This window comes from Corapipo altera, unplaced genomic scaffold, assembly GCF_003945725.1.
Source record: "Corapipo altera isolate COAL_440 unplaced genomic scaffold, ASM394572v1 2b, whole genome shotgun sequence".
NCBI lineage: Eukaryota > Metazoa > Chordata > Aves > Passeriformes > Pipridae > Corapipo > Corapipo altera.
The window spans coordinates 2433659-2577837 of NW_020884874.1; the positions used below are offsets into that span (position 1 = coordinate 2433659).

At 37.0% G+C, this 144179-nt stretch overlaps 1 protein-coding gene across 3 annotated transcripts; it reads left to right on the plus strand.

Annotated features, from left to right (window-relative positions):
* Positions 1-5457: 5457 nt before the first annotated feature.
* On the plus strand, positions 5458-106113 carry FUT9 (fucosyltransferase 9). 3 transcript variants are annotated; one of them, XM_027633933.1, is made up of 2 exons: positions 5458-5651; positions 104127-106113. In XM_027633933.1, exon 2 carries the CDS (start codon positions 104135-104137, stop codon positions 105212-105214), a length of 1080 nt encoding a protein of 359 aa, XP_027489734.1. In that variant the 5' UTR covers positions 5458-5651; positions 104127-104134; the 3' UTR covers positions 105215-106113. The 3 variants fall into 3 exon arrangements, with proteins under 3 accessions (XP_027489734.1, XP_027489732.1, XP_027489733.1); XM_027633931.1 differs by lacking the exon at positions 5458-5651 and adding an exon at positions 6373-6481; XM_027633932.1 differs by lacking the exon at positions 5458-5651 and adding an exon at positions 81090-81163.
* The last annotated feature ends 38066 nt before the right edge of the window (positions 106114-144179 follow it).

Sequence of the window (144179 nt, forward strand, 5' to 3'; positions counted from 1 at the left end):
AAATTGGAGGTGGCAGGGGAGTACTGCTTCTTTTCCAAATCCATCAGTTAGTTTTGCAAGAGAGATTTCCTCTCTCCACAGACCTTGCCTCTCTTATGTCCCTAGATTATCACAACCACAACAGTAATTACGTAAATTAGTACCTCTTTATTTTAATATTCTGGTTCATCTTCCGGTTTGGGTTTAGTAGTAGCTCCTAGGTTTTTGGAAAGTGTTTCCTCCAAAGAGTGAATTAAACTGGAATATTGACATCCGGTGGGACTGATCATTTAATGCACCAATGGAGTTTGTCAGTATTAAAAATATATTATTGTACGGATTTTACTGGAATGGGTCTTTGTGGCAAAAATTTTAATCACCGTCTAACCTGTTCTTCAATCATATGCACTCAAGAAAAGCTGAAACTTTTCCCAATATATTTTCTTAGAAGTTTCAATTTGTTATAGGCAAGTAGATTTTGTCACTACTGTTTCTCTAATGATTCATAAAGTATATGAGTGATTTTACATATTTAACTTAAACCAGCATAAACAATTCAAAATACTCTCCTACTTGCTCTGCAAACTTGCAAACAATATTTAAACATTAACTTACCATTAACTGTCATGAAAACCTTTGACAGTATGCATACTTGAAGTGAAAGTTTACAAAGCACTAAGTGTTCTTTTTCACCACATCTCCTGCAGTCAACACAAAGACAGCTTCTCAAATCCCTCTGTGGGCTACTAACTCTGACTTGTCTGCATACACAAACTTTTCATGGTTGCTTCCCACTCCATTGCACATTTTCCTAACATCAAATGAATTTGAGGCTTTCCACATCTCCCAGCTGTCTAGCCTATGTGATTACAGGATTTAGAGCTGATGCATTACCATTATTACTGGCTACTATTGGGAACCATACTGGTGGACCATGACTCTGTTGTCCTATATAGTCCAAAGTGTGAGAACAAAAAGATGGTTTGTGACTTCAAACATGTTATGGTCCTTTCAGACAAATGACTGAAGCCAGAAACCTTGGAGAAGAATGTAAAAGAAAGGTTAGATCTATAATTAATCATTAACAGTTGTAACAAATACTGAAGAAAAACACTTTGAGAGAACAGAGGATTAACATTCACATGGGTGAAAAGACTTTTAAAGCTTAATATGTCCCTGCAAGGACACTGTAAAATGAGTCACTGTGGAGTTTAGTGCTTTTGCTTCTCTCCATTAGTTTGACCACACATATACAGATCAGCCTGGTCTAGTGGAAAATGTCCCTGCTCAGGACAGGGAGGGTTGCAACTAGATGATCTTTAAGGTCCCTTCCAACCCAAAGCATTCCATAATTAATGCTATGTTTCAAATAGAAAACATGTTCATTTTTCTAACTGTAGGCTCTGCAGAGCCTACAGACTCTACCAGACTGTGCTCTAACATGGAAAAGGTGTATTTATATTCCCCTCAATATTAGCAGTAAAAATGGCCAGAACAGCTGAGAGCTGGGATAATTTCTTCCAGTAATGCACTGAACAACAGTTTCCATATTCTGCCACCTGAATCAATCTGAAATTGAGCTTATGCCTACATTGTAGACTTCTGTGAGCATAGCTTTGTGATCCGCTGACATGAAAATGTCTTACAGAAGCTCCTGTTATAAGCATACTTGCATTTAAAAAAGAAAAGCTAAACAAAACCACCCACAACAACAACCCAGAGCTTTTATCTGTTAAATCTGTTCAGCTGTTTAGCTTGTTTAATTCAGAGGCAGTCAAATAAAGAATGCAATATATAGATTTCACAAGATAAGCTGCATCCTTATTTGGAAACGGTTACTGCTATGGTACGCTACTGTAGGAATAACTTTAGATCATACCTAGTGAAGACATGGCCCTTAGTGAAGAATTCTGTTGATGACACACAGAACAGACTAGAGTTAGTTTGCAGTGTAGCTGTATTGACTTGGTAGGTAATGTTTGAAGAAATTGGTAGATTCTTTGTTCCAAAACCACCAGATTTATTACTGAATTAATAAAGAAACAAATCTCTTGATGGTTTTGTGCTCTTTTTTTCCCTGCATTAACTGAAACATATATATATGTACATATATAAATATATATATATATGAAATATCAATAATATAGTACTGGTGCACGAAATAAGAGTCAAGGCAGGAAAAAGGCAGAAGAAATCTATAATTAGATTTTCCTCAGTACATCCATCTTCATTTATCCAAGAGGCCAAAGTCATTATTATTTACTCAAGAATCTCCTTGGAGAGTAGAACTGTAAAGATTTACTGCATATTATGAGAATCTGTAAGTATATTGAAGTTCCCTTGTTCAATTATTTGTCCCTTTTACATTTGATTAAAATGGGAAGAAAGTTATACCAGTCTCTATATGTTTGGTTTCTGATGATATCTTCCCTCTCCTGAGTTGCTCCTGTAATGGAAAAGGGATAACTGTATTTCATTTCTTCTCTCACACTTTCCTTTTTCACCTGCTGATATAAGCTTGCCTGCAAAGTTCCTTGCATTTGGTAAGAGAAGATGATCAAATTTGTTAAGAAATTCATGACAGGAAATCTTAACAAGACAAGTTGTACTTTTCACAGTCATCCTTTGGGCTCAGTGGGGCTCGAGGCTTGGATGTAGCAACCGTGTCCCTTTAAAGACAGTGGTACCCCAGACGAGTCTGGATTCAAGAATGAAGTCCTTACTTTATTTTGGCCTGCTGGAGCAAAACATGTTTTCAGGAGCAGTCCTATGAGTCATAGTGAAAAGGCATTTAATTCTAAATTTTAAATCTGATTATCCTATGTAATGTGAAACTACTGTTTAGCAAAAAGTCTTACTCAATAAAAATGCTACTGTACACATACACACAAAAAAACCCCAAACAAAAAACAAAACCAATCCCCATACCACCCTAGTTCACCGTATATTACTTATTCTCACTTAATCTTTATATATCCTTGATAAAACATATAGACCAAGCAAAATCTTCTATTAATAAAAAAACCTGTAATAAAGCTCACTATCTACATTTCCATATGGAAAATATTTTATTAAGTGATTTATTTTATTTTGTCTAAAATAAACACATTAGTAGATAGTAAAAATGTGCCTTAGAACAGAGACTTAAATCACTCAGGTATCAGACTTAAACGTGTTCAATCTATTGCAAAGTAAAAACTGAAAGCATACAGTTCTATTTCAAATTCAAAAACTATTAACATTTTGTGTTATTTTTCAAACTTAATCATACCGAAGGCCTTAGCCAGGATTCAGTTCTCATTTTACAACACAGTGCCCATCAACTACTTCTTGTCCCAGAACTTTGCAAACTTAATCAAGCCACTGCTCTCATCAAGGTCATTAAGGCTGAATGCACAGCTCCAGGTACTGGTATTAGGCAGTCCAGCTGCAAAAATAGTGCCAAGTTTAAGGCAAGACATAACTAATGAATGTCAAGAACAGTAAGTCAAAGGATGATAGATTTTTAAATGATGCACTTAACCCCCAAGCCAACAATCAATTACAAATAGTGAAATGCACAGATTTTGAGTCCTCCAAAATGAATGCAGATGAAAAGAGAAGTCCTGCCCCTGCAAACACTGGTGGGACTAAGTTTATGGAAACAACATCAGTGGAAGGGCACGCATTTCAGTACTGAATGTAAGTTTTTAGTAAGTGCTTAAATGTTACTTTTAAAAAGTCTCACATAAATATTCAGATCTTGTTAGGTAAAAAATATTTGTCTTTTTTTACATGATTTTGATAAATATCTACTTTTGGAGATGGGGAACTGCTTGGGCAGAAGATCGTTTCTTTTGGTTTATTTTTTGTAATTTTGTTCTGTTTCTTTTGATCTTTATAGTATCATGCTTTTTACTTTTAAAATACCTATTAATAGCCACATGTTTTCCATTATGTGAGTAAAACCTATTACTGTGCTCTCAGAAAATATTTTGGAACCTTCAGAAAACATCATAAGCATATTTCCAGTCTAAGGTGGCAAGCTCAGCAACCAACTTTTGCAAAGATAGTTTATATAGGAATGGCATAATCACAAAAGGCTTACATTTTCTCTTCAATGAGAAAAAAAATGTTTACTGATATTACAAAGGTTTTATAGATGAGATGAAACCTCATATCTAAGAATAAACCAGTTCAGTACAATGACTTTAAAATTTAAGGGTTAATATTTGTATTCTCCATAAGGAAAATGCTGCTATAATTTAGAAACAGATAAATCCTTGTACATAAACATAAATACTTGCACATATATATAAAGAGCATGCAAGAATCTGAAGCAAGCCCTGGAATTTTCTGAAGAACTGATCAATTTCCAACAAAATAATTTTGGTAAAAAAACAGTTCTGTGGGCATGTATGAGCTTGCTTTAATGCAGACTAAACTTGTAGTCAAAACTAGGAAAGCTAAAGTCATTCATCTGAGAAAAGACAGGACCTCAATGGTTCACTTCCTATTCTGAATCTCAGAGAAAAAGTGTTTACATTCAGTCTCTCATTTCTCATTCTAACTACCAGGCTACTATTAGATTGAGCTCAGTTGCTCCTGATGGAGCCAGGTACTACGAACTACAGTGCAAGAGAGGAACAACTAAAAAATTAACTATGTTAAAAACTACATTACATATACTAAATCCCTGCATTAACTATGTTAAAAAAATAGAAGCCAATTTCTTTGCCACTCACACCAGATAGGTTGATGTCATTACCTATACAGAGCCCAAACCTTTCCCACCGCCCAGTTTCCCTTCCTTTCCCTGACTACTTCCATCTTAAATGGCTGCTCAGATCTAATTCAAGGACTGTGACCAGAGAAGAGAAAAACATGGAAAATTAAATTGTCGAGTTTCCTTGCAAGCAGTAATGGCTCAAAATGAAACACCGAGTTCTCCTACTGGTTTTGCAGATGTTCAAAAATGGACCTGTAATATCCCTTCCCTTTCCTACTGTATTTGGTAGCTTGATTGTGGCTACAGAGACCACAGGACATTCTCTAGCCAGGGGCTGTAACCTGCCTTGCTGTACATATTTTTGCCAATAGTTGCAGGGAAATGGAGACAGGTCCCTGACCTTCTCTCAATAATTTTATGAAAAAGATGCACATTTTAGTAATTTTTCTTGTTCCTAGGGAGTATTTTTTCTTGTTTCTGCGGAGTTCTTACTAGCTTCTACTAGCTTTTACTAGAATAGTGGTACTTGGAAATACCTTCATGCCAACAGCGAGTGAATAGTGTTTTGAACCAATTCCCATCATGGTTACAGAAATATTCGTATTGTCTTCAGTGAACTTTGAGTCAGGCCTCTCTTACCGAGTAAACCTGTTAGAAGACCAGACCTACAGTGACTACAGCACTTTCAGCAAATCAGCAGTTTGAAATGTGGAGCTGTGTGGAAATCTACCCAATCTCTCTCTTCCCTGTCTTCACAAGTGGGAGCTGTTGATACCTGCAAGGCTCTTGGTACAAGGCAGAGCAGAAGAGCATAGTAAGTTAATCCGCAAGCCATTCAGAAACGTCTAGGACAGAGACACTGACACCAGGGAATCATATGTCTGCATTGAACATTTAGTAATTTGTTTACTTGGAGGGTTGGTAAGAAATGCACAGATGAACCTCGGAAGCAACTACTTGTAAGGTAAGGCTACTAATGTGCTCTCATAAAAAGCACTACATTCTCGTCATTTCTATATCTTTTCCCCAAATGTTCTCGCAGCAGTTTATCAAAATTATATAATGCAGGGAGAGATCAGAGGAAGGATAAGGAGTTGATAGCCAGCTTTTGGTGCTCTTGTTTATTTGACTCCCTTGATTTACAGGTCTACTCTTTACACAATGCACTCACTCTAAGCTGTTTTTTTCTTTTATTTTTAATGTTCAGATACTTAGCCTTGATCATAAATAAACATCCAAGAAGTCCTTTAGGTTTCAGGAGCAGGCTTGAAAGATTGCTTTTAAGAACTAATCCAGTGTATGGTTTGTTTTTCATATAGTCAATAGTTATTGTACTCTATATGCTTTCCTCTTGTTTACCGCCTTTTTTTTTCCTACCACAGCACCGTTTTATTTCCTTCTGCCGCGTGGGGAAAAAAAAAAGAAAGAAAAAAAAGAAAAAAAAAGAAAAAAAAAAAGGAAGAAAAAAAGAAAACGAAGAACAGGATAGGAAAGCTCTAGCAGCGCTTTTTCTTTAGAGATTGGGGGAGGGAGTAGGAAGCGGGGCTGGGGACCTTCTGCCCTTCAAAGGAGCAGGTCGCCCTTCCCGAGGGGAGAGGGGGTCGTGTTGACTCGCCGTGGGGGCAGCATCACGCCTGCCGCGGCCCCCGGGCGTTCCAGGGACACTCTGCAGCGGAAGATGCGGGGAGGGTACCGCGGAGGGACCGCGGCTCCGTGGCCGGGGGAGCAGAGGAGCTGAGGAATGGCGGGACGGATGGATGAGGGATGAAGGAGAACAGATAGAGAAATGGAGGGGTGAGGGATGGACGGATGGAAAGATGGAGGTTGAAGGAGGGACGAATGGGAGGATGTGGGATGCAGGGACGAGGGATGGAGGGAGAAGGGGTAGAAGAATGAGAAAATGAGAGCTGAGGGACGAAGGGATGGAAGAGCCGAAGGACAGAGGGCTGCAGAAGCCAGCGACGCGCTTCCCAGCTGCTGCCCCTCTGCCGCGCGCCCCCGCGCCTCTCCTGGTCCCCCCCTCCCCGCTCCGCCGCTGCGCGTGCCCGCGCCCGGGGCTGACTCTCCCTCGCATCCTCCTCCGGCGGCGGCGACGGCGGCAGCGCCGGGGATGGGCAGCGAGAGCGCGCCCAGGAGCAGCCCGGGCCCCGCCGCTCCCCCCTGCTCCCGCGCCCGCTGCTGCTCCTGCCCCGCCGCCCCCCGCACTCCAGGGGCAGCGCTGCCGCCGCGCCGCCCGCAGCCCCCGCCTCGGACGGGTGAGTCACCGGGCCCTGCGCCCCCACCCCGAAAAGCACCTGCCGTGCATCCCCCCGCTTCCTGCTCCCGCGCCCCCCGTCCCGGAGCGGCCTCGGGGATGAGCGCGGGGGGAGCGGAGGAGTCGGGGGGAGGGGGGTCGCGGAGGGGGGCACCGCACCCGCCCCCCCCCCTTCCCTCCCGGGAACAGAGGGTCGCGACCCGCGATCGCGCCCTCTCCGCGGGTGGGGGGTGGCTGGGGTGTCCTGGCGGATCCGCCGGGATGCGGGGAAAGGAGCTCCCGCGCTGCCGCCCCTCCTGGGAGCTGCTGCCCATTCCCACAGGGATCTCGGACACGCATTGAAGCATAACATAGACACTCCGACAGCCGCGCTCCCCAGTCGGAGCCAGGAGACCCCCTGAACCGCATCGCCCATACTCCCCGGCGCCAGGGGCGGCTCGGGGCGGGGGCAGCGCCTTAACTTGTGCAAGGGACTATTGGAAGGTGGAGAGGGAGGACCCAGCTCAGCAGAACTGGCGACTTCCCCTGAGTCTCCCCAGAGGGAGGTGGTGGATAGCCCCGGTCTCCCTCCCGGGGCTGCCGGGTGCGGTGGAGCGCGGCCCTTCCCGAGGGAAACGGGGGCGGCTTCGACCAAGACTCAGCGCTCAAATGGACTTTTGTAACGCTCCCCCCAGTAAATAATTAAATAAATAAAGTGGCGGTAGGGGACTAGAAGTCTCTGCTTGTTCTGCTTTCCCTGCCCAGAGTGCGAATGACGGGATGCTGTGGCTGAAAAGGGGTTTCTGGTTTTTATGTGTCATGATACAGACTGCTGATGGTAGCTAGTATAGTAACTATCTGTATCCCAATAGTTCCCTGTCGAAGCGTTGTTATGGCAGCAGCGCTCCCTGCTTCTTTTATTCTATATCTCTAGCACACAGTAATGTTAAAGACCCGGAAACTGTCTAAATTAAAAAAAAAAAAGGCAAATAACCAACAAGTATGAACATAAGATTCACACTAAATCTTCACTCTCTTCTCCAGAAGCTGGTGCTATGATAACACTTATGACTGGAAAATGTCTTTTTTTTTTTTTTTCCTCCACAATTCCTGCTTTTTGTTAAATTTTGTTGGGATTTTTCCTCAGTTTTACCTCGTGGGTTTTTTTCATGTGTTTCATCTCTACCTTTTCATAGTATTTTTTTCTGACTTACAGAGGATTCCTTAATCCTGCACTACACCGGGTAAAGGGATTCAAAGTATCTCACATACAAGGAATACACATCATTTGCAAAAAGGGAAACCTAGCAATTCTGTAGATCTAATTTTCGGTACAGGGTGATGAGTTTCCTTCCTGTGATACAGAGAGGAATCTGTATGAGACTCATCAGAATGGTTTCAGCATATCTTACCTGCCACAGCTGGTGGTAGGCTGAAACAATAAGATTCAAAGGTTATTGAGGAAGTAAGTTTCTCTGTCACCTTTAATGGTCAACCTGTTCTCAGTCAAAACACCTATAGTTGTAAGGGAAACACACTGATTTTGTTTTCAGTTTAGTCAGTTTTTTGAAAAGTTTAAACCCTTAAACCTTTGAGGAGGATGGATGTTAAAAACACGTGAAATTGGTAAAGGGCTATATTACTTTGCAGTTTTTACTCTACGCTTGTATAGGTACCATTTGACCAAGTCTTTGACCAGAGTTTGCTTGGGTAGAGATTGAGTAAATGATAAGGACACAAGATTCTGTCCTGGTAGTTCCTGCATTTTTATTTCTATCAGAATATGTGCAGACTGATATTGATACTGCAGAATGAAACGTTATTGAATTGAGGTATCTTGTTTTCACTCATACATTTGAAATAAGGTTGGCTTATCATTAGGAAAGCAACATGAATGTGTAACTGTTCATTTAAGAATGAAAAATTGCTATCCCAGGGTGAATCATGTATTGAAACGAGATAGGTTCAGGTTAAATAGGTGAACTAAAATGATGTGGTGTAAGTGATCTGTAACTAATTTTCATTGCTTATAATGAAAACAGGCACTCTTGTTATCTTCGAGTTGGAATATAGAAATACTGGAAGAGAGGTGAAGACCAGCAAAATGTATATATTTAATGATGCACTGAAGTCTTGAATAAACATCAGATAATTCTGAGGAAATGCAAGCACATTTCTTAGTATAACTGGGGTCATGATTCTGATCTCAGCAAAAGCAGTATGAGATTCTCTCAAGGCACTTCTGTGAGCAGAATCAAAGATATCTCTGCTAACCATTTTTGAGGAACCAGGACATGAAAAGATCATTTGTATTTTTCCCCATTGCCACAGCTGGAAGGATTTATTTTGTGTCTGGTATGGAATATTCCACACTTACCCTTCCAAGCAGTACTCAGGCCTGTGGTTCTTACCTGCCCAGACAGCTCAGCTGAGATGATTCTTTTGAGAAAGAATAATATATATATTGCTAGGGACAGTTTTATTGTGACCAAATAGTAGTCATATTTACTGGAAAAAAGTTTTGACTTTGAATGATATTTTCATATCTGATACCATTAATATCTCATATTAGGGGTTGGGAACAGCATGTTCCTTAAAATGACATTATTTGTTTTAAAGTTCTGATATGAAAGGACTAGATAAATTTAATCAAGTGGGAAAGTAGATGTTTCCATCTTTAGTGATTTAAAAATATCCTTAGTGATTTAAAAATAACCTTAAGTTGTAATGAAGAAAAGACAAATTTGGACACTGAAGAGGGTTACAACTGGAGTTATTTGATACAAATGAACCAAGAGATTGCACTTATTTAACACTAGACCAAGGTAAAATGGAACAAAAAAGAAAGCTGGCAGAAACCTGTCATCACAGGAAAAAATACAGTAGAAAGCCTGAAAGACTATTCAAAAATTACCCAAGAGACTCCAGCTTTAAGGGTTAGACTCCCTCTGAGGGGGCAAATGGAAAAAGCCCCATTGGCTTCAGTGACCATTAGTAGCTTGAGCATATTCTAAGAAAAGGGATGAGTAATTCAACTAAGTACCACAAGAATTTACAGTGATAGTTACTAAAACGAGATTAGAAATGTATGGGTTTTCTTCAGTTAGAAGGAAGTCCTGGCTTCACTGAAAATGAATTGGAATCTATTTCTCTGAGGCTAAGATGTCATCCTGAGAGTAATGTTTCAAGTGATTTTGAAATACGCTACATGTTATATTTAATCTGGTTTTAATTTGTCTGATATTCTATTAAAAGAGGTTACCTTTGCCAAACTTGAGTTATTAATTAGTTATTAGTAAGCATTTTCCCTTTCTTTTTACATTTTTTTAAATGTCAGTTTTTCAGAAGTGGCAAGAAATACAAAACAGTCTTTCTGCAAGAGTACACTCAAAAGCTGAATAATTCAAAGCCTGAGCTGTCATTGTGCAATCAACTTTTTAATATGATCCTGTCAAAGTCATAAAAATAGAAAATCAAATGTGACATCATATAAGACAATCTATATAGCTGACATGACATATGAATGCTTTAATTTCTGCACATTATATTTAGTGGTTAATGAAGATAGACTTCTTTCTTTCCTCTGAGGAAACTCCTAACACAACACATTAAATGTTCAGAAAAAAAAAGTATATTTTCATAAAAATATATATGAGTTTTGTGGAAATAAGTCCCTAATGTAAAAGAGGTGAGATCATTAAGGAGATAATTTAAAGCCTTCACTGGGAAACAGAACTGAGATAATTTGTAGCTGATAAGAAAAATTATTGTCAGACAGATTTTCTAAAACATGGTAAGTTCTAGTAAGTTCAAGTAAGATCTCGACAAAGGACATTTTATTAACTGTTCCTAACTAGTATGTACCTCTGTCTAAAGAAAGAGACTAAGCCACTCTTACCCTCAAAATATATAGTAATTTCTGTGACATCTTTCAGCTGTTCTTCCTCCTAAATTAAGTATATTTAATGCTAATGAAAAGTACTAGATTGGCAGAAATGAAAAATAAAACTGTTTTCACGCAGCCTTTGTGGAGCACAAGAAGCAATAGTGCAGTATGGTGATTCCAGAATGAGCTACCATTTCAGCCCAGCTTGGCTGAGTACTTGACATGGAGAAAATATTTGCCCACTGAGATCTTCTAGGTGGCTAAGGACCAATTTGCTCCAGGTGGTCAACGAACTGAGGAAATTTTTCTGAAATGGGATTTTAGTTGATAGCCTCAACCTCTGTCATCCTCAAGGAAACCAGCCCTGGTTGTGACTCTATGGGGACCTGACTGGTTCCTATGAGGAGCTCAGCATCAGTGCTTCAGAAGTGCCAAGTGCCTTTTCAAGATCTTCTAAAAAATGGAGTGAAATACCAGTTCATTACACGCAGGCCACAAACCACCTTTCAAATCTCAATGATTTTCCATCACTACTGCATGTTGGCTGTATTTGAATCAGTGAACTAGAGGTGAAAAGCTCCAAAAATGTGATTACCAGTCCCCTTAGACATTTAGTTCTTCAAGGATATCTTACTGGAAACACTTATTTGTATTTCAGAAACTGGAGCAGAGATTAATTAATTAATAACACACACAAATATTATTCTTTCCTAAAAAATGTTTTTACACTTTTTTTTTTTTATTTTGTAGATATACTGTTAATTTCATGTTGCCAGATATTTGGTTCTGGTATACGTGTCTAATTGATGACCAAACAGCCTCATAGATTGTTGGTATTTCTTTAACATACAATACTGAATTTTTGATCCAACAGTACACAATGATTTAACCATGCACTCCCATACCTGGCTGAACTGAAATTCTAATACTAATGTTTGCAGTGTTGTTCCCCCCCCCCCCCACTATCTGCCACTAACAGATGAAATAAAAACATAAATGTAAAAATAAATATAAACTAAATAAACTTCTGTTATTTATGATTTATTTTTATGTACAATGGCTTATTTTGTCTAATTTAAGCCTACTACTCTTTTGGAAAAACAAATTAACTTATAACTACTGTAGTTGTTTTATACTACAGTCTAAATCTACTATGTAAGTAATTCTGTTGAACTAAGAAAAGCCACCAACACTGAAAATGAATACTTAATTGATAATCCAGATGTTTTCTTCCTTTTTGTTTGTCCAGGACAGCAACTACAGCAATTTCAGACTGAGAAAGTGTGTTAGAGCTGAAACCACAGGAAAGCCTGTTTTCCCATCCCAGTGTTAGGTGAGAGGAGGCGAGAGGCAGAGCTCTATAAGGTCTAAACTTTGAAGGTCATTATGACATAAAACATATACTTCCTTCAAAATTATTTCACTCATTGAGGCAATGACTGCGGGCTTTTTTAAATATGGAATGTTAGGGGGTTTTAATTTGTATTTGGATAGAGCCTTTATTTTTGTTTTGTTTAACTAATATAACAATCCTAGAAAATATTTTCTGCACTTTCTATATCACCTTCCATCACAACATTAGCTAACATTACATGATTAATCATAATTTGTCCTGTTAAAATGTGCAAATTAAAAATCTGAACAAAGATGGACGTAGACTTCTTTGTGATTAGCAAAAAACGCTATTCACTTTTGCATAACTCTTTTATTTGGCTGTTGATTAGTTTGCTTTAATGCTCTAGAGTGAGTGATGTTTTAATATTCTTTAAGGAAATAACTAAAAAGCATAAATCTAGTCCAAGATTAAATAGAATCATTTAATACTTGATGTCATTCTTACAGATTTGAACTATGATTCAAGTTGAAGATCTGAGCTACTTAGAATGAAATCTGCCCATAGTTGTGATAAAGTAATGACTGAGGATCTTGTTTACATTTTTGTCTTTTGCATTTGCCCACAGTTCCTCCTGCAGCTTTTCTTTACACGCTTTTTCACCCCAGATGAAAATGCAGGGTAGGAGTTCAAAATATTTTAAAGTATCTTAAATAATTAAGCTGCATTAACTGCCTAGATATATTCAAAGACTTTCTTCAAATGAGTCACCACATCTTATGATGTCAGGTACCAACAGCAGTACGCAGAGCAGATTACTAACCAAGGACAGATGGATGCAGGTGGCAAGCAGACCATGCCAGACACCATGGGGTGAAGCAGACTCATAAAGCAACAAAAACAGTTTTCTCTGTTTATCAGGGTGACATTTCAAAGGTTTTTGAAATTTCAAATATCTCCTTTCGAAATGAAAGACACAAATTTAGAAGTCCTCAAAAAAAAGTCTTTCTTCCACAAATTGTTTTGGATAGACCGAAATGTAAAACACTTTAATACACATACCAACATATCAGAAACAACTTAAGTATCTCTTTTTTGGAGGTTTTTCTTTCAAACTAAAATTCAGCAAAATTATTTCAATTTTGAGAAGCATAATGATTTTAGTGGAACTACACATTCTGACAGAATGGGACTTCAGCAAAGTTTCTTCAGTGGCTTTACCTACAGAAAAAACACATTTCTTAAAATTAAGGTGCTGAATGAGGGCATCAATCCTGAAATTGTTTGTGTAGATGCAGGGCTTGAGAAGTGTGCGTATTCCAATATATTTGCTGATTCTGTACATCCGCTTACTCACGTGACAAGTACTGTGACTTTATCAGAATTAAATCCTTGCTATTCTTTGGCAAAGCAATGAAAGTCTTGGCTTAGAGGGAGCGAGTAGAACTGATGGTAGAAACTGGTTTGGAATTCTCCGCCAAGGTTATTTTTCAGTAGATATAATTAACACTTTGAAATTAGAATCGACATTAGTATTGGTCAATAATAGAAAATCCCTAATTTAATTTGAAAAACAGAAAAACCCATAAAATTTCAAAATTAAGAATTTAAAATGGGAAATATTTTACGGTTAATACTGCTGAGTATTATATTTAAATGGAATGAGAGGACATCTAACTACACTTAGAAAACAATCAAGTTATTGGCTGTGTGTTATGCTTGGAATAAAATTTATCACCCAAGGCTATCAACCTAGGCTATACCAGTTTTATTTTATTTTATTTAAGCTGACAATAGAAGATTTGCGCAAACTAGCTGCTTAAAACTGTTATTCAGCAGTTCTAAATACCCATAGATTAAAGGCCAATGTTTAAGAATAATGAAGTAAGATTGCTCTGACGCAAACGCTAATTACTTTCTTGTAACTTCCAGACAAAAAATTTTTAAGCAACCTCGTTTAGATGAATGGAGAAAGAAAATGCAATAGTATCCAGCAAATGCCATTTGGGAGCATAAAAAGTTTGCTAAGTCTAGAACTTGCAGTAATTAGGAGAGTTTCAAGTGCAAATGTCTGCCACAAACAGCATTCACCTCAAATAGCTACATTAAGAGACAGCTGATGTCTTACAATAAGTATTAGGACTGATATTGTTGCAAGATAGGAGCTCAGGGAAGGGATTGAACTTCCCTTCTTGGATGGTCTCCACGCCTCCCCTACAGATCCTTATCAGCCAGCCTTTCTGCACAGCAGCATGCCTGGGGAGCAAAGGAATGACCATCTGCCCTCCCAGCAGAGCTTCCTGGAGGACACAGCCAAAATTCCCAATTGCTTGACCTTGCTGAGCCTCAGTGCCCTGGACATAGCCTCCTGACCTGCTGGGCCTCTAGCACTGGCCCGCATGCCCACCTGCAACAAGCTGATAGTACTTGAACTTCAAACTAAAGAATATTTAAGAAGAAAGTAATGAGAAGATTTCAGAATAATAATTATAATATTTTGACAGTTAAAATCCACATAGCCAGATGAAGTGTGCTTCCTTAAGGCCCCATTGAGATGAAAAGTCTTCTTTCCACAGGCATCCTAGGGAAAGCAAGTGCAAGTGGATGACAGCATCTGTATTTTTTAAGCAATCATAAAAAAAAAGTATTAACAGCAATAATTACATCTGTGTTTTAGATCTTTCCAGATCATAGAAGTTTAAGACTTGCATTGCAAGTGGTACCAATATTCGATGGGAAGGAGTTCCAAATTGCTTGCACACTGGAATGAAATACAGCAGCACTGCTATGAAACTCAAGGCTGAGAATTTTTATACAGTTCATAGTATCCAGCATGAGCTTGAGAATAATTTAATTTCATGAAATCAGTGGAATAAATAGGAAGATCACTGCTATGTGTGTGTACGTGTAAACTATAGTATGAAAGAATCAACTCCATTCAGTAAAATGTCTGTTGCACAGTTATCAATGAAGCACTCAGAAATATGAAAATATGGTTTTGTTTATGGAAATTTTGCAGTTTCACCAGTTTTCTAAAAGAACAAAAATCATCAATTGAATGTTTCTACAGATTAAGAAGTGGGGTTTTTTTAAATCAGTGATTCTGCTTTCGGTCAATCAGGTTGTAGATAAATCTAAAAGACTGATAAAATTTGTTATGTTTTATGATGAAAAAGACACTGCAGTGGAAAGTTATTTCAGAGTAGAAATTTGAAAAATATACCTTTTCCAAAGCAATTTTTCTTTAAATTTGACCAATTCCAAGAGTTGTTTTGATGTAAAAATATCAAATTCTCTTTCTCTCTCCCCTGAAAAAAATTTTCATGCAGATCTAGATCTACAAGAAGTATTTGATATTCTATTGCATGTTACTAGAATGCATGCTTTCTGCATTAAGGTATATGAAGGCAACAGTCTAATCTGCTAATCAGAAACCCTGTGTCTTAACCATATAATACTTTTAGTGCATACGTACATATATATATATACTTATATAGTAATATGCATATATATACGTACATACACATATGTACTCTGGGTCCTCCCAGTCCACCATAGCAGCTGAGCTCCTCAGGCATCCTACATGGTTAAAATCCTCCACCCTGGAACTCAGCTGTCAGGTTTTTTTCCTCCAGTAGAGCAATTTCCTGTGGTGGATTTATGAATTGATTTTTTTTCTTGAACTTTGTTGGATTGGCCTAATTTTTAATTATTTTTCTCACATTATTATGCAGATATTTGTTTCTTTAACTCGGTTGTTATAGAATAAATAATTTCGATGTTTGTGCCCCATTTTTGTAAGTGCTTAATGCTGTCTAATAGTTATGGATAATCTATAGTTTTCAGTAAGTAGGAAAAAATGACTCGAGAATTATCCCTCCCTGAAGGTCAGAAATGCACAGGTACAAATGGACGTCAATGCACTATGTTCCCAGTCCCCAGTCATGCTTCCTCATATAGTACAAAACTGGTTTAGCACATATTTTCCCCAAAATATGGGCAACAATTTTGATGCCATGAAGAGAAGGTAACATGTGACAATCACTGACTATTTCAGCAGCAATGAGAAAAGCCTGGTATAGACTTGAGAAGATAGTCACTGATCAGTCTAGATAGCAACTACACTGTGTACTGGTATGTATATTTTTAAAGCTTTCTACAAAGTATTGCTTCAAAATAGTATTTTTCTCCTGCTCCATTAGCACCTGTTTTCCTTTCTAGTTTGTTCCCTCTTAGTCATTACTGATCTTTCCTTAATTCTTGTGAAACTTTCTTCCTGCATTTTATTCCTTGTGTTTGCTTTATTTCAGTTCTGAATTTCTATCTTGTCCTTTATATCATTTCCCCAGTTATCATTTCTTAATTATTGAAATGTTATTTTATTTGCCCATGGGGAAAAAAAAAAAGCGGAAATTTGAAGTTTTCACTAACAATTATCTGTGGTGAATGAGGGCAAAATCCACACAGAGACGTATAGCTCTGTTAAAGGTTTTAGGCAGCAGAAATATGGCTTGGATGTTCTTGTCCGTATTAGCAACCAATTCAGCACAATAGGAGCAGAGCAGTAGATCAAAGCATCTGGTGTGGAGGTCCTTATATTTAAGTGTGTGATCAATATGTTTTACCACATTATAGATCCATTTTGTTGTCTCAGACCAAATGTTATTACCCTGAATGGAGTTTGAGGCTATTCGAAAGGCCAATTAGTTCAGATACTTTTGTCCCCACTGCAGGTTATAGTACATTTGGTACAGACTGTAAGCAGAGCTTCCAATTTACTTTACTTCGATAGAAATCTAATCCATGCACACCAAGGCTGCTTTGTATGGTAGTTGTACATACCAATATATGGTAGTTGGGATTCACTGCAAACCCACACTATTTCTCCCAGTCAAATGGCAGTCTCCTAGGTCCTCAACAACAAACTTCACCACCTTGCCCTGAAATTTCACATTCCAGTTTTTAGTCTTCAAATTTTTATTTGCTTATGTCCCCAGAAGAACCTTGTCTTCTGAAGACTGAACAAGTTCAAGGACTGTGCAAATGTTTCACTGTTCTGGCTCATGGACTAAGAACTGCAATCAGGTACCCATTCCTTGAGCAGCTGTGTCAGGTACTAGGCTAAAGCGTCATTCACCACCTCTGTGCAGACAAATAAATACTTATTTTCCCCATTCGGACCATGTAGTGACATGGTTCCTACAGGTGTGGCCAGTGTTTCATCTCAGAACAGTTTCTGGGAGTAGTAGATGGAAGTGCCATAGCTAGAGCAGGGAATCAGCAGAATTGAACCCCGACTGCCTACACTTCAGGTAGCAAATCTAATTACAGTGTTTTTAGGAGAGCATCAACATATCTCTTATCTTTTCATTTTAAAATAAAGCTTTATTCCATTTCTTTTTGTTTTCCCTCCAGTTTCTAAAAATAAAAGAAAAGTCTACTTTGCTAACAAAATCTGAAGCCTGAACAGATAGATGCACATCCTTCTAACATTACACATGGTGTTTAACTTCTGTCCAAGTAAAATTTAAAACGGACTCTGTGAATAATATTTCCCTCTCTATTAAACTACCTTTTCAGTGTCATGACATTACATAGTTCTCTGGGTTTCCCACTACCCAGTGTGTACCACTTAACTTCCTGGAGAACCTCCTTCCAGCTCATAAACCCTTAAATATGGATGCTTCATCTAACATGGGAACAAGACACCAAAAGTGATGTAGTGAATATCTCTGACTTTTAGCACCCAAATGTCTTTTTGGATGCAACCATCATTGTAATGTCTAACTGACAGGTACTTTGTTTATAAAGACTGTCTCTACCCTGAGTTAGAGGAGGAGATAGATAGGTAAGAGGGGTAACCAGAGAAACCATCAAGCAGAAGTAAGGATAGCTTCTAGGAAATATGGTGGGACAGTACTACATGTACAACCCACAAATTTTTTGCTTTTGGCACTGGGGAGGGCTTCACTCTCCCCTGAAAATAAATATAAAAGCTAAATCTACCTTTTCTGCAAGATTATTAGAGCATGCTGCTAATTGATGCCCAAATATCCTGTAATTAGAACACTTACCATTGAGGTGGATGACCTTTTTAAAACATACCCACAGTCCTGAGCTGATAAAAAATTTCACTCGCAGGAACTTTCTAGTCAGAAATGTGCCCTAACTACTGACTGAATGATTATTTTGGGATGAAGTTAGTGACTTTCTTCCCTTGAAACCTTGCCAATTTGGATAATTGATTAAATAGCTAATGGAACAGGAACTTAAACCTGACCCCCTTTCTTCACAGAAAAGCAGACTACCACTGGTCTATGGATTCAATAGCTTGCTATTTGGCTGAATAAATATTTAAAAGCAAACTGAACAGTTCCAAGAGGGGAAAATTAAAAAGTTGTCTTGTCAAATAACAAAGACTTTCTGGTTAATGGGAACCTCCTGGGAGGCAGATAGTCTCAAGTCTAATACTCTCTATAGATCAGATGAAGTGTGGTTGTCTGTTTCCCAAGAGAGAATTTAATTTTCTTTGGTTTCAGAAAGTCTTGCTTCCTGCCTTTTTATATGTTTTGCCCCATGCATGTGACATCTGCTTTGCCAAGCATGTTCTCAGAAAACATACTGGTTCTCTCTGGGGTGAGACTGCTGCCTCTTGCAAGCAAGTTCAGGGTCCAAGAACATTGGCAGGGTGAGGGCTTGATGGACCTGGTGAATGAGCACCACGAGCTTGGACATACTGTGCTGCATTTGTGTGAAGGCTGGAAAGTGTTAGTGGTGTCTGATTTGCTTGACTCAGTGTTGTCCAAAGTGGCAATTAAATCCCTTGATAGACTTTATACTCCATTTTAGGGCATTAAAAAGCAACACTTAGGAACCTTCAGAAATACAGAAACATACTAATAATGGAAACATTTGGTAAATGTAACATTTTAAAGCTAGTGCTTAGTATCTAGTTTGTGGAGCTAAAGCTCTCTCCTTTCATGTAAGAGATATAGTACAATGAGTGATAATATAGCCTTCCAACATTGCTTCATCACTTGATATCCAAAGGATATCCAAAAATGTTTTAATTCAGGGAATCAGACTTCAGGCAAAAGTAAATATCACTTCCCATACATACTCATTTTTGACAGACTATTTACTCAAAAAGATCTTTACTTTACCAGTCCTTTGTTGCTCTTCCTATTTAAGGTTTTTAAGTCTTCATGACTCCTGTGTCCTTGAAAACAACTGTGTACAAACACAATAGATCAATTTAATCTAATCTAGCTTTAACATTTTATATAGGTTTCTGCAGCACTAAAATTGATTTGCTGAAGTCCTTAAAAATGTGATTTATTCAAAATAAAATCTGATGGCATTATTTAAGACTATAAATGATATTTCTATAAGAGTTTCAATTTTCCAGTGTCATCATCTGTGGTTGACTTGGGTTATGCATAGACATCAGGAAAGAAGCCAGATGAGCAAGCTGTGCTACCCCTGCATTTGGGAAAATGGAGGAGTATGGTACAGGATATCTGAGCTGGCAGCACAGAAGCCATTGTGGAGCAGCACAGCTGTTTTCATGCAGCACTGCACACTGAGTTAAGAAACACTGCTGAAACCAGCTTAATTCTTTGATAGAATACATAAATTTATTGTTTATAGCAAAGAGACTAGTAGAAAAGTCTATATATTTAGCAGGTTTCTTCCAGATTACCACATTCTTTCAGTTTCCTATTTGGTTTTGAACAGACCATCACAAACATTCAGCAAGCTTAGAGACATCTCATACAAGCTATTTGCTGTTACAGAGTATACACTCCCTTGAGAAGCAATGCAATCGTTCCTTTGCTCTCCAATTTCTATATATGCACATCTATATTAAGGAATATGTTAAGTAGGAAAAAGAGTGAGAATATCATGATGCTCAGTTCTGGAGGAGTAATGCAACTTAATTTAATTACACAAAAGTCCTTTCATTAATTTTTGTGAATGAATGCAAGCTGAATGCTAATAGAGAAATGTATGTCATTAATTGTCCTAAAACAAAAGGATACATAATCTAAATTTTGCAATAAATGCTTACAGCATTATTCCAAATAAAATTTTCTGAAGCTGTTAATGACATATCAATACTTCTTTTAGAAGGATAAAACTGCAATCTTTTTTGAAAGCCAGGCAAGTCTGACTTTCTGTACGGTTATTATCATTTTGCCAGCTTAATAGATGTCATTTAAGTTAGACCCTGTAATATTAGTGCTACTTAGGATTTTGTAAGGAAAAGGATTTTGACTGGTTAAATTCAAATTTACATTTGCCGAGAAAAATGTCTTTACATAGGGATGGAAACTGCTTTCCGTTTTGGTTTACTACTCTTTTTCACCAGCGTTACTCTGTGTTGTTTCACCTAAAAGTACTTAAAGGTTGAGAAATTACCATCTCTGTATAAGAAAATCCTAAACCAATAAATGTGGGACTCAACTAATTTTATGACTGTCATTCTCAGCAGAGATGAGCTGGGAGCTGATCTGCTGAGAGGGAATTGTTAGTGTCCTTTCCTGAGAACTGTCAGGACAGCATGAGCATTTGAACTTGTTATACTTCACTGAGTTGGCTTTTCTCCAGGAGAAAAGCGTGGAGGCAGCAGGTTTCAGATCCAGCTCTGCCTTCTTGGAGCAGAAAGCTGACTTCAATTCTTTCACATATACACTGGTATCTTACTGGACTTTGGAGTTAAAAGTAACAAGGCACACAAAATAAGGGAACTAAAACTGGTTTTGTAGCACCAGTATCCCTACATTTGCTTTACTCTTACAAATTCACTGCTTAGTTTCCCTACCATTTATGGGCACAAAAAAGGCTGGTGATACCTAATCTTATTTTGTATTATGTGCTATGATATTTTTTCTCTTAATGTTCCAACTTAGAAAATAAAAGCATTGCATGAAAATCTCAAATGCCATTGGAAAGGAAAAAAAAAAAAAAAGAGAAAGCTAGAAATATACACAGTAGCAGCACACTTTTTATGCAAAGTCCTTTCCGGCTTCTAAGCATATTATTCCCTTCTCGGTTCTGTTAGCAAACAGATACTATTTAAAGTATTTAGGTTAGACTAGATGTTTTAGCCTGAAACAAATCATGAGCAAGTTATATGAGCGTATATTAATGTGAGCAATTGAACTTCTGGATCACAGAAATTATAACTTTCAACTTTCAATGAGGATAGGTACTAGGTAATCAAGTTAATCATATCTGTAACCAGAGGAAGATGAAGGATGATGTGATTACAAATCCTTGTTTTCTAGGTATCATGATTGTGGATGATACCTTCAAAATGCATCCCATAGGAAAACAAAACAAAGAAATCAACCCAAACCAAAAAAGTAAGGTGTATTTTACAAGCATTCACATGTCCTTTTTGAATCACATAATTTTTGAGCACACCTCACAGTCTCATAGGTTTGACTTATGATTTTTTTTTTGTCAGTTCTGCAAAAAAACCTGTACCATTGTGACAGTTCAGATGGAGCCCAGAGGGTGGCAATGAGTTTGATTGAATCCACTGAAGTTGGATAAAACTGTGCTTCAAAAATTAGACAAGAGACTTTTCTACTTTACACATACTCTTTTTATAATTTGACAAATCTTTAGGTAATTTTTTTTCTCACCTCTTTTGAGAACTATGAAGTTGTGTAAAAATAAAGACAAATTTTCAGCTTATAGAAATTTTACTTCTTGTGATAAAAAAAACCAAGGCCAGTAGGAATAAAACCACTTGACTTCTACATAGAATAGTTTTCATGGAGGAACCATTAGAAAATTATTTTTTTGTTGTATAGTTTGAACTATCTTAACCGTGGTGAATCTTAGTCCCAATTTACCTCCCATACTTTGATGATCATATACTTAGGCAGGCAGTACTACTGTCATCAGTGTGCCCACTTATCATTAGGACTATAAATCAGGGTGAGTAATCACCATGGAAATGTCTGATGATATAATTATAATCTTTCACAAAGTAGTAGTTCCCTTGACTGTCTGTCTTGCTTCATAACTGAATGCTCGAATCTTTGGTTAGGCTGCGTGTTTTTCTGTTATGGAATAGGGTGTGAGGAATTGGTGATGCTGACTCATTATGATTGATGCCATGGGCTGCAGCTTTCCCAGAGCAGCTGCTTTTTCTGATAAACATAATGCTCTACACTAGGCCTTTGATTTTCTGCATATTTTACTTGCTCATTAGGTCTTACTCTTTGTATGTTACTGCTTCATTCATCATACTTTATTCTACTGTATGTTCCAAGATGGTCAAGCATTTTCATCTGTGTTTTCTATTCTTCTCTAACAGAAGTTGCTGAAAGTTTTGATAAGCATGAGTGAATGCAGCTTTAAATTATAACTCAAGAAAATAATGGGAGAAAGGCGTCTGAATCATTGGGTGCTAAACTGTAAAAAAATAGGGGGAAGGGCAGAATACTAGGGGTGTACACTTTTTTCACTGCAGTTTTGAGAGCTAAATCAGCATTAAAAAGAGCTAAAAGTCTGCTCATAACCACATGCCACTTATTCCTCTGACTATCACTTTCCTTTGGAAAATACTCAGGTCCTTGGTTGTGCGCTGCCAGTATTCATTCTGAGCCTTCCATATGGACAGAGAAGGCATTGTTTAATATCTTCTGTATCTGAAGACATTCTTGTTTGAGTTTTCCAAAATCAAAATGTAGTAATAGTTCTATCACTTACACTTCATGTTTACTAAGTAATTTCTTTTATCATTAATCATAAAGGATTTTATCTGAGTTTTAGCTTTATGTATTTTTACCACTTTTAGGAACTGGTAACTCCATAAGTATTGGATTTTCTTCGGGTATTATCAACACTGTGCTGTAATAGATTAAATATATTATCTACTTAATATTTTTAGAAATTAATGCATTTTCATATTTTTCCTGATAATATCCACAAGTAATAATAATTTTCATTTTGAATTTTATTCCCATAGTATATTCTAGACTATGGTATTCTAAAGACTTATAACATCAGTTATTTCATGGCCATATGAAATACTGTATTTTTAGGAAAGCTTTCGGTTTGATGTATTTGATTAAGATTATTGAATTTTTGATTTTTGTTTGAGGTTTTTTGTTGCAGTCTCATTAAAATATGGTCTAGTTCACAGACTCTTTTTTCCTTTTGACAAATGGATTTTGAAAATGGAAACCCTCAATTCATTTAAAGTGATATCTAACTACTTTGCAGCCCAACAGTGTATCCTCTACATGACTCAGGATCACTATGCAGATAAATATATAGATAAATATAAATTTCAACCTTTTACCTCTGGTACAAGACTGATGAAGTCCTTGAAGAATTTTGAGCATTGAGTTACCACCCTTAAGAGTCAGTTCTTTTGCCACTGGATGAGATTCAGAAGAGTAATACAGGAGACCAGACTTCAGAGTAACTGAGACAATGTTTGGTTTGGATACATATTTTGGAAGGCTTTATCTTCTTGATTGCTAGCTGTGGTCTGCAGTTAACATAATTTTGCTCTGTACATTGGCAAATAGTATTGAAGGAAATGTATTTTGCTTTGTACTTTTCCTGTTGTTTCAGTTTAGTATTCTTCCATTCAGGGAGCCTCACAAACACCTAGGCCCCTAGAAACACCCTCACAGCATCATTCCCACTGCTCTGTATGACCCAGTTGCCTTGTGGAAGGTCAGAGCATCACAGATGTGTTGGAGCATCCAGAGAAGGAAACAATCCATGGTGATCTGAGGATTTGCTACTCACTGCTGCCATGAAGCTGGTAATGCTGGGTCAGAGCAGCCAACAGGAGCCAGCACAGCTCCCCAGGTACCCTCCAGGCTTCTCTGCAAACACACATCAGCTGCGGAACTGTCATGGGGAACTTATCACACAGATAAAGTAAAAAGTCTTAACCTCACAGTCCTTTACTAACATCATGGCAGGCTCCCAAAATAGTTTTGGAAGATCTGGAATAACAGATCTTCTTCACAGGAACTACAGAACAAACCCTGGTATATACACCTGTTTCCAAATGGAGTGAAAAGGCTCCTGTAACACCAGCCCTCCAAGAAATCCTGATCATATACTGTTCACATCTGCTGAATAAAGTTGTTTTCTAAACTACTTTCTAATTAAGGAAATGTATTTTTTCCCCAAAACAAAAGAAACCCCATCCCCAAAATATTACACATTTGGCATTTGTCATAATTTTTAAAAAATGTTTAAAGAGACTTAACTGTTGCATTCAATGTAATTTGATTTCTGTGTATTACAGCCATATTATAGCTATCTGTCCATTCTCTAGAACTTGCTAATTCTTGGTAAAAGGAATAAATTTCAGTCCTTGTAAATGAAGATTATTTTTATGACTGTGTCCAGATGCATAAATTGGATTTAAAAAGTAGACTTTTTTCATATAGTTTCATAGTGATGGTAAATGAAAACTGATTACGCTGATTATACATATATTTATTTTAAATAATATTTAACTGCATATCATTAGGTCTCTAATGCTAATTTTAATAAATTGCTTGGATATGGTCAGCATAATCTATTTTTTTAATCAACACTTCATATTTATACTCTTTTGATTCTTACTATGTCTTTACAGCAACAGTCATTTTTGTTTAAGAAAGTAATTAAACTCAGTTCAGCATATATTTTTGGAGGTAGTATAAAAAGCTCTTACCGTGATACTCAATGTGAGGCATCTGTTTTCTGGGTGAATTTATTGCACTAATGATTAAGAGTCCATTTTTTGACTCTAACTTTAGAACTTGATTATTTATACAAATAGCATCATTAAAAAAGGAAAAAAAAAAAAGATAAAAAACCAGTTTCTTAACGAGTTCCTTTTGAATGGAGAAAGCTTATTCTGCTGTTGACACAGGCTGTTTTCCAAGACATTTAAACTAACTTACAGAAAAAAAATAGATGGAGCTTTGGTGTTTAAAAGAATGGAAGTTTTCTTACTCTTTATCTGTCCCTGAGAGACTAGGGGGAGTGGGTATGTGTTAGCCTGGGCTTTTTTTCCAAGGAATAGAACTTATAATGAATAAAGACAAATTTATGATGTGGCCTCAGATCTCTGTAGTTTAACCTGGACTCCTAAAATTTTACCTTTGTTAAAGGATTATGAACATACCTGCACTGCCATTTCCCCAAGAAGGGAACATTTCCCTGTGAACCCAGCCTTATGAAAATTTGTGTTGGTTTGCCTGCTTTTTAAGAAACTTAAGAGAAACTTGGTTAATAAATGATAACTTTATGTCCAAGATTTGTCTCTTTATGATTAAAGATTTTTATCAGAAAAAAAGTACAGTGAACCTATAATTCAGAGCGAGTAACTTAATGATCTTTCCATGTTTTGCTAAGATGTAGGGTCTAAAAGGTTTTTCTATCGACTGAAAATAATGGTAGTATGTAACAAAGCAAAAATGTTCATCCGGAGAAGGGTCTTAAGGAAAACGGTTAAAGACAGAAAAACTTAAACAAAACAGTTTTATACTTAGGAAAGAAATATTGAAGACTGCAACAGCCCTTGCAGATAAATTGTTGAAAACTCAATAACTGAATTACAAAAATAATTTATCAATGTGTTTCCAGTTAGAGAAAGAGAAATTACCTTTAATATTAGCAAGAAAGGAAAACAGATCTGTAAAAATTCAGTATTTTAATGTAAATTCTAAGGAACTAATGATTTACAAAGAGATAGGTGTAAAATATCTGGCTTATGCAGCCTGATTTCTTAATTATACAAGTGCAAATTTCCCCCAAATTTCATCCAAAATCTCCTTCTGAGCATAGTCAAGTACTAAGTACTTGAAAAGACTGATCTGGACTTTGGAAAAAAAGAAAAAAAAGAAAACCAATGCGACTGGCAGCAAAAGTGGTCATGTCCATATCAATGTCATTTATGGCAGATTCACCCTGGCTACCTCCTTCTATGGAGGAAATTTACTTTCCACTTGTCCTTCCCACTTCTGAGAATGGGATCATAACCTGCATTTTTTCCCCTAAGATGTGCAGAAGATGACACATTTCAAATATTAAAGAATAACTACTTTGCTTTATATATATTCCTCATTTCTCTTTTTCAAGGGGAAAAGTTAAATCTGTTTTATGCTAAAAGTAGGTTGTTCTTCTTTAAGAAAACATGAAAGTGGGCACTGTCAAGGGACAGGACTACATATAATTTCCAGTTAGATATCCATCTTTCATGTTTATAGATATGGACTAATGCCAGCTTAAAATGAAGGCTGTTCTGTAGGCATGTACAGAGTTTGATGAGCTAAAAATTCCACACTGAACTTCTGTGAGGACCTGCAGTGTAGGTCCTCACAGAAAGGAGGACCAAATTCAGAAATCCCATCACAGGACTCAACATATTTCTTTGTTCTAGAAAATCTAATAAATCTTGTATATTCAAATATATTTAAAGAAATCATACATATTAAATCCAAAATTATTTTAGTAAACTTCTGAAAGTAGTCAAAGATATCACTTTATTAAGGGGATTAACCAAATTTTCAGATTCTATGGCAAAGTGCTGCTAAAGTATCATATCACATAAAAACAATGGTTTTTGTTTCCATCATTTTGATGATATTAACATTGAGTGGAACTTAAATCACTCAGATAAAGTTAAATAAGATGGTCTTTTCTCTAGAGAATCTAAGGAATCTGTTGAAATCTGTTTATGCTTTGGTTAAGGGTTCATCATTGTCAGGCAGCAGGTATACTGAGAGTTGTAATTCTTGTGTCTTGGTCATAAGCACAAGGACAATGCTAGAGTGGCTGAAGAAAGCAGAATGAGTGAAAAATCTTCAAATAAGGGATCATGTTTGACCCTGTGAGATTTTATCCTTGAACTCCTTGCAACAGCATTTAACTCTATATGACTAAAGCTGTCCAAAATTAATGAAAAATAAAAACAAGTTCCACTAGTTCTATTTAAAGCCAAATATTACAGGTGGAGAATTGTTTCTTTTTAATCCTAAATGAGGAGCCAAATTAGCTCAAGGTGGAGGCTGTATTTGGATACCAAATTAGGAACAATAGTAATTTCTATGTCTTGGATTATTAGCAAAGACACATACATTTTTTCATCCTCATTTGAGTCTTGCTGATGTTCTTACTAGGAGGGAACCATCTGTTTAATGTCTCTTCTGCAGTTATGACATTTTCAGTCTTTCTTTTTCCGTACTTTTTAAAAAATTATTATAACATTAAAACTAAGAGAAAATATCACATCATCTATCTGGGTCTGTCTTTTTTACGGATCGATATTCAGCTTCATTATCTCCTACCTTTAAAGGGTCAGTGCTGGAGCCTGTAACTGATCCCACACATTTCAGCTTGGGAAATCTGAGGTGCTATTACTGCATTCAGTTTTGTTCTGTTTTGCTGCCCTTAGTTGTCACTAGGTAAAGCATCTCCTATTCCTAAGAAACGAAGTGCCTCCTGTGAATAGTTCCCTTATACAAGTACCCTTTGTCTGAGGTCTTCTCACTCAGCAGAATCAGCAGTATAATAAAATTGTCAGTTTAAGTTTTAGTAGGAAATGCTTGACTTTTTTAGCAAGAGAGGAGCACTCAATGTTGAAGCAGTCATGAAAGAAAATCTCTTTTCATGACCATTGAAATCAGAGGACAGGGACAGTGAGGGAGAGAGCAAAAGGTGGGAAACTGGCTTTCTTCCAAAATGAGAAAAAAATGCATTTAAGGACATAATTGAGTGATTTGGCTTTACTTTGAAGAAGTAACATAGCATAAGCTTTTTAAATGAATAAAAACCAAGTGTATAATTTCAATTCATGGCCAGTCTTCGCAAAGGAAGATTTGAGAAAGGTCTTTACCCACATTTGTTACAAGCGTGCTGGTGATACAGGGCTTTGCAAATGCGGGTAAGGCCTTCGAGCCTGCGCAATGGATTTTTTAGGTGAGACACACTGTGCGCTGAACTGAACCCACCCTTTAATCCTAAGGTTCATCTGCTGGGGCCGAGCAAGCTTGGATGGTGGCAGTGAGGTCCTCAGGACGCAGGTTTGTTTAGAGTGACCTTCTCTTAGATGGATGGCCTTACAGGGCTGAATGAGCTCCATCTGCACGGGTTTAGAGTTGTCCTTCTCTTCTGTGTGTTCCAGGGCTCCCCTCTCAACTCCCACGATGGCACTGTCCGCACAGGCGAAGCTCCCATTCTCTCGCTCCTTTCCACGCCGAGGGCCGGGCCCCAGTGCCCGGGGCCGGGCCGCCGCGACACACTACATGTATAATAATGATGTGAAAAATATATAAATTGATGTTTGAAGTGTTAATGGATGAATTTACAAATATTTTAAACTGGGAAAACGAGTGACAACAAAATTGCCATCTGAGTTTAGAACTACAATCACACACACAAGGCCAATTATCTTCAGCAAAGTAGCATTAGGAAAAATAAATGAGAAAACTTTAAAAAAAATAACTTTTTGTCAGCATGCTGACTTTACTGCTTGCTTAATAGAAAAGTCTGTTATCAGTTTTATTTCCTTTGAGGATAGGGAAGCAGCTATTACAGTGAAAAATCCCATGTACCTATGAGAAAAGAGCTGAAAATAGATTGAAAAATGTGGAAGAAAACCAGGAATAATCAAAACTCGTTGCTCTACAGGAACATTTCCTTTTTTTTTATATCCCAGCTATTTTACACATTTTACACATTTTTCTCTTTATCTAAAGAAGATGCTTATCGTACTTTATGTAAGCACAGAAAGGAAAAAAATTGAATTATAGATACTTTGAAGAGAACACCAGTAATTGCTGCGTAAAGCATGCTGAAGCATATTCAAACCCAATAAAAAGGGGCATTCTGATAAATACTAAACTCTAATGGTGTCTAATTAACAGAGGATCATAGTTGAATGTATGACATACCTCAAAAGCTAACTATTGTTTTGTATGCCTAAAACCATTTGTGGGAGGCAAAAAAAAATAACAGGTATTCGTCACAGAAGCATAGTGAAACTTGTCAATAACAACCTTGCAAAGGGCACAACTTTCATAATCCTTATATCCGATGGTTGCATAACTTAGGATGATTAATGTGAGGCATGTCTCCTGGGAATTGGGGTTTGTAGTGACAATAGGTAAAAGTGACTATCAAGTAACTGCCAATATTTATCTTGTTCTAAGACATTTTTCATAAGCAGGCCTGGCATAGCTGTGTACTCCCAAATATTGAAAGCCTGTGTGATGCCCAGACTTGAGAGCGACAACATCAAAACACATTTCAAAGGGTGGTCAGCACCAAAATGGGAATTTGGGTCTATATCAACAAGGAGGCAGAGATATCTCTGCTGGTCATTAGGGCTTTTTACAGCAAGAATAAGACTAGGGTATTGAAGAGGTATTTAGCAAGGAATGATAAGGGGAAGGATTTGAGATGTAATAGGCACATATACCAACAATCCCAAACTCATTGTTCCCAATTAAGCCTTTTCACTTCTTCCTCAGTGACTTTCTACATGAAGAAGTCAAACAAAACCAACTGGCTTTATCTTCAGTTTTTGTGTTATTGCCTTGGCTACTTCCTTTGACTGCTTTCTCCTTCTCTTGTATTATAATGTATTTTCACTGCAGACTTCACAATACAAACCGCAGAAGGATATATGACATGAAAAATGATTGAAGAGCTGTTGGCAATGAAGAAGGGAACAAGTCAAACTAGCACAGGGAAGAGAATAAGCAGGGAAAACTATCCAAACAGCTGATATGTGTCTTATCTACTGCTACTGAATAAATATCTTGTTTTGATTGGAAATGGCCAAGAAACCAACACAGTCCCTCAGAGAAAGATTTGGTTGCTCTTTTCTAAATAATAAAGTATGAAAATGCCAGAAATTATTTCCACTTTGTAACTTTTATTATTGCTTTGCAGGTGCTCATAATATGCTATATTTGTTTTCAAGTTAGCACATATTGACTTTTTGCTTTAGTCTGTTGTAGTAGTATGACAGCACACTCCTTTTGTTACCAAGTACTATATGAGATGAATACATCATCTTTGACCCAAATTACAATTCCACTGATTCTCTGAGCAGATCAAAACACTACTGGATATTGTAGAATCTTGGAAAAGACCTCCAAGATCATTAAGGTCAGCCATTAATCTAGCCCTGCCAAGTCCACCACTAAACCATGTCCCTAAGTGCCACATATACTCGTCTTTTAAATACATCCCCGGATCAATTCCACCACTTCCCTGGGAAGCCTGTTCCAATGCTTAACAACCCTTTCCACGGACAAACTTTTCATGATACCAAATCTAAACTTCTCCTGGCACAACTTGAGACCATTTCCTCTTCTCCTATTTCTTATTACTTGGGAAAGGAGACCTCATCAGTGCCGAGTACAGGGGATAATCACTGCCTTCATCCTGCTGGTGACACTATTTCTGATGCAGGACACGATGGCATTGGCCTTCTTGGTCACCTGGGCACACTGCTGGCTCATGTTCAGCCAGCTGTCAACCAACACCCACAGGTCCTTTTCAGCTAGGCAGCTTTTCAACCACTCTTACCCCAGCCTGTAGTACTGCATGGGATTGTTGTGACCCAGGTGCAGGACCTGGCACTTTGTCTTGTTAAATGCCATACCAATGGCCTTGGCTTATCAATCCAGCCTGTCCAGATCACCCTGCAGAGTGTTCCTATCCTCCAGCAGTCAACACTTCCACCCAACTTGGTGTGATCAACAGACTTGCTTAGAGTACCTTCCATCACCTCATCCACATCATCAGTAAAGATATGAAACAAGACTGACTCCACACTAAGTCCTGAACGGACCACCAGCTGGATTTAGCTCCACTCTCTGGGCCCAGCCATCCAGACAGTTTTTTACCCAGCAAACAAAGCACGCGTCCTAGCCACGAGAGCCAGTTTCTCCTGGAGAATGCTGTGGAAAAATGTGTTAAAGTTTTTACTAAAGTCTAGATAAACCACATCCAGATCATCTCACATCATGAGATTTTCTCTCATCCACTAAGTGGATCAGGCTGCCTTTCATAAACGCATGCTGGTTGGACCTGATCCTCTGGTTGTCCTCCACATGCCCCATGATGGCACAGAAGATTTTTTTTTTGTGAAGAGAAGCTCTTCAAATGAACCAACAACATTGCATAGTTAATCTGAAAAATTTAAAAAGACCAGAAAAACTGTTTAACAAGCAACTATGCTCTTCAAAATGCCCTGAAATTTTCCTTTTCCATACTTCATAGAAGTCATCCCCAATTCACTGGAAATAGAAGCAATTATATCTCAGACAGAATGTTATAAGATATATTCCCATCCATAAATATCTCTGTAGTACATTGTCAAACTTTTGGTGATTAGCACATGTTTTTAGGCTTATAAAGTATAATACTGTTTTCTTATAGCCTAAAAATCAACAAAAGTTAACACAAAAATATGGCATCTTTATTACTCAGTTTTCAGCATCTTATCCAGCAGAACGTTGCCAAAGGATCTGTTTTGATACTGGAAGGACAGGGAGCAAGTGGTATACCTCCCATGGATTTCGATGGAGTAAGATTTCAGTTTTAGAAGTACCTGAATTCCATTTCAGATATGTAATATAGGAGAGGATGTGTACTCTTCAAAACCTGCAGATCCTGTTGTCTGAGATAGAATGAAAAAATCTAACACTTCCCAACAATCTTTTTCTTCTTCCTTTTGCAAGATAAATTTTCTGACAGATACGTCTGCACTGCTTGCCTAATAATAGCAATTTTCTGTGTAATTGGGAGCATAAAAAGAGGTGGGTAAGCCTTTGAGGAAAACCAGCTAAACATGCAAAAGCTGCTTGTAATTGGTTCATAAATTTAGGTGATCTAGTTGCATATGTATTTCCTGCTTAATGGTAATATTTAAAAGCTTGATACTTGTTCTGCTTCCCAACTCTCCAGGCCCTAAGCAGTGATTGTTCAGTGCATTTGACTTCACATAGCTTTTACAAGACCCTACACCCAAAATGTGTTCTTATAAATGCTAAGAATTATTTTATCCATCTGCCTTTTCCCACAAATAATAATAATTAAAAAGTAGGAACAATATGTATGTATGGAACAACACTTTGCAGATAATTCACATTGTTTTCTCTTGTGTTGTTTCAAATTTAGACTTGAGCTCCACAGATCAAATTTTTCTGAGCCTTCTTCTGCATAAAATGGTTTTGAGGATAGACTTGACCACTTATATGGAACAAATCCTTCTTCTTCTTCAAAATTCAAGTTCAAGGCTACTTATTCCCATAATTTTCCTTCACCCTTAACACAAAGCAAGCTTACATGGTTTGTATACTCAGATTTCAAGCTTTTTCAGGATTCTATTTTCATCTGTTAAATATGCTTCATTAGTCCACTGAACTCATCAACTTTTTCCAACAATAGCTCATTTATATTTTGATGGTAACTTTATTTAGTTCAAACTTTCTGGAATCCTATGTCCTTGCATTCTATCCTTGCATTTAAATAATTAATTAACTATTCTCTGTCCTTCTTATCTGTCAATTCTTCTTCTTCCATGCTCTTTCATATTTCTTCTAATTCCTCAGATTGTCATCATAATGACTACCTACATCTCTCAGTACTATTTCCACTTTATCCAGGTCATTGAATTCTGTTAAGTCTCAGACCAGAAATTATAGTGAATCCTAGTCTGCTAATGACTAGTAACACCCCCACAATTGTAACGTGATTTCTGAGGCAGTGACTGCAGGTCTGGCTCCATTTCTGGGCTGCACAGTTAAAGCACTTTCTGTAACATTTTGAAGCACATGCAAGGAAAAGCAGTGTTTTGTTGAAGCTGAACCCAAAAAGGAGATAGCTTGCTGTTAACCAGCAATCTAAAATTGTGTTCACACTTTTCATTGAAACTGAAGACCAGATATACTGTAGGAGATTTGCAGAACCATTACTAAATTAGGATGCAGTCAACACGTAAGGTAACAGTGCTAATGACCACTTTTATTACTAGTTTTTTTACAGGTAGAAGTAGTTACGTATTTAGTCCCCATATTTATAACTTTTGACTGTAATTGTCTCATTTAGTTTGTGTGCAGGTCTTAAATTGAGACATTATTGGTTGATGAATAAATGTCCCACTAATATCTCAACTAAATAAATTGTCTCCCCATGCAATCATGAATATAATCGTGTGCACAAATAGTTGCATTGCAATTAATTTGTGTGAAAACTGGATATCTTAGAAAAATAACAGAATGCCTGTTGTTTTATTTTACTACTCTTCACAGCTATTGTCATTCTAGGAGTTTGGACTCTCCTAGGATTCACAGGAGTTTGTTGTTTATAGCATAGTGTGGCTTTACCACTTGATTTAAAAAATGTCTCCATAGTACTTGATTGTAGCATACATTTTAATTTTCTGAATGAATAATGTATGTATCTATAATATCTTTCGGAAAGTGTGTGGGAGAAAGGAACAAGACACATATACAGGACTGGTAGTAGAACTCTTTATTCATAAACTTAATAACAAAACGCAAAATATGTTATCATTAAGAATATTTGACTGAGTTCATGCAGGGGCTTATTTTATGGCAAGAGGTCATGAGTCAGATCCAAAGTTACAACCCAGTTCTCAGCTGCACAGAGAAGAAACCTGGAACCTCAATCAACAGAAAGGTTTTTCTACATGAATTAAGGATATGGTAGGTTCCTAGAGGAGTTCATTTACTAAATCATCAATGTGTCTATCATCCTTCAGTTTAAGTATTTATTTATCTCCCATTTTTACTATGATATATTTAATCAAATATCACTACAAGCCTTCTCACTCTCCTCTGTATTAGGCCACTTATCTTTTCCTAAAGAACAAACAACCTGCTTCAGATCATCATAGTGGGATTTTTCACATGCTTTTTCAGACCGAATAAATTTTACCTAGATGGGAGGAATGAAAATTTCTACCAGATTTCAAAATGTGTGTATGAAATTTTACTGGGGAGAATGTTATTTCCTGAGACAGAAACAGTTCATGATATAAATAAGGAAAAAAAAAATCATTAATTGCTTTTCAAACTGGGACAAATATGATGGCAAATTTTCTCATGAAAGAATCAGACCTGAAGATGATGAACAAATAAACATGTGAGGTCTAGATGGTGTCAGATGTTATGCAGACATTACAATAGGTGCTATTACAAAACGATTTTGAAGGTGCACATTATAAAATATACCCCAGTACAGATAGATTTTTCTGGCATTAGTCCTCTGAGACTCATGTTGCTACAACTGGTAAAAATCAGATAAGAAATAGGAGGAAATTGAAAAAAACTTATTTACATTCATTCAACTGAGAATGCAGTTAAGTATAAAGGAATACCAAAGAAGGGGATAGTCAAGTAAGGAGAAGAACAGCAGTGGATTTCCAGATTTCCTGTAGATTTTTTTTCTGAAGGTGGAGTGCAAAGTAATTTTCACTTTTCCTCTTACATTTTTTCCCAAGTAGCCATTTTTGCCATTTGCTTTTTGGCAGCAAATTCTATAGCACTGAAGTTGCAATAAATTCTTTACAACACCTCTGTTCAGTCCTGTGGCCCACAGCAACATTATTTAATTAAACCATGGGATCCATCTGCTCTACTGTGGTAAATGATAGGTCATTCACTGTCACCATTTGATTTACTTGTAACTAGCTGGTGAGATGGTTTTAGAGAAAAACATTTTCCTACATAAAATTATATTTCACAGTATAAGAAGATGTGCAAAGGAGTCTTGATTTGCCTTCATGTATCCCATTGATGCTATTTTTTTTAAACACAGGACACAAAGAGAACATATTTTTTTTCTGTATTATAGTGTAACAGGCAAAGGTTTATTTTTATATTCTTTCAAAAAAGCAGATATTTCAGATACACTTCTGAGAAGCTATAATTAATATCTATTAAAATATAAAAGGAGAACAGAGAAGAAAAAAATATTAATCTCTTAGAAGAGATATAAATTTTTCCTGGAAAATACCTGTAAAAATCTAATTGATCCATTACTCTCTTTTGTGTTTTAGAGATAATAAAGCTAGTTGTAAAGAAAAAAAATAAAAGAATCTGTTTGCCATCTGAAAATGAAGGCAAATAAGACTGATATGTGTTAACAAACACTGATCCAATATTGCAGCATGTAGGCAGATTTTTGCTGAATTTTCTAACATCTGCTGAAACTCGTTGTTTTCAGTTTCGCTAATATGCAAATCTCGAGCCTCATGGCCATTCCAGATGTTCTAGGCTGGGCACATGGTCCTGATTTCTGTAAAGCTCATCTCCAGAGGTTATGTCACACCTTCAGGAGTCTTTATGATACTGCTTGTTACCAGGAAAGGTCTTGTTATTGCTCTGAGAAACATTATATTCTCTGAAATATAAAATATGCAGTAATGACAGTAATACAAATAAAGTATAAAAATACTATAAAGCATGAAGTAAGAATTTTATGATGAAATTCTGCCCTTTATAGAGTACATGTAAGATAAAGATAAAACTGAAATCAATATTTTTTTATACTTTCCTTTTACAAAATTGCTTGCCTCTCACTATAGACTTAGCAGAGCAAAGGTTTAAAATCAGAATATATTGACTCGTGATTCATAGCCTTAATTAACTGTTAAAAAATTCTACATTATATTGAAATTCTTCATTGTATTGAAAATTTAGGGAAGGTATGTCTTTTAATAGTTCTCTGCAATATATCAAAACAAATGAGACAACAAATCCTTTCTTTTCCTTCCCAACTGTTATTTTCTCCAGCAATTGGATTTTTCTGTTGGGGTCTAGATGCTTCCAATTCTTATATTTTTCATATTCAAAAGTTTCCTGCACAAATAAGCATTACCCCCAAAACATATGCCATCAGAAACACACTTTTGATAGAAGTCAATCCTGGTTGCCTTTGCAGGTCACAGCAACACTGTGTGGCAAGAGAAACAGTCTTTGTGGTAGTGGACAGGTGAACTGAGGGGAATTTCAAACTCTTCCAGCTGACAAGCAACTACTGTAGTTCATAGAGTGTTATTTCCAGGCTCACCAGCTACTGAATTGGATTCAAAGTTGCACTGGGTTTTCAGTGGCCAAGACCCAGGGTATCTAAACTGAAGACCCAGAATGAAAACAGTGATTGACGATTTTGTTCTGCTGGCAAAGAGAAACCTTTCCAAGGACAGTAAATCTTATTAAATAGAAAACACTGCATTTGCTGGGGCCAGTCTGAAACTGAGAAATCGACTCCTCCAGGAGGCAAGGACTGGCACAAGTTTGAGTGCAACCTTTCTTTCCAAGTGCAAATTGGATTTTCTTAACCTTTCCTTCTGCAACATAAACATTTAGACAAACAGTCAGACAAGCAATATATGTTGTAAAACAAAACACTGCACAGTAGACACATCTTCCCCTGGGGAGAGAAATGAAAGAATAAACATGTAACAAGCATTAGTCACATTGCTTAATGCACTACTGAAAGACACTCAAATATTCATTGTGAGTATACTATAAAGACATGTATGAAGTATCATAAGTGTACTATATAACTTGCCAGATAATCTACTGCACTCAGAATCAGCCCAAGTGAGAATACGTTTTAAGAGTAGTTCCATATACAGTTGAGAAAAGCAGCAAAATCTTGTTAAAAAGGTAATTTTGCATTTGTCTTACTACATGCAGATATGAAAAGCATTCCTCATCTTTTAAAAATGTAATTTTTTAGCAGCACTTGTAATTGGTAAATTGTCAAAGACAATCTTGGTTGACAAACTGTGGAGAAATATTCTGAATAAGAGAGGCCAGGATACTGTCCTCTTCATCATCATCATGTGGCTGTTTCCTAGCAGCCTTTCAGAATCATCTCAGTTATATTTCCATTTCCATAGGGATTGAGACAGAAGCAGTTAACAACTACAGCACATAGATACAATCCATCTAGGAGTTGACAGCAGTCAGTGGAAGCTGAACAGAAGGAAATCAGAAATTACCTCCATACTCAGCAGAAAGTTCTTGGAAATACCTGGGGGTCCCTTCCAACTTTGGATATTGTATGATTCTATGACTCTATACACAGGTGAAGCTTCCATGGTTGAATGTTCATATATACAGTGAGTCACTTGCAGTCTGTAGTTTCTAAGCACTGCTTTTTTAGAATAGAATAGATATTTCAGTTGGAAGCACAGATAAGTTCTTCAGACATATGAACTGGAGATAGTAAAAAAAAAACCAAAAACACACTATCCTAAGTCCCTTTGTCACACCAAGGCAAATTGATGGTCTCAGGTATCGTCAAGATGTGCATATTGAAAATTCTTCAGCAGTTACAGATACACACTCTGGTCTACAACTGTGCTGTTAGAATTCAATTTTCTGACTTGATGGTAAAGCCGGTTTATGCTCAAAACAGCAGGTTTGCAGTAACTGGGTTCTAAATAGGGACAGTTTTTCTAAATGTTTTTATTTGGGGGAGGTTCTTTGTTTGTTTGCTTTTTTGTTTTGCTTATATGGAATATTTCTCTATTTCTCATCATGTCTTACCCCCTGGCATGGGATTTTCAAACTGCATTAGGTGGCAGTCAGCTCTGTCAAAATTCCTTCTTTAGACCAGTCAGTGGTGAAAGGTGAAGCATATCACATCTTGCCAAGAGTGAATCAATCTGTCACACTTTTCTGCTTTTCCTGACACTTGCTCATATGTCATCGTCTTGAATAAAATTTCACTTCTAATGTAGGTTCCACCACAGTCACTGGAAGTTGTTTAGTATCTTATTATCATAATATGTAGGGAAGACTCAGATCATGAGCTGTGGCCAGAACTGGACAGCAGTTTTGTGCAGACAGGTCTGAAGAATGCACACAATTCTCTGAGCATTTCTGCACACCCTGCAGCATGCTTGGGGCAGAGACCTAGTCTTATGACTGCATAGTTTGGGGGCCCACCTGTGTTTCATAGATCAGAATTGCGGCATTTTATGTGGGATCTCCAATGTCCATTTAGATTATGCTCATTTGACTTTATCGAGTGGCTGAGGAGGCTTGGCAGAGATATCATTGATAAGGAACAATCTGGATATATCATGCAGCAGTAGTGCTTCATATCAGTTCTGATTTCTGTAGGCTGTGTGTTCAGTATATTACTCAGTATTGTGGTGCTAAGGGTGCTATAGTGGTGACACAGGAGTTTGTACAGACTAGGCCAGAACTTCCTGAGGCTATGGAAAAAAAAGAGTAGATCAGCAAGTATACTCTCCACCAGGGAAGATGTACATACTAATAAGAGAATTTAAAAATGGAGGGGAATGGGAAGAATCAATTCATTAAAACTTTTGCAGATGCACTACAGGAATTTCAACAGATGTGTGAAACTACTCTTACAGAGTAAGTTATTTACTGTCTTACAGAGACTAAATTATGCAAAACTGTGACAGACAGTGCCAAACCTTAGACAGACTTCAGTGGTTCCAGGATTTAATCAAATCATCTGAAGCACCACAAAATTAATGTTTCTCTTTGAAAAGCAGCAATTCAAGCTTTGAGTAGGTAAAACGTTAAACCTCTCACTTGTAATGCATTAATTGAGGCACAAATTCTAGGCTTAAGATTACCTTTCCATTAGTGTTAAATCACTATTTATCTGTATACATTATTTATATTAAAGGTGAAAATGTTGAGAGTGAGGTTTTGTACAAAACTGAAGGCCAAGGTAAAGAACCTTGGACTTCTCTCTTGCTCCTTGGACAGTTCTGTTTTTATTCTTCTCTTTGGCTTTGCAGCATACCTTTGAACTGCCTCTTGTCCAGAATCACTGAATCCTTTAGATGGGAAGGGACCTCTTGAGAACACCTAGTCCAATTCCCCTGCTCAACTTCACTTTCCTTTGCCATAGCTGTGGTCATTTTCTACACTCTGAGCATAGCAAGTACATACTCCATAACCATCTCCTTAACCTTCTTCCATTGTAAAGGTTTGTGACTCGGTCACAGACAGGCATTGGCTCCACATAGGGAGTGATCCAATTTAGAGGCTTTCCTGAGAGCCAGGAGGAAATGCTGCTGCAGCAGGCTGATACTTGTTGTCCCCTGGGTAAAGACAGGGAATATCAACCATATCTGACAGAAAAACTCTTGTACCCTTGCTTAGTCAGCATGGAAGGGTTAGGGGCAGTGTGAGTCAAGGGAAGCTTTGAGTGCAGAGCTGAAATCTGGGGGACAGCAGGGGCTGTGGAACCTCCAGTCTTCTTGGTGCACAGCTCAGGGCTCAAGAAGGTCAGAGCTCACTGACAGGGTGTAGTGCAGCATCCTCAGAGCCAAGGTGTTGGGAGTCAAGGGCAACCATCCTGCAGGGAGTCAGTGCCCACACTAATGGGTCCTGCCCCACAGCACCCAAGGCAGTTAAGACAAGCAGTGCTGGCAGCAGGTCCTGATGACAGATCGATGAACACCAGCCAAAAACTGGGTAACAGTAGAAGGTCAAGGACAAGCCAGGATATACAAATAATTGCTTGAGAACAGGGCTGAAGACCCCACAGCATCTCTGGAGGGTGCTAAAGCTGGATACTGGGTTGTGGGTAGGTTGGGGACAGCAAGGAGGGGATAGTCAGGTCCACAATGCTCTCACAGTCTTGAGAAGGTCTCTCTTTGGCACTCACACCACTTTAGGATGCGTTATGAATAAAAAATTATAATTGGCTTCTGCAAAGTAAAAGAACATTCACTCAAGCTGAGGAAAATTGAGCAATACCATTTCATTTTTGTTAATGAAAATAAGGAGCTGAGAAAACGTGAGTTGTAAGAGAATGTCTTGTACTGGCAAAATAGGTGATGTCCCTGTAACTGCAAAGTGATCTCATTAGCAGCATGATATTGTAAAGCTTTGCATAATAACTTCTTAAAGACTTCTAATATTATTTAGGAAATTCAAACATCTATCTCTTTAAGTCCACTGGATTTTACTTTAATAGTGTATTCCCTCGGGAGCTAAATTATTTATTGATTTGTTAAGGAGAACAATGATCTAAATGCAAGAACTGAAGTGTATGTAATTGAGATCCAATTGGAGCGATTGAAGTGTAGACACTTAAATTGGTCCAAAGATTAAAATAAAGTATTTTTCTTTCCCTACAAGAAAGTACATTTTAAGAATGAAAATAATTTGTTGAAATTTTTAATATCTCATTCTAAAAGTAGCAGAGCAACAGAATATATTTTTAAAATGAGCCAATACTTGCCTATTTAAGATTACAATCTGAGACTGTATTTTAAGTACTGCTGTAGCTATTATGATACACTAGTGTAGCTTTCCCAGCATGTCACATTAGACCATAAGTTCCAGGAGAGTAACATTATGAAGAAATTTCAAGACCTAGGAAGAAAATGTCAATCACTATGTTTTTTAGTCTGAGCATTGGGAGAGTTCAGCACATTTTGAGTTTCAGCTACAGTCAAGAAAAGAAATTTATTGTAAATGGTATGCCATTAACCTTTAAAAGTAACTTTTCCTTTCCAAGAATTGTGTTCTACCAGCATCTTATTATACTATCAGTTCCCCTGAGTAATTGAGATTGTTAAGCTACCTCTTAAAAATTATTTTTTCTTGCTTATAATGGGAGCGTTACTGGTCTCCAAAAGAATAAACTTGAATTGACTAAGCATGGAAGTATTGCCTTTTTTTCAGTGCTATGTTTTGTGAGTAAACAGTGAAAAAACTGTTTGAGCTTTTAAAAATAGAAGTGTCCTCATCTGTTTGACTTCTTCAAGATATAATTATCAGAATTTCTCGTCTGATCACTTTCCTTTCTTCACTTTCACTGTTTATAGTTTGGTATCCCTCTAAATTGCTTGTGAGCCCTACAATGATGCTTACTTTGATACAGCTTCCAAAGCGACTAGAATGCATCTAAAGCAGTACTATGCATTATTACATAGAGTTTCCATGTCACCCATGGACATTTATCTGGAACTGTATGACTTTGCACTGGTAAATGATAGGCTCATATGAATGTTTTCAGTGAAAGAAAAGTCACTTCACAGAAGTCATTAACTGCAGGCTTAAATATACTGTGCTGTATAATTCTTCTGTGTATTTTCATCTGCAGTTTCATAGGTCATACTTTTAAATGTCTTATGAGCAAAAGGAAAAAACAAATATGAGCTCATAGTACTGTTTTCGTATGCTTCCCTGTTACTAACACGTATTCATTATCCCTCCATCTCCCTCCTTTCTCTTTCCCTCTTTAAATCTACACCTTGCTTTGTGCTCTTATGTGTCCTCTTTTTTGCCTTTCTCTCCATATGTTGTTTCTCTTTCCTTTGTTACTTTCTATGTCTCTCTCCAAGGTATCTAGTGGGAAAATTTATTAGCAGTATAATTCAGACTTACTCAGCTACTTTTCTGTCAGCTTGACAAAGATATGTGAAAATGTTCTTGCACATGATCACAGAAGTGGTCATACTTTGTTCTGGTAGTTCCAGCTCTTGTTTTTAAAGTATTAATCTCCTGTTTATTTGAGGAAAACAAAATGAGAATTAAATAGAAACTTGTGATTCTTACAGTCCAGACCCAAACTTAAAGCACACTTGTGTGTGATATAGTTAACAGATGTTTGTTTCCAGATGGTCTCCCATTTATGGTGGATTGCTGTCAAGTTTCAGGGCCTTCCCTTATCTTTAGTAAAGGATAAAAAAACTTGTATATTCCACAGGTTAGAACTTGGTTTGACTGGACAAAACCCCCTGTGGTCTCAGATCTGGCTATAGGACTCATCTGAGAAGATTTCTAGTGAATGTTGAGACAGGCACTAAACCAAGATATATTATGCAGAATTTTAAGAAGCGTGTTTTTTAAAATTAAATCAGAAAAAATTCAAAACAATATATTAGTTGATGCTTTAATTTGTAGATATCTAGATATGGGGTATTTCTTTATTTTGCTTTATTTGTGACTCTTTAACACACTCCTCTCAAGATGAATTTTAAGCACTTGGATTACAAGATCAGTGTTGGATAATGACATTCTTAATTTTAAAAGCCAGTGGTTAAAGGATAATTACAGCAAAAATGTTGTGACTTTGCATGTTCAGTATACAATATAGTATTTTCAATTTTGAATGAGTATGGAATTCAGCCTCAGGAACAGCCCTAAAATATCTTGCTATCTGCCACACTTTGACCTTAAAATATCTAAGCCTATCTTAGAGATGATATCAGAATTGCAATCATTGCATCCATGCCTGAAAGACATTCTACCTTCAAGCACTAAACTGTTTTAAGTATTTGGTTTGATCACCTTTCAAAAGGTGAATCCACTTCCCTTTTGCTCTCCTCTATTCTCTGCTTCTGCACAGTACAGTAACGGGGGGGGAGGGGGGGGGAGGGGGGAATAAATGGTAAAAAAAGCCCGTGTATTACTGACTCTTCTATAGAGCAGTCCACTAATATTTACTGCCATTTTCATTTTAATGTGGGTAACAGAAAACATTGGGATTGTTGCCCTAAAAAGAAAAGTATTTTAAAGATAAGGATACAAAACTGCAAATATAAGCAAACTAAGATTTTTTGTCATTTTTTCCTTTACTTTTATCTCACTTACTAAGATTATAGATTCCAGCAACCATGGCAGGAATTCAGGATTCAACAATAAGAATTGTAATTTATTGGGAATATCTAAAGAAACATAACTTCCTGCAAAGATATGAAGAGCTTCCAACAAACTACAGACTAGCTCTAATGAAAATATATCTTACTTCCTTCCAGATTAGCTTGCAATCTGCTGGAGATTCCTTGCCCTTCTCCATTCTGGAACAACCCTTTCTAAAAAAAAAAAGTTCTTCTGGCCAACCCTATGGACAATTGATTAGTTTCAGAAGGCAAAATTCAGATGTCTGTGATTAATGAGGTCTCCTGGTTCCTGGTGACATATTTTAAGAAATGTCCATCCTTTTTTTACTTGCTCCAGAATTCTTCTGCCTTAATAGCAGAAGAGAAAGTATATTATCTTCTTGGTTCTGACACCCTGTGGCTCAGCATATCATTCTAAACTGAGTGGCTTTTGTGTTAGTGTCATATATTGTGAACTGTGGCAACTCAGAGGACAATGCACTTTCACTTTTGTTATCAGAAAAAGCAAACAGTAGGCCAATACTTATAGGAAGACAGTAACATCTTAAAAAGCCACTGTTGACCAGTTAGAGCCTTGACTCCAGACTGGTATAATGATGAAATGAAATGAAAATAAGGCTCAAGTACCTGTTGCAATTGTTAATTATTAATACAAAGAAGTCAGCATGAGCAGCAAAGCAGTAAAAGACCCTACTCATGAATGATGTTTCCATTAAGTCGAAGATATTGGGCATCTAGGACCAAAATTACTGTGAGAAGTGGTACATGTCTCACTTGCATGAAACCAAAAAAAGAGATAACTTGAGAGGGAGAAGAATTATCTTCCAGTCCATCCAGCAGTACGACAGCTCATGAAATGTGTTACATGTGGAGAACCTCAAGTAGTAAGACTGATAGAGAGATGTGGAGAAAGAAGGACCTTTCAGGCAGATATTTTTTGTCACCAGTGGGCTTCCTGAAATCCTTGAATATCTCAGCTGAACTGTTATTTTAGAGGGGACTGTTGCCAACTGCTTTCATGAACTATCATAACACATATATGTATTAATTACCAAAGGTGTTATATAAATCATTCTGCATCTTGGCTTTCTTACATATGACAGCCTACACAGAATGTGTTTTTGCTTTGTTATAGCTTGCTATACTTCAAGTGAAATAATATACTTGGTCTGTGCCATTGACTTGCACCCTATGCATCCTACTCATGCCAGTAGATTTATGCATTACTGACAGTAGGCAAAGTCCATAATCATATATTTCCCCCTTTTATTTTAGTGGAGTAAAATTAATGCATCTGATTAAAATATCTGCACAGACTGACAGGGACAGCAGCATCAGTACAAGGGAGGTTCTCATTGTGTTTGAAAATTACCTGAGGGGTTTCAGATGGTCTTTTAATTAATTTATAATAACTTCTGAGTATAAATGACAATATAAAACCAAATTATTGAGACAAAATGCCCACATGACATTAGAATTTTATTCTGTAATTCAACAAGTCTATTGAATTGGGATTGCTTCACCACATGGCAAAGATTCAAGAAATTTCCAACATAGATTAAATGACTGAGATGGCATTTTACACATTACAGTACTTGAGACAATAGTCTGTTGGAACATATGTGTTACTACAGGCCTAATTTTAAAGAATGTGTGTTTGCACTTGTTTTATCATTACCTGTATATGTGAAAGATGATGCCCAAATTGCCATCCTGAATACATTTACTGACAGGTCTTTACACCGCTTTTGGACATACGGAATGTGTCTTCACAGTGATATCAGTATAATTATACTCTTAAAGCAAATAGCAAAAATGTTACATGCGCAAATTTATTTTAAAATCAGATTTCTGGCAAGTACATGAGAAAGGATTGAGAATATGTTAGAATATCTGAAAATAATTGCCACTAAATTTAATCAGTTATGGGAAACGTGAAATCAACTCAAGGTCACCTTAAAAAGGAAATGAACATTTTAAACAGCTATTGCACAGAACCAGATGGCATGACTAGGAGGTTAAAAACAAGAAAAGACAGAGTTCTTCTAAGCTGTGTAACTTTTTATATGTATGCATACTAGAATCCTGTAAATGAAAGGTTCACTTATTATTTACAAATTAAATTTACTAATTTTATAATTGTGGGAAATTTGAATGGAGATAAGAGGCTTAAGATGCACATTTTTTTTTATATATTCCTATGATTAAGAGGTCCATATCATTTCTTTAAAGTTTTTTATACTGATCATAGACATCTCCAGCTCTCCAGGCTCTCCCTAGTCATTTCAGAGTGTAAAGATCAGTCAGGCTGCATGTCTGCTGCTGCAAGCTCCTTCTAGCCTCTTCAAGGCTTTTTCCATTTTATATCCCTTTAGCCCACATTTTAATGAGATAGGAAAATAGTCATCTAAAAATTAAGCATGCATAATTTATCCTTGTCTACCAGGTTTCCCTGTCAGACTATCAGTTCCCCTTGTTGTGTTCATCTCATCATCTTACATCTGTACTCCAGACTATAACTTTATATTCCTTAAAACTACTCTTGACTTTGCTGTCACTTAAGGCAACTGTCTTTCATGACACCAAAGGACATTGCATTTGTAATTTAACTACTCTTCTATTAATTAATTAATAGTTCATAGTCATAAGGGGCTAAAAGCCAAACGCTAGTCAGAGGTATTTTTTAGAGCATTGGACCTGAAGCCAAGTACTGCTTTGGAAGTGAGCATAGCAGATATGGGAGAAATAGGCACTGTTTGAATAAAGCGTGACCAGGAGCACCATGGTCTTTGATTATTTCTTCTGTAGGATAACTCAGGATTAAGGACTCCTCAGAATATTTCCAGTCCAATTTCCCAGGGCTTTACCCAGCTGGGCCTTGAAAACCTCCAAGGAAGAAGGCAGCACAACCTCTCCACACAACCTATTACACCTTTTCGCTGTGCACAGCAAAAAATATCTAGTCTGAGTCTCTCTTGTTTCAATATATGTCCATTGTCTCTTGTCCTTCCACTGTTCACCAGTGTGAAGACCAACCCCACCTTCTCAATGACCTCCTGTAGCTTCTAGTGGGCTGCTATTCAGACTTACCAAAGCTGCCTCTTCTTCAGCTATCTCCCTCAACCTTTCCTCAGAGGACAAGTGCTTCAGCTCACTAAGCATCTTGGTGGCCTCTGCTGGGCTCTCTCCAGATTATTGGTGCCTTTCCCGGAATAGGGGGGTTGAGGGATGAGGAGAGGAGAAGTAAGAGCCTCAGAAATGGACACTGTATCTAGATCTGTCTATTAAATATTGAGTAAAGGAGGGGTAATTGCTTCCCTTGATCTTCTGTATGAGCTCCTGTTATTGTAGCCTCTAATGCTGTTGGCCTTGGCTGGCAGGACACGCTGCTGTCTCATGATCAGCTTGCTGTCTTCCTGGAGCACCAGGTCTTTTTTCAGTGAGCTACTCCCCAGTCAATCTCCAGCCTATATCATCATCATAAGGGATTCTTCCTTTCCAGGTACAAAGCTTAACATTTTCATTAAATTTCAAAGGTTGCTGCTGGCCTGTTCCTCCACTCTCCATTCCTCCCTCCCTCTCAATGGAAGCCCTGCTTTCAAGTGAACTGAGTTTGGTGCCATCCACAAACTCAGTGAGAGTGCAACTCATTGCCTCCTCTGGGTTGCAGATAAAGATTTAGACCTCTGTGATGATCACTTGTTACTAGCCTTCATATAGACTATGACCTATTTAATGCCAGCCTCTAACACTCCAGCCATCTGTCTATCCTTACAATTTTCAACTCAAACAGTCATAATGTCCTTACTTATATGCAATAACACTGTTAGAGGCATTCAAAAACCTTGCTAAAAACCATGCTAATGACATCCACTGCTCTGTCATTGTCCACAGATCCATTTATGTTACTATAGAAGGCAATAAGGTCAGTCACGCGTGATTTACCACCTACCTCCAGGGACTACAAGTTTACATGCATTGTTGCCCAGATTAAATGCTTTTATATTGCTAAAATAAGATTAAACAATTCCTCAAACTGGTCTTTTATAGTTCTATGAATTTTTATTCGCACTGTCCTTTGTAAACAGAGAACTGTTTTCTTCACCAAGTGTTCAAACACTGTCTATCATCTCTCACAGGAAATTAAAGAAAAAGCTTCAAGTGATAAAAGCATAGCATTGCTGTAAAAAAAGAAGAGCTTCTGATAAACTGGATGGTAGTTGCAGTATCAGGTATCCTGTCATTTTAGGTTGGCTCCTCAATACAACTCAATTTGGCAGAGCTAGCATAGACACGAAAGTTGATTAATGATAGTTAGATTTTTTTGTCAAGTGTGCCATTTTATCTTCCATTAGAATAATTGATAAATCTTCCATTACCTTTTGTGGAAACTAGGTTATGCTATGAGAACAAAATTCAGGATGTCTCATTTGTTTTTGAGATGCTAGACATTGGAGGCTTATACTGGAAATTGGGTAGTTCTGAAAGGAGAGAGAAAACTTTGCTTAGAAAAAAAATGTTCAACATCTAGAAACTAGTTTCAAAATCTAGAATAATTCATTGGCCCTTGTGACATAGGACCTCTACAATACATTTGAGGATCATATAAGGACAGAAAATTAGCCAGTGCATTGATTCGAGGAGTTCTTAAGAACTTTTCAAGCTTACACTTAATTCATAGCACTTAATAGTACAATAAAAACGAACAAACAACCCCCCAAAAAACAAACAATTCGTTTTGGAAGTCTCTGTTTCCACAACCTGTTGGATAGTTCAGACTGGTAAGGAAACCCCTTCAGACTATATAATTTGAATATAGCTTAAATTCTTCATACTTAGCCATCTGTAAGTGCTATCCCATTGGCCAGTCTGCAGGTACCGTTTCCCTATTAAGATATATATTTGCAAGATCCACAGTCATCTTCATAAGATTGTTAGAATAGATATTGTTTTACATCATTTGTACATATGCATCTAAGTAGTAAATAAGACTCAAAAACTTTTATTGTCTGTATACATTAAAAACATAAGGTTTGCAGAATGAATCATGGGTCTCAAAGCCTCCCTCGGAAAGAAATATTAGAGGAAGCAATCTATTCATCAGGGATGAATAGGTAAAGGGACTGACCTATAACATAATAACAAGTTAGAAGTACGCAATAGGAGAGGGCTAATGGGCATCATGTTATTTATAGCTACAAATGACAGTTTACAGATAGGCACATTCAAAACAGAAGTATGAGACATTTCTCTCAGTGAGAGACTCTAACCACTGGGTCACTTTATGAAGGAAAGTAGTAGGTTTTCTGTCCATCATACAACATTTTAAAATCAATATGCGTTTCTTTCTAAACATGTACTGTATTAAACCATAAATTATTGGTCTTCGTGTAGATGTTAATGGGTGAGGTCTTTCCGCCTATGTCACATCACAGGTCAGACTAAATGAATGTAGTGTTCTCTTCTGGTCTTAAAATCTATGAAGTGATCAATGGCTGTCACAGGACCACAGCCATGGGGAAAAAGCAATTATTACTCATGGTCGAAAGGAAAAGAAGACACCATGTGACCAAATAGGCCTAGTCAGTCAATACCAGCCTATGGAGACTCCCAATGCTCATAAGGCAAAATGTGACTATATCTATCCACCCTGCACCTTCTGCTTTTAGATTAAAATTCAATATTTTATCATTTTCACTCTCCTGCATAGAATGTAATACATTCGGGTAAGATGTCATTTCATTTCATAGAAAGACACAAGTGTTCAAATGAGACTGGCATTCTAATATATATAAACAATGGGTCCCCTTCCTTCCTGTAATTTGTGATCACTGCTCTATTTTACCAGTTTTATGACCTGCCTGTTTCCATCTAAATGCCATTTCTCATTTTTCCTCCCTGCTCCCCCTGCCCCAACCTTGGACTAACACATAATTTACACCTTTGTATTTATTTATGATTTAAGAAAAAGGTGGTTGAAAAAATAGAAAAAAAAATATTGATGATTGAATGACATAACTCAGCAGCAGTAAGAGTACGTTTGAAATTCATTATTCTTTGCTTTCCTAAATCTTTTGCCCATATTGTGACACAGAGAAGTACTTTTTTTAAAAAAGAACAAAATTAAGAATTAGTATCTTGTTCAGACAGAAAAACTCTGGAAAGACCGCAATCTGACCTTGTATATTATCACAGAGTCACAGAATTGCAGAGTGATTAGGGCTGGAACGGACTTCTGGAGATCATCTAGTCCAACTCCCCTGCTAAAATAGGTTATATAGGATCGTGTCCAGACAGGTTTTGAATATCTCCAGAGAAGGAGACTGTAGTGGTTTGAACCTTGTTTTCCCCCAGAGGCTGAAAAGTGGTAACCCCCAGGGGTGGAAACCCCTGGAAGTTTTGAAGTTCTGCCCAATGAGCGCTCCTGCAGAAATGTAAACATATCACAAGCACCAGAAGAGAAGGGTTGTAGTTTGGTTGGTAGAAGAAGTAGCCATGTTGTGGTAGAGCCACGAGGAAAGGGGTCCGGAGCCCCTCGGGGCCTCTGGGCCCCCCCAGCCCCAGCTGGGGGCTACAGAGACAGAGCAGAAGCGGCGGCAGTGTCCAGAGACTCTGGATAAGAGCCAGGACAGATAAGAACTGAACCGGAGGAAGCAGCAGAAGGTAGCAGCAGAACCACGGAGTTCTGGGGGTAGGAACTGATACCAGACCCCCCCAAACCTGCTTTGAGACCTCCTGGAAAGGAGGAAGATGATGGACTCTTACTTGAAAGAACCTTGAAGTGCAACATGCACTGCAGAGAGGAGCTGAGAAGCTCAGTCGTCCTGAGAGCTGAGCCAGGACGGTGTGGGAGGTTGGCCTTGGGGGCCCTCCCTTGCTGCAAGCTACAGAGAAGCTCGCAGCCTGAGACAGGGCACAGAGGCCCTGCAAGGAGCTTGAATCTCCTGGAGATACCAGACCATCACGAAGACCCCCTGCGTCTTCGTGATATGACGTGGTGAAACGACCTTTGTCTGGGGTTACGAAGCCCACGGAAGACCCCTTTGCCTGCGTCAAGGGGCCGAGGGGGATACCCCCCTCATGAGTGCTGGCAGAGATCCAGCTATCAGCTGCTGCATGCATGAGATGAGGAGAACCTGCTGCCTTAGAAGAAGCTGCTGCCCTGAGAGACTGGAAGGGATCTGTCCTTCTTTCCCTCCTGGACTTTTATTTGGAGGGGAGAGGAGATCTGATCCATTGTAAATACTATATGTCATGGTAGAGATAGTTGTGATCGTGTGTATAATGTGTTATAGTATTTATTTGTACAGTCATTGTAATATATTCCCTTTCCCCCATTCTGAGTCTGGTTGTGTTTTGTCTGGAAAAACCCATCTCACACTAGGTTGAGATGTGGGAGGGGGGATGGAGCTAGGGAATTGGATTTTGGGGCTATCTCAAACCATGACAGAGACTCTACAATTTCTTTGGGCAGCCTGTTCCAGTGCTCTGTGAGCCTCAAGGTAAAGAAGTTTTTTATCATATTCAGATGGAACTTCCTCTATTTCAATTCGTGCCCATTTTCCCTTATCCTGCCACTGGGCAGCACTGAAAATGTGCTGTCTTAATTCTTTTGTGCTATTAATAATGTGCTATCTTAATTAATTTAGCTGTAAATTAGCCTTCAGAAATCCTGTGCAGTCTTTCTAAAAGGTCACTAGAATACTAATGAATTCTCTTGTCTTCTTTAGATGTTCTGTGTACAAGAGGCTGTGTGGTGAGAAGTGACTGAACTTCCATTGAGGCATTTACTACAAAACTATTTTTCTTGTCATAACTATGTAGGACATGGAATTTAAGGAAAGTGCATATTTTAAAAATATGAATAAATTTTGCATGCTACTTATAAGGAACACCTATTTTGTTTTCATTATGAAAATCAATTTCTCCTACTGAGGGCAGGGTACTGTCACAAGATGCTAGTGGAAGATGGATTATTTATAAATAGATATAGATATGGATATATAAATTGTTCCAGGATCCTGTGGGAAAAGAGGACAGTGAGACGGAAGGAATATTTCATAGCAGTCTGTGACATATTGCTGGGTGGGAAATACTCTTCCTGTCCCAATCTCATTCAAAAATTCTATTTCAAAAATTGAGTGCATGGGCTATCTCTCTGACTTGATGCCTTTTCATGGTTTGTACTTCATAAAAAAAATTCACAAGCAGTTGTATAAAAGGATCTTGTACATACATGGGAATTACATTATAAGGATTAAATTCTTACTATGATGAACAGTTATAACAATCCCACCAAAATGCTATCCATCTTAAAAGAACTGACAATTCAGCCATGATTTATAGAAGTGTGGGTAAAATGCTACAATCTTGTTCTCTGGCATTGTATCAGTGATGTGTAGATGAAATGATTCTTAATAATGTGCTTTGCTATAGTACAAGGTGACAGGTCTTTATAAGAATTATGAAGAATTGTATGACTCCATGATATACCTTTAAACTGCCAAAGTATGATGTAGCTTATCTGCCTGATTTTACACCAAAATAATTCATAAAACTCCATGAAAATTTGAGCAGAATCATTTTGCCTTCATTTAACCTTAAAGCTTTGTTCTTTCCACAATATGAATTTGGGGGGGAAAAACAAAAGAGAAAAGAGGCATGAAAAAACTACATAAAATGTTGTCTTTGTTCTGGTAGATTATAAACCCGTATACTTCAAATTCTGAAGGACTAAATTAAAATAATAAGCTTGAGTGCATTATCTGATGAATCATGCCATATTTCCTTTAGGTTTTGTTGGGAATTATAATGTTACTTAGCATCTGTAATAATGATTTGGGAAGAAAAAGAGAATCGAAAAGGTATCTTCAGAGCTCTTGCTATCAAGAGTACCAAGAGAAATTTAAAACCTAAACCTCATGCAACTTGCTGAAAAATACCTAAGAAAACATCATCACAGATAAGAATACTTAGTAGTAAGGAAATATTTTAAAAGTTGTGCAACCAAAATACACATTTTTAAAAAGTAGCTTCACGTGTGGCTATATCCCTAGAAATAGTACCTAAAGGACTAATTAGAAAACATTGTCTCACTATAAGCACAAGCAGTAGCATCAGCAGTAGCACCAGTTTAAACCTTATAACTTATTATATCCAAAAAGTTTATTTTATCTGTATGATTAATATAATATAGTAATTATTATATAATTTTTATAACTACATATAAAAGCTTAAATTATTTAAGCATCAAGTTAACCTTATAATTTAAAAATCAGTTTAAACTTTGAAAACCTTATGAGCTTCATACTGCTTTCAGTCCTGAGTGTTTGGTTACAAAGACACTGGTACTCAAAGAAGAAAACAGCATATGCACCCTAGTGCTGTAGGGTAGCCATCTGTGTTGCAGTGTTATTTCAACCAACACCAGGAAGAGTATGTCTGCAGCTCACTGATGTGTCATGTAGAGGCTCCCTGCTCCAAAAACAAGCTCCAGAATGGGAAACATAAGAGAGGCAGAATTGATTTTAGCCAAATGCCTGAGTAACTATCATTGCAAATCAGGAAAGTGAAAACACCTTGGGGTATTCTCTCCTATTTAAAGCATCATAGTAAGATCACTAAATAAAGGAGAGAGGTGAGTCACATGGGTGTTTGATGACTTCCCATAGATTTCTCTATAGCAACTATCGAAAACTAAGCTAAGGCCTTTCTCAGTACTGACCTTACTTTGGTCAAAATAAACATCACCATTCTTCTCTCCTGCTTTATATGCTTTTTTGCCAGTGCCTTTTTACTCAGGGATTCAGAGTGATAGTATGGAAGTGCTATGCTGATCTTCTAATGTCCTTTTCTATTGAGGGGAAATATTTACATTCTGCTGAAATTCTGAAAATAATAACCATACAAATAAAGGGAAGACTGGAATGCAGGACATTAAAGCTACATCAGCACCAGTAAAAAAAGCAAGTTACAATCATCACCTCACACTGGTTAGTTTTTAGCGTGTTCCCTGGCTTGTTTTTCTCTGGTTCTAAGAAACGCTGAAACATGGTTTGGAGTCTCACAAAACAGAGTTAATTCATCTGGCTGTATTGATAAATCTGTCCCACTTCAGGAGAAATAGGTTTGTGCATAGCTATGTGAGTGTAAGCTATCCTCAGGCTCTGGCTTGGGTTTTGGTTTATATGAGTGACCTTAAATTCATTGCCATCAGCCATCTTTCTTGAATCAAATATTTGAACTAGATCTTCGATATCTGACCTTAACTCTGCTGAACTTGGCTAAAGATCATTTAGAGAGGAGGAATCTGGTCATGCTCATGGGTTTGACCAGAAGTTTCATTAAAAATTTCAGAGCACTTCTGGAAAAAACAACTCGCTGAATTTGTTGTTTCACCAGTTTTGCTTATGAGAACTCATTATTTTCTGATAGAAAAATATTGAATAAAAATATGCTCCAAAGAGCTACCTGTTTTGTTTCAAAAGCAAAACATTATTTATATTTGAATTATAGGTTTTTTCTTCTCTCTGTAAATATTTACTCCAGTTTTATTGTGAACAGGAAGTAAAAATTTATTTTACACTATTTCTATTTTTGACTCATGCACTACAAAATTATTTTGAAGTTGATCAGTAACAGCTCATAATTTTGAAAAATGAGACAAAATGCATAAAAAAATAACTAATATTATTTTATGATTTAACATTCATACATATCCAACAGTCAGAAGCTGGCTTTCAAAATTGTTGGAACGCTATCACATCTTAATTTAAGGCCAGTTTTGGTGAAGCCATAGGTGTATGCTTACCTGTACACTGCCAAATATTATTCTAATGTAAGAAGTACTAGTCCAATCCATCAACTGCTTTCATTAGTCTCCTATACTAAAGTTAGGGCTCATTCCTCTACACATCCCTAATGCTGAGTTAGTGTCTAAGGACAACATATTTATCTCTCAGTATTAGCAATAGACAGCATCTAAAACAGAGTAATACATTCAGTCTCTCTGATGTCTCTTTTGTTCACGTGATCCAGTATTTCATTTCTCCTCCAACAGTTCTCATTCCTACGTTTCCTTCCTTTTTTTTCTACTACTTCTTTTCTCTTGCTTTACTAGGCTTACTAGACTGTACTTATGGCAAGTCTTGTTAAAAATAGTTAGGACATCACAAAAAATTCACTAAGTTGTTTCTAAATCAAGTTTTACCCTTCGTAATAAAGTCATTTACAATTTAGATCTAAATCTAGAACAGATCTACAGTGGATCTACAAGATCTCCAATCTAGATCTAGTTCCAGTCAAGATGCCTCAGAATTCCTGGGTTGCCAGTCAACATTGATCATAATGCTGATTCTTAAGGAACACCTTTCCTCCTCCACTTCAGGAGATTATCTTCATTCCTTCCCAAAATTTCCACAAACCTAAAAGAAAAACTTGTGGTTCGTTTGACTTGTATATTTTTTTTTGTCAGTGGATCATCATCAGTAAATGCTACTACCACTTTGGAGTAATTTTTCCTTCAGCCTCTGGTGTCTGCCTCCTTCTGTTCAAACTGAAATCTTGTCCCTTTGAAGTGTCTTTATGGATAAAAGTAGTATCTTTAGAAGTCTTGGTGAATAGATACAGTTTGACACAAGTAGCATAGCATAGCATAGCTATAACAGAACCTTATGAACTTTTATATCCTCATGAGCTCTGATACTTCCCAGTAAAAATATCATGGAATTTACATTCATACAGGGCTCAAGGCTTTAGAAAATACCCAAAAATAGAGAACTATGGACACATCCTAGTATCTCACATTTAAATTCCAATCCCATCTTTATATTCAAATGGTATTTGCCAGTACACATACCTTGGTTTCATATTCATGTCTTTTACAGTACGCACATTTGCAGAGGGTATATCACAAGCATAAAAGAGATCAGTTCTTAAGCTAATTTATTATTTGTGCACTACTGAGACAGATGAAGTTTTGTCTTACTTACAGAATTGCTCCTGAGAGCAATTCTGTAGGCTGTCTCAGTTAGTAATTGAGGGAAAATGAGAATTCAAGTTACACATCAGAACAAGTCAAAGATTTCAATGAGCCCGAGATGAAATAATAAATAATGCATTTTAGCACATCAGTTAAGGCAGTAACTTCATTCACATCATACAGCAGCCTCAGAAGTATTGATCTCAAAGTTTTACAGAATAGAGCTTATGTTAAACTTAGTTATAACTTAAATTTTATGTATTTCTCAGGCAGCCAGTTTATTTGAAATTTAATGGTAATATTGCAGGAGAAAGTTGTCATTGATAATTACATGTTGATATGAATTATTTGAATAAAAACCTTATTTGTCAAAATAAATGTTATGAAATATGGTGTAAATTAATCCAGATTTGTTACACTAATAGCTGTTGGCTCTGAACTGGAAGAGAACATCAAGAACAGAAAAAGAACAGCACTGGATATAGAATACACAACACACACAGAGTGAGATTTAATTTTAAAGGATGAGTGGTTTCTCTCTCTGTTGGTTACCCTTCGGCATGTTCAACTAATGCACTTCCCTCTCTGCCTGCCCCTTTCACTGTTCAAGCTTTTTCTCCTGATGCAGAATGAAAACTTTAAGGCTTTTTGAATAGTTAAGTGAGCCTATTTGACAACAAGTCTAAAATAATTCCCAATAATCCATATTATACAGGAGTCTTATTTCTATCAAGTTAAAACCAAATATTTTGTATTCTAAGCAAAATGGAATTAGTTTCTGAAATTTTATCTAAGAAACAAAATTTAGTAGGCATTTAGCCTAGTCGATGTTAGGCACTTAAATAAAAGAAATTTGATTATCGTCCAAAATTAAACTCTATCTGAAAGGGGGGTCTAATTCTCTGTCTTCTCCCTCTCTCTCTCTCTCTCTCACATACACACCCTGTCCTGTCAACTTTGTTAGCACATGTGTTTACCAGTGCAAAGTAATTTCAGCATGGCTCTGATGTTTTTACACCAACTTAGCAGACTTGTGAGTGGTTCATTAGATGTAATACAGTGAGAACAATCCTAAGATTACCAGGTTGCATTATATCTTGTGTCATTCAATAAAAAGGCAATAAAAAATAAGACCTGCCATAATTATTACCATTACTATTTAGAAACTTTCTGAAAAGTCTTGAGGCTTCATGTTTTGAAGCTCAAACAAGTGTCTGTGAGATTTGGACAAAAGACCTAACTGAGGAAAACACATATATATAGAAAAAAACCCAACTATGGATGTTTCTAGAAATCTTTCTCTAAGCACTATAGCACTGGTTAAAAAGAGGCAAGAGATTGCAGTAGAGTGCCTAGGAATCTGCTATAGAACATTAATTTCTGCTTCATCTGAAAGTGCTTCTGAAAGGGTTGTAAAGATAATTTTTGCAAATTTGCTCTTATGACTAAATATCCCAAATAAGTAAAGAATGTGAATCAAATAAAAACTATAGATGTGAATTGAAGATGAAGGATTGACTCCTTATTTAATGAACACTGATTTAATTGAAGCCACAAAAAATAAAATTAAAAAAAAATCTGGAGTCAAATTGCAGCAACATGTCAATGACACGGAGCAACAAAATAGAAAAGTTCAAAGGTGAAAAAGGAAAAGTATCTTTTCCAGCTAATTACAAAAGCAATATAGACAGGAATTACCCATATGCAAATTGACTGAGACACTGATATTAAATTCATAAAACTCAGCCTATATTGAACCTCCTTCTGGTTATTGCTTTGCTTGTTTTTGCTACTCATTAGCTAGACACTTGAGAAAATTTGCACTCAATGATTAAGTGCTCAGTAAATTGCTCAGTCCCTGTGACATGCTATGGTCCAGAACCGGAGTTAAAGAAGAAATAGAATTTTGGAGCTTTGGAGCAAATAAAATTCTTTAACGATGTTATTTCAATTAATAGAACTTACTTGCTGGAACCAAAGTTTCAGGGCAGGTGCACAGAAGGCCTGGGACAGAAACCAGGCATTCACTACGCACTTGGGATTCATTGAATGGGTGAAGAACTTCATCCTCATTAGCAGTAAAGCAAAGGTGATTGTAGAGGCCAGATGGGTATGAAAATGCTTGTTTGCATTCACAAGTTCAGGCTTTTGACTTGAAAGAACACAGGACTGTGAGCCTTCTTTTTTTTAGGAAATAGCACAACCCTAGAGAAAGTCTCTTCTAAGTTACTTTTTAGGTTGATGTTGTCCTGTAAATAAGCATAGAAAATGAAAATAAAGTATTTGAAATTAAATACTACATCTATAAAGATTCCATAGGGTGCAACTACTCATACATGCCAGAATTACTGCATTACAAGATATGTGTATTCTTGTAATGCTTTGCTTTTGAATAGGATTGCTCAAATCAAACATTATTCCAGGCACTATTTCCTCTTTATCCTATAAGCAGTTACTTGTGCATGTTCTTGGAGGACTGTATTTTGTTTCATTCCCAGTAAACTATTTCTGTGGAAAACTTCAATAATCAGTCTGAAAGTAAAGCACAGCTCCAAGTCACGACATGGATCTGCAACATGGTGTCTGTATGACAGCACATTTTAACTACAATGAGCAATACGTTTAGAAATAAACTGTATTTTCTCCAGGAGCTGTTTTCCTTGACACAACTTTCTTCTTAAAACATGAAAATTAAATCATGTTGTGTCTTTGCACCATTTATTTCTGTTTCTGTTTTTGTCATACAGATTAAAAATCGACAAGGGTTTGTCACTGTATTTATTGTTACTCCTTCACTACTAACTCCTGTTTGCCATTCCCAAGGTTTGTGCTCTTTTTCACTGCCATTAGGATTATGCAAATGAGTATATTCTGTCCATTTTACTTGCCAATCCTTCAGTTGCAGAATGTAGTGGTAATTCTGCTAACATGCTCTGCAGGTACCTCAACTACTTCAAGGTGGGTACTTCAACCTCAAGTTCTTATTCTCATTTCTCCCATGACCCTTATTTCCTCTATGATCTGCTTATACATCATTCTAAAAACAACTACAGGTCTCCTACGCTTCCTTTAAATCCCTTCGAATCAGCCTATTCTTCTGTGAAATTTGCAAGAATGTCATCAGTCATATAGCTGCTTAGATATGTTGTATCTATTTATCTAGATAGTGTTATAAATAATCCTGACTTGGATCTATACTTTAAAACATTAGCAAAGTTGTGGGAAAATCCTCTACTTTTACTGTTCTGTCCTTCTGCCTTCATTCCTTATTCACATATTCATTAAATTACATGCAGAATAATTTCGCATATTTTCTTTGGGTAAGGTTCCTTGTGGTTCAGCACAAATATTTGATCATTATTGAGAATCAAATTACAACATTAATTGAGGTTTTGCAACTGGGAACACAAACGTATGCTAACCTGCAAAGACAAAAATGCATTTTCCCTATATTTGTGTTCCTCTAGTTATAAATATCATACTAAGAATACATTTTAAAATACTTTCCGTTCATTAAATACCTTAATACCTTGAAGATGTATTCAGTACTTGGAGAAAGTAGTATCTGCTATTTTCAGTCTACAGAATAGGCAGCAAAGTAACAAATACCAATTATATTCAGGCTTTGAACTATACAAAAAAGAGTTATCAAACAGTATATTAATAGATTACAAATAAGATAGGGATTTATCTGCTAGAGATAAATATATTCTGCTAATGGTGTAATAAATTTGCACAGTGACAATCGCTGAAACACATGCATGGCAGCATAAAAGCATGATCAATATAAATCACAAAAAAATTGTGGCTCAATATAAAATGTATTTAGAATAATGAAAGATAACACCAGCCTAAAAACAGGAATAAAAGGAACTAATAGAAACAAATGACATAATTACAACATCATCTAGCAGGGCTGGAGATACAGTAGTATTTTATCTGGGAAATGGCATGTGATCCTACAAGTGAAGACACCTATCATGGCAATTCTGAGAACACTGTGAGAATGTTAGCATCTAACTCCAAAAAAAATGATTCAAAATGTAAAAACGCTTTTGAAGCACTACTTCATCTCATGGAGATTTTTCCCTTGTGGAATCACAAAACCCTAATTAAAATGTCTGTGCCTACACACTCTCCAAAATGTGACAGGAATATAATTTTAAGGGATAATTTTGTTTAAGTAAAGTGTGTCTTGAGTCACACAACAAATACATCTGCTCTTACTTTTTGGCTGCTTTTTGGTAGCAGGGCCTATCACTGGGATGACTCTACCAGAATCTCTTATCCAGACTGTCAGGACCTGCCCCTTCCTCCCCCGCATTCTCAAAAGTCTGTGTTATCCCTAGTGACTATGAGGGAAGAAACATATGGAAAGAGAGGGAAACTGAGATATTTTGGACCATCATACAGGCAGTAGCCCTTGTTAGAATATCAAAACCCCATGCACAAACAAGTGAAAGTGAGGAAGCCGTTGAGAGTCTGGGATAATTTATGTGTGACAGTGCACATTGATACCTTATTTCCTCTTACAGAAAGATGTTCATAGAATATTAATGAATGAAAAAAAGAAAAAGGTGGCTGTTAGAGATCTTAAAAACAAGAGCTGAACAGCAGATTTGATGAAGGTCTTCTGTGCAGGACAGTTGTTTGCAAGCAATTGTCTCTGTGGAGTTATATTGTGTTTCTCCCTTCTGAGCTGTAACTTTCTCATTATATTGAGCATTTTATGTTTAAAGAGCTTTCTGTTCATGGTATACTATCCCACACTCACTCATTTAGTTCTTTTTTAAATCCAAATTCCTGTTGTGAAATTTCAGTATGATGTGACCTAAACAGTGTACCTGTATTGAGCAGTATTTTTTTCTTTCAGATATGTGCTTGCCAATTCATTCTGTTTTTGTTGAGGTATGGTCCCAGATTCTTCTGGGAAGTCTGGTTAATATAACTTTTCAGACATAGGGGTTTGTGTTATACCCACAGCAGTACAGTACGACCACATATTCTGTTAAACTGGCAAAAGCGAGGAATCAAATCTTTTTACCTTTATATCAGACTTGGAAGAAGACACTTCATGTTTTAAAATCACAGCAGGTCACTATTTTTAAAACTACCAGTTTGAGACAGAAATCACACATGATGACTTATGCAGACCAATACAATCTGTGTTCCTTTAACTTGATTTATTTCAATATTTTCATCAGAAAGAATACAGAATTTCTGCAATACTTTATGTTTAACATGTAAGTACTTCAAGTCCTCACAAAAATTATCTTTTTGTTTTCACTCCCTGGAAAAAAAAGTCAGTTCTTCCTATCCTGAATAAATCTTAGTAAATTTTGATATTTTGCAGTCAATATATTCTCATTACTTGTGACATTTATTCACATTATCCTTAACTGTTGCATGGATATTTATTTTAAAAATCCCAAGGTATATAATTTGTAAACTATACAACCTTAAAATAAAATATATGTCACCATCTTTAATGTGATACAAAATTAATTTTAGTTTCAGAAAAGTGATACCTTTTGTCATTTTACAGTGCAGGAGATTACTCTCCTTCTGTAATAATATTATATGTGTGTGTATATATATGTATATATATAAAACTCTTCTGATAAAAGCTACATACACTTGTATTGGAATATAATTCCAGAAGCATGGTTCTAGTATTACTTCCGAACATAGCTATAATAGCTTGATATCTGCTTTTTGTGTGTAACTTGCACAGAATTACAGTCTTGTTCTTAGAATGAAAGTTAAACAGTGCTCTGCACTGTTTACTTTAATATTTTCATATTCCAAGGGGATGCATTCCATAATTAGAAATTTTTAACATCTTCCACAGCCAATTTAATTCGCACATTACTCATTATTCTAGGACAGTCACAATAGTTTCTTAATTATGCAGCCTGGTGGGAAAGTATGCAGTTGATAACTGAGACAGAGTGTTTAAAAAGAAATCAATTCTCATATCAAAATAAACAGAAAGGAATAATAGAGATTTTCTAGCTCTGAAAGCAGAAAAAAAAGAAACTAAATATAACAGCAATGATAGTGCATGTAAAAAGTATATATATATATGTAACTTTTTTGTTATATGATATGACATTACATTCCTATTATTTGTCTTGAACAAGGCCATCACAACAACTGTTCTTTGCTGATGTTTCATCACACGGCTCTTCCATCTATTGGTCTTAGACTCCTGATACCTAAGGGATAGTGAGGACTGCAAACCTCCCATGTTGGATTTTTTCCATTCCTCTTTCAATAGGATGCATGCTTCTTCTGCTCCATGCTATTCTTTCTCATGAGATATTACAGATTCTGTGACATTCACTTCTAAAAGTAACAAATACTGAGTTGTGGATTGGAATAAAAGGGAGACAATCTGTAACAAGGAAGGGGAAGGAAGGAGGGAGTTAGAGAATAAGTGGAGAAGAAATGTGCTGTACAAATAGAGATAACCTGGAGAACTCCCAGAAGGTAGAAGGAAGAAAAGAAACAGCAAATATAATGAAGAAAGCATTCAGAAGGTCAAAGGAAAGTGAATAGGCAAAATTATTGGTACGGAGACTCTTGACCCAGTGCAACAAAAATAAATGAAAATATGGGTCCACTCCAAGTTAATGCAGTTCATAAAAGTTATATATCTTTTGTTATAATAATAATAATGTATGTCAATATAGATAGTGTGTACAGATTTTAAAAGTAGATTTTCCAGGTGTCCCATAAGTGCCTTTCATTTCAAATATACTGACTTGGCAGCAGAGGGGATAACCAGGAAAAAATGAAGCAGCTTTTGTTGGCAAAGTATAAAATTGGTAACCTTGACAAAGGTAGTTACAGTACAAAATTGCTGAATGGCAAATCAAGCAAAACAAGAGTTAACTTTTTTTTTTTCTGTAGTATGTAGTTTCTTTCCCTTCACACCTTTACTTAAACTGGAAAAGACTACCTTGCTTGCTGTATTGCTATGCTTTTTGAATTAAATAAATTGGATTCAAAATGAAACTTGAGGAAAGTGCTGCTGTATTATCTGTCACTTGAGCATTCTTAACTTGCTTTCTAAAATACTGTGGTGGCATGTCAAGAGTTCTCTATTCCTTGATTAAATAATAAGTTGAATTCATGGGATGAATCTTGTTCTGGGGTACAATCCATTAAAAAGTTTTTGCAGGTTGTTTGTTTTTTTCCCCCCTTTCTGCTAGGACTTTTTTTGGGGGTTTTCTTAGAGATTTTATAAATTATACACATAGACTAGAAGAGAGCAATATCAATTCCATGGGCAGCTCATTTTCCTATGGTTGCACACTGAATCATTATATTTTATTTGTTACTGTTAGGGGATATCAGTGAATGTACTCATCTTTGCATATTTAAAAGTGTGGAAAAGCAAGAACTTAAGTCCCTTAAGTCACCACTGTAACTGTGAGGAGAAACTGGTTTAGTCTTTCTTGGGGTTTTTTTGCTAAGTTGGTACTGAAGTCCAGTGGAAGCTATTTGAGAAGTTTGTGATACATTTCAATAGATTTCAGTATTAAACCTAGTGCTATAGTAAAATTGTACAGTCCTCTCTGATTTCAGGTCGACATAGCAGTCTCATTTGAATCCTTCAGTAGATTCCAGTCACCTAGACCATGCAAGATGACCCAACTGAACTGGTAATGTCATTGAGTGAGAATACTAGAGTGATTCCGGTAGGAATGGACCTTACAACATTTCTAGTCCAATGTCCTGCTCAAAACAGTCTGAAATATGAGGTCAGGCCAGGTGCTCAGGGTTGCATCCAGCTGAGTCTGGAAAACCTCCAAGGACAGAGGCTGCACAACATCTCTGGGAGTCACTGTTTGGCTGTCTTCAGGATGAAAAATTTTCTCAGTTTTCTCAAGTTCACGCCCATCATGTCTTGTTCTCTCCCCATGTACCACTAGAGAGGATTGTGGCTTAGTTTTCTCAGTGACCACATTGCAGGACTGAGGAGCCAATAAGTGCCCCCAAAGCCACCTCTCCTTCAGACTCAAAAGCACCAGTCACTTTAGCTTCTCCTCTCAGGGCAAGTTCTCCAGCCCCCAGACATTAGTTGTTGAATTTCAAAACCTTCCTGCTGGCCCATTCCTCCAGCCTGCTTAAGTGTCTCTGAATCATACCCCTGGACATTAGCCCTTACTTACTTACTTGGTGCCCAAAGCAGAAAAACTTCTTACCAAAATCGCCCATCACCAAGAAACATCTTTGTCATGTAACAACAGAAGTCTGTGAAAGATGGCCATTTACAAGTCAACCTAACAGTGAGAACCTAAGAGCTCATGAAGGCTAGGCCATTCTTAGTCCACACTAACATCAACGTTTATTGAAATGGTCATTTTTTGTGCCCTCACGTGACCTTCACTGCTGATTTAGTGCAACTTTGGGGTTAGTTTTGCTTCTGAGTAGGGTGGCTCCAGAAGAACAAATGATCTAAACCACCTTTGTTAAAAGCATTATCGAGTTTGAGTCTTCAGATAATACTTTTTTCTCTCTTTCCTGATATGCTAAATCCCACTCATTAGTTTTTCAGTGCCAGAAATCCTGGAGCTAGGATTATCTTTGGTACATAGGTCTATTCATATACATGCTGTGCTTTTTTTCCTCACTAGAGTATATAGGTATTTTGTTCTCATCAAAGAGAGAAAACATCTCCCTCCTGGATCTCTTCACCTCTAGATATACCCATCAAATTCTGCCATTCATACGATAAACTCAGGAGTGTCCTTTCAGAGGCTGATATTAAGACCTTTCCATCAATTCACCTACCAGAAAAATTCTTCAGTATTTCGTTTTAGGTCAACACAAAGGTTTCTTCCAAGTGGATGGCAGTATGTCTGTGGTCACTAGAGGGAGAGGTCATTCGTCTGTTCTCATACAATGGCAGATGAGCCAGACACTACTAAGACTGAGAAAGGTTCAGTTTTTTCCACACACAGAATTTAGACTGACTTAAAATTTTATATATTTGCTACTTCACAAACTTCACAAATCATTACGTTTTCCTTGCCCAGCATGATAGAGATGATCATGGGAAAAGAGGCAAGGGATGTAGGCTGAGGACAGTCACTATAGCAGTCAGCACCAAGTTTTTTTCCCACCTTCAGTTTAACATTAATATGCTACTGAATTTGAAAATTAAAAATCTAGTTGTGGGCTCTCTGTCACCTGTATCCAATCACTACATTTTTCTCCCATGTTTTTTCTAATGTTAGTCAGCCTACTGAACTCTTCTACCAGATCGTCTTGGAATGATTTCACAGGGCTACCTTTGAACCTACATGACTATAAAGCATGCCAACATCTGTTGCTGCGTTTCATCCTCAGTCACTGATTAGCGATAGATTTGATTTGCCTTTTTGATCTTTCTCATAAACCAGTGCCTCCAGGACTCTATCACTTTGCTTCCATTTCATGTTCTCACTCTCTTTTCATCCATATCTTTTGAAACCTTCCTGTTCAGGACTGCGTCCTCCCCTCAGAAGGGCATTGTCTCTTTTTTCTTTCTGATGATGCATCTACAAAAACAGCCCATGTTATTTTATTTTAGTTTATTTATGAATATCTTAATATGAAAAGAGGCTTTAACAAAAAAACCAGAGAAAACAAACAAAACCCCAAACAAACAAACAAACAAAACCACCACCTGAAGAAATCTTGAACTGGAGCATATTTCCTTAGTTCTCTGGTAACCTTGAAGATTCTGGGAGCTTGTATGCTCTTCACCATGAACCACAACCTTGTTCTTGTCTTTTCAAAATAAACACTTTATTTGTTTTTTGGCTGGTCACACATATTAATAGCAATTGAGGAGAACATTGCAAGACTAAGCAAAGTTATTCTGATAGAGAACTGAGATAGTAGTGTTGATTTTGCATGATCATTCTAACCTGGACATTGCAATAACTCTGTACTAGATTCTAGAGGCCCTAACCAAGCATCTGTTGCCAGCTCACAAAACACAAATAAACTGAAAGAGAAACTTGAAACTTTTTTGGGGTTTCCATATTTTTTTATGCTTGTTTCATAGATTTCAAATTAACTTTTTGATGAAAAAAAAAAAAAAAAACCCAAATGAAAAATTCTACTTGCACTGGTTCACTTTTTTATTTATTTCTAGAAGACACTGTATTGGAAAGTCTGAAATTGTTCCTACTGCATCTTTGAACAGATGACAGTAAGTGTATCCCATTAACTCATAGTAAAGACTGGACAACCTCAGGCACTCAGGTTAACAGAGTAAAACTAACTTTTATGCAGTGACTCACTAAATGAGATAGAAATGTTATGTGTTAACCTGTTGTCAATTCTTCTTTCAAACTTAATGATTTTACAATAATTTCTTCCTAGTCTAAAGTGTCATCCTTATATTCCTTTTTCAGAGCCATTTGCAGCAATCCATTTTACTCATGTCTTCAGTATCTTTTCATCTTTGTCACAAGCTTCACAACTCACAGTCAGTCATCTGAGCTCCTCTCAGGCAGGACAGTTTCTCACAAAGTCACCAGAGACCTCTCTTCAGTTTATGCGGAGTTCGTCAACAGCATATTTACTAGCTTTTAAGTGTTTGAATTCACAGGCTTAATTTTGCATCTTCTATGCATAGAATTATTAATTTTCAGGGGAAAAAAAAAGAAAAAATCAAATATCTTTTTTATCTATTAACCTTTTTTTATTATGTTGGTGCTCTATTTTTATCTTCTCCTTTGTGTTTCCTCGTTGCTCCATGTTTTATAGTACATCAGACACAATAATGGTCATGTGCCTCATACCTGATTATTTCTATGCTCAAATTTCCTGGAATGTTTGCTGGAAACTTTCCAAAATCAAAAGGGCAACAAATAATCTTCATAAAATAGAACAGATGGCAGGCACCTTTGTCTTCATTATGGCATTGTTGCTTTAGAAATCCACAGGTCCAGATACTAAGAGAAGAATGAAGGTTTGTTCACTGAGACCAATACCTCCTGCTTGTTTCACACTGTATTAAAATTATGGTAAATATGTCATCTTTTTATGACCCTGTAACTTGGGTTTATATGTGCAATTGCCTGTGTGCCTTTATTTTCCTAACTCATTTTAATAAGACAATTGCAGGCTCAAATGTAATCTCAGAATAGTAGCAGTCAAAATATCCCATCCTATTCATTCTGTTCACTGCTGATGAACTAATATTGAGTTAATATCCATCAAGCTGCTGGGGTAAGTGATGAAAATTAAGCAAGAGTTCCTTATCAGAAAAGGTCTCAGTTCCCTCAAGGCAGCATAGATCCAATGGCAGAACTGAAAAAGAAATGGAAGATTACATAATTCCTAGGATCTACCTCCCATAGATATTTTTAAGAGATAGATATTCTTTACTTCAGAGTGCAGACAATTGCACCAAACAGTCTCTCTTCTTGCAAAAACTAGCATAGCTGAGTAACAACATATAACCATCCCTTCAAAGTTACTATTTCTCTGTCTTTAAACTACAAGATTCAAATACCGATCTACTGTAGACTAACTTGGAAATTCAAGGAAGTCACTTCTTTAACCTGCGTACAGAAGATACAGATAAACTATAGATAAACAGCTATAGATAAACTTACTGAGATCTAGGAAGTGTCAGCATCAAGGCTGTTTGTCAGCTTCAGTATACCCTCATTTGAATGTGCATAGTAGATCTTTAATTACATAATCACACACTATTTTTCCCAAAGGATCTCTGACTCAGTCATCACAGAAGTTTGAAAGTTCTCAGTGACTGGTGAAAACAAAGGATCAGCTATTCAAAAGGCACTGTTGTACTAAAAGAAAGTTGAAGGATTTTTAGCCAATAGTATAAAACTGATACAAAAGAAATTTATTTTTCCTTTATAGAGATGAATATGTAGGAGTGGCATCAGAGTGTCTAAATACCAGTAAATATTTGACATGGAAGTTGATTGGAAGTATTCAGTTTTCTTAAACTATTTTTAGAATATTTAAGTACTTAAATTGCAACAAACTTTAAAAGGACCAAGCTGTTTGACTTTTATTAATGTTAATAGTCATTGCCCAAATAACTTCTGCAACACCACGAGTTTACCTCCTTATTGCATCTTATAATAGAGATTATAATGCACAGTTTGAAACAAATTATAAGACAACCCAGTTACACAGACAAATTATAAAGTAAGTAAATAACTTTAGCTGTATATAATTGCTAGTCAGTAGAGCAGCTGGAGCAAAAAAAGTTATGTTAATTTCAGTACCAAGAAGATAGCAACAGTAAGATAAGAATATTGTGTATGATCAGGTAGTTTCAGTATGTGGAGCATAGCTGGAGGATTATTAGGGACAGGAAACCACACTACTCCCATTCAGTCCCCATCCACAATATTTTTCTCTGATTATGATTTATTGTCTTTCCCTATGAAGATTATCCACCATCTAGAAGAGTCTATAGATGACCAAAACCAAGAGACAGGAGGCCAGACTTGAGGAATAATTTCAAATACTTTGCTCACTTACTCCAGAAGTTGGATAAATCAAAAGCAATCATCCCATTACCCAGGATTTTTGACAATGTTCTGAATGCAAAAAACAAAGGGAAGCAGTGGCCTGAAAGTCATCTTCCAAACTCACAAGGCCATGTTATTTATGATAGCCAGAGCTAATACTTGATATAGTCAGGTAAGATTTTTTTCAGTTCCTTGCCACTTTTTATCATTTAAACTGGATTTTTCTGTGTCAGATGTTTCAGTTCAGGCATGCTCAATTTCTATGAAAAAAAATTGAGTTAAACTATAAATATCACATGCCAGACCTGTGCAGACTGAAAAGGACTTTCCCCACAGTTTTTTCTCTCAGATTCTATAGGTCACTCTGACACTGGAGGCAAAGAGCACAAAGACTGTCTCTCTTGTGCGTAATCTTCTCCAGGCAAATAATCAAATTGCTGATCAGAATTTAAAAAAATAAACAAACAAACAAGATTAATCCACCTTCTATTATTATAGTCATTCCATAAAATGGAAATTTCTTGGCCATTTCTAAGCTAGTAGATGCTATGTTGTCCAATAAACCTCACTTCTATCTGGTTTTAACTTCCACCATAGACAGGCCTGGTAAAATTGATTCATGAGTGCTGGACCTGAAGTGTGACTACTTTGCCTGCTGTCTACAAAGCAAAGCTCCCTAATCAGAAAGTCAATTTTAAAGGCATTGACTTTTCTGCATAGAAAACCAGTATGGTATGAATGCATAAAGTAGATCTAAATGAAAGGAAAAAAAAATCTTCAGAGGTGAGACAGTCATTTGGTAAGATCCATGCAAGTAATCTAAAATATAAACCACACAAATCTCATTGGGTTGTCTGCATTTTCAGATTCTATCAAAGGGAAACCTGGAAACTTTTTCACTGTGTTACTCCATTACTTATTTTATGTCCAGTGATGGAGCTATTTCAGACTTTGAGAAATAACTGTTACACTCTAAGTTGAAATAGCTGGGCAATCTTTGCTTTGTGCAATTCATAGGTTCTTAATCTGCAAGAAAACAGTTTTATTTCTGTCTTTCCAGTCTCATTCTAAGATTTTTTATGTGTGTGTGTTTAAATAAGTCTCAAGTTTTATGTATCGCTACCTGACCTGTTCGTTTGACTTTATTTTGCCTATAAAAATTTTTACCTGCTTTACTTATTCTGTGGTTTTGTGTCAAAAGCAGCATAGTTGGCCTTAGTTTTATCTTGATAAATTGCTAAATAAGTGTGGGTTTGAACTATAACTTTAATTATGCAAGGTAGGACAAATAGAGTACTTAACAAAAACAACTACAGAAACAGATTGTTGAAACAAAAAACAAATTTGACCTAGCCACCTTAGGTTTTTATTGTTTGAAGTTTGAAGCAGCTAATCTTTGATCCTGCAAAGGCATGCTCAGAGGCTTGGCTTAACTCCCTAAAATCAATGGGGCTCCTTGCAATGCAAAAGAGCAAGTAGGTGCATACACCTTTCTAGTACTATAGCCTGAATGTGACTAGAATCTAAAGTTCTGGTGAAAGCCCAGAGTCTCACTGTTTAACAGTTTTTAGAGAAAGCAAAGGAAATTACATTAATCTGAACTCCAAGATTAAAAAAAAGGCCAAGTTTGAAGGAAAAAAATGGAATATGGTATTCAAGAAAAAGTTGCCTTTCATGATACGCTTCCACACAAGAATCGCTCACCACACCATTTACTCCTGTGGGCTTTGAACCACTGAGAAAAAATTAACAGCTCTGCTTTCAAGAAAAGGAGCCTTATATAATGTAAAGAACTTTGGTGAAAGTAAGGCAATGATTATCACAATGATTCTGACCATGCTTAGTCTCTGTAGTTATCTGTTTCCATCTGATTAATTCTCAGTAGCTTAAAGGTATCAGATAAGAAGGGTCTGGCAGACAAGCCAAATGGTTTTCTCACTCAAGTCTGTGGGAAAATACATACTGGTGCTAGTGAAATTAGACTTTGGGTTTTGTTTTGGTTTTTAACTTCCTCTTAACTTCTGGTCAAAGCATGGAGGGATAATCCTGGTTTATGAAGATAATGAGACTCGAGTAGTGTGACTACAAAAAGGTCCAAACCAGAATTTCATGCATCTGCCAAACACTTTAGATGATTAATTTGCAGCTTAACAGTGTATCATGAACACCGGTGAGTTTAAATCTATGAAGAGATTACCTATGAACTAGCAGGGGGTTTTTTAAATGTATTTCATGCTTTTATTTAAAACTAAGCATTCCACCTCTGGAAGAGTTGACAGAGACAGAGAAGTGCTGTTTATAAGTGAAATTGCAAACCTGAATCATAGAGACCTTTACTGTTAGTTCTTGTAAATTATGTCTTCATCATTTTGCAACTTTAAAATTGAAGATCTCTAAAAAATATTTTAACTTAAATGTTAAGAGGTTTATGTATTTATTTTATTTCCTTCAGTACTCCTTTTCTCACCATCTGCTGCCAGATTATAATGAAATACCAGTGTAGTTCTTTCCCCAAAACATTAAGGAACACTTTAGTGCTTTGTTTTTTTTTTAATTATGGAAAATGTCCCTACCTATTCCATTCCTGTATTTGTAGTTGGACTCCTCTGAATGGCAATCATGCCTTCTTTGGTAGCACAAAAGTGTCAAGTAGGACAGTTGCACAGATTCATTTTCAGTTTACATATTGTTTGAATATTCTAATTCCTGTGCATAGGTGCAGAAAAAAACTACCATTTTTGCAATGCAGTTATTTTGATTGGATAAGTGTTCGAGTCTCGACTAGCTGTATCATTCATATCACTCCTATGTGAAGGACAGACTAACAAAAGAACAAACATGAGCTGGTAAGAACTGCCCATTTGCAACATTAAGAGCATTTCACTTCAGAGAAAAATTCTATACAATTGGATTCAAGCATTTTATAATTCTCTGGAAGAGAAGTCTTCTGCATATAAAATAGGTGGATGAGAGGGAAATGCACCAAAAAGTCACTTATCTTGTGCTAGTTCTAATACTACCAATTCATGTGTGTCAGTTTTAAGGAATAATAACTGGAAAGAGTGAGCAGGGAATAGCTGTGAGGAATATAGTTTACCCTAATACATACTGATGAAAATTCAGGGGCCAACACAGGTCAGGCTTGTACTGTGTAGCACTGTAGAAATATAGCAGAAATATAAAGTTGCTATATATTCCCGAGACAACAGTTCTCAAATTGTAAAATAATATTTTCCATAAATCTCAGCCTGTCTTCACTGTTTGTGTATTCTTTCCCTCTGAGCTCCTGTAGCCTTGGATAGTTGCCAGCCTGCTAGTAAATAACCTGATCATGCAATCCTTATCTAAACAAATCTGTTGTTGATTTTTATTAAGCTGTTCTGTTATCTATCATATTTACCTACATGTAGCTACAATGTCTTCAAAGGACACAGGATACAGACATATATGCTGGGGACAAAATTTTTATAAGTCTCAATTTGGGAATTGATCATTAACTTTTCAATCAAACAGAACTTCCAGAAGAAAATCACATTTTTTTAATATATTATGTAGCCAAGCTACTATGATCTTGTCCTATCTAAGCTAATGTTCACTTTTTTTGTTTTAGATTGAGGCACCAAAAATTTTAGTACTCATATGTAGGTGTGAAGAATGATGTGCATGTGTCTGGATTTTGCCTTTTGCAAACCAAAAATGGGGCACTTGAATCCAAATTGTTTCAGAACAATATTCTCTAAATAACTACACAAAGATGATTATTGACTTATAATTACTCCTGTGAAATGTTTTTTCATGTCCTTAGCTTTCACACGTGAGTAACAGTTGGTAGAATTACCAACATGGATGCATGTAAATGTTTTTTATAGTTCCTTTAGAAAGTTAGTACAATAAGGAATACTAACATCTTTACAGTATTTTGAATTGTAGAGAAACACAGAGTGATTCTAATTATTAAATTATACCAAATGTCTGGCTTATATTGCAAATAATATTAAAATCTGTTTTGTGTCTTTAAGTAGTTTAATTAAAAAAGTATAGATAAACTGCCTTTTTTGTGAGCTGAATAGATTTATATCATAACTAGTTAGATAAAAGTCTATGAAAGAGCATAAGAAAAATTATATTATCAGTTAAGAAAATAGCAAAAAGATCACTTCTAGGAAAAAAAAACCAACACCACTGGGATCAGAATAAATTGGGACAATGGAAAAGAGGCAGAAAATTGACAAAAATACAAAGTCAAGATTACCCATGGATAACAACTGCAAAAAAAAAAAAGATATGGGGAATGCCATTTCCTCTAGAAAGATGAGGGAAATTATCTGATCTTTTAAAAGTAACAGAGAACAACACGTGGTGGAAATGGCTTTCTCAGCTCTTTCAATGAGCAAAGTGGATTGACTGTCAATCATCTTAACAATGCAGGAAGAGAAACTACATGAGGTTGAAGCAGCAGATTTATTTTATAAAAGGACTAGAGATTCACTTTGATAATTTTTTAAATTATTTAACTTTATATATGAGCTGAAATTATAGGCAGCAAAAGAAGATAAAATGGTACATAGTTGCGAAACATTCTAGTTCTTAATAAAGACAATTATGTAGCATATTATACATTTTTTTATTAGAGCACAAGTAAATTTTAATCTGTATTTCAATTATATTTAGATGCTTACTGGAATTTACAGAGGTGCTTATTGGTATTTTTGTGCGTATATGAACCATGAAAGAAATTATTAACAACCAGCACTTTAATGTAGGAGGGCTTTCACATCTCAAGAGACTAGTCCCATTCTAGAGAGTATCACGCAGTCTGATTCCCATCAAGAGGATTTACATAGTGTCAAGGTCAATAACAAACTGGCTTTCTTGGATGAAACTGGAGAAAGTTCAAAAAGGCTTACAAGACTTGCAGAGTTCTTTCCTGAAGAAAAGAGGGATCTCCCAGCAGATCAGAGGCAGCTAGGAGTCTTGTCATTTGGAGCCAAAGTTGCCACACTAGTTCTATACCTGAGTTAGCAGGTAAGGGAGAAAAGTCTATACTAACCCAGACAAGTGCTATTGAAAATCCAAGTTCTGTTACTGAGCATCATATGGGGTACTTTTTGTCCATGGTCATCCAAATACTCTGTCTGTTCTCAGTGTTAAGGTCATGAGTAGTTCTGCTTAGTTTCAGTGTGAACATTCAGAAGGTTCAAATAGAAAATATAATAATTTCTGAGTCTAAGTTCAAGGTAGAATCCAAGCTTCCCAGGTGGCTGCTTCTGCTTTGAAGATGAGTGTTTTAGGGCAACATAACTACTCTGGCTTTATGCCTGCTCAACAGAGGGAGAATTTACTTCTTATCTTTTCAATTATCTCCAGGTCAAACAATATATTTACTGAGTACCTACAATTGAGCATATTGGCTGGAGACCTCTAGAACACTCTTTCTTAGGTGAATGTTGTGAAAATAAAGCTCTGTGCTCCCAAGATATCCAGGACATGAGCCTTTCAGGCTTTGGTTTCAAACTGCCTCCATGTCTTTCATACTTTTGCCTGATAAGTTGCAACAGGGGAAAAAATAGAAGTTATCAATGTCTTTCCACAATGAATTACTGCTTGTTGGCTTGGTCGCTCTTCACTGAGACTACTTGCTCCTACTTGAACTTGACGATCTTAAAGGTCTTTTCCAACCTTAACAACTCTGAGTGCTGTACTCTACAGTCATGAATCCTTTGCATTATAGGAAGAAAATGTCAGTTAACACCTTATTTGGTAGCCAAGTTCAGGAGTTGGGCTTCAGGGCCTTTATTCTAATTTCAGAGACATGACTACCTACCACCTGAAGATGCCTAATCATAAGAGAAATGGAGTTGTAGATTCACCCTCCTCTGGACTGGTTTAAGCATGAAAGTGTTTCACCTGCTGACAGGTGCAAATCCGTCTCGTGCATATCTAGATGTCCCATTCATTCAAGGAAACAGGGACACCTGACTTTATATTGCAAACCCCACCCCGGGTGCTCCACTTCGCAGTAGCACAGTGCGTTCCTCACTGCAAACGTTACACTTGGCTCCAAGTGTGTGAGTTTTAGGCATTGCAGCATTAAACTGTAGTTGCCTGAACCCTTTCCTAGTTCTTAAGACAAGTGACCCTGAGCACTGTATTCTCTCATTCTCCAGTTTCCTTTCATTAGGAAAAAAAATAAGTACAAAAATTGCCACTAGAGTTGGATTATAATTGACCTTCTACAGAAAGAAAAAGCATAATTCTACTGAGAAAAGCCAGAAAAAAAACAGCCACTCTGCTGCCTGCAAAAATGCATGGAAGATGTATATGACTTCAGAGCAGAAGAAATTACTCTTAACTCCTATGCAGGATTTATTTCAGAAAGTGTTTAAGATTATTTCACCTCTGAGATTAATGTTAAAAGTGAAGTGAGTAGTTGCAGGACAGAAAGCTGATTTGTGAAATGTAATCCGGGATGGAAACTTTTAGTTTAGGTAAGAGTTATAGTATGCTAGAGTGATGTTAGGGCTATTTTGCATTTAGATAATATATTTGTGATTTGATGGAGAAAAATGATGGGAAAATCGGTAAGGAAATTATTTAACTCAGGAGCAATGCAATTATTGAGACATAATTCACAGAAGCAGCAACCTGTAATTGGCTATATGCACCTGTTAGCTTCTACTTGTAGAGTATAAATGCATTTTATAAAGCTCCCTCCTCATCTGTGCTTTAGGGTATATATCCTGTAGAAAAGGTCTCTTCATTAAAAGGGTCAAGGAGACAGCAGCTTCATTGTGGTGGCCACACTACAAACGGGGAAAGAGAAGACGATGCTGGCCTCCGTGGCAGCCCAGACAGTATCCGCTCAAGCTCTGACACCTCAGAGGTTATGTGCAAAGTTAGTTGTCTACTCAGGAAGATAATAAATAATGCAATTTATTTAAAGACTTCAGATTGTTCAGGGTGTTCATTAAGCATAGGGCAAATAGAAATCAGTCTGGAGGCTGAAGACCGTGCTGAGAAATATTTGCTCTATAGAAAAATCATAAAGTACACTGGAAAGAAAGGGAATAAATTGAGGAGCAGAGGTAAGAACATTGACCTAGTGTGTGAACACAGGAATACTCTGTGTTTTTCTTACCGAGATGATCCATCCCTTTTCACCATCACACTGGATTGTCATGAGGCAGTACTTGCAGATTTTTGAGGCAATCCAAATAGTATGAAAACCAGTGACCCCTTAGCTTTGGAAGGGAAAATTTTAAGTTCCTCCCTTTCCATTGCCCTTGTTGCCATGTTAGACCATGTTGTTCCTCCAAAGCAGTTTAAATTGTGTTTTCTTGCTATTGCTGCTAAAGCCCTCATCTGCTGTCTTGGCTTTTTAACCAGGCTTCTCACTGCACTCCTCTGCTCATATAAAATACAGCTGGCAAAATAGCCATGTCAGTTATGACAGGCTTGCCTTTGCTCTGAAGCTCTATTTTCTTGTCCTGTTTCCTAGTACATCAGAGCCAGCCTTTATGTTTTTGCCATTGCATTCACCTTGGAACATGTCCGTTTTTATTCACTTAGCCGCTGTGGTCGCAAACACCTTTCAGGTTCCCTCTGGGTAAACCCTTTGTGCTACAATAGGTTCCTCAAATTAATCTTCCCAATAACAGCTAAGGAAAGAAAAATAAAAAAAAGACCAAAAAAAGAAAGTTACCAAAAGAGAGTACTCTTATATGAATTCACCAGCAAATAGGATGGCTGGTACAGATCTATTTTAAGCTTTCTAAAGGAATTGAGACATGAGTACTTAAATGCATGATCTTACTTCCGCTATTTTTGTCTTATCATTTTTATTTTGTCTGCCATCATTTATTGTATTTTGGCTCAGGAAAAATACTTCTTGTGGCAATTTTTCCCCCTGCAAGGGAATGTTCATAATGCAAATACAATTTAATTTTTGTTCTGATGGATTACTCCAGGGACTTGAGAAAAGATATGTTATTACTATGATATTTTAGAAACTATAACTAAATGGTACATGATCCAGTTAAAGTATATCTTTATAATGGAGTGGGTTCTGTGGAGATATAGTTTTGAACTATATTAAAGAAGTCTGAGCTGCCTGATGACCCAAATCAACTCAGTTATGTAGCAGGTTCTGTCCATCATCTATCACACAAGCAAGACATCACTCCTAACACAAAAGTGCAGGGCAACTTCCACTGAATAATAAATAAATATAAATAATAGTAAAATATATTGTATAAAAAAAAAGTGTTTCTGATTTCCAATCTGAGCAAAAGTGACCATTTTACTGGTGGTATATAGCCTAGATTAGAGCCATCAGGAAATAACAACTTCCATTTGCAGTCTTAACCCTACTATTTTTCACATGTGTTCTATGGTACAGCCACCATTCACATGTATTTAAGTATTTGTCATGTAATGTAATGCACTCTAACATTGCGTTTCTATATGTATTATCTAACATTTAAAAAAAGTCTTTAAAATAACAGCAGAAAAGCATCTTAAGAGCCCAATCTGAAATCCCAGTTTTGCAGATACAAGAACCTTACCTTTAATTATTCCATTTATGATCTATAAGAGAATCGAGCTTGCTAATTAGTCCCCAAGCTCACATTTGCAGGAGGAAATTCAAAAACACCTGAAAAAAAGCATACGTGAAGCAGCCTGACCTTGACTCTGTACTCTATACATTATGCTGGTGATGTCTTTGTAAACTGTTGTTTCAGCTGGGCTAATGAGTACAATTCCTAGACAAGATCAGACAGAGCTCAGGAGAATGCAGGTGACTCAGAGCTAATGGGATATCAGATGGAGCAAAAAAAAAACAAAGACACACACTCACTTTTGATTTCCCTGAGGGGGTAAACTGAAACACTGAGAGAAAAGTCTCTTGGAAGAGAGGGAGTGGAAAAAAAAGTTGTTGGTAAGTATAGAGAGTTAAGAGGTTTTGTACTGCTATGCATTTTCAATATTTTCTGTAAGAAACTGCTCAGAGTATCCAGAAGAGTGTCTCATTGCAGCAAGTAGCTGCTAATTCCATTTTAAGTTAGTATGTGTTCCTGCAGTACAGTTTTGGCCTTATAAGCACATATCTAATGAATGCTCTAAGCCAAGTGTTCTTCAGCTGCTTGAAGGTAAAGATGTGCAGCACAGTTGTTATCCTCTGGAGCTGCACTCAAAAACCTACTGTGTATTTGGCACAGGCCTGGCTCTATCTTTAGTAGACCAGACAGTTTTCATGCAAGCTACAATACTTAGTTGAAATTCTTGCCCTACACACTGGCAAGCTGGGAGTGTTCAAAAGGCTTTGACCTCAGTTTTGAAGCATACTGGCATACTCCAGACAAAATCAGAGGCTAATCAAGAGGCATTTTACTGAGATAGTCAATGATAGTGAACTAAGAGAAAATCTTTTAGTGTGCATGAACCAGATAAAAATCAATTTTTTGCACGTTTGTTATCCTTAAAACACAAGAAACCCTTATATTTAAGTCTGAAAATACCAAAACTACAACTGAAATATTTAATGGGTTCAAAATGACTAGGAAAGGGCAAAAAGGCTATGAGTTAACAAAACAAGAGACCTCAAGTTTTGCATGTTTGGTTATTTTTCCTGGAGGTCAGACTGGAGAGGTGTGACAAACACAGGGGAAAGTTAGACAGAAAGGAATCCAAAAAAGAGCTAAACGTGTTGTGCCTTTTTGGTACTTTATTTGTATTTCTTCCTTCTGTTGCTTCAAATCACATCTGACACTTACTTAGTTATATTAATCTGATAGATTGCAAATATGTATCCAGGGCTGTAAATGTAATTGATGTGTTAAAAATATAATCATATTGGTCTGAAGTTTCTGCATCCTGCCCTCATAAGGACATTCCAAATTTTTTAACCTGCAAGTCATAAATAGCAGGGATTTTTTACTTTGCATTCTGACTTTGCTCAACACATTATTCAACATTATTATGGTTCAGATCTGTCATTTTCACTTGTCATGGCCAGTGGCTGTGATGCCCATAGTTGTCATTCAGTAATATGAAATTGTACTTTTTTCCTCCTTGTATTATTTTCTGTGAATTTAAGACTGGACACACTGATAATTATTTTATTCTTTTTGAGCCAGACAGATTATGATTCTGTCCTGAAAAGACTGTTTGTCACAGTAAAATTTATTCATAGTTTTGCTCAAAGCCCCATCCAATCTGGCCTTGAACACTTGAAGGGATGGGGCATCCACAGCTTCTCTGGGCAACTTGTTCCAGAGTCTTGCCACTGTGATAGCGAAGAATATCTGCCCAACATCCAATCTAAACCTAATCTCAGTTTAAAGAGAGTAGGTTAATCATCTTCATGGTCCTGCTCTGGACTCACTCCAACTATGTCCTTCCTGTTCTGAGGACCCCAGACGTGGACACAGTACTCCAGGTGGGGTCTCACAAGAGCAGAGTACAGGGACAGAACTTCCTCTCTCAACCTGCTGGCCATGCTCCTTTTGATGCAACCCAGGATGCAGTTGGCTTTCTGGGCTACAAGGGCACATGAAAGGCACAAGACTGGAGTAGCTTCAGAACTATTCCTTGTTTGACTCTTTCATGTTATAGAATTAGCATGACTTCATTTGCTCATCAAGGCAAATAAATACAAGCTTCCCCAGGCAGCCAGGCTTGATGATGCTTGCTTACTACTGGGCAGGGTCTAGGGTTACTCAGAAACAAAGTTTCCAACTCCAAAGGTGATACAAATACGAGAGATTCAAGCCACCAGTGGAAGATCTTTCCTATATGGCATTTATATAGGTTAGGGTATTTAAAACTGTCTATTTTTACACTGCCACACTCGGAATTCACAGGGAAACTGAGGAAATAAGAGAGGTCACTTAGACAGTTTATTCAAGCTTCAAGAACCCAGACAGCTTCTTGCACATAGTGTAATCTGCTTGTAGTGTCATTGCAAAATCATAGGCTAATTCCTGTTTGTTACCCCTGTGTTAAACACCATAGTGGATGGTGTCCCAAGGCTCATCCAACTAATCTTCCTTTTACAGGGGACATCTTTGTTCATGAAGACATGAATCAAATGCATTTGTGAAAATTTGCTATTAAGCTTTGGTATACTCCCCTTTTAGTAGCATCATCCTCAGACACTGGAGTAGCATAACTAAAATCATTGTATTTCTCACTCTTCTCTTCTAAATCTGCTGGGTACCTTGCTAGGATACAATGGAATCTTGCTTTCTCTTTTTCCTCCAAAGTAGTTCCATGAGCTCATTGTTTTCCAAGTTTTACCTCAGGTCTACAGCTAAAATCACTTTTCCTTGCATATATGTAGGGAGAGACCACAGCTGAGCTGTGAGCTAACCCAGGCTTTGCTGTGTGCCCTACCCTTGATCAGAAGCAGATGCTGGTAGAAAGGACTTATCAGATAAGACATGGTCACAGGGATAGCAATCATGTACTCAATGCCTCATGCCTTTTATAACCAGAAAGGATATATGCACCTTCTTCTAGGTTGTGTTGACAAGTAAATCAGGTGGGAAGTTCCACTTGCTCAGCTGCATCAGGTATTTAAAGTTGAAGACCTTTTTCACCACACCTAAATTCAAAGTAATAATTCATGAAGTATAGCCAATAATGTAAGGAAAATATTAGAATCAAAAACACCATTCACCCCTGTATACTGAACAACGTAGGAAATTTTTAAAGATATTTGTTGACAATTACTTCTTGATTCAAAATGGCAGTACTGGTTCATCACGAATATTATTCTGTAATTTCTCTGAACAATTAATCAGCATCAATTATAGTGCATTTGGCGCACCTTTGGAGCACATATGTAGACTTTTTCTTTTAACTACTGCTTGCGAGGTTTGCTGAATATGCTATCTGAGGCAACTAGATTCAGCAGCTGTGTGGGCCAGACTTGTGCTTTAGGACCTCATCATCTTCAAAACAACTCTTGTCTGTTACCCATGAGTACATTCACCAGCTCGACCAGAACCAGAAAATTGTAGGGTTTTTTTCAGTCTCCAAGACCTGCATGCTAAGCCTGCAGACAATGTGCTCTGTGCTGTTTTGGGGGGGTTTTATACTGTAAGATTGTGGTAAATATCTGGAAGGCACTCTTTACTCATCCTTCCGTGGAACTGGCAAGTACAAGCAACGAAGGTAGACTTGAACAATATTGTTCTCCACTGCTTCTGAGAGTAATTTGGGAATGAATTAGATTTAAGAGACAAGAGAAGGACTTTACATTTGTTGCTCGATGCATTTCAGGCAAGGTAGTTCTTGGGATACAGGACTATAAAAAGTAAAGATTTTTGTACAATAAAATACCCAGGATCAAATATCAAAGCTTTGTAATAGCAAAAGAATATTAATCGGTCCTCATGCTCTGCAATTCTATCTGTATTCTTTCAGAAGATATAAATATTAAACAATTAATGCTCACAATGTCTCAGCAAGATGACTGTCATTATTTCCATTTTATAGAAAAACTGCAGAGCAGAATAATTAAATACTTTGGTTAATGTCACAGAGTAGGTCTGCTGAAAATGTGCAAATATACTCAAACTGCTGATTCTCAGTTTGGCTTTTTAGCTGAAGAACAGATTTTTTCAGCAACACCTCTCTCACTCATTATACATCTCTTGCATAGTCTAAATTAGGAGGATCATTAAGAAGTCAAGATAATCACCTTCCCTCCTTTTTAAAACTATTTGCTATTTTATATTGAATAGATTCAAGCAGTTTTCTCATACGAGTATGATGGCAAAAAAATCTAAACACAAATCTGAAAATAATCACGCTGATTCTCCATGTTTTCATGCTATAAACAGACAATAACACCCACAGCAATCTTATTAAGACAAAGATTAGCAAATACAAGGGCTAAATTGTATTCTGTTTTCAAACATATCAAAGCCCTAAAAGACTAGCATTTACATTCTCCTTTTTTACTTTTTTTTCCAAGACATTTTAAACAAACCTTTTGTGATGAAAATGAAGGCACTGTTTGAACCAACAAAACCTCTACATTTTTCTAGTGAAATGAGAGGGTAGTTTTTAATAGCATGATATACAACAGTTTCTAAAATCTCTCTTTCAAACGTGATATGAACCATGTAGAAGGCATGGAGAGGACAGAATTTGCATGTAGAAGGGATGGAGAGGACAGAGTTTGAATGTAGGAATGTAATCGCTTAATATAATCCCTAGAAACTTTAGAAAATTTGGCATAATTTTTGAATTTTTAGGTTCTGGCATAAAAGGAAAACATTTGACCTATGGGCACTTCTGGAAATATTTCATATAGAGCCTAAAGAGTCAAAGTCTCATTGGGGATGACTTAGCCAACTACTTCATGTTCTTAAGTTCAAACCTGTGGATCATTATACCCTCTGAGCTGCTATGCAGCATTCCCATCTCTGGAGATCCCTGCACCACCTGCACCCAAGCTGTCAGTGAAGTCTTCAGCGTAAAAGTCTACATATTGGCTCCTGAGATCTGATGAAAGCACACACCTTTCTACTGTGACTGAGCTTTCAAAAGCCCAGGGACACCCTTTCACCCCACTAGGATTCTCAAACCAAAATGTGTTCTCCCTGTACTACCTCACACCCCTTCACCATTTCTGGAATGTGACTGAGCTTCACTAAACTCAGCATGGAGAGAGAGGAAAGATATCTGTTTGACATGTAACTGAAAATGTTAACATATGATATCACAAGATGTGGTTAAAATGTGTTTTGTTTCAAGTTTTAAAACATATATTTAACCCTTCTGCAGTCTGTCACATGAAGCTGCTGTATTCTAGGAAGCACCACAGATGGAAGACTTTCCACAACCACAGTGTTCAGGTGAGGTTCACTTTCTGCCACAGTAGTCAAGTATTCAAGTCTCACCTGTGATGCACAAAGACCTTAATTTCTGCATTCCTCCTTACAGCTTAGTTGTTAGGTTTCTTTCCTAGAAGATAGGAATCCAAATCAAACACAGATGTTATTTGGATTTGATTATCCTATTCTTCAGAACAGCATTATAGACAACTGCTTCTTACATCCCTGCCAAACCAAAAAGGATTGACCTTGCTTCATCCACTTGACTCCAAAAGAGAATGAATAACTCTACATCCCCCCAAAAATAAGAAATAAGCATCTACTCTCCCTCCCAAATAGTTATTTTATGAATTACCTACTGAGAGGTGTCTCACTTTTCTGATGTGAAAGTAGATTATACAACCGGCTTAGAAGACACCTAACTTTTAGAATATTGAAGTCCCAATTAAAATGCCTAGGTTAGTTTTGAAAATAGTGATGGATTTCCAATGCATGCAAGTGGCAGGTGCTTTTACAAAGTGCTTTAGTCCTTCCGCTAATAGTACACTAATGAATTTCACGGAGCTTACTGTTTTGACTTGCAGAATTCTGCAACATACAGCAATAGCCTAAACTATACCTGTTTTCAAAACCATTAGAATGTATTAAATTAATGTGACCATCACTATGAGACTCAATTTGTAAGAGTTAATAGTTTTTTTCTGTATAAAGGGGTTTCATTATAATTCATTATATTTGTTTAATTTTTAGTCTAAAATTAAGTGATTTGTTTATACTTCATGTAAAACAGTTATACTATGTAAGAAGCTTTCAAAACATACTTTTATATATAATTCTTTGCAGAGAGAAATGGAAACCCTTGCTGACCCTTAATATTTAATCTTCTCATTGTCACAACTTCTTTTTTTCTTAGCTCTTATTTTTTAGCTCCCACAGAGAAAGAATGCTAAAAAGAAATAGAAATGAGGGTTTTCATTTATCCTTATTATCATTATTACTAAATTTATCAAACAATATTGTGACTTTACTGAGAGCATATTCTTACAGATTTTCAATGGACAACTTCAAAGTTAAGATACAGAAGAAAGAATTACCTGTGATCATTGCTGTAATTCATATGTCATTAAAAAGATAGCTCTGAATTGGAAATCGTGTTTTGGGGACATAATCTAAAGTAGCTGAGAGAAGAAAACTAAAGCAGGAAGTTGGGGTAACTTTTGTCTTAGAGACAGTGAAGTCCATCACAACCAAAAACTTTATAAAAGTTCTCAAAATATTTCTTTGTTAATGTATTTCAATAGCAATGTGCCACAATGGCATAAATACATCAATAACATGCACTAAGAAATTAACATGGGACAGATCTCCATAACACTTTTTTTTTTCTTATGATTAGCTGCTGCAGTCTTATTGGTTTCTTTGGATTTAGATCCATGCCAGCTAAAAAAACATTTGAAGCATCTCTGAAAGTAATGAACAGATGAACAGGGACTGCTAATACTTTCTACTCCTATATTTCAGATAATGAAATGAAAGATTGGACCATTATCCTTTGAAGAATATATCTCTGCTTAACATTTGCTGTTTTATAGCATATTGATTGATTTTTCACCAAGTGGCTAAACATACAGCATACAAAGGGACAGAAAATGTAAAAGTAGTAACCTGTACTGCATATCAGCCAAGGGTGCATTTTCCTCTGTACTGATCAGTTCCATCCATCATATCTATTATATGATATCTTCATATCATCTTGAGACTAAGAACTGCTTTTTCTGGGCATTGAAGTCATACTAGAATAGAAACTGTGTTTTGCCAATCTAGAAAACTTGATGTCAATAAAAGAAAGTGAGCAAAGTCTTTGCGCACAAGTGCTATGCAGTGTATATGCACCTGTACGTGCCTTCTGTGAGCAAAGTGATGGCCTCATTGCCATTTTGTGCGAAGTGATAGAAGGGCTAAGGAATTGTGATTCATAAGGACTGTCATAATGTCTATGCTGTATAAAATCTATGCTGTATAATGGCTCTGACCATGCTCAAGAAGTGAGCCAGCTCTGCATCTGTGCAGTCAGCACTCCCATGCTGAAAGGTTGGGTGCATTACCTCAGGTAGATTACAGATTGTGCTCACATGATAACTGAACTAAACTGTTGTACTTTGGTCTTATTTGGAAGGCAAACATGTTCAGGTTATAATCCAGCGATATGGGCCTACCAGAGATGCAAATCAGAGTTTCTTCTGCAATCAGTACAACCTACTTTATACACTTGACATGACACTGAGATTAGGAAGAAATTTGATAGATAGCTTTTTGATTTTTAGTTTTCCAGTCTGCTGAATTTCATCTGCACTGACTTGCAAGCCCAAAGCTGTCACAGATCGCAATTACTCACTTAACAGAGGATTCAGTCAGTACAAGAGAAACAACCTTGGTTACATGATAATTTCTGTATGTACCTTCAGAAGGCTTTACAAAGAAGGCAAATCTCTTTAGCTTCATTTTATGTTTGAGGAAAATAAATCAGGCATAAATCTGACTTGCCAATGTCCCCATCACCTGTCCCACCATTCAAGCAAATCATATACAGTGTCATCATCTCTCCAACTGCTAATAGGTTGCCCATTTCTAATCTCTGTCCAAGTGTCATCATAGCTTCTCTTTTATGGTGGTCTAAAGTATGCCACATATATAAAGAAATTAAATGATATTTTGAAAGTGTAAATGAGTTTACACTGGAATAAACCTCTCCCTTTTGGTATAGAGGGAGTTTTTATTTATACAAGATAAATCTTTCTTTCATGGTAAAATTTAACAGAAGTTCAGTCATTATGCTTTCCATAGTTTCTGGAAAAAAAAAAAAAAAAGGCTTGTTTATAGGCAGCAGTGCTGTCTGATTATACCATCGTTCCCAAACCCATGGTGTAACAGTCAACAATCCCTTGGGAGCAATGTTAAAAACTGATACATTGATTAAGTAGTAAGATTGGCAGTCTAAGGAAAAATCTGTGGAAGGGACTAGAATGTGAATGTAAAATACATGTGCATTTGAGATGACTTGCTGAAGATCAATGTCCTATTCAGCGTAGACAGTTCTGATGGCTGAGGATGAGGTTTTTGCCCAAAACCAGATCCTAGATCTGAGAACTCTGTAAGCGTGCCAATTTTTTTTTTAATAGAATAGAAAAAGAGACACTTTAAATTTATTTTTTTTTTATGTTTCAGTATATCTTTCCCCAGCTGAAGAGCAGTATTCCATGTGTTTTTGCAGTTTCACAAAATAATCCCATTCTTTGTATTTCTAACATTTTAGGAGTGAGGACAGTGGTTTTAGAGCTGCTAGCAAGCACTAGTCATTGCTTTTATCAAATGTGAAGACAACAATGTGTACACCATTCCCAGAAAGAGACAAGCCTAAGCAGGAGTCTTTTTTTTACCAGTGTTCTCACTGCTAGAGAAATCAGGGGATGGAACTCTCCACTACTAAAGTTCATGGATCATTTTAGGTGAAAAAAAAATCCAAAAAATGTGCAGAAGATACTTCACCACATATACTAACTAACATAGCCCTAACACACAGCAAAACAGGACACGAACCTTCAATCAATGGCAAATTTCTCTAAATTATAACAGCTATTCTGTGACAGTAAATAGAGCTAGAGCTGCTCAGACCATATCCATTTCACATACCCGATGAGTTCCAAAACAGAGAATATCGCCCAAACATTTTCCTCCTCTTGGCCTATTCAATCGCTAAACCAGTTCCTGATGAAGGGTTGCAGCCTAGTGTATCCAACACAATTTTCCTCCAGACACTCCAGTCTGCAGTCATGGTTCAGATCCATGTGTCACAAAAAAAAATAAAAAGGAAAAAACAAATTTAAAAAAGGCATTTGTTTGACACTGCTTTAGACCTTCCACTTTAAAAGTCCTCTGCTTTGAGAGAACAAACCTTGAGGTATTTATACGGTATTGGAAGTATCCTGAAGTATTGAAACTTGGGAGCTGTTTTCCTACAGTCTCATAATAGGATTTTTTGTAAACTCTATTTTTTTCATCTTAATTTTTGGGGTACAACACATTAGTTTTTCAAGCTTTGCACTGCAGCTGTGATTCCTAGAAATGTATCTCCTTGGTAAAATGGAAGCTCTGTGCATTCACAGTGCTGCAGAACCCAGGAACCTCAGGCTTCCTGGATTTAGGCTTACCATGAAATTTAATTAAAAACGATGGTGAAAACATTTCTGATACATTTATGATGTGGAATTTCTTTTTCTTTTTTTGTTGAATTCAAATGCATCTATGCAAGCATACAGAGAAGATACTAACAGACATAAATTATATTGTTTCTTTACCATCCTTCAATGTTATGGGTCTTTAGGGATGAGGTGCACCAAAGTCTGGCAATTCTCATCCCTATTTAACTCACTAGCCTATGTGTACTCTCCTGCCACGTTTAGCTGTTCAGATCTATGTTCTACAGTGTGCTTGGGAAGTTGAACAAGCTAGGATTATTTAGAAATGTTGTTCTGCTTCTTGATTGCAATAATGCTGCTTCCCTCATCAAAGACATTTTGATTGGAAATCTGCAGTGAGAGTCACAAAGGACAATGTTGGTGTAATTAGGATGCTGAAATGACAGTGGCAGAATATTGGTTGAACTGTGGGAATGACACTCAAATACTGGGTTTCATACTCTGTATTTACAATGGTATTACACCTTCAGACATGTTTTGTGATAGCAAACATCTGCCACCGTTATAATAGAGAAAGCAGGGCTTATTATTCAGGCAGTAACAACAACTTTCAAAGCTACCAAGCAAAAGGCAAAGTTCTGATGACTGGGGACCAGGAAAGCCCACATTTGTGGACATCTACCCGTATCTTTTTGCCCTTAGAAAAAAGTCCTTCTGTTACCCTTTCCAAGCCTCTCTTTGGAATTATTCTGCTTAAGAGACTTTGATGGAAAAGTTAAGAGAGAGAGAGAGAGCTAAGAATTGCCTTCATGGTATCCTTTATTTATTAACCTTCTCTTGCTTTGATTTATCTAAGTGATTTTTCTCCTTGGCAGTGACAGAAGGAATTACTTTAGTGTGTTTCACTCATTTTGATAATATTTATTCTTTATATTATTCTGTGGCTTTGTTTATTATGCTGCTTTTTATGGCATCATAGCTTGACCAGTTTGGAGTACAGATATCTTGATAGCTTAGTGGTCATACTTACACTGCGGCCAACCATTAGGGAAAGTTTGAGAACAGTGTTTCCCAATTATATAAACTTATTGAAAGTTTACAAACATATATATATATATTAAACATACATATAATATGAACATATTGAAAGTGGGCTCCAGTGTGGAGCCCCACTAAACGTAAGAGCAGGACCTGAGCCAGCTAGATGTCGGGCCAGAGCAGGGCTCTGGATCAGGCATACTGAGGAACATGGAAAAAAGCAGCTTGGTGGTTCAGAACAGCATTGTTTGGTGACACTGCTGTCACCTGCCAGTGTCTTCCAGATGATGTGAGAAGCAGGACAGAGAGGGAACTGGGGTTGGGAGCAGATAGAGCTGAACACAGTCAGAAGAATATAATGCCTTTTATTTCAAATTGGGTATTTGCACAGTACTCTACACAAAGCCTGCAATCATAGGTCCAGACAGTGTATGCAAAATACCAGTGTTATAACCAAATTCATGGGATTTTAGTTCATGCTCATTAACTGGATAACAATTACACCTGAAAGTGTCAGTGATCTAGATCCTGCAGTCATTTTTAATTTGGAATGTCTGCTGCTGAAGGAACGAGGACTAACTCTAATCATGAATAATGAGCCGAGCGAGGCTGGTATGAAATGCATGTAAGATTAAGGAAGAAGTCTACAGGAAATGGCAGGGATGTAATGCATGCTGCACCACGTCTACATGAACGTAACTAGCACCGTTAGTGAATACACTTGTAGGCATGAAAATTAATTCTGCATAGTAAAGAATAGTTCTGATTTGATAATACAGAATAAATAGCACAGTAGGACATCTATATAATATGTCTTTAACAGAAAAGTAACTATCAAGAAACTGCCTCTATTCTGACACCTTTACTCTGGGCGAGTCTGGAGATCCTGTCTCTCCTGCACACTCTTGAAATCTTAAGGCTTCCAGTTATTTAGCATTACTTGTCTGACTGCTGATAATCTTTTCCCTCTCTCAGAGGAACAGTACTAGGAGAAAAAAGATGCACTGCTTCAAAGTCCTTTTCTCCCTGTCTTCTCCCAGGTCCTTATTCCATCAGTTTCCATGTATGTAATAATTGTTGCTGGATTAGCACGCTTTGGCCTATCAAGAACACTCAAAATTCTGTTGATATGCCTTAAAATAGGTAAATGCACAGAAAATAGCAAACTCTAAATGATGACAAAGGATAGGAAAAGCAACATCAGTAGTGTTATTTGGATAGTTCAGTAAGTCATTGGAATGTTGCTGGAGCTGACAGATTTTCCGAGTTGTTGCTAATTCTGAGAAATGGAAAGGGAGTAATATTGCCCCAAAAAGAAAAGAAGTAAAAATGAAAACAGGGTCAGAAGAATGAAGAAAAAGGAACAGTAGAAGTAGAAGGGAAAAAAAGAAGAGAGGGGCAGTCAAGAGAGGGAGTCAAGGCTGTTGGTAGGAACCGTGATGCCTGAGGCTGTGACCATGAGGAGACTCAGAAGCATTGTACATGTGCATGCACATTAGGCAGGTCCTTAGAGGTACCCTTACCTGGGAAGAATGGTACTCCTCTGGGTGCTTGCTGCTAGAGTAACAGTTGCTGGATTGTCTCCTGATAGAACTACTAATTACTCAGGCTATGTCTGTATCAAGGTGAGATGCATTTCTCCCACCCTTGCTCTCCTTTTAAAGGTAGTTCAGTTGTACAGCTTATGAGAAAGTTGTGATGCCGCTGTCCTGACAGCTTGTGGCATGTATACCTCTCCTCCAAGTCTGAAATCTTCCAGCCATTTAGGGAACCAAAAATTGATAGCTGGAATGACTTCTTGTCCTCTGCAAAATTTTTAATGCTGCAAATGTTCTCTTTCTGTTCAGGGCAAAACTGAAGTCTTTCAAACCATTCACTCCCTAATGAGGTCCTCTGACATTAAAGCAGCTACGGGCTTTCCTGAAAATTTGTTTAAAATCTGACAAAAATACATCCCTGAGAAAATGTTAACAAACCCAAATTTCTCAGGGTAGATTTTTGGTTTGACAAACTGATAATGGACAAAAAAAATTAAACATTTTGTGATCAAGTCTCTTTGAACTTTCATAGATCAAAATATAGTTTTATGCACAATGCATCAGAATGGAAAATTGTTTGAGAATCAGTTTATGAAGAGAGAATAGGAAATGAAGGACATTTAATTCATCTTGTCCAATGAAGACAAGAAAGTAATTTCCACCATAGTTTATAGCTACTGTCCAGTTTCTTCTGAGTTTGTTCTCTGCTAGCAGAGAAAAACAGGTTATACCCTGTAGGATTTTGTAAAAGAAATTTTAAAAAATTGCTCTGCATTTCAGACAATTATAGCTGTGGGAAGGTTTTTATTTTTCTTAAATTTTTTAAATCAAGCTATTCCAAAGCTAAATTCTCTGCCATATTTGCCTACACACTATCCCTTTCATGTAATTTCACTTAGATATAGCAGCTAAATAAAACAGTGATGTAAAATCCCAATGGAAAAATAAATCTAGCTAGAGTAATCATATTATCAACACATCAGCTCTACAAAACTCTGTCTTGCTTCCTTGCACAAAATGACAATTTAAAGTATCTTTCCAGAAGTCTCCTGGGAGATTATCGTATTTTATTCTCTACTTAGGAAAAAAAAATCTTAGAGAACCTATTAGAAGTCTCCTAGTGAAATACTTACAGTTCAGTTCAGCATTATATGCCAGTTTCAGAGAAGCTGAAATGTAATTTATTTCATTTTACTTTCATCAGCAAGTAAAGGTCATCCATCCAAAACCAGCTTTTCTGGATGCACACATTTCATTTGTTATCATTTTAAGTAACACAGAATGCAGTCAAATTCCAATATCTGTCAATCTCATGCAAGTTCTGTTAAATAATCTTTTACTTTCTATTTAACTGCTTATACCGTGAACATTGAATAAATGCTTGCTTGGCATGCGAACAAACAGCTTAAAGCAGAAAGACTGCTTTTAAAATGTAAGGAATTTTCTAACTATTTAATGATTAACTGAAAACTATATTTTCCAGTTATTATTAAATTATTTGGAATCTATAAATCTTCTGCACATGTAGCTACACCTCTACACATCCAAAGTAACTCAATATTTAAAAATACCCCTCTGACAGTCAAACATAGTCTTTCCCCTTCTCTGTTGTAACAATTACTAATAACAGGTGTCATTGAGAGCTCACTAGGAACTACAAACAAGCACAGAAATAATTTGCAGACACACTAAATATGCTAGCTTACAGCTAATTAGCTTACAGCTAATATGTCTTAGGTTATTTCTGTTTCTTTTGAAAAATACCAGGTCTCGGCATGTTTAGTTATTCTTGTGACTTTGTTGCTGTGGTTGTCTGCATTAGTGATCTGCTTTGGAATCATATCGCAATTCTGAAACTGACTCCCTGGCTACTTCCCTTGTCAGTCTGGTGGTTCAGTTCTTTACATAATTTAGGTGTGCAAAACCTATTTTCCTTTCCAAGAAGAAGTAGTGAGAGGCATGGTTTCAAAATTTCTGCAAAAGTTCATGAAGAAATTCAGCTCCAAACCAAGAAGAGGTCTGGGCCACTCTGTAGTCCTGTAGCATGAACCCTGCCTGCATTCAACCACAGAACTTCTAAAACAGCCAGAGCTCCTACGGCAGCCTGAAAAGGTTCTCATACTTCATAAAGGGCCATCCATTTTATAACATGCTATATATGTTTTCTTCTTCACTGCAAGCTGCCACCAGAAACTACATCTTCAGGGTGTTTGCCATTTCTTCACCATGCAAGAAATAAAATCCTGAATTCACTTCAAATACATGCTCAAACAGATTGACATAAGGTAGAAATGACATCTAGGTTTTCAATCTCAAGTTTCTAATTAATATTTCTTGCTTCTAACAGTTTGAAATAAGGAAATTTTTTGTACTACATGTTTAAAGGAAGCAAAATACATTCCATTAATATGTATATTACTTGTGGTGTATATATCTATTACGTAAGCACACATTAGCTGCCATCTGCTGATTAAACCAAAATGAACACCAAACCAAGTTACAAAATCTCCTCCCACCTTCACATATATTGGTACAATGCCTTTGTTGTTCTGTCTTGGCCAAACTTTCTCTAGTGGTAAATCAGTCTGCAGGATGAATATGTCTCTGGACAAAAACCCACCTCTATTGCTGAAAGTCCTGCAACATGATCTGGTTAGTAAGAGAGTGATCCTACACAGAAGGTGCGTTCTGCTGCAGATACATTTTTCAGCCAGGCATCCAGTCTCAGCGCTGCTAAGGAAGCAAATTGGATGCATTCAGGTCCTTGCCTCACTCTCACATGCAGAACAGAGCAAAACAACTGCCTCTATGAGTACAGAATCATTTCAATAGAATAACTTCCCACGTATTCTACTTACGCTTTAATCTTCCCTTTTGGCATTGCCAAGCATAATTGCAGAACAATAAATAACAAAACCAGATGCTAAGGTGTCAGGCATGACATAGGAACCTGAATAACTCAGAAAATAATCAGAAAATATGTAGAAAAAAATCTTTGAAAGACTTCATTCTAGCATGTCCTTAGAATTTTTTTTAACACACTCATAAATCTTAGACCTTTTTATTGGCTGCTAAAATTAATCTACTAGAAATAGTTGGTTGAAAACAATTATATCTGACTTCTTCATGACTCAAAACCTAAAAGCGAAGAAAACTTGAAAGAAACTGACTGGTAATAAAAAAGAAGCTGATGATAATTGCTGATGCTGAAAATGCAAAAAGGGATGGAATATGAATGAAAACTAAAATGGAATTTTATAATCCTTTGTCTTTAAAACTTTCTATTCATATAAGTTACGTCAATAAACATGCTTGTTTGCTTAATGGGGAGTAAATCCACCCCATTCCCCCATGACATATTTCGTCAGCATTCTAGTCTGAGTGACTGCCTTCTTTTCCCTGCTAGAGTTTTTCTGAAAGTCTAAAGGCAGATTTCCCATCTCCAGTTACTTATACAGAGGCCTCGTGCATCTCATGAGATGCAATCTTCAGGATTGCAGGGTTTGGCTTGCTGCTGTGCTTCTTGCTAAAAGAACTATTTGAGAGCAATGCCTTCTTTCTCACCCTCTCTGATAAAAGGGTCAAGATATATAAGAAAGAAAAAGATCTTATTTCTAATATAATAATCCCTGTCTCCACTTTCTTCCTCCTTTTCCCATCCACTCCTCCTCGGCTCAGTGCCTTAGTGAATTCAACGCTCTGTTTTCCTCTATTCTAATTGTCAGGATGGCAGTAATAGTCACTCCATTGCCCCCTGCACATTGCAGAGCAGTCACTATATTACTGCTGTCACATTGTGGCACATCTCATCAGGGCAACACAACAGGAGCACATCTCATTAGGACCACTGCCTCTCTCCACAGCCAGCAGCTTGGGCAGTGGTGCCCAATACATTCATAAGGGTATGTGTGCCTGTGTATATTCCACATACGCACAGGTGTATTTAAGGGTATGGACACAAAGAAATATAAAGCATAACTGATAAACACATTTCAGGGAACCTATCTGCTACAAATGCCACATAAATAGTGTATGTGTGTGTATATGTGTATACATATATATATAAGTATGTATTGATATTTATAAAATGTTGCAGGTGTGAAAACTGAGAATCGCTTCTAACAGGTGATTAAGTCTTTCCTGAAGTTACAGACTGTGTGTGCCAGTGTATTTATCTGTATAGGGGAGAGTGTTTATTATTTATACCTTGTTCCAGCATTTAGATTCCCTGAGCTCTGACTTACATCTCTTTTGTTGTCTCCTGGGTGGCCTTAGGTTTTTTACTTCTAAGTTAACTTTAATCACAAAGGAATAGCTTTTGAGCCCTTTTTTTTCTCTTCTTCCATGTTGCTGCAGTCAACTGAAAGAACAAAACCTTAACCATACTGAAATTAGTAGAATATTTTTCCAGTGTTTCTGTGAGCACGATTTCATCTCTGACACTCCTTATCTTTCAGAAAATCTAGCTTTGTTGATAGAATTTAAATTTGTAGTTCTGCAAAACAGATGTGGTTTTTCTTTTTTTAAAGATCAAGAGGTCATTGACTTTAATCTGATTAAATCTCCCATTTCCCTATACTAATTTACCTCATCAAGAAGGTTAGGATGTGTTTTCAGAGACTTGAAACAAAGATACATAACAAAGATATCTGATATAAATAAATGTAATATGACTATTTTCTAGTGAAGTTTGTTTGAAGGAAAATATTCTGTCCCACAAACTCAACTGTTCTGATGCAAATTTAAGTCATAGTTGTCAAATACCTGTTCAAATTTTCATGATACTGCAAGAATTACTTTGTCTTTCTAGGACTTGATTTCCACCCCTTCTTTACTCCACATAAGGCAGTTTCACTAATAATTTTGCTTGTAAAACTCCAAAAGATTCTTTAGGAAAAGGCATTTCAAAAGTGAAAGTATTGTTATCACTAGAGCAGCATTTTATTTTACTTGCATGGTTCTTTCAATTGGTATAGATTTTAATGTATTTTATTAAAGAAGGGGAAACTTCATTACTCTCATGCCATAGGTATCTGTGAGATATAAAATGATAAACGCCTAACTCAAATTAAATTCCACTCAACTAAACTCAGATTAAAGTGATAGAAGAGCCAGGAAGTCCTCCTACCACTTTGTTGTCTGTCCTATATATAAGACTCATCAGGGTACCAGAAGGCTCTAATTGCCCTGGTAAAACTCTTCTGTCCTTCAGCAGACCAATGTGCTTGTCAGTGAGATAAAGAATTCCTAACATTGTTATTATTGTTTTCAGTTAAACTCTCTTTATGAGAACTTATGATAAATATATATTCTAGCAGGAATTCTATTTACTTTGGCTGAGAGTAAGTCTTTGTGGTACTTTAACATTTGTTTTGTGGGACATTTGACCTCAACTGACCACACAGACCAAAGGCTGCACTCAAAAACTAGCTTTTTGTGCTGAGCCTTAGCAGGTCTAATCCTTAGCCCAAAAGCTTCATTAGGATGACTAGACCACCTACCTAATGTAGGAAATCAGATAGGCACCTAAGAATGGAGGCACACACCACAAAGCAGTGGGAGGCTGTCCAGAACAGGACTGGGATGTGTGTTCTTCCATCCTTCAGCAAGACACATACAGTGCTCTGAAGGACTGAATCCTCCTTGGAATTTGTAGCTGGGAATCCTCACTTTAGAGCAATGAGGTAGAAATTGGGGAATAACAGCTTTTGAAACACAATCAGAAAAGCACTCACACAAAATACAGACTGTTTTTTGTGATCTTTCCAACGAAGGAGATTTAAGCTGCCTCTTCCACCGTCTCTTTACAGGGTTATAAACAGTATAGGGAAGAAAGCTGAGTCTACGCTCTACTGTTGCAGATGTGCCCTGGGCATAAGTCATTAGGGAGTCAATAGGCAGGAGGCAGAAAGAGGTCAAGGGAAAATAGTAGTGCCTTGATTAGCATCTAGGCCACCAATGAGGATGAAAGGATTCCTCACCTCTAACCCTAAAGCTCATCACACATTGTAAAATCAACATCCATTGCTGTCTAGGAGCTAGAAAATCGTTAAGGAAATTGAAATATCAAGCCCGAATCACTCATGCTCAAGAAAGATTCATATCTAATAGGTAATAGCTTCAATTGCTGCAAAAAGGACTTTATCCTATGCCTGTTTCTTTTAAATTCAGACAAAAAAAAAAAAAGCAGCTGCTACCACTGCATTTAGGATGGAGTCTGCTCTTGCAGGCACATCTATATCCTTAGGCTTGAGAGCTGGGGTAATAGCTAGTTTATCGATTTTGAATGGCCTTTCCCTGTGAAGAATGAGCCCCTTCTGGGGATATGCTGACACCAGGCAGCTAAGAGCACAGGAGTCTGTAAGGCAGAGGGCCAGAGAGAGTTTAAGCATTACCAGCCCTAAGAAGAGAAGTTTTCAGGGTTGGATTTTCAGAACCAGATATCAGAATTTCTCTTGATCCCTACTAGTAGTGCCTGTTTCTGATTTGGGGCTTCTTAGAAGTAAGGATAGCCTAATCAACCAGGAGTTTAGATCCCTCATATTCTTTTAGTCAAATTAGTCCTACCCACATTTGCTAAACTGTGTTAACTGCATGGATTCATAGGCTGTTTGAAAAGGCCTGCCATCAACTTTCTTTACACCGGTGTCCTTAAAAGAATGCAGAATTAAGTAATGCTGACCTGGTTTTTTTACACTTTTTCAATTTATTTCCTTTGCTCCCCTGCTTTTTCCTTCTATTTCCTCTTAACTATCTCTGCAGACTTTCTTTAGAAAGTTACATTCTGGGTAAGATTGCTATACAAATTCTTCCTCATATATTAAAGAAAAAAGAAAACTTTCTTTCCAGTTTTTAAATACCTAGTTTTAATATGTACAGTAAAGTTGTACCAGAGAAAGACCATGGGCTACAAACCATAAGATGGAAAAAAGACTGCTTGGCAAAAGATATAGTAAAAAAATTTACATTGAGTTGTTACTGTAGTGGCAAAAATTTTGCTAATTCATTATGGATTTTTTTCTCTTTTCAGAGTAGAATAATATATGACACTAAAAACTCATAATTGAACATTAGAATCAACTGCTTTAACCTAACACTGCAAATATTTAACTCCACTTTATAACAAGCATAGCAGGAAGACATCAAACTAAGAAATAGCAAATAGCTTGAGTCTTTTCAAATGAAGTATAATCTCTGCACTGACTGCTGTTCTGCTTTGTACAATGTATTGTCAATAGCCCGTGCAGAATATTCTTCACTCTCATATTTTAACCTTGAGAGTTGCTTTCAGAGACATTGGTGTATATGTTAACCCAGAAAGGAAGTAGTAAAAAGAAAACATCACCTTAGAACACATAGAACATGGTTGTAACTACTGGAGGATATTTTTCAGAAATTTGTTCCTTCAACCCATTCCTCTTTCTCAACTGAAACGTTTCTTTTTTTTTCTTTCTTTTCTATGGAAAAAGTCTTTTCAGTGACTTTTGTTAAGCTTTACATTTCTTAGCTTGTTATACTAGTAGTTCCAGCTCTCTGACCTTCCTTTTGTTATGCACACAAAGAGACACTCCAAGAAATTAACGACTGGTTTCTCTCAACTGCAATTTTGTTTTCTCAGAAGAGTGTGCAATTTGAGAGGCTTAGGGATTATTTTTGTTGGTTTTATAATATTTACTATCTAAAATATGTATTATTTTTAAATATGCTTTCATTCTTGTTATGTGAGGTTTTAGGTTTGGGGAGATTATATTTTTGCTTCTGTTTGTGTGCATGCATACCTTTAAAATTCTTATTAGGAATGTTTCTGAATTTACTTTGTGGGCACTTGGATCAGATTCTTAAAACTCTTCAGTTCTTGTTTTCAGTGTCCAAACTTGACTAATCTTTATAGTGAGTTACTAATTTGTTTGCTTCAGAAAGACACAGCATTTCATTTAAGAGTCTTTTTTTATAATCACCTTCTATTTTACACCTACAGCTTATTTCTTTGAAATGTTTAGCACTACCAACACAAGTCAGCTTGAAAACTTAACTATTGATACAAAATTGGAAAATGATTGGTGCTGTTTTTCCATTGTTTTAATTTAGTGTTGGTGTCCTTACAAGTGCTTTACAATCCATCACTGACTTAGATTACACTTTTCCCAGATGGAAAATAAGCAGCCATTGGTTTAGGCACCCAGTATCTTATGATATGGATTTGTATTCTCTATACACAGACTTTAACCTGAAGTCTTGAGTCACTGATGGGCTTTCAAGAAAGCTAGAACAGTGAGGAGCTCTGCTCAAGGCATTTAGACAACAGTGAGCAGAACCTGGATAAGGACTCTTGGCCATCCTGAGTCCTGTTGATCAACACTTAGTTACATCTTTGTTCAGAATAGTCAAGAAACACAGTTCTGTTTGTAATATTTGTAAAGCAAATGCCCATCCTTCCACCCTGTGAGGAAATTAAAAAAGAAAAAAAAAAAAAAGAAAAAAAAAAGAAAAATCTTATTTGCAAATATGGATATAATTTTTAAAAAATGGCCTATAAATCATCACCTCTCTTCTCCACTTTGACTATATTAGTAAACAGCATTCTCACTTTCAGCCACAGGGCAAATTGAAACTAATTTGAGCACTTCAGTTGCTTTCTTTTCTCTCTAGGGTAGTTCTCCCTCTAGCATCTAGTATCCATGGCACATAAGACTTTGCAAATTAAAGCAAGAACACTGACCAGCATCCTAAAAAAAACAGTTGCATCAGTACAGATCCCAAACCCAGGGGTATAATGAGTTTCTTGAGGAAAAGATGCTAGGCAGGCAGAGAAGTGAAATGTTAAATAGAGATCAGATTATGGGGATTTTATGGTATTTCGTAGAAGCCTCTCAGGCTTTCTTTCTGACCTACAGAGCCATCTCAGGAGTTATGTTGCCACTGGCAAAATCCTCCAGATCTATGCAGTTGCATCTGAAAAAAAAAAAAAAAAAAAGCAACATTAAATCCCAATCAAAATTTTGGGCTTGCTTATGCAGCAAGATGCAGCAATGTAACTGCACACAGCCTCTAATCATATCTACACAAACAGCTGGTGCTTAGAACTCCAAAAGACTTGCTTTACCACAGAACTAATATACTCTCCAGTAAGTGTTCAATATTATAAGCAGGTATCCTCTGCTCTTTCCTGATTCTGATTTGTCTGTTTCGCATGAGAAGGTGTTTTTCCATTGTACTAGGGAACTATGTATTAGGAAATCAGAAGCACCTGTGATTCTTGGATGGGGAGTTTAGCTTATGTGCTCAGGAATGCCTATGGTTCTTCTGCAACTTCATGCTCCATCTTGTTTGGCTTAGTTCTCACTATTTTCACAGCTACTGTGAGTTGATTAGAACTTTTGGATGGTCTGGTGACCATCACAAATACATAGCTTGCGTGCAGGTATGTTATCCATATTTAGTTGGCTAGCTGCAGTTTTACAAACCAGTCACAAAGCTACTGAAGAGCTCTTCTGCAATTCTGGCAGAAATAGAGAGAACAGCAGTTTGCTGTTCCTAAACCACATGGAAAGAAGGGAGGAAGAGACCACTTGCTTTTGGAGCAGCTTTTCTTCGATCAGCTTGGTTTTGTGCAGAGCCTTTTCAGAGCTTTTGAAAAAAAGCACAGAGTGGCTTGTGCTGCATAACTAGGATGAGCTTTATATTCAAGAAGATAAAAAGCACTTTCCTGGCAAGGCAGATAAAGTTTGCTACTAAGCTACAGTGGTGAAGAACTCTATTTTCATAGCTAGCACAGAACTGAAGGCCACCACCCTTTTCACAGATTGCCACTGATCATAAACTAGCTGTGATGTGGACAAGCAAATGTGGAAGTTAAGGTAAAAAAGGTTCTGTCTCTGTATGTTACCAAGGCTGGCAATGCTGCTGAGGTTCTGATGGCTTTGCATGCATTTATTTTCCAGTTGTGCCAGGGAAGGAATGAAGAATGCTTATGTACCCTCTGAGACAAACTTAAAAGCTCATAATTAGAAAGCAACACAGCTGCCACATGGAGTGTCCTGACACTAGCACCAGGTTGTCTGGAAAAGTTTCTTGCTGATAAGACTTTATTTTTTTTTTTCCGTATGTGGCAGTGGGGGCGGATATTGGGTCACTCCAGTACGTACTGCAGTTCTGTAGCCATTTCTGTCTGCTATTCTGAGAGACTCAGTCTGAGACATTAGTCTCTGGTTAATGTCACAGAAAGAATCCACTGAGCTGTTGCATAAGCAGCTAGAGAGTGACAGTGTGTGACTGCCATGGGGAGAAGGAGAAGATAGATGACAGCCACAGGGGAAGACTGGGGGCTGCTGAGCCATTGCAGAATGGTGTGTTGCACAGCAATTTGGAGAAGGAAGCTGAGAATAGGGTTTTCTTCAGCAAGGCTTGAGGGGTCAAGACTCAGTCACAAAAAAGCAGCAGTACCCCACCTAGCAATTGATAGGAAGCTTTAGGCTTAGCCTTTGAAAATAGGGACTTTGTTGTTGCTGTTGTCCACACAATTTTTCACTTTCCTTCACATTTTCACTGTGTACAGTGTGGCTATTTTGTAATTTGCATGACAACTTTCAAGATGGGGATATTTTTACTCATTTATTCAGTGATTTTTTTGCAGTTTTAGATTGCCAGTTGTATTCTTATTAGGTGTATGTTATAAAAATCTGTGATTTTAATGATATTATTTATTAAATTATTATTATTTATAAATTATTTATTCATAATAATATTGTTATTGCATTATTATTTATAAAGCTGTTTATTTTATTAATACTATCACTGAACACAAGGCTGGAAGAAATCAAGTGAGGTCATCTTGTCCAGCCCTAGGACCTGGAGGCACAATCTGATCTCTCATTGCTTAGTGGTGCTTGTCTAACCTGTTCTTACCAGTCTCCAGTGATAGCTTTGGCACCATCCCTAAGGAATCTATCTTAATGGCTACCTGTCCTCGGGGTGCTCTTAGATTATTTTTCTAAAACTGTTCAAAGTAAAAATTACCACTGCTGAATAAAAAGCTTCTAAACTGTTCTCAAAGTGCAAAACTGGAGTCTGAGGAATTGAACAAATAACCCAAAAACAAAGGAGGTGGAAAGGGGAAGAAAAAGAATGTTGTAAACAATAGAATAAAAATATGCAGTCTGAGATCAGCAGCTCATTCAGCTTTTAGCCTTTTAACTGTATGCAGCTCTGTTTAGCCTTTTCATACTGGGCTGTTTTCAGAAATCTGTGGACAGGCATGGAAATGTGTGGAAGCAAGCCTGTGTCTGCATAGTGGGGAGGAAAAAATCCACCATTCTGGTTGTGACAGAGGAGGCTTAACTGAGAGTAGTGAGAGTTAATTCCAATAAAGAGAAGCACTCTTCAGTCTTTGGAGACCTAAAGCAAAAGCAGTTTGGAGCATGCCCATACAGCAGTGACTTGGAGATAAGAAGTCACAGGATGGCTATCCTGAGACAATCAAATTTCCTTTTAAAATACAGGTGAAAAAACTCCAGCTAATCGGGAGCATGGTCGAAGAAAATACAGCTCTTCACATAAATGCAGATATGCAATGTCCAAGACTGGTAAAACATGCCAGAGGACAGGGAGAACAGTTTCAAGTGAGCCTTCTTCTAACAGTAACAATTGTTTACCTGTCAGTCCTATCAGTTCCCTCTGCATTCAACTGTCCTTTTATACTCCTGGAGTATCTACCTAGTTAGCCGTCTGCTTCTAAATGGGTCTCTGACACCTCTGTTATCCTCAGTGTCCTTCTGCTCTTCAATCAAGTCCACCTTAACAGAAACACCCACTCTGATCCCGGGAGTCATCCTCAGACACTATCTTGAGGTTGTTAAGTATTTCTACTTGAGTGATCCTGAGACCAAGTGATGATCAAGACAAAAGGTAGCCCTGAATGCTTAAGAATTCTAGGATGAGTAAAGTGGTGATTTTTTATTCATTATTCAGCGTCCATGCTTTCAAGAATCTTGGCTTCAGCTTTCTTTTAAAATACTGTCCTTTTCCTTTGGAAAATCTCAGTATTAGACTAGTAATGAATGTTATATACCTGCAAGTAGTGATGTATTTTGGGCTACTGGCAAAACCCTGAGAAACCAGGGAAATTGCTGTAAAAATATACCAGGGGCATTGATATTATTGACCAGCAATGTTGCATTTTCTCCTGCCTGCAGTGTTACATAACCAGAAAAAAACCCATAGCTTTTCTTTCTGGAATGATTGAGAAGTCCCAGTTGCAATGAAGACATGATAAAACACTTTCCATAAAATTCTGTTTTGTTTCTTAATGAACACAATGCATTCAGAAAATAGACATATTTTTACAAGACTTGCCTGGTACACTTGGTGTTAACATTGCTGGTACCCCATAACTATCTCCCATTTTTTGTTGCTGCTAAATGGAGTTGCTTGCTGATGGAATGCCAAGTTTTGCACTTAAAAAGAGCCTTGCTAAGTTTTGTATGGAGAAAAACACTCTTGTACTGATGAAATACTATACTTTTAACTTGGGAAAAAAGCACCTAGAAAATACTTGCTATGCCATAACACTCTGAAACATACTTTATAACAAAACTATCAAAAGCACCGAATTCTTCCAGCTGGCAAAAGTCTCGGTAAACACGTCTCTTTGACAAGGTTTTCTTTTCAGAGTCTGGCACGCATGGGGGAGGGGATCTGCAAAAAGGAAATTTGTGATTCTGTGGTAGAAGGAAAGCCATGAAAGAGGAAGGGTGAGCTAAGGTTACTTGGCTGGATGTCTTGTAACAAATGTCTCCTCAGTGTCACCTTTATAGTGAGAATTACAGTGGAAGATTGATCATTATCTTGGGCAAAAAAGAGAAGAAGGAAATAAAGAAATATGGAAAAGTCTTCAGATTTTGGAGAGTATTGTGAGGAAATATTCTACAGATTTTAGTGGACCATAACCTATATGTCCTAGCAGTACCGACAAGCTACTTCTCAAGAAAATCCCTTCTAACCCAAACGATTTTATTATGCTGTGAAAATAGTGTTTCTTAATAAGTGTTTACCACATACCTTCACTATACTTAACTGCTTCCTGACTGTGTACAGGACTCAGTCCCAAAAGCCATGAAAGCAGAGTTTACTGTTCTATTCCACAACTTCCTCAGTCTGCCCTGTGAAGAAACATAGGCCCCTGAGTTCAAAGAACAGGAAAGCTGTGAGAGGAAACCAATCCACAAGGGACAAAAATAGGTAAACCCACCTGTTTAACATTGTGAGATGTTAATACTGGTACTCGGGGTAGCAGAGGCAACAAGCATTTATCTTCACATTGGCACTACAGTTGAAAAGCTTCCTACACAAATGCAACACTCTGGACACACTAGAATTTCAAGCAGAGAAAAGTATACAGGATGTCTGATCATTTTCTATGTAGCAAGAATTGCTATGTGATGATGCAGGGGGGTTTATTGGTTAGAAGAAGAGCTTAGTGTAAAATAATCCCTATCAGAGGGACTTGAGTCAAAAGGCTTTTAACTGGAGGGCGGCTATGTTACAAGGCACAATGTTAAAGTCCTTTTCTGATTTTTCATCACACTTTTCAATTCCTAGAAAATGATCAGTCCCTGTGAATAGACACCTCTCCCAATCTATTGTCAAAACTCAGCTCATGCTTTCTGTTTAGTGAAAAGTTGTACCTATTCTGTGTGTTGGTTTCAATAACACAGAAACAAAGAACAGCATTACATGAATATCAGCTCAGCCTCATGTTTTTTCTTCGAGTTTTATCTCCTAGAGTTGTTCAACCTAAATCCATTCTTCCTCAGAGATTCCATTCTTGCTTTCGCTGTAGTAAGGCAAGGAAGTAAGTAAGCAGTCTTTGGATCTCTCTCCCTTCTAGACATATTTGCCAGCAACAATCAACATAGGCCAAAAAAAGCCAATGTGGTCTTGCTGTAAAGCCACATATTTCATTCAGAGGGATTTAAACTGATGATGATAAGTGGAAAAGCCACGGACACAAAAGTTCCTCTTCTTTACTCGCCTCAGGATCATTTTGCTGAATGTAGAGAGGACCAGCTAAACTATGTCCTGAGAAAAAGGGCTTAGACAAAAACACCAGACTCAACATACCACTTACATTTTATATACCTGTATTAGGTGTTTGTGCCCAGGTGCTGACAGTGGGGACTGCCAGATGACCTCTGTGGAGAGCAGCCAGGGCTGCCCCTGTGCCACACATGGCCAATTCTAGCATGCTCACACACACCCACTGTAGGGCACGGCTATGCCCTGCAGCCAAGGTGGTTGCACCTCTGGGAAAGTGTGGGAATGAGGGGAAAAATGTGAGAAACAACCTTGTGAGCACCAAGGTCAGAGAAGAGGGATAGGAGGAGGTGCTCCAGGCACTAGAGCAGAGATTCCCCTGCAGCCCATGGTGGCCTGGGGAGGACCCCATGCTAGAGCAGGAGGACATATAGTGAAGGAACTGCATCCCATAGAGAGCCCAGCTTTTTTTCCTGAAGGAACTGTATCCCATCAGAAGGACACATTTTGGAACAGGGGAAATGTGTGAGGAGGAAGAAGCAGCTGAGAGGAATCATTGCAGACTGATCACAAACTCCCATGCCCCATCCCTGTGCACTGCTCAGGGGCAGGGAGGAAGTGGAGGAGATGCGAATGAAGGAGGAATTTGAGCCTGTAAAGTTGAGGGGGCAGATATTATTTTAATTTTTGTCTTTGATCTATTTTAAATGGCAATAAATTACATTATTTTGCCCCAAGATGATTCTGTTTAGCCTGTCACAGTAAGTGGTAAGTGATCTCCCCGTCCTTACTTCCACCCATAAGAATTTCGTCTTATTATCTCCATCTGTTTTGTTGAGGAGAGGGAGTGAGAGAATGGTTGGATGGGTGTCTGACAGCCAGAAAAGGTTGACCCACCACAGTAACTAAACCCAGGACTAAGACCATTTGCCTTCCCAAAACAAGGGGAAATATTGTGGAAAATTCCCTTTTCCTCAAGATACAGTGTTAGAGTAAAGCTAAGCATGACATTCCCTCCTCTTTCCTTTTCCTCAACAATGAATGTGAAAACATTTCCTTTGTAACTGTAGTGCTACAGTCACATATTAGTTTTTACACTCAGAAAAGCAGAAAAGTTATGTGGTGTTAATAGATCTCTGAATCACATTCTACTATGTCTTCATTCTGAATTTAACTACTTATTTCACAGGTAGGAGGAGATGAGTTATGAAACTGGTTTAAAAGGCCTGAAATTCACTTTCTGCTTTCTGTGACTACATTCAGGAGCAAAGGTTAGCAATAAACAACCCCTGACTTTGTTAGCTTTCACAAAAAACATATGGAAGAGAAGTTCTGAAAAGAGATTGATCACTTCTCTCAGGAAGAGACAACCGGAGAGAGGACAAAGGAGGCTATATAATAAAGTCCTCATCTCTTTTTCCCTGTGGAAAAAAACAATACCTCACAAAGATGCAGCTATCTCTACATTTCCTAATTTTTAACACAGGACTGTGGCATAAAAACTTAAATATGTAAGGACATCTTCTTATTCTTTTTTCTTTATTTTTCTCTATGTGGGAACTATGTGAGGCTGCACAGGGGAAGCCTCTATTGCTGCTTTCCTTCTCTAGTTATTTTAGGAGTCCTTTGGAGAAGACATAAATGTTCATCCCTATGTAGCCATAAGGCATGAACTAGTTTTCTAATAACAGGCTTACTGATTACAGAATTAAAGTTCTAGTTTCTTTCATTTTCAATCCTCTAATCCTATATCCTCCATATACACAAAAATATGAATGGAATGCCAATGTGCAGCATGTTATTCCTTACACAGACACAAAGATAGAATCAAAGGGTAATTGTGTCTGTATTGTGTGTCTCAAATGCTTGGCCTAGGTTCGAAGCAAAAAAAAACTTCTCAATATATATACTGATTCACATCAAGTATGAGATGTATTAAAATCCTGGTTTCAATTAGTGTCAATGATCTTTTAATGTGAAGAGGAGAAATATTAGCACTTTGCCATGAATGGCAAGAAAGAACTCATGCCCTCTCCATTCAAAGGAAATTTCTGAGGTTACAGATCATTGCTATAGAAGTTCTATTCATTTTGATATCTGATTGCTTTAACAGGACATATATATATGTAATTCAATACCTGATGTTATTTTATCTCTTTCTCTTCCTCTCTTTTTTCTCAGAACAAATTATGACATCGACATCTAAAGGAATTTTCCGGCCATTTTTTATTATCTTCATTGTCCTTGGTTGTTTCATGGCATTTATATTAATTTATATCAAACCAACAAATAGCTGGATTTCTGGTCCTATAGAATCAGCCAGTTCAGTTTTGAAAATGAAGAACTTCTTTTCTTCCAAAACTGATAATCTTAATGAAACTACTGTTTTGATCTGGGTTTGGCCATTTGGCCAGACATTCGATTTAACATCCTGCCAAACAATGTTCAATATCCCTGGGTGCCATCTGACTATTGACCGCTCGCTATATAACAGATCCCATGCTGTTCTCATTCATCACAGAGACATTAGCTGGGATCTGACTAATTTACCTCAGCAAGCCAGGCCACCATTCCAGAAGTGGATTTGGATGAACTTGGAGTCTCCAACTCATACTCCACAGAAGAGTGGCATTGAACACCTATTTAACCTGACTCTGACTTATCGGCGCGATTCAGATATTCAGGTGCCTTATGGCTTCATGATGGTTGGTACAAGTTCCTTCACATTTGAAGTACCAAGTAAGGAAAACTTGGTCTGTTGGGTTGTAAGTAACTGGAACCCCGAGCACGCTCGAGTCAAGTATTACAATGAGCTTAGCAAATACATTGAAATCCATACCTACGGACAAGCCTTTGGAGACTACGTCAATGACAAAAACTTGATTCCAACTATCTCCACTTGCAAATTCTACCTTTCCTTTGAAAATTCAATCCACAAAGATTACATTACTGAGAAACTTTACAATGCTCTTCTGGCTGGATCAGTACCAGTTGTACTGGGCCCTTCCAGAGAAAATTATGAGAATTACATTCCAGCAGACTCTTTCATACACGTGGAAGATTTTCTCTCCCCCAGAGAGCTGGCAGAATATCTTTTGATGCTTGACAAAAATAACAAGATGTACCTTAGTTATTTCAACTGGAAGAAGGATTTTTCAGTGCATCTTCCTAGGTTCTGGGAATCACATGCATGTCTTGCTTGTGATCATGTGAAAAGACACCAGGAATACAAGTCCATTGGAAATTTAGAAAAATGGTTTTGGAATTAATTTGTGTGTGTGTGTGTGTGTGTGTACTTTTTTGAAGAAGCCAGAAGGAACTTCAGTTCAAGTGGAGAGGAAAGGAAAAGAGAAAAAAAAAAAGGAAGGAAAAGAGAATATTTTGTCATGGTTTATCAGCTGTTCCCTCTTGGCTATCCTATTTATATTTTGTAAGAGATTTTAAAAGATCAGCAACAGTAGTCATCAATACTTAGTTTCAAATCATAATAGACATACTAATTATGTGCACTGAAGAATATTTGATTGTTTATTGTGAATTTAAAACAAAATTTCCCACATTTTCCGTGAAATATGTCCCAGTCTTACACTCCAAGTAGTCATTTTTAACAATTGTTTTTTATTTTTAACATTACATTTGCTGTTCAACCTATTTGGAAAATGAGGAAACAATTTTTAAATGCCAGAGAAAACTTTAAGAACATAATTTGCTGTTCCAGTCTAAAATGTGTGTAATATATCAAAAGACAGTAAAGTTTCATGTGTTCATTTTACATTTTAAGAGCACAGTAAAGTACAATACCTACCATTACTGAAGTGTCATTAACTGCCCCCCTTTTTAAGGGTAATGAACTATAGTTTTTTAAAGGTATTAGAATAGTAGACAGTTTTGGTTTCTAAAAATAAGATGTTTCCTAACAAATAGTCCCATTAAGTTGCTTGAAGAATATATCTGTTCTTACCCTCTGAAGAAACAATGTCAGACACAGAGAAAATGACCAATCTTAGAGACCAAAGCCCAGATTCATCCAATTTTTGTTTTCAAATGCAGCATGCCCTTGAGCCCCATTGTGTCTCAAGTATTATTAATGTGAACCAGGGCTCTAAGTGGTGTTACATCAATACAGAGATAAAAGGATTTTAATAAAGGTGTTTGATTACATCAGCCTCATGAACTGAATTCAGCTGGTAATAATGGATTTTTGAAATAGCTTGCTGAGAAATTTTAGGAATTTCTCTCGTATAGTTTCTTGAATAATAGTGAATTTTTCCCCAATTCTGTAAATACCTGTTGAATGTTAATTGTAGCAGAAAATGTGATGTTATGACTCATGAAAGGGGGATAAAATGACTAAACAACTAATTTTCTGAAAGAAATATGTTCAAATTCAGTAAATAAGCTATCAGGCTGACATATTCAACCTTTCAGCTTACTATACTAATGAATTTTGGGGTCTGAGAATCTTTTATATGAAAAAATGCACTATTCAGAGCAGCAGTTTGCTATCAATATTTGATAATATGAGTAGGCTCTTAAGTACTAAATTTGCTCTAATAGCAAATACGAAATTGTGGTTATTGTCATGATTGTTTAAAATGTCTGCTTTTAATGTGTCATTTGATTTTAATCCTTCTTTATTTCAGCTAAGACATGAATATATGATTGCCATATATATTTATACGTACAAGGTTGGTTTAATGACATAAATGTATGGATATGTTTTGGTATCAAATGAAAGCCAGTTAGCTTGGATTTTCAGGTCAAAGTGCTACAGGTCACACCTTCTACTGGAAAAAAAGAAAAAAATTCAACTGGAAAAGCTTCAGCTTATGAGATGTATAAGAACCTGATCAAGCACAGTAGTTTATCAAATACCTAAGATTAAACTTGCAGACAGCAACATTGCTGAAGTAAGAAAATAAGGGATAAAAAATTATAAATATTTAGCAAAAGGTAAGGTGACTTGTCAGATTTATTTTTTCACTCCAGGCTGGAATAAAAACACAGAAGGCTGTAAGAGTAATGTAATTAAATTTCTAAAACTCAAAACCCCATGGAAAAGTGATAGAATCACTTCTCCTCTCTCTATGGCTTCAAAAGCTGTATTCTAGTCCAGATATTTGCTTACACTATTTATTGCTTTCTTTAAAAGCTAGTTTTCAGTAGGATGTGAATCACCAGCATTCCAGAATGAAAAAAGATGAGCTTACATTGAAAATTAATGCAATACAACGAAACTGAATCTTCTAAAAATGAAGTGTTGACATGGATGTAATGTGAGTAATATTTTATCATTTCGAAGGCAAGTGGCTATAGTTCACAGTCTATCCTAGATGGAGAGGACTGAAAAATTCTGTCACTGAACATACCACTGGTTTGGCTCAATAACCTGATTCCCTCAGTGTGCTGGAATTCGGAAGTTCTTTGCACTGATCTCACTGGAAGGTGAATGTGCACAATCCTTAATTTCATTCTTCATTTCAGATCATGGGAGTTATGCTGTGTAAGTCCTTAGGTCAAATCAGATTGGTTTCTTGGCAGCAAGTTCAGCTGCTAAGTTCTTATAATAATAACAAGCAAGCAAAATAAGATACATGACTCGTTGCTACAAATATGGATTAGTGTATACACAGGAAAGTTTTGAAATATACACTGAGTTTTAACACTGTAAGTAATGTCTTTACCTCTCTAAGCACAGGATCCAGTCAGTATGGTTAATCTTCGGCTGAATTTCAAGAAGTATGAAAGTCTTTTGATGGAACTGGAAAGAGAGTTGTTCTCTTCACAGAAACTCCACACAAGGCTTGTATACACTGCATTCAGGACACACTGCTAAAATTGTTTCAAGGATTAATGAAACAGGAGAGAAATCTAATCCAGAATTATGGAGAAGAATCATGATCAAATCCTAAAAAATATAAATGATCCTAATGCCTCACTGACATATTGAAGAGTGTGGGCTAAAACATAAGTGAGACAACTGTTTTATGAAGATTTTAAGGTGATCTGCAGGTATCAAGCCTTAATCAGTTCTGGATATAAAGAGCTTTGCTGACAGAAGATGAAGCATTATCAGGCACATCCAGCTATATGGTAAATGATGTGAAGCAATGGATGTAAAACATCTGTTCTCCATGCATGCATGCATAAAGGCTGTCTACCTAGACCTACATGCTTAATTCACTCAAGATTGTTTCCAGTCCATATATGACATTCAGCATTGTGAGGTCTGTTCTTCTGCAGTGAGCTACTCTACAGGAACAGCTAGCGTAAATAGACTCAAATAGCAAATCCCTGTGAAGGAGAATGAGCAAAATCAACCAATTATGGCAGGCTAAATTATATGGAATTAGACACACAACAGAGAACAAGATATTATGCTTTGATACTATTGGCAAAAGAAGATACTTGTACCAGAAAAGAGAAGTAGAAGATAAGAAATCACACCAGTACTATTTTCTCAACAATTTTGTTTCAGACATTCAGTTTATTTTACTTGCCAGCCCACAATAATCTTGCATATGCACCTGTCTCAAGTTAACTAGGCAGCCACTGAAGACAGAAAGTAATCACTATTTTTCTTTTGCAATGGCTTATTTTGGATGATTTTAGGGTCTCTGTTGTGCACTGAGGTATCAATACTACTGCCTTTCTCAGTGTGAAAAATAAGACCTAAATACTAACTGCAGATGCATTACTACCCCACTAAATGTGAATAGATATCACACAAAACTGGCAGCAGATCCTTTTAAAGCAGACTTTTCATGTCATTTCAGACACTCAGTGACCACAGCAGCTCTTGCTCAGTATGAGGTCCCCATTCCTTGGTGAATCCTGTTGACAGTTCCTTTGAATGCCTCTTCCCATATGAGATGGCTGTCCTCACAATGACTGAGGCTCTCGGAATGTGTGAGACATCCAGCAACATATTTGTCTTTTAAGGAACAGATGAAGTAAAAGGTGGACTGAGAAAGTAGGAATGTAGAGTTCATACAGGCTGAGCAAGACACAGGAAATTGACACTACTGAGCACAGTAAACAACTATTTACTCTTTCTAGCTGCCCGTGTTTTTTTCACAAAATAGGCTTTAAAAAACACTGTAATTTTCTCCCATCTCTAATTAAGGAAGATTCAGTTAAACGACCAATGACTCTTCCTGATTATTGGAGGATTGGACTCCTGTTGGCCTTGTATTATCTTTTTCATTAGACAGAAAATAACTTTCGGGTGCAGAGTGAAGTCTGTCAGTAAATTAATCATACTTCTTATCTAAATTCAGGAGTTTCTATTCTTCTTTCTGTTTTTGATTTTTAAGTCCTAATGCAGCAATACTCCCTGGACTTTAATCAAGAAAGACCTTAAGCACATGCAGATGACCATGAGACTTAAAAATTTTAAGAACATCTTAAATGCTTTAATGCATTGGGGCTTTTATTGCCTTTAGGAATTGTTCAAAAGAGTGCAATCTATAGTCAACAGAGAGCAATTTGTGTGGCTTCTTTTGCATCATGTGCATCCATCCAGTGAGTAGACTGACTATTCCACACTGCATACTGTTTGGCTTGATTCTGGCTTAGTGTCTATACAATAAACCTTGGCCCTACTCTTCTGCTTCAGCAATACTATATGTGCCACCACTGCCTCATGCCACCCCTTCAGCACAGCACTCCAGCCTACAGCTTGCCCATGCTATGCAGGGTGACTGAACTTCCATGGACATAAGGTGAGAGTAGCTGAGGCTTGCTGAGATAGTATTTTGAGGACTGTCCCAGAAAGAAAGCATAGAACCTGGTCATGTGTGGACCCTTTTAATCTGGACTCTGTGTGTCAATCTTAACGATATCTGATTTTCCTTTTGGAGGAAAGTGTTTGGTTCAGTCTAGGTGAGACTGTGAATAATCATTGTATGTGCAAAGGGGGGAAAAGGGATGCCTTTGACCTATTTAAAACTAATGAAAACTGAAAGTTAATCAGATACTTAAGTATCAGATACTTAAGTGTTTCCTTGGTCAAAATTAGTACTTTGTTGAGAAGAGAGTCTAGGGGAAGTTGTATATCTACCAGCTGGTGGACTTTTTGATTAATTTTCCTGACAGTTCTGTTTTTTCTTTTTGTTTGTTTTTAACAGAAGTGATTTTTAAATGTTAGAAATCAATCAATATGATTTATACAAGATAGCTATTTCAGCTTTATCTTTTACTCCTTGCTTGGGCAAATCTTCCACCAGAGTTAGCAGATGATTTGGGAGATTCCTGTGCTAGTAACACAGGACTGAGGCAAGGGTGGAAGGGCTTGGGTAAAAAAACCATCTTATTCATGGATATTTCCCTTCTAATATTTGAATAACTAGCCAATTCTACCTTCAGACAACTGGTGTGAAATGCAGACTGCTTAGATATGTTCTTAAAAGGCACAGAAATTCCAATAAATTGATTAAACAAACCATGCAGTATTAATTTTAATTCATGGCACAATTGCCACAGAATTATACAGGTGATAAAACCATAGAGTTATGAGAAATAACTAGGGCTACAGACATCACCCTGCAGTTTTCATACTGGAATAAGTCAGTTCATTACTCTGTTGCAAACCTAATTAATTGGTAATCTTCTATGTCGCCACAGTCTCTACACAATTAACCGAAACCAATGGTCTTTGTACAGTTGAATAGTTCAGAGATTCGCTCATGTGGCAGTTTAGAGATCCAATCATGAGCCTTTCGCCTTCAGGTTAACAGCCCGAATTATGGTACAGACCACTCTTTGGCAACCTCTAGTAGATAATTCAGTGGTCTCAGTTTTTTCATTCCTGCTTTCAGCTCAGGAGGCAAAGAACCGACCTGGGACTCATCTGACACCTTCTGTGTACCAGTCTGTACAAATGAAGTATTGATACATGAGGGAACTCTTCATTAACAATCCTAAGCAAATTATTAGTAGGAAAATAATTTAATCATTGCAAATTGGCAGCAAAAGCAATTGTTTGTTATTATTTATTATTATTATTCTTTATTCTTACTCTTTAGTCTGTTTGGATCCAGATACAGAGACATGCTTGATAACAAAATTTGAAAGGTATATGGTGAACCAACTCTTATATATATTTATATATATATATATATATATAAATTTGGGATAAATTTCCTTTAGAACCTTGAAACTGTAAATAAACACTTTAGCAGTCACAAGGTGAAAAATGTTCCCATCAATCCTTCTCTTTATAATATGATAAGAAAAGCCAGTCTGACATAGGTGGTTTCACAAATAAACTGCAAAATCTGCATTTTCTTTGACACTTTGTAATGCACATATTATAAGAGCTGAGATTTAAAAGTTTGGAAAGTTAACTCCCTTGGTGCAATTTAATGTTTTAAATATTCAGTGGATATACTGAAGAGAAGCAAGTAAGAAGCTTTTCAATCTATACAAAATCCTAATGTGCCAAACCCTTTCCAGTCAATGAAAAAAACAGTTAAATATACTGACTTTGTATTAGGATTTGCAAAATCTTCTATTAACGCACTGTAATTTTGCACTATTTTGTAAGAAAAGGAAAAAAAAGGAAAAAGAAAAAAGAAACTGAAAAAGAAACAGAAAAAAGTCAAAAAATAGATGCCAAATGGATAGTTTGTAAAATACTATTTTTCTGATATAAGATGTCATCACATTGTGAATCTCACTGTGTTATTGTAAACTGTGAAAAATTTGATGTTCTGTTGTGACACAGCCTACCAAGGGCCATTTCTAACACAGATTAGTCACCTGAACTTGTTTATATAAAGCATATTCATAAATCTGAGATCACTTTTATACTTATTTTTTGTAGACTATTTTTCCACATTTGCAACACAACTGTTATTTTATATCAAACATTGATTTTGCTTTAAAATATTATTTGAATAGGTGGGTGGGTGTCTTAAATGTGCCAGATATTCAAAACTGTAACAGATAATTCAGAAACTATTCTTTGCCAAACTGTAGTGCTACTAAAATCAATGATGTTTTGTTGAAAAACAGGCACACTGTCAATAACGATAGTTTCTACCCCATGATAATGATGAAAATGTGACATTTCTTAGGATAAATTCCTGGTAGTTATGAGCTGCATTTCCCTGCTGTCTCTGTGTATGTTGGGAAAACAAAACTGTGTGCCATAGCTGAACATCACAGATATTCAGCCACTCACATATTGTGTGCCATGGATTTGACTTCTGAAACACATTGATGAGAACTAGGAGAAATAACCAAGCTGCTTCTCCTGGTTGAAACTCACTTTCTGTGGTGAACCACATGAAAATGGGATGGTTGTCAACGCAAGACTCGTATGATCTCAGTAGAGACAGTAAGTTTTGTACATAGAAACATGGGGACTACAATTATTCTCTTAGTGCAAGATCAGGACCAAAGTCCCTTTCTTGTACGTTTGAACTTAAATAACATTCAGTGGGATCTGATATGAACGTTTTCTTCATGTTCTCAGCTAATGATATTCCGTATACTGACAACTTCATCTTTTATATGTTTTATACAGTACGTATAATGCATAAATTCATGTGGGAGAAATAGCAACCATGGAAAAATTTAATTTTAATAAAAATAATGAAAATCATTCTTAACTGTAGGCACATTTTAAGATGCCATATTAGAAGGAGATCTTGAAAAAAAAATGTATTTTTAATTTATTAGTGACTGTATATTTTGCCCATGATCTAGACATTTTATAACAGGCAATCTACCAAAAAATGGTTATTTGTTCCCTTTGAACACTACCATCACCCTGAGATGCATCTGAAAAATGTAGATGTCAGCCACTGATGTTTTTTGGTATTTTTTAATTTGATGTTGTTGTCGAACTTTCTTCTGATTATCTATAGCTATGTTCAGAGTTTTCAACATAATTTAACTGCAGTTTGAAGATACCTGCTGAATGGAACTACAGGTAACTGTAACTATTTCAAGGACTTTCACCATTTATGTGAAATTAATATTTCAGAACACTGATTCCAAGATGGTTAACAAGCAGCTCATTGACTCTTACTTATTGAGCACTGGAATTCTCCCCAAAGGATAAACACTGAATGATGTAAATAATAGTGCTCTATATAAGCCTAACAAATTACTGTAATAAGTATATTTAAAATAAAAAGAGAACATTCCAAGCCTACTATAGTCTTTGATCATTATTTTATCGGCCTGATGTCATCCTTTTTATTCTTGCAGTAGGTCTCATCAAGAATCTCGTCTGAAGATTGTTCCTAGTCATAACCATGACTTCTGGCAGAGATCTCATGAACAGAATTTTTGTTCTTTTTAAGCTGTTACACATGAAATTTCTGTAAGTGTTCAGGGTCAGACAGAATTCATATGGACTGTAGTATGAATTTGTTATGTGCAGGGGTAGCACATCTGAAGCAGCATGGTCCTACAATTGATGTTACTTTGTCTTGGGTTTAGCAACATAATTATGTAGCAGTCCTTGAGAAATCATTTGATTTTCTGAATTAATAAGATATTTTTTACTGGAAAGGGGGGCTTATTACGTTTATGTAATTTTACCGAAAAGAAATTATCTTTAAAAGTTTTCTGATCATGTTTGTATGATCATGTCACTGCTTTATCTACTGTACAAATAATCAACATTTGCAGAGATTAACTGTATCTAAAATAGCAAATGATTAACACAATGGTCTCAGTCTTATTTTAAATACATATGCAAAAAACTGAAATTTCTAGCTGCAACTGAAACAAATGTAATAAATAATTCAGCATTCCAAGTAGAAAAGATCATTTGGTCCCAACAATTGCAGTTTATTCAAGACAGATAATTATGTGCAGCTCGAAAAATAGGTTATGGGTCTTAAAAAATTTTTTCTTTTCTATCAGGCAGGCAAATTTACATTCCTCCTGATCTAATAAACCTCTGCTAATTTGGATACATTCTTTAAAACATTATTTAATTTTTGCTTTACTCAAAGCAAACTTATCACCTTGAACTCATCTTCAACAACTACAGAGACAGACCAATTTGTCCACAGTACGTGCTGCTGAAGTCCCTTCCACATTTCGTTGACACGCACTCCCCCCCTTTTCTCATTCTTACATTCGAATTCCACATAAAAAATTCAATCTAGGACAGAACATACAATTTTCTGTCTTTCAAACAGAACTATTTTTGTGAAATTAACCATTTCTTCTTCTTCACAAACTTCCCCTGGATATGCCAACCTACTGGACACAAAGCCTTGTGTGTTTGGAAAGCCAGGTCTCTGCCCTTGAATGCCAGAAGCAGCCAGCTTAATGATATGTTTCTGAGAGCAAAGAACCGAAGTGAAACCTGGAGAAAAAAAGGGTCAGGCATAGAAGGTGTGCAGGTTTCTAACACTGACAGCAATAGGGTGCTATTACAGTTGCTGAAACTACATCTGTGTGTGATAAGGCTGCTGTTGGTACAACTTCCTCATATAGTGAAACAAGCAATAAGCCCTTAAAGCAATAAGCTTTACACAGGCTGATCCTTCAGCATAAAACACTTCAATGAACTGAATGTGCTGCCAGTGTGAGTCTGAGAGTAGGCTAGCACCTCTCAAAATACAAAATACTCCATGTCAATTCTCACACTGATTAAAACAGAAGCCTCCTCTCAAGAAATATGTCATCTCAACATATATTTTAATTCTAATAAATTCTTTGGATAAGATAACAAGAGTTCAGGTGAAAGACCTAGCGGTAGCCTTAGATATCTCAGAACAGGTTTCTACATGTAGTTGTATAGAGGTGCACTGAATTCCCGTATCCAGTACATGTAGGTAGTCACAAGTTTAAAAAAGTGGAATCTGAAAGTAACTCAGCTCACATGCTCAGAGTGTCTTCACCTTTAATCCCATCTTAGATCACATTAAAAAATAACCAGCAGTTCAATGAAAATTGTTATTACAGTTGATTTTGACGTACAATGAATCAGAAAAATGAAAAAAAAAAATAGCTTGTATTGAAATGTGAAAAAATATCAGGTTTCATTTTTTCAGTCAAAATTAGTTGTTTGCGATGTTCTAATTGCTGCTTTTATGGAAGATCAAAATCACTCAAAATTTTTACCTTAAAACCTGAAGATTTTAGTAATTACTATATAATATTAATTTGATAAATTGCATACTAATTTTAACATTTTTTTCTGAAATCTTTCTTTTTCCTGAAAGAGTCTATTTTTCTATGACAGGATTCCTGAATGAGGAAAGTGTCATCAACTCCATTTTCATTCTTCTCTTGGCTTCAGTCATCTGAATTCTCTCATGTGTGAAGAACACATACTGAGTGGGATATAGTTAATCAAAATGGAAGAGTTGCAAAAGGTTTCAAAATAATTTCTGTATAGTTACAGACTTGTTGCCATACCACAATCTTGTTATTCCTGCAATAGGAGCAATCATTTAATGGCTGATTGCCATCTTTCAGACATACAACCTCAAATTATGAGGTTGTTCATCTGCTTTTTAAGTTGCTCAGTCCTGTTACTACAGGTTTCAGCATTTGTTGACGTTGTGTCTACCTTATGTCTATTGGTTTCCTCAGCTATGTCATATCCTGTCCTTTTACAGTGTCAATATATTTACATTCTTTGTCAGCATTTTGACATTAAAAAAAATCTATTTCTGGCTAGAATGAATCAAGCCTCTGCAACCTTGAACTAATGAGCCCCATACCTTCATGCCACTACCCCTTCATTGTCACCAAATTAGATTTAATTCACATTAAATTTAATCACTGAAATGAAATGTAACAACTTACATGAACAATCAGGTATTTTTTAATTAGTTCTGCTTTTCAATTAAATATATTGTACTGCAATCAACCGGATATGCCAATTACATCCAGAGCAGTGGTTTTACCCTTGAAAACCTCTTATTCAAATGTAGCTCCAAGCCGTCATTTGGTTATACCACACTAGTCCCAGTCTTGAGCTCAAAGACAGCAAGCAATACTGAGGGGACAGACCAACAGCACAGGATAACCGTTTAGGCAGTTATTCAATATTCTCTGATTAGTAGCAAAAAAGCCCAAACCAGGTACAGCTAGACATGTAATATAATTTACTGCAGTGATATCTGCCTGCATAGGCTCAGTTTTTGTTCAGCAGGGTTTATCAGCTCAGTCTCAGCACAGCCTTTGAGCCCACATCTGGCCTCCTTCTGGCACTTAAGGCTTCTGAAGTGCCAGGTACAATTTGGATCCACTAAACTCTCCAACACCCTGAACAAGCTTCCCAGAAATACTTAAGTGCAGACACACCTCCAAGTGTTCCCAAGAGCTGGATAATGCTGCCTGGTGAGCTGGATTAAGCCTGCAGGCCACCCAGTAGCCATATGAGAGCCAGGCCAACAAGAGTGTGTTCGAAACTGCAGCTTTCTTTGTTTTCATCGTTTTTCAGTCTTTCATGTTGAATGTCTGAAAAATTCTTTTATTTTCTATTTGTTTGATATTAAAAAGCTCTGTAAGCAATGGCACTCCATATGATCACTCAAAACCTCTTAAAATATTACAAACCCAAAACTTTAGTCTTGATTTTACCTGTCTGATGCATTACATTTTAGTTTGTGTTCAAGATGAATTCATTTTACAGATAAACATATTGTATAGCAAGGCAGAGCTAGTTTACCTTTTTTTGTAAAGATCAAATACGCATTTGTAAATGAAAATATAGTTTATGAGCTCTATTTTATAAGCAGAAATATGCAGGAATTTGCGCCATAATGATAATAATTCTCACTGCCCCAAGTCCCATTCAAGCAAGAAGATCAAAGAGTCAGTGAAATAGATCTGACCCTTCAGCATATCTATAAAAATGTTTTTCCTTGATATTGCAAATTGTAGGCTCAAATTGTTTTGAGACTCCTTCCACACTTATATAAAGCATCTACACAAGCGTTTACAGAATTACAGCCTTTATTTTCCAAACAAACTGGTGCCTTGCGTAAATATTTTATTTAAAAAATATATTTTATTTTTACATTAAATGCATTATCTAAATGCAAGTGTCATGTTTTCATCTTTGCATTAAAGAGCTGAGGCAGAGTTGATGAATGACATACTACACTTTAGCTAGCTGGTTGTCTGCCCAGCTCAGTACAGTCATGAGCAGAATGAACTAGTTCAGCTGCTGTACAAAGTAGATCTGTAACAATACAACCCTCTGTTTGCACTGGTCCAACAGCTGAGTAAGCTCACTTTGAGCCATTGCAGCTCTACAAGGGATCTGCTATACCTTTCCATCCAGGAAATCTCTAGAATCCTCCACGAAAGTTAGTCAGAAAATAGGCCTTAGGCCATTTTCTAAATTTCTTAATCTGTAATGAAAGATGTGACTAAGTTACCTGGGAGCAGCTCCCTGTGGTGGATATTAATGTATACTTCTACAGTTAACCACAACATTAATAAAGATGTTTCAGAGATTCTTCTCCTAAACTGTCAGCACAATCATTTTAAGACAACTATAACTTGTCTTGAGTGAAAGATTTAGAGGTTTTGGAAAACCCTTGCTGAAGAGATAGCTATCTTCTACCTACCAATTATTTTTCTAGTAGCCTTGTGTCTTTTTCCTACGGTTGCTGCCAACATCATATAGAAGATTTAAGACTGGACTGGAAAGGACACGTTGTAGTCCAGGACATCCAGAACTACCAATTATCAGCAAATCTGAGTGTTCTATTCATACTTAAGCTTAAAATTACTTATGAAGCTGTTTTCCTGCTCTGGACTCTTGCTTCTTAAGCTAAAGCAATCAATTCTTCTCATAGAAGTCGTTTTATCTTGTGAGAGGTCTTCATCTTAAGAGGGAAAATAATCTTTTCTCTCTCCCTGAAGTTTATGCTCATGATGTGCTTCCACAGTGTTACATCTCGTCTCCATTTTTCATTTGTTATTTCATTTGCTTTTCACATCATGGATTTGCCATGTCCTGGTATTCTTATCTGTCAAGTGGAATGTGTCCTTCCTGAATCTGACTAGACACCTACACAGTACTTGAGAAGTTTGGTAATATCAGTTTCAAAATCTCAAAAATTATTGATACCTTTTCTTTCTTCCACTCCAAAGAGACATTTATTGGTGACATCTCTGGTCTTATAGTGGTTTCTTATCGTTCTCCCAAGAGCTGATTGCTTAATTTGAAGGCATTCTCCAATTAACCTCCTTTAGCAGTTTCTCAGTCACCTATTCCCACTAAAGTAGAATTTCCTTCATTCATTTACCAGCTCAACACCCTAATGTTATCTAAAAGCCTTACATAGCTTTTGTTTTCCCAATTTAACATATTAGCATAATATAATTGAAACTGCTTGTGAAGTCCAGAAACATTAATTTCAAGGCATTGTTGATTACATTGTTCTAATACTAGCAGTAATATCTCGATTGTATGATACTACACCCCCTGGACAGAAGAACACATGCTTAATAAGCTTTGTTATCTACTTTGAAGCTAATTACTTCTGTGGGTTTTGATTCACAATGCATTCTGGTTTTAAAAAGTTTCTCAAAACATCCTACTCCACCATCACTTTTTTAACCTCGCCAACATGTTGCTCTTTCTCACTCTCTTTGCCAAACATAACAATGCCTCTCCACAGTGGTCTTTCAACAAAATTTATCAACTGCCCCATGATCTTAACAAGCATATATTTCTTTTAAGACCTTCTAGCAAAGGAAGCAATGAAGCCTAGTTTATGAATTCAGGTCTTGTAGCTGGATTCTCTAGCATATAATTAGGCATGATGTGTGATTAAAGCTTTTCTCACAATTAGGACACTCATAATAGTTGTCTGCTGTGGATTCACTCATGTCTCTAGGGGATTGTATTCATAAATCAGGTTTTCTTTCAGAAGGTGGACTTCAGAGGTCTGCTTGAACTATCTAGTTCCTCATTTTTATGAACATGATAAGAACATACTATCTTTGCGGCTACTAACACTGTGAAATCGGCTCATATGATGATAAGATAGGAAGCGAGAAAGAGAGTACAAAAAGGGTAACACAGGTAGAGACAAGTAGAGAAGGAGAGGAAATAATCACTTAAGCCTCATGTCCTTAGGAAATATCTAAAACATCTAATTCTGATTCATATCTCCTTACAGCATACAGCAGTATGTGCCACTTGCACACGTTTAGAGAAAAACAAATTCAACCTTTCAGCTTCCAAGGAGAAACATGAAAGACAAAGCCAGGCTCTGTGCTGAAACAACTGCTGCTTCACTTTTAACCCAATTTCAAACCTCTTCCTCCTTCCTCAGATTGTCTAGATTTTATAAGAATCGCATGAAACTCTTCTCACACAATGTTTCTCTTCTTGTCTCACCTACAAACCTGCATTCCACAAATGTCCAGATAAAATGTCTTAAACATGAGAATAATGGCTAAGAGTTTTTGAGAACAACCATTCCCCAACGGTTCACTCAAACACAAGCTGCTTACAAATAAGCATTCAGCCAAACAGCCATTAAAAAAAATTCTTCAGCAGCCTACAATACTGCATGTTTAGGCATCTGCTTGTCTCAGTTCTTGTAGACAGACCACCATGCTAAATAGACTCCTACTTTAACCCAGTTTGATCCTTTTATGTCCTCAGTCAAAAGTGCCACATTGAGCTTTCCATAACAACATCTCAAAACTGACCCACAGGTGCCAGAGATTTTCATTCCTGGAGACTAATGGCAGGACCACTTTCACCAGGCAACTCCTAAAATCCCTTTCTTAGTGCACAACAGTCTTTGTGCACTCTTCAGGCAATTCCAGTGACACCTCTTTCAGTCAGCCTCAGATACAGCAGCAGGTGGCAGACTGTCTAAAGGCATCGTTTATGGCAGAGTAAGTCTCTTGAGTGAGTTAATTGAAATCCTACCTGGTCGTACCTGCACTGACTCACAGAAGTGCTAAACAACGTGTTGCCAGGGACATGCAAGCCAACTGCACACCTTAGAAGCAGCAATGTGTGGAGAGAGCTACCTCGCTACTACTGTCAGCATCATGACATTGTGGGTGGAATCACTAGTACATTTTTGGTACCATATTTCTCTGTAAAATATAGATATGTTTCTGTCAACTAATTCCAAAGCTAGCACTAGCCTCTTGGAGCCACAGATGAGTGAAAGATACAGACCCCTTAGTCTTCTCGTAAGTGTCAGAAGACTGGTCCTTGCTTGGCTCTGTGGACTCCCACAACTTTTGCCCCCACAGACATTCTTTCCTTGCCTGCCCCTAAAGTGACTGAGGAATGCTCAAATCTCTCTTAAATACACCTTTGCTGAAACTATGGGCCAGATCTTCAAAGGTGGATTCAGGCAGTAAGACTTGGATATACAAAGTCACTTTTTCTATCATCTCCCAGGCTTTCTAATTTGATGTACTATATTACATTGTTAGAGTGATCAAGGTAACTATATTATTAGAGTGAATGCTGCTTCCACTTATGCTTCAGACCAGCTGCTGCACCCCCAGTACCTGCCTAGCCCATTTCAGGAGTCGCCTCATGCTGAGAGGCACTTAATATGTGACTATTCTGTTCTGCAGGATAGATTTGACTAGTGTGGACACTGACTAGTCCCAGAGAATGGTCATGGACATATTTCACTAGTAAAATGCAATTAAAGGTAAGTACAGATTTAAGCATTTGATACTATGTACTTATTTAAATTCTTGAACCAGGTCTTTCTCGTGAACTAAACCAGTATCCCATCCCATCATAAGCTGCAAAAGGCATTGTCATATGCTCTCTGGATAGTAATCATGTTATGCTGAGAGACCCATAAACTCATTTAGGAAAAATCTTTTTCTGTTATAGTTCAATGCATGATCAATTTGGTAGTGTTCTGACAATTCGCCCTTGTGTATTTAATGTGAATTTACCCCTTTTTTAGTGGTAATTTCTCCTTAATGAAAACAAAATTTTACAGCTGCTATTACATAAAATGTAGACCTAATTTATGTCTAAATTTTGTGCTATTTGATGACCTTCCTTCTGTTGATTACTATGAAAGTCCTCCTGCAGAGTTCAACTGTGTAAGAGTGAACTCAATCTTTTTCAGTTATTTGTAGAATTGATAACTCTTGATTAAACAGTTCAGTCATTATATCTATTCAGGCAAAAAGAATAGCTTCCATATAATTGAAATAGAAGGCAAGATTCTGTTCATATTTCAAAATGCAAGCTGTGTAGAACAAGAACTGGTAGTCAAGAGAAATAACAAAGTAAGCAGAAGAAATTGTGCTCTTCTGACAAGCATCTGCAGATATTCGTTGAATCTAGGGACACATTTTTTAATGAATAATTTAATGAGGACTGAATATGTTTATAGAAACATAGGAGAAGTTCTAGGTTAAATATTAGAAAAAGGTTCTTCACTCAGAGGGTGGTTGGGTACTGGAATGGGCTTCCCAGGGAAGTGGTCACAGTACCAAGCCTGACAGAGCTCAATAAGCTTTTGGATGATACTCTCAGACAAATGGTGTGACTCTTGGGTCTGGATCCCTTTCCCCACCCACGGCGTGGGGCGGCCCAGTTCTAGTTCCATTTCCATCTGAAGAACCATTGCGACGCCTTGAAGGATGGGGAAAGGGAACTCCAGGAGTTTCTCAGGGGTCTCTTCTGGCCCTGAGCCTGGAGGGGAGAGGTGCTCCCCCCTCCTCCCCCGCACGTGGCCCCATGGCCAGCAGGGAGACAGGACACCGGGCGTGGAGAGGAGGCAAGAGAGAGTTTATTGTTGGGGATGTTACATTTATAGGGTTTAGGAGGATTCACAGAGTAACCAATTAGAAGTCTCAAGGGGCTTACAGGAACACCCAATCACAAGAAGAGGTTAACAAAGGCCAGTGGGAAACACCTCAGGACACCTTCCCAGGACATTCCTGCATGGATAACACTTGTCGTGGGGGGTGCTGGGAAGAAGAAGCATGTGTTTGTAAAGAGACCACCAAAAGCCATTTTAAGACATGTTTAAACAACAGTTTTTTCCTATATAATGCAGGTTTAGTGCCACACTTGGGGATGGTCCTGTGCAGGGCTAAGAGTTGGACTCGATGATCCTTGTGGGTCCCTCTCAGCTCAGCGTGTTCTGTGATTCTGTGAGAAAGACACCATGGCAGGTCAGAGGCCATGCATGAAAGGATATTAATGAGTCAAATGAATGCTTGCATGCAAACCTAACTGAACGGAAGTTCAGAGCCCTTTCAAATTCACCTATTTTATACATATTGCATTTTTTTTTAAAGGAAGCTAGGAAATTAATTCATTAGCTAAGTAAACGTTTCAAAAATGTCATACCTTTCAGATAAAAATCCAAACATAGAATTATAATAATTTACCATACATTGTTTTGGTTTGGTTTTTTTGAGGTTTTGAGTGAGGATTGTGAAACGTAGTAGATCTAAAAGTCACCAGACAAGAAAATGCAGTGCTAGTGTATTTATGACCCCCCTACTATTTCCTTATGTTCTAATTTTCACTACAGTACAAAAAAATAAGATTTTCCACCCAAAACTCTTGACTGGCACAACATTCTTTTCTAAAGTTGTGATGGGTTAAGCATTGTCAAAACTCAGTAAAAGAAATTTTCATAATAACACAGGCTCCATATAAATATGAGATTTGATTAGAGCTAGCTAGATGAATACCAGTTCTTAAAAAAAATCAGGTTATGATGAGCTGAATTTATGTCCAGTATCCCAAGCTTTTCTGAATCAACCTCACAGCAGCAAAGTGATACCATCAGATATCTTGCTTAGTGAGAATGAAAGGTGTACGTTTTGAAATCTAATGTACTTTTTGTCTTTGCCTCAGATGCCATCTTTCTTCCTGTTTCTGGCAGAAACCTCAGTATGCTGATAAGGCCCTTCTATTTCATTCTTGGGATGGCAACACTCAACTCCCACACTACTCCTAAAACTTGAGGTGATGCTGACTGTAGGGATATGTTCACTTACCTTTTTTCCTAAATGGACCTTATTCACTGCAACAGGATTATACCTCCAGACAGCATTAAACCCTCATGCAACTGCAGGCAAGACTGATTATCATAATTCAGCTTGCTTACTTTTTAATTTCTATTGAATTCATCAAGGAAAATACTCTACTTGGTCCCTCTCTTGTATTTTGCTAAGTTCAGTTTCCAGGAGCAGTTTGCTTCTGAATCCACTGGTAATAACTACAAACAGAATTCTTTATCAAGATATTGTGGCCAAACAGCCTCTTTAGGTGAATGCCTGGTTTATTTACTGAGGAACTAGTAGCTCCTAGGACTGTGTACAGTTATCACACACTAGATTATTCAGCAACAGCACACAATCCATGAAATTCAAAAAAGAGTCTGCTGGAGAAAAATCTCTTTTGCTTCCAAAATTATATAAAGCTAATTTCAGTGAATTTTGTTCTAAAATTATATCAGCATATTCTTTGGCTTTAGTCTTTGTTTTCTAAGTTATTTTGTGTTGATTTTCAATTCATGCTCACCTATTTATTCATTAAGCATATAATCTATTAGTAGAACTGCATCTGCACTTGTATGAGTTCCCTGTTGCACAAAGCACATGAGTCTGGTGGGCATAAATTATAATTTAATAGACACATAGCAAGAAAAAAAATCCCTCCCCATCTGTTTCATCCTTTAACTAAATATTTTGGAAGGAAGTAATTCACCTTGGCAAGATTCCACAGTAAATTATGAATGGAATGAATAAGCTTCCATGTATTTCTGTTTGTACTTGCATTGTCTCTCAAGTTAGGACAATTTATATTCATCTCCTTTAAAACACTTAAACACTTTCACAGTAAATGAATAAAACACACAATGTTCTTAAAAACTGACTGTTTTCAGAGATTATGTTATAGAATCAAAAGCATTTTTGTCAGGGAGAGAACTTAAGAACTGAATGTGGTATCTGGAGGCAAACTGATTCTAACTAAAATATCTCTGGCCAATGGAGTGCCAGAAACTACCAGGAAGGACATTCCCATAATCCAAACGAGGAATAAAGCTGGTTTTCCTCTGAGAATTTTCCCTGAATCTTCCTTGCTCCTAGGTAACTTTTCTCTTACCTCTGATAACTGTGGAGAGTATCCTTATACTAACATCTTAGTAGCCACAGCCTGCTGTCATTTTCCCATCTGTTCTGTTTTCTAGATTAAATAAACATAACTGTTTCCCAAAGGCTTTTTCTTTCATTTAAGTGATCTTTCTCCATTTTTTAATTGATTCTTCTTTAAATGTGTTGCCCGAGTTCCAGTTTCTCACCAGCCCCTAACAGAGGAAGTAATTTGTTCCTTTATACACTATTCTTGCTAATATATAATAGAATGAGAGATACCTTTTTTTCATTATAACATCTCAACAGGGATTCATGTTTCATTTGTGATCTGCTATGACTCTCACAGCCTTCACTGCAGTATCTCTGACAACTCAATTATTACTCATTTTGTACCTACACCTTTGATTTTGCCTTCCTGAATGTTGAATTATACATTTATGTTTAATGAATTTTGTCTTCTTGATTTTAAATTATTTTTCAGTTTATAAAGAACCATTATGTTCTGATCTTTCTGATTCTTCCAAAGTACTTTCAAATCATCCGGGTTGGTATTATCTAAAATTTCAGTAAGTTTATTCTTTATTCTGTTATCCACAATATTGAGGATATCTTGGTTCCAAAATTATCAGCATCAGAAAAATACTGAGGAACACAACCTGAACTGTCCTTCCAGCCTAAAAATCCCATTCCCTGTGTTGTTTCTGTATCACTTGATGTGGTGAAGACTTGACAGTTAAATATGCATTGCTTCACAGTGTGAAATCAATGGACTGCTCCAGGAAACTTAACAGCTAGCACAGACAGAAATTAATGTAATCTGGCCACCTTAGTTGATTGCATTATTATTTATTTTTATGTTATTAAATTCAGCAGATTTTCACTGACAAAAATCAAAACCAGTTAAAACTGAAAAACTACATCATGATTTTTCTTTAAAGTTATTTGGCTGATAATATGGTGGGCTGGACTGGGCTACTGTGCATCATATACATTCATCAAGGGATCTATCCGATGAGGTGATCAATATTCTGGCCTTGATTCAACCCAGAAGATGAGGACATGAATTTAGTAACTCTGTGTGTTGGGAGGAGTGAAACAGACTTGTCACCCATCACTTGTCAGTTTGCAACAGGAAATGAAGCTGAGGAAGCTCATGAGTCTAAACTCAAAGCCTAGGTAGTTTTCAAAAGTGTTCAGGTAGCAGAAGTGGGAATAAGGTTGAATGGCTGCAACATACATAGAATTCTGTCTACTAACATCCCAGCATGTGGCAAGGGAACACTCCCACTTACCACATCCTTCCTCAAATATGTGAGGTTATGATGCACAGCTGTAGCTAAAGAGTAGACACCTCTTCCTGCAGCACCACAGTTCATCACCAACCCCTGCTACTTGCACAGAACAAAAGTACCAGTTCAGACTGGAAACAAAGAAATTTCAGTGTCATAGCAGCCAAGCAGGAAATGGGGCAGAACTTCATTGCTCTTCTGGAAGAACTGTAAGCAGAAGGAAGCAACACTGGGAAACTGGGTTTTATTGGGTAAAAGATGAGAGTGAAAATGACTGAAAGGTATAGAAGCCAGAGAGGTTCAGTGAAGCATTTTCCAGGGAATTGCAAAGCAACTAAGACCTTTCCTAGAAATTACAATTCAAAATCCACAAAATTTATTATATTCAACTTCTCAGTTCAGCTAGGAAGAAAAAAAAAAAACCAAAAACGAAATTAAGTTAAAGAAAGGAATACTTCAAGAGATAAAAAAGACCACAAAGAATATTTTTCCTGTTTTGTATTGTGCTGTCCAAATAGGACTCTTGCATTTTTATTAATCTATTTCCATTTATTTTCAAGGAATAAATAATAGAGGGTCAGTGCCTGTTATGATATTCCATGCATTTGTTCTGCACACAAGATTTCTAGGGATATTTAAACATTAACTGTTACTGAAATCAAAGATCTTAAAAAAAAAATCTAAATCATAAGCAATGTAAAACATCTGGGTAGAGCTAAGCAATCCTGAAGAGATTACTTTTTCTTAAATTGTTACTACTTTCTTATGTTATTTCACAGTAAAAAACTAACTATTCTATCACATCCTCAGTTATATTATCTGATGTGAATTTGACTGCCTCTCATCTCAACAGCCAGTAAAAGATTGGCTGAAAATATGCTTACACAAACTGATTTGTCTTGGAAGAAAAGAAAAATAAAAAGTAGGAAATAATTTGGAAAAGTACCGGAACAGTGGCCTCCCAGCTGGAATCAGCAATTAGGAACCAACTAGATTTTTATATCACCTAACTTTAGTTGTCTTAAGGCTGGGCATATAATTTAACATCTACATCTTGTCACCTAAGCTTTCTCCTTTCAAATATCTCCATGGAATGACTGATATGTGTTTTAGATATATAGGACCAGTATATACTTGAAGATGCCTGTCTCTCTCCACCAAATGTAAATGAAGTTTAGGTGAATGGCTGAAAGTCTAAGTATATAAAATCTGGGAAGTTAAATTAAATGAAGCATATCCTACCTTAGAAAGTTCAGCATGAAATAACATCATTTTGATTTGCACAGACTTTTCAGTCTTGAATGATCAAAGAACTGTTGTAGTGTGCAGAGAGGATTAATGAGTGTAAGGGGAAGGGAAGGCATTATGATGTGAGTAAAACAGTATATTGGAGAGGAGGATTTTCTGTGGGAATGTTAATTTTCTGGAGCAAGGGGTAGAATCAAGATGCAAACAGCTTTCTGCTTGTTAGTTTTGAAAGGTAGACATGAAATGGTTAGTTATACCTGAGGGCTATTTGGAAACTAGAAGAATCCACAACTGTGATTATAAAGTTTAATACAAGGCTGAAATCTGAGAAGATATTACAAAATTAAGCATTTAGGTGTGTTTCACCTTGACACTGTATCACATATTCTAAAGAAAATGGGGTTGGGTTTTCCCTGTGTGTCTCAGACAGACAAATGCAGCATGGGATTTGAAAGTCAAGGATTACTATTACTGGATATAGTAAAATAGCTGCAGGAAAATAGCTGCAGGAAGGCAGTGTGCTCACTAAAATACACTCCTTCTGGTGGCTGAAACCAGTTAAATAGCTCTTCCAGGACCTGCACTGAGTTTTAGAGAACTGACTTCTGTCTTTCCTCTATCATCAGTGATAAAGATCACCTAATGTTATTATCCAGTTTCTGTGTTTAAATTCTTGCCAATAACCACTACGTTTTCAGAACTGACATTCAGATAAATTAACACTGATGAAAAGGAAACCTAGCTGTCTTGCTGTACCATTTCTGTGAGGCAAAGTCAAGTCTATCCAAGTTTGTTCTTCCTTGCCAATTTTTTTTAATATCTTTGAGATACAAAGATGAATGAGAGCAAATCTATCCATAATTTGTGCATTTCCTCCAGACTTATAAAACTGCAAACAGCTGCAAGCCATACAGAAGAAGGCCATTTTGAAGAGCTATTTAAAAAGTTTGAGTGGCACCATCCTTTGTATGGCATATGAGGCAATAAACATATGAGGCAATAGCAAAAGTGTACTTCACTTTTAAATTATGAAGCCCTCTTCCTGCAAAGATGGTTTCTATTTCATTCTCTGTGCTCTAAAGTACGTGCAAAGCTAAGCTGTCTGCTGGACACTTGACTTTTATTTTTCTTCTTGTTTTCTTTGTAACTTAAAATAAAGATAATGTGGAAAGCCTGTATGTGGGAAGGATAATTCCGACTAAATTAAAATAAATAATACTATAATCTCCATTTAATTCTTTTGGTTGAAGGGAAGCAATTATAGCTGCTTCTAACTTGAATGATTTTTGCTTTAGCAGCATTCAAAATTTATTGTTATTTTAAAGGTGTATTTATGAATAAAACATTGGAGTTCTAAAAATAGCCTGGCTTTGCAGCATCATGAATTGAGAAAAAAATAACAATTAATTGTATGTGTAGAACTTCACCTGATATTTTATGGGCAGAGGCATTACAGCTAATTTAATACCCAAATCATCTTAACTGTAAGAGTAGCCTTGAGAATTCCATCAATAATTTTGAATTGGCCTGATTTAATTCCTAGATTTCAGTTTAAAGTGGAGAGATTTTTCATGGTCCCGCTTCATTTCAAAATTCTATACTGTTAGTTAGAGTACTTACAAATGGATTGTTGGCAGGGCAAGAGATATGAAGTTACCATAAATTAGATATTACAAAACACAGCACCAAGGTTCTTTTGAAAGAATAACTAACACTAGAAACAAGCAGGATTAGGGTTAATGTGGAGTATTTTCTTTTCCCTTCCTGTAAGACATTATGATTTCTCTTTATTTGATCTTGGAGAAGCTTGAGTGCCTTCGGCTTTAATTGACTTTGAGATGAGATATAGACATCCAACATGTCACAAGATAAACTTCTTGCTAGCATATGGAATTAATCTCTCTCTCACTGTGCTACATGTGTGCCTGTGGGTTCGGGAAAAGGTGCGTGTTGAAATCAGTTTTACTGAAGGCTCAGGATTTCTGAACTCTGCAGAAAAAAATATGGAATCATTATGAGATATAAAATTCCACTTCATAGGAGCCCCTTGTATGGTCGTGCAGACACCATCAGGTCTGCACCAACACTGTGAAAACCCATGGCAAGGTCCAAACAGTGAAAAGGAGAGGCTAATTCAAACAGCAAACTTATTTGGCCTTATTTGATATTATTTTCTGATCACATATATGCAACCTAAGTAGCTGCTTCCTGCTTGCAAAAACATAGCCTGTAACTAATCCTATCCACATTCAAGCATCTGATAATATTGGATTAACAATGCATATATCGTAAGAAGTGAACATATGATCTAAACAACAACCCATGACACAGTTCCTCAGCTTACATATATTACAGTGTTATAAACATGGTGGATAATTCTAAACAGATCTTAACAGAGATTAATTCCTACACATTGGAGTCTGTGCTGAGAGTCAAGCCACACAAAATATTCAGTTTTATTTTGCAAGTGTTCCTTTTAAGAACTGCCATGAAATTCAAGGGAGACAAAGAGTGAAGTAGCTCCCAGTTCTGAAAACACCAGCACAGCTAATTGGAAAGTTGTGTATTGGAACAATCCAGGGGTTGACCAACAGCAGAAATTAATTTCTGTCTAATGCAGCAGTTTTCTCTTCAGGTGAAGTCACCAAAGAGGCATACACATCTACCAAAGCTGTGCTAAGGCACCTCCTCTGCAGCAGCCACAGTGGATAGTACAATCAGCAGCAGGAGGGGCACTGGACAGGCTCTGCTCTGAATTAGAGCCAGGGTGAGATTTCACCTCCAAGCTTCCAGGTTTGAGGTCCAGACGTGCTGTTACATATTGTGCCTGGAAACAGTGGGCACAGAGGTGAGGCAGAATCCTACCCCTAAAGTTCATATTCTTACATAACCTTTTTGCTAACTAAAAAAACAAGTCATGCACAGACTCCTGTTGCCCACTCATCCCATCAATTAATGTCTCCATTCCCTGACAAAAGCACGTCTCTTTGTCCTCAGTAACGCCATTTTGTTCTTTTCTGAAATGGCGTGTGTTTTGATCTGTGTGGGAGGGGTTTCTATCTGATTTTCATACACTCTTTTGTTCTGTGAGATACTTCTGGGAAAGAGAATATGAAGACCCAACATCAGGAAGGAGAAGGAAAAGGAGGAGGAACTACTAGGCAGCAAAAGTGTTCACCACTCAAATATGAGTTTCTTCCTCACATATACACTCCCACCCCAGTTCATCACAGTGAAGAGATCAAGCATGAAAACATAAACAACAGAAGATGACTGTATTCAGTAAAAAGAATACATCCACACAGAGCAGAGCTTGTATCTGGCACCTAATTCTTACCAGACATTTCCACTGATCTGGTTTTGTTAAATATGATCCAAGTAGAAAAATAAGTCTCTCATTTGGCATCAAATGCAAACTTTTAGTGAGAACATCAAAATAAGCTTATTTCAGTTATATTCACATGCACCTCCTAACTTTGAATTTTTCAGTTTGGCTGCTAAACCAAAATATCAGTTATTCACACAGCCCAAACAGACAGTTCAGTAGTTGTAATTAACAGAAGTTACAGTTCATTTGAACATATCCAAATTCTTCACCCACATTTCCAAAATGCCTGATCTTTCTTTGTGGAATGCGTGTATCATGCAAATCAATATTTAACAGATTCTATATTATGCAAGCATATATACAGGTGTCTCTTGAAAAGTACAAAATTTGAGAGTCACCCAAACCCATCTCAGTCCAAAAATCCTTATATACATCTAATTGCTATTTATCATTACAATAAACTTCTAACACAATGACTAGGAAACATTCCATGGTTCCACAAAGTCAAGGGACTGTGAAAGCAAGAGGCCAATAAGGGTAAGCACACTCTACTTATTTCAAGCCACAGTTTTACTTACTGCGTTGTTGATTGTCAGTGTCAAATTGTTAAGCAAGGAACCCCTGGCTCCTTTCTTTTTTCATTCTCTGTAATGCTTTAATATAGGAACATTACTGTGGAGCTTCCGCACCTGGACTTCTGCTTTTCCAGGCTCAAATCACAGAATCTCAGAATATACTGAGCTGGAAGGGACCCATATGAGGATCAAGTCCAATGGTAAGGTCTCTTCAAGAATTAAATGCCCTGTTACACAGAGGTATTATAGGATGCCCTAATCTCCTTATCTTCCAGTCATGTAGATGCAGATGTGGCATTTTCTCTAAGATATGGTCCCATGTGAAGGAATACAAATGAATAGGAGAAGTTTCACTTAATCATATAAGCAAAAGTTATAGTCAAAAGCAGCTGTCTATATTCACCACAGTGGTGCTGGTTTTGTAAAGGTTTGAAGCTCACTGTTGAATATGCAAGTAGTTAATTCATTTAATTTGGGACTATTTAATGTTTCAAAGTCAAGCAGATGTCTAACTGCAATGTTCATAGAGCAGTAACAATGCCTAAAGTTAATGGTCCCTGACAGTTCATGTTTGAATTCTTATTTTATATGTTTTTCTTTCTCATACATGATTTGTAGCTGGTGGTTTCTTATAAAACCAGCAATTTATAGATTACAAAGTCAAAATGTTCTATCCTACTTCTTCAATTAATGAGTAGACCAGGTCAAACAAGTGTTAGGTACCTACAGCAAAGAATTCAATTGGAGTTATCAAGAAGTTCTTTGTCTCCCTGACCACTTAGCTCACAGTCCAGATATGTTTTGTGGCCCCTTTCTCAGCCCTGATTCCTCAAGTACAAACTGGAAAATGTGAGAAAGTATATCATGGGTTTTCCACTCAGTGGTACAAGCTTTCTTTTAATAGAAACCAGGGTCAAGCAGATGTATAAGAGTAGTTCGTGTCTGCCTCTGCCAACAGGGAGTGAGGTTGCGGTTTGGATATGCCTCTGCTCTGAGGAGCTGTGAACCTGTCCCAGATCCCACAATATTCATATAATAAAGTGTGAATTATTTTGATGAGAGCAGTGAAGATTCTCTGGCACAGACTCTCTCTTCTCTCCAAACCACATTTCATGCCATCTTGGTTTTTAAAAGGTTCTGTGAAACCTCAGTGTACTGCATAATTGTGTTAATGATAATGCAAAAATTAAACCACATCAATTCCAAATTCAGAATCAAAGCAGCCTAATACTTAATTACTTATAAGCTCTGACATTTCATGGGTCTTCTGGGACACTTATGAAATACCCATCTTCATTTCTAAAACTCAGTTGAATATTTTGCCGCTATTCTGTATGAACATTTGGTACTATTTGACGATTTCCTCAAAGGATTTCAAAGGATTTCTGGTAAGCTGCACATATAATTCTTCCTCCTCCATCCTTGTGTTTCATAGCTGTAGTATAGATAGGCTGCTTACAAGCAATGAAAGGTTTATGCTAAAGGACACAGTCATCATAAAAAAGTAATGAGCTAAAATTCACATAAAATCAAGTGTCTGTAGCCACTAAGTAATTACTACAATGCAAAATATTAAGTCAAACCTTCTAAGAGCTCTTTCTTGTAGCAGCTGCTAAATGATTAATATCACATTGGTAGATTTCACAGGAAAATCTGTTAAATAAAGGAAGGTTCAGTGTACATGCAAAGTTTAAATTCCACACAATTTGTTTTAGAGTCAGTATACAGTGTTGCATATTTCATGGTTCCAAGAGGAGTGCAGCATTCATTAAGAAAATACAGATGGTCTTCAGATAGCTAACAAGATTCCACAGTCATTTCATTTTTCCCTTTTGTGAAACCTGGAGAGAAAATAACAGTAACAATGAACTCACTGTGGTTGAACCTCAAGGCTCATTTCTGCCAAAACATTATCAAAATCCTGAACTGATGTGAGCAGTCAAATTCCACCAAGTTTATCAGAGCTAAGCTATTTACAAGACTTTGAAACGTGTCCCTCTTCTCTCCAAGAATATTTTTTTCACCTAAAGAAAATCCAGTATTTTTTAAGGGCGAGACTGTAAATTTATTATGAACCTTGAATAACTAGCAGTACGTAGTTGTACTGCCCTGGTAGCACAACTGAATCTTCAGAGTCAGGGAATGAGAACTCAGTTCTTGGTATCTGACTTGCTTTGGGAGAAAACAACCAAATCAGCAGGTTAGTCACAGGGACTCTCCCTTCTCCTTCCATCAACTGCCTTACACTAATGCAGTGTGGAGAGGAGGGAGGTGTGAAGAGATGAGGCCTTCAGCATCAAAGAGTCTAACCCCCTCTGCTGCACTTCTCTGCACAGTAGGACCTAATTATACCTGAAATCTGCATGTAGCATACTGATATCCCATGGAATTAATGGAAAACAACAGATAAACAAGATTTGCTGGTCTGAATCCACTCAGGAATAATTGATTTCTCTCACAGTTTTTTAGCTAAACCATAAGGATTTCAGGATTTCTTCCCCCATGATTTCTACCTGCCTTAAGAGAATATTTGATGAATGATGCAAGGACAAACACTGAAAAACAAACAATGGACTATTGGGATTTAGATCAGCAAGTTACCTTTACCTTCACCTGATACTCTTAAAAACATTCTGCCTTCTGCCTCCAGTGTCTATGTTTAACTTGCCCTCTGTTATTCTAATGCATTCACTGTTTTTCTCCTGGAGCATCTAAGAATAAGAAAAATATATGCACTGAGAAGTAGAAATACACAGATGCATTTCACATGTACACCAAGACAGATATATACTGATACCATATTTCTGCCCCAAAAGACTTTCCACACCTAAAAAAAAAATAGAGATGTCTAAAAAACTGAAAAATAACTAAAAAATATACTTGTTGAACCATAGGGTGCTCACCACTGTGCTGGCTTTGGCTGGAATAGAGTTAATTTTCCTCATAGCAGCTAGTATGGGTCTATATTTTGGATTTGGATTGGAAACAGTGTTGATAACACAGGGATGTTTTTGTTATTGCAGAGCAGTGCTTGCACAGAGTTAAGGTGTTTCGCCCCACCCCAGCAGCGAGGAGGCTGTGACTGCACAAGAAGCTGGGAAGGGACACAGCCAGGACAGGTGACCCTAACTGACCACAGGAATATCCAGTATCATAAATCTGAGGGAAGAAGGAAGGGTTGGGGACGTTCTAAGTGATGGCCTTTGTCTTTCCAAGACACTGATATGCGTGATGGAGCCCTGCTTCCCTGGGGATGGCTGAACACGTGCCTGTCAATGGGAAATGGTGAATTAATTCCTTGTTTTGCTTTGCTTTTGTACACAGCTTTTGCTTAAACTGCCCTTATCTCAATTCGTGAGTATTCTCACTTTTACCCTTCCAATTCTCTCCTTCATCCCATCCAGAGGGAAGTGAGTGAGTGGCTGTGTGGGGCTGAGTTGGCAGCTGGGATTAAACCATGACAATCACCCTCAAATATATCTGTGCTGTATTCACACCATAGGATGCAGTATTAGGCCTACATAGGAGCATTCCACAATTAAGTGAAAATATTAGCTTAAGGCTACTGTTGCTCAAATGCAGCTTGGCCTTACCCTTGCTCTCAGAATTGAGGAGTTAGCCATTATTTAAGCTCTCAGTGAGGAGCTTGTAATTTATCTCATTTTAGGATCTGCCAGATCTTTTGCAGACAGCCCTGACCTTGTTCTGCTTGTACTCAGAGCTGGCTGAATGCAAGCAAGGTGTGATCCAGAATTCAAATATCTTCGTTAGCCCTCACATTGCTCTGTGCAAGGTTTACTGTATTCCTCCAAGCATGGTGCTTTCTGTTTAACTTAAGCTTTCAGGCTTGTACATTGTTGGCTTAAAGTACAGGTGGAACAACTGTCTGTAAAAGTATGAAAATATATCTGCAAAAGTGTATGTATAAATATTTATAGTCTAACACTGTAAGCCAGGATGTCAGGCTGCAGCCTTTTACTGATATTTTAAAATTCTACTTGGAGCTCAAGCTTGGGACTATAACTGTCATACAGAGCCTTACATATGTAAATGCAGAACTTGTACTACAGAGAAGTTCCACAACAAAAATAAAATAAAAATCACTGTCTACTTTGTATGTATTCTATCTGAGTACTCTACAACACCAGACTGATGTCCACTTCTGAATTCATCCATATTTCTTACATTCAGGAGCATTCTTGCAGTGGTTCTGCAGGAGGTATCCCAGAAAGCAGGATAATTATCAAAACATGGCACAGATTTATTTAGTGTCTGCATGGACCTTGCAGCTCTAGACTCCACTGTCTTAGGCCAATGGGTCCCGTGGAGAGATTACTGATCTGGTCAACCATGCCAGCTTCTATGTTCTACCATAGGCTGATATGAAAATCCTATATTCTTACCAGGTATTTTAATATGATATATCTAGACTGAAGGGCTACTGCAGACTTTCTTGTTATACTTGCTATACCATCTGCTGTAGCATTAATGGAATATTTTATATAAAATATTAATGAAATATTTTATATTTAGTATATATATAGCATATATTTGTAATATTGTTCAAAAAATTATTGGAATTTTATCATATATGTTTACCTTTAAAGCTTTCTACTCAAATGAAAGCAACTAATTAGACTGTCAGGGAAAAACAAACTTACTATAATCTTTAGATCTAAATATTCGAGAATTCTTCATTGGTTATAGTAAATCACATTTCCTAGCTCTTTTGCTTACTCTTGCTCTCTAATATACATGCGCAAGACTACTTTGACTAAAACTTCATTGATAAAATATGCAAGGTTATTATATATCTAAAAGCATGGCTTTTTGGTGATTTTCCTCTTTTTGTCTTTTTGCAGTTTCTTTTTGAATTATTAATCTGGATGGCTTGAATGTGAAGATAGACATACAGATGTTACCCATGAGCCTTCTTAGAACTCCTAAAATCTTTAAAGTTTTCTTTGCTTTGTCTGGTATATTTTAACTCACTGTGACCTGAGTAATTGACTTTTAGTCTGATTGCTCATATGGGATTCAAACATTAATGTTGCTAAAACTTTAAGACCTCATCATGCTACAGTGTAGTCTCCTTATACACTTTGTTTTGATCTAGATGTAAGAAAAACCTTTCAAAGAATAAAAATACCATCGTTTGTAGCCATGTCAAGCAGTCATGTTAAAACTTTTTCTTTCCTCATCAAGTCATGACAGGAATTGTGCCTTTGTAAAAAGGGGCTGGCAACTCGGAATAAAGTAGAACTGCCAATGGAGATCTGGTGTTTTAAAGTGAACCTGTCATGAATTCTAACTGTGCTGAATGAAATCACCCTCAGCATCTCTTGCTTATGAGGCACTCCACTTACTTAGAAAAATACTTAACTTTGCTCAACATGTGTGACAGGCTTTTTTATCTATTTGTCTTTCCACTCAAAATACACAAGTCATCATGTTATTGCAGTAAATATTCTTCTCAAATGAGCGAAAAATCTTAAAAAAATAAAAAAGGAGCTTCATCTTATTAAGTCTGGATAAAGTGGAATATCCCCACTTTCAACCCAGTCTTAGGTCAATAAATAATGCCATAGAAGTGGCCTGGAATAAAGCAAGTAAAGTCAACAAATTTTTCAAGAGGAATTTTGTGTTACTGTAATTTCCACTGATCTGGAAAAAAACCCCAAAACATAAGAACTGTATTGAAGTGAAGGACACATTGACCATGTTCTGGAAAGACAATGACGTTAAAGAACCTGCGTATATGTGTCAGTAAATAATAAAGCAAATTATTAAACTCTTTTATAGGAGTCAGATTTTCTGTGATGTCATCTGTACATTTTTATTAGGGCAGTTATCATGTTATCGGTACTAGATTTTAAATCCTGTATGCCTCATATCTTTAATTATTTTTAATTATAATCAAATAAATATATATGAAGTTAAAATTACCAGTTTGTACAACCATAACACTAAACATCTAGATTAAATAATTAACATTGTGAGTGTGGGATTTTAAGCTTCCAGTAAAGGACAAATAATTTACATCTCTAATTCATTCTCCCTCAGTTTTACATGTGCATGAATACCACATAATCATGTGCTGTCCTACCTTCAGAGGTTTTTTGTATACACACAAATTATCTGATGTAAACAGACTGTATCTTGAAATAATCTGTAGCTTGAAATAATTATGTTTGAGAGGCTGCAATAGTAGTCTGTCCATCACTATCTTATTTTTGTCAAGAGCAAAGAAATTGAAAGTGAGCAGTCCTGAAATTGCTCAGAATGATTCATGACAGTGTGAAAGTAAATTATATTCTCCTCATCTATAGAAATAGAGGTAGTGATATTTACAGTGTCTGGCTTTGTTTATGAAGTGTTTTGGAGATGAAAGTTGCAGTTTCATGCTGACTCCTTATGCCGCACCATAAAAGTGTTTTACATTTCCTTTCTGTGGAGCAGTATGTCCCACAAGGCCAAAGCTTGGAGTATCAAAGTGCTCTGCAAATACAGCCCTTAATATGATTATTAGGTTAATAACTGTGTGAAGCTTCTATTACAGATGAGAGCACAATCTTTGGTGACACTGTCATCCTGAGTGTCACTGCATATACAGTTTTCCCCAGTATTAATATTACCTTCACGTCTGATTTAATTCTGTTGCTGTGCTTTTGTTTAAAGTTTTAAGAAGCATCAGTACTGGCAGTAGCTGCACCACCTTCTCGCAAATTATGTAGACTTTGTCTCAGCAGATGGTATTTTTACGACCTGCAGTTCCTATGCTCAGAAAGTCTAGATGAGAAAATATAGAAACCAAGCAAAACTGGGAACATAATCCTCGATTTTCATTCCAAAAGACAGTAACCAAAGTTTTTCAATCCTAATATTAGCCTTAACATTAAGAATTATGGGACTATCTAAGTGTCCTGGTTTCAGATACTCAGTAACAGTAATTGCCCTTAAAGTCCAGCTCTGCCTGGAAAGCCTGTCAGTTTGTGTAGGTGCCTTAGCAAGTATTAGAGAACACAGGCGAAAAAACTTCAATGGAAAAATGTTGTGTGTTACTGTAAAACAAAAGCCTGTATAAGATCTTGAAAAAGCACACCACTTCCTTTTGTTCACTTTTTATAAGGGTTTCATCAAGCACCCCATATCAATTCCATATAGTATGGTCATTTTAATGTATGAATAATAGATTATATCAGATTGATTAAATCCATACTTGTGAAGGTGAAACAATCAAGAATACCAAAATATATACCTGTCTTCATTTTTAACTTGTCCCTACCTACATGCTTAATCAAATTTCGTTTTTTGCTTGTTTTGGCTGGAATGGAGTCAACTTTTTTCGCAGCAGCTAGCATAGGGTACCATAAGGAGTCATGCTCAGCATATAAAGTTGGGGGAAGAAGGAAGAAGTAGGAGACCTCCAGAGTGATGGAGTTTGTCTTCCCAAGCAGCTGTTACAAGTGATGGAGCCCTGCTTTCCTTGGGATGTCTGAACAGCTACCTGCCCATGGAAAGTGACGAATGAATTCCTTGTTTTGATTTGTTTGAATTTGCAGCTTTTGCTTTACCTGTCAAACAGGTTTTACCTCATCCCACAAGTTCTCTTGCTTTTACTCTTCTGATTTTTTCCTCCATCCCACTGTGAGTGAGTGAGTAAGCAGCTGTGTGGGACTTGGTTGCTGGCTGCGGTTAAACCCCAACACATTTGAACTGATAATTTGAAAATGGGATATATGCTTCAAAATTACTCAATATTATTCTAATATTAAAGATAAGCAACTGAGCTGAGCTCTGATAAACAGCAAAATACTTAAAAGTAGCAAGAGTTCTGCGTCTTTTAGCTCATTATCAGTATGTGAATATTCTGGTTCGTACTGTACACCATTTGATAAATGCCTTCCCCTAGACATACAAATACAGAAGCACCATCTTACTTTCAATTCTGCTCTTTGTACTGCTGTAAATCTACAGTAACTTCCCAATAAACAATCTCTCTGGATTTCTATCAGTACAACTAGAGGACAAATATGACTACCCTAACTGAATATTTTATATGGTCTTCTAAAACTTCACTCAGAAAACAAAACTATGGACAGCTTCTAACCCTTGATCAGCTTGTGATAAATAGAACAAAGCAAACAAATAATTTCCCAAGTGTAAGAACTTTTAAAGAAACTGTCATTCTGATAAATCCAAAAGTATTTTTGAGTAAACAGGTGTTTATATTTAAAAGCCACAATGTAATTTTAAATAGCTCATTCTATCCCACTCACTGCTCATAGTTAGAGCTAATTGAAGCCATTTTCTCATTCTGTTGATGATTAATGATTGGCATTTTGGTTTTTTAAACATAAAATTCTTTTGGTCAATGTAGAAAGGCAGAAGAAATTAGTGGCTTGGTAACTTAGAATTTCAGAGCAGAGAATGATTAAAATGGTGAAAGGCAAAGGAGAGGACACACAACAAGCCTTATTTAAACAAATCCCCCACTGAGAGCTAGGAGAGTTTGTGACCACAAGCAGTAATAAAAATCAATTAATTTTGGTCTAACTTGAGCAAAATTATTGATTTTATATCAGGATTTGATCCACCATGCTTGTTAGTTATAAGCATGAAAAATTAATCTCATTTGACAGGAGAACATTGAATTTGGAGATTTCAAGACTCTGAGTTGAAAAAGTAAAGGGTAAAATACATTCTGTATTTATACATTCAGAATTGCTTGGGGGGGATGTCTTTCATTCTTTCTTTTCAAAAAAAAATATGAAACCTTGAATATCCATACAAAGTTTAGCTTTCTTGCCCAATACTCTACTTCCTTTTATGCTGTCAGCACAAAAATTATGGACCTACCCATGTACTTGCATAGATGTCTGCATAAACTGCTCAAAGCATGATGAGTAATACCATTCACATAGCTACTTCTATAATCTACAATCAAACTGTAAAAAATGCTCAAAAACTGTGTCTGAGAAAGAGACAATAAAGAAAAGTACAAGTTAAAAACAGCAAAATATTCAGTGACCTATGTTAAGGTGGAGCTTCAGGGATTATGCTACTTCTAGCTGGCTCTGGAAAATGAGCCTCTAGCCTTTGATTTTGCAGTTATTGAAAGTAGAAGATTTCAGATCAAGACCTGGAATTTCAGCTCCCAAATATCAAGAGAGTTTAGGAATAGCCAGCCATATTACACAGATCTTGGTTTGTATTTTCTGTACATCTTACACTTGCCCTCCAGGATCTCTGGATGATGTAGATTTCGAACAGAGGTCAGCAAAGATCCGTTGCCTTAAAGGAATAATCAATCAGTGATGAATATTTGCATTTGTGCTTCAGGAATCTGGAGAAGCACCCTCCTCATTCTCTGCTGCCTTGCATTGTGCAGTCATCAAAATTTCATCTGTGTGGAGCGTTATGCAAGTGTTCATAAATGCCAAGCTCTGATGGAATATGCCGCTTGTAACTAGGTATGAAAACCTGTGATCAGGAGGTAGCCATATAAAGTTTCAGAGATAATATGTTACAGGCTTTTCCACTTAAGTTCATTAGCTTTTATTTGATCCAAGTCAATGATTTGCTCTGTGCTGCTATTATATTAACTTTCAAGGTTTCCTATGGGGTAGGCAAAGTCTTTCTGTCCTATGACCCAAAGTGTCGATGAAAGTTGGATATTATCAACTTGCAAATATCAGCGATAGCTGATGGTCTCAGATAAATTAGTATAGGCCAGATATTGTTATCATAAACAAATTCCCACAGCAATTAGATTTCAATGACAACTGAAAATAACAGAACCTAGTTTTAACTCTCAACCCCAAAAGCAATCTCTGCTCTCCAATGCTGAGACAGGGTAACAGGCCACTACCCAGGATCTCATGTACAAAGCAACTGTACTGTTCCAATGTGAGGCAAAAATATCCCTCATTTCAAGCAAACAGAGCACACTCAAGACCCAAAGCAGGTAGATGCCCTAGGCAGCACACTGCTGAGGAGAATGAGCTGGATATGGCTCACTGCTCATGATAACTATTTCAGACCCCTGAGAAAATCAACTTTCTTTGCTGCTGCCACCCAGGACAGGCTGAAAGGTGAAGGCCACTGCTTGGTGCTCCAATCCCCATAAAAGCTTTGAACCCTGTGCTCTGCCGTTACCATCCCTCTTTTTACAACTGAAACAGGAAGCCAGTTTCCTCAGGATTCCTCCCTTGGCTCCTTATCCATCTCTGTCTCCTTTCTTCTGTTTCTCTTGTTCCTCTGGTAGGAGTAACCCAGGGTTGGTCAAAACCTGAACTGCCTTTTTAGAACAGCATATTAAATTTTGCCAACAGTGCTGAAAATCACTACCCTACCTCTGAGAGAACATAAGCTCAGAGCCACGACTTACTTCTGTGCAACACAGCACTGAATCCTGCCCTAACCTTAAAGTATGATCTAAAAATCCTGTCTTCAACCAGATTAGCTGTGTTTGAGAATGTGCTAAAATGCTGTCTTGAACTAGGCTAGATTAAACTTTTAGGTCTGTTAAAACAGAAATATTTTAAAGAGCTCTGTCAAAACAGAAATTTTATAAAGAGCACATGAAAAAATAATCCAAAAGAGGGACACTGTGAAATTCCATCAGCCAGAATTAATTTTTTTCCTAGTGCATGTAAAAAGTGAACTGGGTCATTCAGCATTCAGTGACTTTTTTTCTTACATGCTTTACCACACACAGAGATTACTACTCTAGATTTAAATCACAGTCACAGGAGGTTTAGTAATTTATTATTTTAAAATGAAGTGGCACTTCAAATTAAAGGGGCACAAATACTGTTTGAACATGGTAAATACTGATCATATAAGTATGTGGTAATTAATTTTCATGTAATATCTGTGTGATTATGAGATGAATATATGGCTTTTTTGTCTTCTAAACAGCACTGCAGTTACCAATTCATTACTTTTAAATCTGCTTAGTGTAATTACACTGTAATCCACAAAAGTCTATACATATTCTGTCATTACTTCATGTTTACTAATGACAGTACAGATTTACCTTAGGTCAGATCTTGTCCTTTCCTCTTCAGCATGCTGACTCTTTGGTAAGGGTGCACTTCTACAGAGGAAAAGGAAGGCAAGAATTTATGAGGATTTCTTGAGTTCTCCACATCTTATACACAATGTACTCCAATTCTACTGGGATTTCTTGCTCTGCAATTTAATGAGATCTCTTAGCTCTTTGTTAGAATTTGAATTTTCTTACTTTGGATGTGGGATGAAGAGAGAGGATGAATAGTTTTACATTCATGCAAATACATTTTTTTTTCTGAGTTGCTTTATTTAAATATAACAATACTTAACATCCTCTGTGCTTCTTCCAGTCTTCACATATCACCATTTCACGAAAGTATCTCAATGTCTCATACAAAGAAGTAGTTTCAGTTGAAGAAAAAGAATCGAAATCTCATCAAGCAACTTCTCTGTATCCAAGAGAAAGATCCTCCCACCTGCAGCTGGAAAAGAAGCGAAGGAAGGGCAAGAATGTGCATTTCGTTGTTCTCTGTTCTCACCGATGTTCAAATTTAGCAGGCTGCTGTTTCAGTGTGAGAGATGACAATGATGAGCATTATCCCACATATGATATAAATGGAGAAAAGACATAAAAAAACTATAGTTGCTGTGTATAACACTTGTGCCCTGTGGTTTGAATAGCTGCTTAGGGTTCAGCCTGTGTGTGTTGCTCTTATTGTGCAAAGGCAACTTTCTTTCAGAGGGAGACAAAATGCTGCAAGGCATTTACATTTACATTTATATTTACATTTGTTTACTGGATCCTCTACTTCACACTCATGCTTAGATATGTAACTTAAGCTCCCCCCAGTTATCGACATTTTTTCTAGGGCATTGAGTGTTACCGTATTTTGGTAATATTGCTTAAACATTATATGAAAACAAATAGGCTGAAAGATAGTGTAAGTAACCTCTTTATGTCCAAATTAATGGGAAAATTTATTTTTTTATTAAATCAAAGATGTGGGATTTAGGAGGTTCTAGATCAAAATTTTGAGGCTAGGAGATACCCTTCCTGATGAAAGCAAATGCCAAGAGAACTGCCTTCCAACAAGCTGTGTGAGAGAAATTATTTCCTCTAGAGTCAGGATTCATAAATAATCTTTAAGGCAAATCATTGTGACTTCTCTGCGATGGCAGTTTCAACATCATAAACTGTACATCATTCTAAAACAAATGACAGCTTGCAATGTCCTTGTTACTGGCACTATAATACTAGATTTTTCCTCAGATAATGAATTTTCAATGTATCCAAACTTACAGCATCAGACTTCAGTAAATCCTTGTTATTATGTTTCACTTGCTAAAGTCAACAACGTTTTAAAAAGCCTTTTAAAATGTTAATTTATGCACTGGAAGTAAGACATGATTCACCATCTGTCACAGAAGGTCACTGCTTATATTTGGATAATTAATAAATTCATAGGTTGCAAATAAGGAAAGGTGAGCCACCGCCTGCAGTAGAAGAAGCTGGCCCAAATCTTTGCCTTGTTTCTGGGCCAAACTCATGAAGTTCGTTCTGACTCAGATAAATTACAGAGAGATTGAAAAGATAAGTTAGTTAGTCTGCTTGCAAAACAACCCACCCAGATGGATCACTGTCAGATTGCAGGTCTGGCAGAGACATGCCAAGTAAACAGGATAACACCTTACCTCAGCCTTTGAAGTTCAACATAAACTTCAGGAGACTCACAGAATTTAAAACCCTCAGAGGCCCATTGTGCATGACTCTGCTTTTTAAGCTTGAAGTCTGAGCTAAACGGTTCAAAGGTGGCAGCCTTTCTGACCTTTAGCAAAGAATAGACATCATTTGTGTCTCTCCTGACTTTGCCTGATTTCATCATTGTTAAGCACTTCCGCTTCCCTCTGTGTTTCTAAATTGGTTTGTCTGTTGGAGATATTTATACCAAAGGGAATTACTTTTCAGCCTAGCATTGTCTGAGCAGCATCAGAGGTCTCAGAGATTGCATTAGTGTTTTCTGGATGCTTTTCTATGGTATTTCTGAAGTTTGAATAAGAGAGGTAATCTGGAGATAAGAGAAGCTGGAGAAAACGCTGAAACCTTATCTGTTCTCCTTCGTGAGGAAATTGACAGAGATAAAACTCTGTAGGATAAAGCTAAAGAAGGATTTGAGTGGTCTACTTTAGCATTTTAGTTTAAATCAAGAGTGTATTTTTTAAGCAAATCTCCAGATTGTACCCACTTACCATAGTTCAGTTCACAAAGCAAAGCAGACTCAAAACACAGGAACAGGACTTCTTTGAAGTGATATTAAAATGGGAGATGAGCTCCACAAGTGCAGAACCTGTGCTCTAGCTACTAAAGCATGAGCAGTTCCCATATAGAAACTACACCTTGTTTGATGTGAAATCCCCTTGTACATCAACAGCTTGGATATCAGGTTCTGGGCACCAGCTCTACAGATCTGATCCCAGTAGGCTTTACAGTCTCCTAACATAGATCAAGGGGAGGTTTATTCTCTGTCCACAGGTCCAGGAGTTCCATTTCTGCTCAGCCTGGAGTCATCAGCACCTGACCCAGCAATATGGCAGGAATACAAGCATCCTGTGTCTGTCCCAGCATGCTGGATGAGCCCAGCTCCCATGATGTAGGTATCTTCTTTCTGAGTTAGACCCTCAGCTGTGTGTAGTAGCTGTGTCAGCTGTCCTGATT

Excerpts from the sequence above, each read along its gene's own strand:
- FUT9 (XM_027633931.1), top strand. The coding sequence starts at position 6,445 with ATGAGGGATGAAGGAGAACAGATAGAGAAATGGAGGG. Across the intron at positions 6,482-104,126 it reads ACAGATAGAGAAATGGAGGG|AACAAATTATGACATCGACA; the intron begins GTGAGGGATGGA and ends CTTTTTTCTCAG.